At 41.1% G+C, this 144,179-nt stretch overlaps 4 protein-coding genes across 6 annotated transcripts; all 4 read left to right on the top strand.

Annotated features, from left to right (window-relative positions):
- Positions 1–1,306: 1,306 nt before the first annotated feature.
- PRPS2 (phosphoribosyl pyrophosphate synthetase 2) lies at positions 1,307–25,665 on the top strand. 2 transcript variants are annotated; one of them, XM_032100649.1, is made up of 8 exons: positions 1,307–1,483; positions 10,952–11,135; positions 13,761–13,781; positions 17,131–17,229; positions 18,724–18,848; positions 21,348–21,521; positions 24,362–24,521; positions 25,381–25,665. In XM_032100649.1, exons 1-8 carry the CDS (start codon positions 1,362–1,364, stop codon positions 25,471–25,473), a joined length of 978 nt encoding a protein of 325 aa, XP_031956540.1. In that variant the 5' UTR covers positions 1,307–1,361; the 3' UTR covers positions 25,474–25,665. The 2 variants fall into 2 exon arrangements, with proteins under 2 accessions (XP_031956540.1, XP_031956541.1); XM_032100650.1 differs by lacking the exon at positions 13,761–13,781.
- Positions 25,666–35,742: 10,077 nt separating this feature from the next.
- Positions 35,743–46,022, top strand: LOC116440192 (toll-like receptor 7). Of its 2 annotated transcripts, XM_032100647.1 has the most exons (3): positions 35,743–36,473; positions 37,707–37,835; positions 40,347–46,022. In XM_032100647.1, the coding sequence occupies exons 1-3, from the start codon at positions 36,471–36,473 to the stop codon at positions 43,485–43,487; spliced, it is 3,273 nt and encodes a 1,090-aa protein (XP_031956538.1). In that variant the 5' UTR covers positions 35,743–36,470; the 3' UTR covers positions 43,488–46,022. The 2 variants fall into 2 exon arrangements, with proteins under 2 accessions (XP_031956538.1, XP_031956539.1); XM_032100648.1 differs by lacking the exon at positions 37,707–37,835 and having other exon boundaries at positions 35,744–36,473.
- Positions 46,023–51,359: 5,337 nt separating this feature from the next.
- On the top strand, positions 51,360–60,496 carry LOC116440194 (toll-like receptor 7). Its single transcript, XM_032100651.1, has 2 exons — positions 51,360–51,726; positions 54,276–60,496. Exons 1-2 carry the CDS (start codon positions 51,724–51,726, stop codon positions 57,414–57,416), a joined length of 3,144 nt encoding a protein of 1,047 aa, XP_031956542.1. The 5' UTR covers positions 51,360–51,723; the 3' UTR covers positions 57,417–60,496.
- A 44,093-nt stretch (positions 60,497–104,589) lies between these two features.
- On the top strand, positions 104,590–106,207 carry TMSB4X (thymosin beta 4 X-linked). The gene is made up of 3 exons (XM_032100652.1): positions 104,590–104,696; positions 105,251–105,364; positions 105,746–106,207. Exons 2-3 carry the CDS (start codon positions 105,265–105,267, stop codon positions 105,778–105,780), a joined length of 135 nt encoding a protein of 44 aa, XP_031956543.1. The 5' UTR covers positions 104,590–104,696; positions 105,251–105,264; the 3' UTR covers positions 105,781–106,207.
- The last annotated feature ends 37,972 nt before the right edge of the window (positions 106,208–144,179 follow it).

Here is a 144,179-nt window from a genome sequence, read left to right on the forward strand (position 1 = left end):
GTCTAAAGATTTTAGACTAATCAATACTGAAAATCACAACAAAATCAAGACAGTGGGCAAAATTTGGAATTGCAAGTAACTCAGAATAAAATGTATCCTACAGATTTAGTCTTTGAAGAAGATGTATGAACTGGAAGAATCACAAGTTTGACTTTGAGGTTCTTTATGAGCCAACAGTGCTGACAGTTAAACACATTGCTTTTTCATTGTGTAAAGAGAAAATACAAAGAGGGCAAGTGGGTGAGGGGGCCAAAAACAAGTCTTTGTATGCTGAGGTATTGGCAATGTATCAAATACTGGAATGGATTCTGGAGTTATGCTGTGGTAAGTCACAACACTTATTTTTCCCATTCTTGTCCATAAGCTGTACTCCCTATTTAAATTCCCTCTGATTAACTGATGAGATACCTAGGAAGAAATGTCTATAATTTGTGCAAGCATCTGGACTGCCGAAGAACAGGAATGACAGCAACCCAATCTTGGATTTTTTTTTTTTTTTTTTTTTTTTTTTTTTTTTTTTTGATGAAGTTCCTTACTGGAATTCAGGTTCAGTTGAAAAATTTACTATGCAACAACGGGGTTTATTTAGTCATGAATTACCTTATGGCTAGAACATTAACAACCATGTGTTCAAGACTCTGCTTCTTGAAGCAAAAGCTTGCTTAAGGCAGGAAAATTGAGGTGGTTCTGAAGTTATTTGTCCAATGCAATCTATTTATTTGCATGCATACAAGTTAAAACAGCTCTATCTGAAAGCTAAGACCTTTTTGTCAGTTCTCAGAAAGCACTTTGCTCATGAGCCTATTTCTAAGCAACAGTCGACAAAACCATGCTGATGGAAAATGAGTAGTGTTTATAGAGAATCGGTCGCGGGTTATTTAAGGACAGCTCTAGTAAGTAAAACTAGTTAGATACCTGTCTAACTCCACATACACCTAGCTACAGCTGTATTCGGCAATTGCTTTTTTAGGTGCCGGTGTCACCTGAACCACACATCCCATAGGCAGCCGAGGATGCCTGTGAGGATTTTCCGTTCGTGCCTCTCTCCAAGCGCAGAGCTTTGCCCGCCTGAGGTACGGCCCGGCCGAGCGCTGGAAGAGCCACGGACTGCACCGGGCTCGGGACGGGGAGAAGGGGAAGGCGGCGGCGGAGGAGGCGGTGGCAGCCACCCCCCCGACCGCCACCCCGTGGCCGCGAAGGGCTGCGGGCCATACCTGTGCCCCGCGGCGCCCCGGCTCGCCCCGCCCCGGTCCCTCCCGCTCCTGGCGGCGGGGCGGGCCCGCAGCGCCGCTATTTGACCCCGCACCGCGCTCCCCGCGCTCCTCTGCCGCTCTCGCCGCAGCCCCGCGCTCGCCCCCGCCATGCCGAACATCGTGCTGTTCAGCGGCAGCTCCCACCACGACCTGTCCCAGCGGGTGGCGGACCGGCTCGGGCTGGAGCTGGGCAAGGTGGTCACCAAGAAGTTCAGCAACCAGGAGACCAGGTGCGTGCCTCTGCCCCGGCCCCGCCGCGTGTTCCGCTCTCACGCCCCGCTGGCGTCACGGGCGCAGCCCGGACACACCCCCGCGCCCGGGCGGCTGCAGCGCCGGGTCCCGCCCCGCTGTCACCCCGGGCTGGCGGCGGGTCCCGCTCCGCTGTCACCAGCCCCGCTGTCACCCCGGGCTGGCGGCGGGTCCCGCTCCGCTGTCACCAGCCCCGCTGTCACCCCGGGCTGGCGGCGGGTCCTGTCAGGGCGGCTGAGCCGGTGCGGGACCCGCCTATGGATGGCTCGGTCCAGATGCAGCCACGGGGGCATGGCGTGGTCCGGTGTGTCCTGCCCGGCACTCCTTCCTCTCTCTCCTGTCTCCCTCTCCCTCCTTCCCTCCTCGGAGCACGAGCACCCACCGGAGGTGTCCCGGCTGGCTTGTGCCGGCACAGCTCGGGCGCGCTCCTGTCGGGAGCTCCTTGGTCAGAGGAGGGCTGGCACGACCCTGGCCGGGTGAAGAGCATCCTCCTTACTGTGGGGTGGGAATGGTTTTTGCACAGGCAGCTCGTCTGCAATGTCGGGCGCATCCCACCACTCACAGATAATACCTGTGCAGTTTATCAGCTTTATTTACCTAAAGATAAAAAAATAATCTTAGTTTTATAAACTATAGTATGCGATGTAGTTTTGTAAGTAGGTGTGCATACAGACCTACTTACAGGCAGATACGAGAACAGGATGGTGATGCTGGATTAGACATTTAAAGCAGGGCCTAGGTCAAACCACACTTGCACAATTTGTTGCAACTCATCTTTATTTTGCATTAGCAGCCAGGTGTGTGTGTGGTGGACAAGCTATAGCTCCTGTAGGGCTCCACTCTGTAGTCCAAGGCTGATGGTTGTGCATGAGAGCGATACAAGTTGTTGTGATGGCCTTGGCTTACTCTGCAAAATGCAGTCATCGCAGGTTCCTGGCCAGACAAACGCAGAAAGTGACTTTGGTAACAGTGCAAAAATCCTGTGTAAAACCATGAGGACAACCTGCTCACCTGAAGTCTGAGAATGTTCTTGATAATGCTTTTTCTATCAATTTTGGGTCTCTTTACTAGTGTGTCATCTTAGCTTTCTGACCCAAGTATTTGATTTGCTCAATATTAATGAAGAATTTTAAATTGAAGTGACAGTGGTATGTTCGTCCCATGAGCTGGTAAGACTGCAATTGCTTCTCTATATAGGTGTGTGAGTCCAGGCTGCCAGCTGATTCTGAAACAAGCTCCTGCTCTAAGTAGCTGGCTAGTCTTTGAGCTTCTTGTATGTTTATTTTTATCTGTTCTTGTTCTGAATCTCCTGAAAAAGCATGTTTTCATTGCTTCCTTTGAAAGATTAACGTGATGTATTCTAAAATTGCTCTCACAAAGCTTGTCCTTCTGTCTACATTTTTGCATTCTCAGTGCAGTTGCTCTTGCTCTAGTCATGCTCACTGGCATTACTATAAACCCTCTTCCACTGGTGTTTATGCAATCTAATGTTTGCACACCCTAACTCTTCTATTCATTCCTGATTAAATGAAAGCTTAAATCTTCTCTCAGTTCTTTCCAGCCCTATACTCACTTTATTGCTCTTTGATCTCTTTTCTGCATGATAAAACTTAACTTGGGTATTTGGTTGCATGACTTTCTTGCTAACTTGTCTAATTTTTTTTAATGTTTGTTCTCCAGAGACATTTATCTTAATCTGTGCTTGAAACATAGCAAACAGCAGAAATAATTGACTAAGATTTCATCCAAGGTAGAAATTTATCTCCACAGTTTGCATATTTATTTATAATTAAATTCTGGGCTTCAGGATACAATCATCTGAAGACTGTCATTCCACCTATTTTTCCAGGTAGGGACTATTCTCTCTGCCATTAAAATGGAAGGTAGTGGTGACTGCAGTATGTCAGTGGTTTGGCTAATCTAGTAGTGCCAGTTTATTTTTTTTAGGCAACTAGCAATGTAGTGTGGTACAGATATGAGGAATGTATTTTTTAGGAATATTATTTCTGGTTGCTTCTGTTGCAACACTGCAAGGCTGACATTATCTTTTTTATTTCTTTTAATCCCTGAACTGAAATGCCTTAATATTCTAAATCTTTACATTTTTGGGTTTGTTTTTTTTTTTTTTTGCTTTACAACTTCCTTCTTTTGAGAGTTTGATCTGAAGTTCTTGTTTCCCGTTCAGCAAGTAAAGTTGTATCCACCATATAATATTTCAAGTGGGTAATTTTTTCAATATTCTTAGCAACTTTCTTCAGGATGTTGGATTTCCAGTTTTCACGACTAATGTTCTTAATTCCTCAACAATGTAGTTGAAATTAAACTACAGGTAAAGTGATACTTATGCAGAGGAGTTCTTTCCTGAGGCATCTGAATTTTCAGTCTGTCTATACTGTAAAATTGTGTGTGTATGTAAGCAAAAGAGGACTTCTTCCTAGATAAAGTGAATCCAGCATGGTCCTTTCTTTTCTTTAATTTTGTTGCATTTTTAAATTTATAAACAAGTGTATTGGCATTGTGAAATACACTTGCAGTATTGCAGAATACTAAAACCTGATAGTTAAAAAGCTCAAGAAACCTTAAACCTTCCAGTGGCACTCCAGCAAACCCCCATGTAAACAGATGAGCCTGGGCATTAGGGTCAACAAACTTGCTTTGTCAGATCTGTTAAGTTAGCAAGTTGCAGAGAAGATTTATTTTTTGTTCAAAACTCTGTTCTGCTGTTTGCTGCACTCTCTTAAATATAAATGATGCATAAATTGATAACTGTGTGCAGCCCCAGGCTTAAATCCTTGCAAAAGGTCCTAGCTGGAAGCCTTTTACTTGAGAGGTGTAATTAGTCTGGCTTGCAGAACAGAGTGGAGGGAAGAGTTATTATATATTTTGCATTCTATTTCAAGTCAAACAGGCTTTAGGTTTCAGTCCCAGTTCTCAGCAGTTGTAAGTGGGTTTGAGAAACTGATGCTGAGGTCAGCCAGGGATAGGACCACCACTGACAAGCACTGTGGCTAAATAGCCAGTGCCAGTATGTTTCCAGCTCCAGAACATTTAAAATGGGAAAGGCTTCTCATTTTTATCTGTACTGAGACTGGTGTATCTAGAAATAATATTACAGTCCTCTTTTGATTTAGGCAATCAATATTCTTTCGGGTTCTGTAGCTGGTAGATGTAATGTCTGTGCTGAGAAAGTGGGGGAAATTGATGGCAGACTCAATCACTGCCCCATTTTTTCCCTCCTTCCCTTTAAACTGTGTGGAAATGTTTTCCTTCAGCTGGCTACTAATGTCAAGCAACCCTATCAAATGCAGCACCAGAGCTCCTTAATAGTATCTGGTTGTGGATGATAACTCTTATTATTCATAGCTTGTGTGTCAGTTAAGTGCCAGCCACAGTGTCATGGTAGGAGCTTGGGTGGCACCACCTTCTTATTTATCTGGCAAAATGATAAGGGCTGCAGTGGGGGCTTATTCAGTTTATCTTCTTCAAACCCCACAAGCCAACTGTCATCAGCAGGGTTTAGAGGCTGGAGGAAGAAGAAAGGAATGGAAGTCCTTAAACAGGACTGTTTAGCCTCAGCGTCATGAAACTGTTTGACTGCCATGTAACGGATGCATGCAGATATTAAACATGCTGAAGCTTTTTGCAAAATTGTCTTCAAATACACTGAGGTAGCATTTAATTAGAGTTTCTATACAATTAAACCCCAGTGCAGATATTTTTGGTGAGTCAATTGAAAAAATATGATTAAATTTATTGCTTTGTAAATAAATTTATTTTCATACAAGATAGGGTATTCTTCCTTCTGTAAAGACTATTTATTTTAATTCTGCCCTTGAAATACTTGTTAATTCAAAATGGAGAAATTACTCATAGATGGCATTCTTTTGCACACATCTTTCCTGGTGAAAGAAGTTAGTGCTCCCACCCATTCCTGTGAGGTTCCTGGCTTCTTGCTGTCAGATTCACTGGCTGAAGTGAGTAATAGATTTTCTTGATCCAAGAGGAAGGGAATTGAAGTCCTGCTTGGCACATGTGAGTTTGAAGGCTTCCTACCCACAGCCTTATTCAGCTGCTGAAGCTGGATTGTTTCAGAAACACCAACTTAAAGCGTATGTCATTTAGCTTTTACAGAAGGAAATGTGGAATGACTACAAAAGAGATGTTGTCTGCTGTATGGGGAAAGCTGTGCTGTTGATATAAGGGCTATTTTCTTGTGAGTAAATGGACTAAACTGGATGTCATGGGCTGATATTTGATCCTGGAAGTTAGAAAAAAGTAGCTGATGTTTCCCTGGAGAATTCATTCAAGGATGGGTTTGAGTCTCTCTTTCACACAAAGTGGGGTAATAAAACCAGTTTGTTCCATGAAGTAAACAACTGAAAAAAATCAAGAGGAAACCTGGAAACACTCATACTAGGGATGTATGATTTGTCACCTGGCTTTAAGACTTCCTTCTTATCTCCCCATCAGCATCCTTCAATTCTGGTACTGCAGCTGTCTCAGATGAGACATGACCTCACCACATCTCATGTAATCTGGTTCCTTTGGGTTCAGCTGATGTGGAGCCATGAGCTGTATCACCCGCACTGAGTAGATGGTTATGGTGTTTGCAGATCCCTAATCATGGAATGAGCAAGCTCAGGTCATAAACTGCTGCTAGAACAGCTGAAGGCAGTAGGGATTAGGGACACAGTGGGATGTGAAGTGTTTCTTCATACTGCCCTGCTGCTGAGCGATTTCCAGCTGGGCTGGTTGTGGTCTGCCTCTGTCAGTGGGGGCAGCTGTTTCCCTCTCTCCCAGCTTGCCTGCACTGTCATGAGCAAGAGGAGGCTGGAGAAACAGATTTTACCAGCTTGGCTGAATAAGGTAAAATTTGGTTCCGGACTGCACACTATATGTGTTAAAGCCACAACAGCACAGTGTTTTGTTTGTATAGGGAATTGAAGACGCAGCAAATACGGCCATTTATTGCATTGTTCATTTCTCTGAATCGGAAAAGGCCCCAAATCCTTTAAAGTTTTTGATTTGAGACTTTCACTTTTTTGACCTTGCCAGATACTATGCACTTCTATCTTTGTGTAGATGCTAAGTATTTGAAATTAAAACAAAACAAACCAAAAAACCCAAACAAACAAAAACAAACCAAAAAAACCCCCACAACACCTCCTACCCTCTGCTCCCCCCTAAAAAAGCCAAACAAAAAACCCCAATATGTGTGAATAATGGCTGAAAATCCCATGTGTCCTTAGCTGCAGAATTTGGTACTGAGCCTTTGAAGAGTTTTGCACATGTTCAGGCCTGTTAGACATTTGTTTACAAATTTTTGAGGGTAGTTTTTGGACTGAATGTAGCTAAACCCAGAACTTGCTCAAGAAAAAATGTTTTCCTCTTGTGGTGGCAGGCTGTGTGCCAGAGTAGAGGGCAACAAGATATTTCCTATCTTCTGGTGTTTACCATACCAGTGCTCTGCATTAGAGCTGGGCAGTTGTTAATGGAGATACAGCAGGGAGTTTGTCTTGGAGCTGTTAATCAAAGTGCAAGAGCCTAGAGTTGAGGGGAGACCATGGGTGCCAGGAGATACGGGATCCCTATAGACCTAAAACCAACTCTGGCATTTTTATTGTTTCTTTGTTGTTTTGGGCTTTTCTGGTACCCACTTTGTTATGTAACATCATGTCAGTTGAAATATTTGCCCAATAAGTTGAAACTCTTGAGTTGAAAGACTTTACTCTGCCAAAGGTGTTCCCAAAGGTAAGAGGTCAAACACACCCTGCTGCTCAGTGCTTGCCATTGGCTAGGTTTCAATGAATTGCAAACTCAGCATGTGGATTTGTTTGACCACTTTTGAGATATTGATTCATTTGCACACTGTATGAGGACTCTAGACCTTCATTTTTGCCCTCTTCTGTGGGTACTGAAAGGGCCTGAAGTACACATCTAGTTTATTAGCCTCTAATTTGCTTGAGAAATCTTACTTTTTGTAAGCATGGCTAGAAACTTAATCTGCTGTAGTTATTTAAAAAAAAACCATAGAGCCCTTGTAAGTGTATGATTTGAACATCCTAGTTATGTATTTACATTATTTACCATTGTAGTCTGGCTCTACATACTTATTCCTCTACTTCCCCACAGCTGTTTGGTTTTTAGTTAGGACGTACAAATTTATAATTCCCATCATTAAGCTCAGTTGGGACTGCACTATAAATCTAGCTCAAAAGGAGCTCAGTCTGCTGTTACTCCTGATTCTGATTTTTGCTTAATGGTGCTTCAGCCATTGAAATATGTTTGTAACCTAAGTGGTTTTATGCTGTATCCTTAATTCATGGTTATTAGCCTGTCCAAGTTTCTACTTATTAAATTGAACTCTCAAATCAGCCTTTGCAAGTTGAACGCAGATACTTAAACTTGGTATTCATCATGTCCTGTCTTATATGTATCTTTCCCAGCTAGAACCTTGTGCTTCTGCATGCCAAGCAACTGGCTCAGAGTTAATTACTTTTGTGGGCTATTGATTTCTGTAAATTTCTCTTTTAAACACAGTTGTGTGGTGTCAGGACTTTTAATGTACAGGTTCTGTTGACTCTTCTTGAACAGAAATTTATTTAAACTGTTACCAAATAGCTGAATTTGATTGAATTGCATAAAACAAACAGAGCCTGTAATCTTGAGGCAAAAGCTTATTCTTGTGTCCTTCCTCTGTGTCCTGACTATGTGAAATTGTTTAAATAACCTCACGAACAGTTAATAAGGTCATGACAGAGATGGGGGAATTTAGTAGTAGTGTTGATAAGATAACTGTCACAAAGTTTGACTGCTGTTAGCTTAGATAATAGATATTTGAGATACAACATTCAAATACCTGATTCTATAATTTATAGTCTCTTATTGGTTGCCTGAATATGTTAAAAAAACGTATTTTTGTTTTTACAAAAAAAAAAAGGGACAGGGCAAAAAAACCCAAAACAAGCCCAAATTGCCAATTCCCTGCCCCCTGACCACCCCAGGGGAAAAAAAAAAAAAGTACACCACCCAAACCCCCACCAATGTGGTTAGTACAGGCTGTATCTGATGGAATACTTGCAACACAGTGACTGGTTATCTTTTACTCTCTGGCTTGGGGAAGGTAAAATAGGCATCTGTGTGTGTATCTGTTGGTTGAGTCTACACAGCTCCTCTCAGTACCAATCTTTGAGAAGGTAGATAATAAGAGATACTGATCTGTTGCACAGCTTTCTCATCTTGACTGGGAAATGTGACTACTCACATTTCTGTGTGACAAATAATTATGTCATTCTAGCCATAAAAACATAGCTACATTTTTTTTTTTTTCAAATGCACTGAGAAAGAAGTAGCAGGTTTGTTTTCTAAGTTGTTTACAGGATGATGTTTATTGGTAGCCCAAGATCATTGGAAAAAGATACAATTAATGACAATGGAAAAATCATCTTTTCTGGTCCACTATATTAACCAGACCTATATTTATCTGAAAGTATATTCGTTGACCTTCTGAAAATTGTTATTTTTTAGTGATGTGCATAGAAGTGACAGTTTTTATAAGACTAAAACAACTCTGAGTGTTATAATTCAGTGTTTTTTCAGTATATAGTGAACACTAAGATCATGTACTTTTGTCACTCAGCCATTTTTTTCCCCTAGTATTTAATGTTAGACTGTTAAATTAGCTGTTCCTTTTTTTTCTTAAGTAATAAAATAATTTTTCTTCGGACATATTCCAAAGGTGTGGTATGAGACAACACTCACTATAAAGCAGGTCTAATTGCTGATTCAGGGTGCAATTAGAATTTTTTAAAGCCCTCTTGATAACCACAAAGGTATAATAATGATTGAGGCCACATCCATAAGCTAGTGAGCAGATTCTTCACATTGAGCTGGATTTGTGTTCAGAAGGGCTTCTTCTACTTAAGCCTGGCTAGTTTTTCCAATCATATCACACTTACTATCTTGCTGAAAAAATGTTATGTTGACCAAAACTTTTTCAGCTCCAAAAAGGGACATAAACTAAGAAAATATTTTGATCAAAACAGTTTTCTATGAATGGCCTCATTCAATTGATCAAAAATTTAGAGAGGGAAGTAACAGTTTTGTGACTAAAAAATCGTGTCTTTGTGGAATGATGAAAGGCTCCAAAAGGTTTCCTGACATATGCCCAGGTGATTCTGTACCTGACCACCTCTTCCAGAGACCTGGTGTTTGTTTGCTGGTTTGCTTTCTTTCGACCTTAAGAAATCCTCCTAGTAGCATTCTTAGGCAAAAAATGTATTCCATTAAGGAATAAAGTTAAGACGGGATCTTCATATAACTTGTTTGGGACTGCAGAGAACTCGAATAGGGGAGCTGAGAGCATGTACTCAACTATCTTGATGGTGATAAATCAAATGTGTGCTTATCACTAAGATGTTGAAAAGCAGTAAATTCCTTTCTGTGCAAAGCTCATGGGTCTTACACAGGATTCTGAGAGCTGATAAACAAAACTTGTTAGGACAGTGTTTGACTAGAATAAGCCTCAGCATTGAAGGACCCATCAGAGAAATTATTCTACCCACATCTGGGCCATTTGGATGGTTTCCAGTCAGAAACTTCTTATTTGTGTCTTGGGTAAAGATGCAACCTTTTAAATAAGGGTTCAGTATATTCTAGCACTTAAAAACTGAGGCTAACATTATAGAGCATGGGTTTGCAAGGTCTGATCACTTAATTATTTAGGAAGTCTGTATGTTTCATGTACATTGTGCATGGATTTAGGGAAAATGAAGGTTATTCTGCTGTGTTTATATGTAAGTTTTGGAGTAACAGGTGTGAAAAGTTTGTGTGGTTCAGCAGTAGATGTCTTTTGCTTGGATCTAGAATTGAGAAAGAATACACGTTCAACAGTTTTGTTTTATTTTTCGTATTTGTTTTTAAGCTCTATTTAATTTTTGACTTCTGTGGCGTGAGCAGTGGTTGGTCCCAGAATTTGTCTTGAAATCTGTGGAAGAACAAAAAAACTTAGATACTTCCATAAGGAACCAAAGCATGTAAGCATTGTTAGAGCAAATAGAACAACTGACTCAACATGAGAGTTGAGCCATAGTAAGCTGTTGATTAGCAGCCTTCTTAGCTTTTCTATAAGATTTTTGTCTTTTAAAAACACTTTACTTGAACATAATGGTGTAGATTTTATAGCTGTAATTACATGTTGGTTGGTGCTGACCTGATGAAGACCATATTGAGGCAAAAGTAAATTTTAGACTGGCTTATATTGACATGGACTTTGTGTCAAGGAAGCTGTTATCGAAATTGCTGCAAAAAAAATCCTACTCTAAATGGGAAGTTTACAGAAAACCTAACGTAGTTTGTTAAAACATAACTGGATTTATTTATTTTTTTATTTTTTAGTAATACTTTTCCGGTAATACAAGTGTTGAAATTATCATCTCCTGCTCTTTCAGTGTAGAGATTGGTGAAAGTGTGAGAGGGGAAGATGTGTATATTATCCAGAGTGGCTGTGGAGAAATAAATGACAACTTAATGGAACTACTCATCATGATCAATGCTTGCAAGATTGCATCATCCTCCAGAGTGACTGCTGTAATTCCATGTTTTCCATATGCCAGGCAAGATAAGAAAGACAAGGTAGGTAAGAACTATGTCATTTTGGAAGGCTTTTGTTCAGTTTGTTCACTTGAAATTTTTGGAGATTAAAAATTATTTAAGTTATTAGAAAGATTTGAATCCCCCCCCCCCCCATCCTTTTCTCTTGGTAAAATGTTCCATTATTTTATCTACAAGTGAATGAAGTGAGACAATAAATTACCTTTTTGCCTGTGTTTTGATAATTGACATGTCTTCAGTTTGCAAAAGTAGGTATATTCTGTGTGTGTGGTATATTGCAGAGTACTTTGCTCACAAACCCCATCTTATGGGATTGTTTATTGTCCTTTTGCAAAGTTTTTGGTTTTTTTAATCCCTATAAATGGAGAGAGGACACTTTTTTAAGCATTTTAATTGCATGGAATTAAATACTAAATTTAAAGTGCTGTAACTATTATGTAGGTAGGTTTTATCATATATGGTTAAACAGAGCAAAATGGAAGGAACTGATGAAATCCACAATACATAATGGAAATTAATAAAAACATTATTTTGTGCTGCCAGACAGATTAAAAAAAAAAGTTTTTATATCTGTAGTAACTACTTTGATTTATGAATACAAAAAATTGTATGGAAACCCCATAAATGCTCTACTGATTTTATTGCCTTTTTCCTGAATTTGATCTGTCATAACTGATGAATATATCAGTTCAGCCAAGTTGGTAACGCAGTAACAAACCCTCTGTGGGAGGTGAGGCTGATTTTAAAAAATACAGAACTAGACTTTCTATCTCTACTATATATAAAAAAAACCCCCTTTGATAGGTTATGTGAATGGTACTTTTACCTAAACTCACTTGAAAAGAAGTAATAAGAAATGTGAATTTGGCTTTAAAGATTGGATTGCAATGGTTGTATTTTTGGAAAATTGTCCCTCTCCTTTACTTCCTGTAAATGGACTGCCCCTTCTCTTTCACTTTGGGCATCAAGCAAACCATTCTGAAAGCCTTCTGGTGGTCTTTATATTCTTTTAGATAAAAAACGTAACAGGAGTGAAGTAATGGAAAAGCTAAAAATAATAGCAGTTATTACAAAATATGTAATAGTCAGCCTGTGATATCTAAGAACAAAACTAAAAAAACTTATTTTCTGGTATATTAATTCTTTAAGTGCAGGCTCTGTAATACCATGCTAATACTATGAAGGGCTGCTTATTACACTTCTAAAAATAGAATTCAGGAGTTAAAAAATAAAACCCTATTCTTTGCCTACATCTCTTGGTACTTAATTTTTGCTGTGTTTTGTATTGGATGATGCTTTCCCTTGATCAGAAGGGGTGAAATACTGTACATCAAAAGGGTTATTGGTACCTTGAAGGGGTACCAATAAGCATTTTGTTGAAAAGAAGGGAAAGCATCTCACTATGTTTTGATTTCCCACTTCATTTTGGGAAGTTCTGCTGTACCATCTTCTAAGTTCTTGGTGTGGGAAAAGGAAGAGTATATTCCAAATTTTCCATGCATCTAAATTGTCTTGTCAAGGCTACCCAAATTCCATGTGGCAGACTTCCAGAGACAATTTAACCCCCCAGTGTGGTGGCAGAGTGCGTGCCATCTAGGAGCATTTCGTATTTCAGAAACGCCATCTGAAGATAGAAAGCCTAGGAAAGTGATTTTGATTAATAGAGATTTTGAGATTTTTCTTCCAGACTGTTCTCTGTGTGTCACTGAGTTCTGCAGCTGTAGGCAAAATATTTTTTTGTGGCTTTTTTTACCCCTCCTCTGTTTTGCAATTGAGAAAATGTTTGCCATCTTTGGAAATTAACCTTGGTAGTTGACCTCCATGTTGCAAAATTAGCTATAATACAGCTGTCAACATTGGGCGGCTTATTGACAGGGACAACTTCCCTCCTGCTTGCATCAGATCACTTGGTCTTTGACCCATGATGAGGGCACAAGCTTTGTGTGCTGCCTGAAGTGTCAGTAAAGTGCCAGCCATTTTCTTCCTGGGATCGTACACAGATTTTCTTCTTTGGTGTGTGAAAGACGTTGCTGTAGCTTGCTTGACTATGAACTGAGGCAGTATAATCTCCACTAGATGGATGCTGTTTTCTGGTTTGAATTTAAGTTATTGACTTTAATTCATTAAGAACTAAATAGACGGAGTCCTTGCTACTTAAAATAACCATGTCTTTGTCATCCCTCTGGTGCAGTTATGATTCCTGAGAACAATGAAAGTGCTCTTCATTTATTTATGTAAGGAGAGGGGCTTGCAGTAAAAATCTTAGTCTGAGCAATCTAACCTACTCTGAAAATTTTAGCACTAAACCTGGACTATCTTTAAATGGGAAACAGACTTAAAAAAAAAAAAAAGGCTTACTGAGAATGATAAAAAAGTCAGTAAATTAATTTAGACTCAGTCAAGTGCTGCCCTAAACTAGAATATTTCTGATGCACAAGCTAGCTAAACTTAAAAGTAGCTCAGATGTTCCTGTGCTTTGACCATAACTGCACTTACGCATCCTCTAATTATGCTAACCTTCCAAGCTGTGGGCAGGACACATTTATGTAGGATGCTGCAGAGATGCCTTTGAGATAAGTTAGAAGTACAGTGACAGGTGAGTTTGGTGTTCTACAGCTCATGTAACTTTGTTTTTTTGATTTGTAGAAGGGGTCCGTGGAGCGTTGGGTAGGTATCTTTTTTTTTTTTTTTTTAAATCTAACACTATGCATTTCCATTAATATGGCCTTAAAGGGTGAAACTTACTGGGTTACATTATGTATAACTAGGAACATTTTCAGTTTCACTTCTTGATTTCAGTTGTGTTTCACCTAGGCCATGACAGTAAACCTGTGGAATAATTTGCTACAAGAAAACTCCTAGATTCTAGTTAAAAATTTATTTGGACATTCAAGATAATGGCTGTCAATTTCTGAGGCTTCAAAGCATATCTCATTTTTGAAATGATAAATTTGGGTAATACATTAGTGAACATTCAGTATCCATACACTTCACAACTGGCTTTCTTGGAAGTGAAAGTTCCAGTTATAAATCTTTGGGCTTTCTTTGATTTCCTTTTTTTTTCCTGTTCAGTGTGCATGTGATGAATATTGAGCAAGACAATGTACTAAGAAGCTTAAAGGCAACAGAGCTTTGATCTTGATGGACAACTTTTACTTTCAGCTATGCGTCCTTTGCACAGTTTCTCTTGTGAGGTTGTTTATATTAGCTTTGTGGATTCCCCCTGCCAGTGGTAATTCAAGTGATTTCTTTTACAATTTTGTTTTTGTGCATAATCTAATGCTGCACTTCACACTAATAATTCTGAAAATAATCTAAAATTACATCAAATAATTGAACAATGAATACTGTGAATCTGTGTCCTTATCTCTCTCATCAGAAGCAAACCTTACAAACTACATTATAAGGAAAATCGTGAGTTCTCACCCACCTTTGTCATCCAAGTTTCTGAATAATGAGGCCAGGTTGTCTGAGGTTCCCATGAATATACTTTCTTTGATTTTAAAATAATCTTCAATTTGGATCATATTGTAGCACAAAACTTATTTTCTATGCAAGCAAGAAAATCTTAAATGTGTCATGTGGATTTTCTTTTAATGCACAATTTTGTATAAAGGAAACTGTCAGCTGCAAACTTCTTTTATCTTAATCTGCTATTAGCCCATTCTTGAGAAACAGGTACTCGTGTCTGGCTATCTTTCCTTCCAAGACCCTCTGTCCATCAACATGTAGGCAATCTGTGATGTGTGCATATCTGCTAAAACAAGTTACCTAGTGGTAAAACTTCAAGTTCTTCCTTCTGGGAAGGCAGCCTGCAAGGCCAGCAGCTGAAAGAAGTATCAACTGGTAATGTATGCATTAGTATGTGATGTAGGAAAGTATTTTATTTGGGGATTTTTGTGATGGTGATACTCATGATATTGATACGTGAGACAAACTGAATGGTATTCCCATTGAACAAAAATGAAAAAATTAGACAAAATTCAGTGTGCTAAATGGAGTGGAAATGGCAAACCATGCTCTGAAAAGAATGTAATTTGCCTTTAGCTGCTAGCCTGAGCTAGTTACTTGTTTCTACCAGGGCGACTGGTCCTGGTTTGCCATTTTCTTTTCATTCTTTTTGAGCTGACTCACCTGGTTGTTGGTTCAGACAAGTCCTAGTGTACAGCACAAGGGAAGTCTCTAGCCTGGAAAGATAGGATAGTGCAAGCAGGAGAACAAACCTCTCATTTCAACTTTACCTGTTAGTCCAGCTTAATGGAAGCACTAAACTAGATCTTTGCAAAGAGTTGGTAAGAGAACACTGCAATAGAATGAAAAGAGTAGATACTAAATATTTCTTTTGTTAGATGTTGACAGAGATTTGAGAGTATTTTGAAGTCCAGCTTGAAAATGTCAGATGCTAAAATGAGCTGAAGTAATCAGGAATTCAAATGGCATGAAAAAAATTTGCTGCCAATAATAGAAATATCCAGAAAGCTTCAGACAACTTACAGAACTGAACTTAAATGAAGAGCAGCATTGTCCTCAGTAAGTAGAAAATCAACTGTGCTGAAGCACTAATGATTATAAACTGGAAGCTGTATGCATCTGAATCACAGAGATCTGGGGAGTGCTGGCTGTTGCATCTGTTTTCTCTGTAGTGGTGGTGATGATGTGTGTCCCTCAAAAGAGATGGTTTTCAACATGAAGAATTTCAGTAATGGTGGTGATAAACTTGACCTAGCCATAAAATGAGACTACAGTATCTCAGTTTCTATTCTGGAAGTGTGTTGTCAATCTGCAGGTTAAAACAGAGAAATGCCAAGTTTCCACCTAAACTAGCAAAAGTTTTGAGGAAAATACTGGCTTCTTGATAGGACACAGATGGAAAAGCATCCAGGCTAAATTGTCAGTGATTCAGCTCATTGTCACTTATGCCCTTGAGCATCAATGGAAGGGAAGCAGAGATAATCTATAATTGTGTGTATGGCGTGGAAGGAGAGGAGGTTCCTAGGAGATGAAATGAGGTTGTTTGATAAAGAGATGTAGCAGGAGAGAATACTGTGCCAGCAGAAAACAGTCTGATATTGGGATGGAAACTGACTTGCAGTTCTGCCTTCATGCTAATGTTATTGCCAGCTATTAGCCTTATTTAAAGATTAGCAAAAAGAAAGCAGGAGGTTTTGGTTAGTGTTTCTGTTAGAGAAAACTAGGTTTTTGCAGAGCTTAAAAAGAATGCAGAAACTTTGGAGTAACTAAAAAAAAAAGTGAGGTATCCTCCAGTCATAGTTTCATTTTTTTTGCTTGTTTGTTTGTTTTGCATCCTTGACGCTTTTAAAAAGCTGTTGACATTGGCATTAACTTTGCTAATAAGATTTTTATTCTTCTTTCATTCTTTCTTCTTAGGATTTCTTCATCCCCCCCCCCCCCCCCCCCCCCCCCCCCCCCCCGTCCCTTTTGGGAATTCTAGACTCCTAATTGCATCCAGGAATTAAACATAATTAACAAAAAAAGGGTCAGGTTAGAAGACCCCTGACACCAAGGATCTGCTACAAGCTTTACTGTGTCATGAAGAAATGCTTGATACTAACATTGTTTTAAAGCAGTATTCTCAAAAGTTGGGTTCATTTTGCCTTTGATCTTTGGGTTTTGCAATGTTTCTTAGAACAAGACAGAGTTGTATGTTAATGTAGAGTAGAGGCTTACAGAAATTAAGATTGTCTTTATGCTATGAAAAAGCTAGCTGAAACTTTTAAGTAGAAGAATTGGAAAAATATATCCCGAATTTTATCTCTTTAATACAAAGCATTATTAGCCAGACTGTGCAAACTGTTTTAGATATTCCTAAATGCTTTACTGAGTTTCAAAACCCTAGTAGCAAGATTGACAGGATAGTTTGGCTAAAGTTCTGGAGCTTTTCATATCTAGATTCCCAAAATTGTAAAGGAAAAGAAAGAAAAATAACTAATCTTCTGAATCCTTGCATCTAGTTGAAATATTTTTAAAATGTAAAGATTTGTGCTTTTTTCCTCAGAGCCGCGCACCAATCTCTGCAAAACTTGTTGCCAACATGCTGTCAGTTGCAGGGGCTGACCACATCATCACCATGGACTTGCATGCTTCTCAGATCCAGGTAACTGTTGGTTCTTACTAGTTGTGCCTAGAAGCTCTACTGAATTAATGTGACAAGCTAATAGTAATTCTCTGGGTTTTCGGTCATTATTTTGAAAGACTATGTACAGAATTCTCAGGGTTCAGAGAAAGTCTTGCTACCTGTTTCTAATTAAATTCCCTTTTAGAAAGAGACCAGTCTTGATTTTTTGGGGTGATTTTGCAGTTACTTCAAATATTGATGCATTGGAGTCTTTGGTAGAATTTGCCAAGTCTAATGTAAGCGCTTCCAGAACATAAAATATACTAGCCTGGGGCAAGTTCTCTTAATCTTAGCCTTGTCAGAGATTATAGTGTTGCCCTAGGTAGTTACAGCCAAGGGTGTAATATTCTCTTAAAAGAAGTGGAGATGGAGCCTGGCAACCCTTATCTAGCTTACTGCTGAATCCAGCAAATCACAAAACCTTTGCCTCAGACACAGAGCAGACATTATTTGTCATTCTCATGTGTACCTTGTTTTAAGGGAACTTATTTTTCATAGAAAACACTGTATCTTCCAGTTCTGGCAATCACATTTAATCAGAATTTCTTATTATGCTAGACGGCTGTCACATAAATAAAAAGGTCTAAACCAGATTTCTTGTTTTTATACCTTGTACAAAGATTCCATTTTAGTTTGAATCTTCGCCATGTTGAAATACTGCTGTTAATGTCAAGCAGTTGAAATTTATGGAAGTTGAGTATTATTCACTGGATTTTTTTGAGAGCTTTTCACTATCAAGAATTTACTTGAGTGCCTGAAGGTGATCATCTTTTCTGATTTTTATATCAATTGAGAACACCCGTTATATTTTTCACTACTCTTGGGTGATATTTTTAGAGGCCTTAATATTTATTTGACTTCAGCAGCATTTGACAGTAGTATTGATGCCTTAAGAGGCCTCCTAGAAACAGAGACTAGACAAGAGTAAGGGAATAAAAGTAGGTATTTATTTGAAAGGCCTTCAAAGGTACCCCCTGGGGGCCAGAGGCTACTGCCAAGATGGACCCCAAGATGGACGACAGGTCACAAGTTCTTCACACTTTTATAGGTTTGGTTCATTTGCATAGCAGGGTTAATTCTCCAATTAAAGCTTCAGTTTAATGATGTAATTCCCCTCAGCTTGCCCCTCTCTCAAAGGCTCTTGGTTTATACTTTTTGGGCCTAGGACAGTCTAGGTGTCCTTGAAGACCAGGCCTGGAGAGGCTTTGTTATGTCTACCCAGCACAAGAGAGCAGAAATTACCAGGCTACAAGAAACTTCAGAGTTACACACTAAGCAGTACAGGATTTGAAAAATATAAAAGTTAAAACCTAAGGCATCAGTATCAGAAGCAGAGTTAGAGTTAGGCCAGTGTAAAATAATAATGAAGTTCTACCATTTATGAAAGGCAAAGGCTTGGTTCTTTCCCTTTGTCTTCATTCCAGGTGAGATGAAAACACATATTCATGAAACTCTCTTTCTCTTTTGGACTAGGGTTTCTTTGACATTCCAGTAGATAACCTGTATGCAGAACCTGCAGTCCTGCAGTGGATTAAAGAGAACATTCCTGAGTGGAGAAACTGTATCATAGTCTCACCTGATGCAGGTGGTGCAAAAAGGTACTGTACAAGCCTAAAACTATCAGATTTACACATAGTTAGTGGTTAATGATCTAGTTTGTCTAGTCTTCTATATTCCTCTATGAATTGTGCGAGATATAGGGTACATCACTGATGAATCCAACTGCATTGTGAAAACAGAACAACTAGTTCTTCCAATGCTGTTCATGCTTGAAAACATTCAGGAGCTTTCTATACTCTAAAGAAGATATTTTTCTCTCTCCCTGGATATGGCCTCATTAGCTGAATCCCTCCACCAGAGGGAAGAGATTTTCCTGCTGCTTGCTTCTTTAGTCCAGTTGCTGCACCTCTTCCTGCTTCGCTCTGGAATTGCCTAGGCTTCCCTTCTCTGTCAAAGCATATGGCCAATTCCCACTGTACCTGCTGGCATTTAGGTAAGAGCTTGCTTGACTTGTATTTCTTTTTTCTTTACATTATTGCATTCCAGATGTAAACCTGTTGACCCCAAGTTCTGCACTATAAACACTAGAAAATGGGAATGAAAGTTTGAGTGGTGAAAGGTAAAAATAGAAAGCTTAGTTCATTGGAGTCTTTCTTCATTCACAGCATGTGTAACTCATTTAGCAGACTCTGTTTTATTTGGTATTGATTGAGTATAAACCAGTGCCAAAGCTCAGAAGCAGACTGGCTGGTGAGGTCATAAAGCATACCATTGAGGCAAAATGCTTATTTTCAGGTTTTTATTGCTCATGCTGCTGCTGCAGACGGAACAAAGACAAATTAAGTAAAACTCCTGTAAGCCCATAGCAATTTAAATGTCTGAAATATAGTGTGGGGAAAAATGTGAAAGACTGTCATAATTTGATTTTAATTGAAGTTCTTGAGTCTGAGTGTTCCTGTTGTAATGATTTTTAAGGAAATAAGACTGAGTAGAACTCCTAGTTGTTCCTTTTCAGATTAATCAAGTTAAGGATGTGAAGACCATAGAAAGCATTCTAAAAGATCACCTAGTCAGTTATATGTCTTTGTTCGTTCCTATCAGGATACTGTTATTTTTGCATTTGGTTTTTATGTTGTTTTTTGTTTTGTTTTGTTTTTTAAACAAAATACAACCTTTGCTTAGAATTCAAGTCAGAAGCATTTTTTCCCCCTACCAAATATTTGTGCATTATCAAGTTAATCATAAGAGTTTATTTTTTGAGGATCACTCTCACTGTATTTAATATAGATAGATACAGTCCATCTTTAGTATCTTTCTGTTGTAATGCAACCAACCAGTTTCTGGTGAAGTAGTGGTAAATGTTGCTTTCAATAAATTCATAGCTTCTCCTTCACCTCCAATAATATAATGTAAAGAAAATTGTTTGGCCTTTCCATTTAAAATATGTAGAAATTCAAAATAAAACTTAATGAAAAATTAATAGAATGTGAAAATTGAACATGAATTATCTTAAAATTTAAATCCGTAAGTATTAATTTTTAAAAAAATCCATTTTCTTGCACTCATTTAAAATATTTGAATTTTCTTTTGTATCTTACCACTTGCTTGGTTTTACCCTAGCTTATTAGATGTTGCAGCTAAAATAAGGTATGGAAATTCTATTGATATCTTAATGCCTCTGAGGTATTGAGACTTGCTATGAAATTACACTATTCATAAAAATGCCAAAATTTGGGATTTTTGTTTATCATCCATTTGTTGACACACAGTAACTGAAGACACCTTCATATTTAAGTGGTAAAGAAACAAAACTGTATTCTGTATTAACCATGCATGTTAACAACCTTGTAAACAGCATTCTAAACATAGTCTAAAAGGACAGGCTACAAGGTTGCATCAGCATTTAGAAAAAAGCATGGTGTGGTTTATTACTGTGTCTTTATACCTAAGAGCTCTATTATTTTAAACAAACTGAAAAAAGTAATCAGAAGTCTGTAACAAGTTTATTATTGGAAGTTTGTTTGGCCACCAGAGGTCACCCTGAAGGGTTTTAAAAGATCTTTGTCAAGCAGGTGTATGCTAAGGGAGTTATTAATGAAGTAAGCGACTTGATTACTAGTCAAGTACTGTGAAATGAATTATTAATCACTATTAACTTGTGGGTTTTTTTCCCCTTTGGCTTAGTTTCAAATCCTGCAATGTTATTTTTTAGTTAGACTGTTAAAGTGCACATTCCCGTAGGCTTAGAATTGACTTCCCCCTACTTTAAATTACCTAGTGTGACTAGTATTGCAGCAGCTTAATAAAAGTTTGTGAATAGCTGAAATGTTTTCAAAGCCAGGCACTTAATGACAGGAAACCAAAGTAAACTCAATTAAAAAATCAGTTTTTTGGGGTCTAGCTGAAGACACTCTGATTGTATTTATTAGCAACTAATTAAGTTTGTTTCTACCTGTGTCACTCCTTGCAAAAGTTTTTGCTGTGGCAATTTGAAAGCCAGAAGATAAAAATTGTGTTTTGTGACAAATACATATGCATGACTGTTTATTCTTTTAAAATGGTTCTCTAAATGTGGTGTATTTCTTCCTGCAACTTAGGGTTACTTCAATTGCTGACAGATTGAATGTGGAATTTGCTCTCATTCATAAGGAAAGAAAGAAGGCAAATGAAGTGGACAGAATGGTCTTAGTTGGTGACGTGAAAGACAGAGTAGCAATTCTTGTCGATGATATGGCTGACACATGTGGCACAATATGTCATGCAGCGGACAAGTGAGTATTATTACAATCTGGCCCACTGCCTCATGGTACTGTTCTCACTCACTGCACAGCTGATGAATGAAGTTATCCTCAAAGCCTACAACCCAACCTGACCTCTGTAGCATTGAGTTGTTCTGACCCTTGAGTCTATAGGTCACAGTTCTGTGATTCAGCTGTGTCCTTCTTTAGAACATGAAACTGAGAAAATATTTACAGAAATATATGATCTGTACTTAGGAAGAGCAAGAATAAATAAAATGTCATATAACTTGAAAAAGACTTGGGCCATTTAGTGCCCTTTAGAGTTCCAAGGCAGAAGCAACAGATAAAAAAATCATTCCCTCTTTGATCCTCATCATGGAGCCTTTCCACTCTCCTTTCTTTCACAATCTTTGAAATCTTTGACAAAGCTTTACCGGATTTAACACTGTAAAGTATTTTCACCACAGTGTTCAATGCAAATGTAATATTAATTTTGACTGTACCTCTTAAGTATAAAACTATTGTCCTTTTCATCTGAGGAGGTGAGCATAAGTTTTCCTGTCTTCTGTCTGAAAGTTGGTTGAAGAGTTCTAATTTCCCCCTAGACCTGAGTAACCGGAGTTTGTTCAGTCTTTCCACAAGGTTTGTAGACTTCTGCTCAATTGTGATGCCTTCTGGATTCCTTCCAGGTGTTCCACTTCTTGAAGTGGAGCTTGTGAATATGGACCCCCTATGTTAACTAAGGCTCTAGCAGTGCTAAGTAGAAAGGATTATTTATGGTTTTCCAGCTGCCTTTATGCTGGTTCATTTCAGGTTAGTAGTAGGGCTGGCTCATGTTCATCTGGTTCTCAACCATCACCCCCAGGTCCTTTTCCACCAGGCATCTTTTCAGCCTCTCTTCCCTGAGGCTGTAGCACTTCAGGGGATTGTTGTGACCAAAGTGCAGCACCCAGCACTTGGCCGTATTGAACCTCATACAAATGGCCTCAGCCCATAGATCCAGCCTGAACAGAGCCCTCTGCAGAGCCTTCCAGCCCTCAGGCAGATCAACACTGCCACACAACTTGGTGTTACCTGCAAACATAACAGAGGGTGCCCTCAATCCGCTTGTCCTGGTCGTTGATAAAGATATCAGATGGTATTGGCCCTAGGGGAACCCCTCGAGTGACTGACTGCCAGCTGGATATAACTCCATTCACTACCACTTTCTGCGCCTAGCCATCCAACCAGTTTTTTACTCAGTGAAAAGTATACATGTCCAAGGTACAAGATGCAAATTTCTACAGGAGAATGCTGTGGGAAATGGTATGAAAGCAACATGGTGAAGTTTAAGTGAACTAGACATTATTTTTAGTGGTTTGAAGTAAAAATAATCCCATGAGTTTACAGTCTTTAGTTGCAGACTTGCTGTTTGCACCTATATAAAGGATGTAAAAAAACTCATGGAAGAAGGATTCATATAGTCTTGAGTTTCTTTTCTCTTTCATGGAAATTTGATGAAATTTTGCAGACATGTTGTATAGTTGTTTGCTATCTGCATTCTAATCTACATCATGCCCCAAAGTATTCTTCTAAGCTGTGTCATTTGTAGATCAAAATCACAAATTGCCTAGCCAACTTTTTTTTTTATACTCTTGTGCATAGAGGAAGTTAATTCCTGTCAAAAACCTTTATTTCTTTCCTTTTTTTGAAAGAAGCACTCTTTATTTACCTACAGTATGTTTCTAGAGACCAAATTCTAAAACTGCCAATCACCTTCAATGTATCTGCAATGTTCACTAAGATGCTTTTGATTGAGTAATGCTGCCTTGTATCATGTTCTTGGCATGAACTAGTGCTTTTCATTAATGTCAAATCCAGGTGGGATGTACTTTGTCTATAATTAGACTTGCTCACCAAAATACTCCCTAGAACTCTTTTTATCTCTGCAACCTAGGTGCATATCAAGCAGATGAACTAAGAAATATATTTTCAGGTACAGCAGATCAACTTGCTTAAATACAAACTCAAGTACACACACTTGATAGACACTCACCATATTGTAACGCCTTCTCCTTGTAGGCTGCAGCTACTAAATGGAGTGTTGAAAATGACCAGGAAACTTCAATTCTGTTAAGTCATTCAAAATGAGATGATGTTTCTGTGGTTTTGTCTTTTTTTTCCCCTTACGCTTCCTCCTGTGCCTTTGTGATGATCTGATAAAATGCTGTTCCTCAGGGCCTCTGTTTATAAGACTAGAGAAGCAGGTAGGACATAGCTGAGCATCTGGAGGCATTGAGGCCACTAGAAACTAAATTAAGATATTTTGACTCATTCACAAGGTGTTCTAGTTCTTTGATTTATACTGTTTTTCCTCCTCATGCATCACTTCACTGTGTGCTTGGATCAGCAGCATGTCTTCCCACAACCTTGCAGTAAGCTAGGCTTTTAATCATTAACATTTCTTCTTCCTCGGAAACTCCTTCCAAGCAGAACTGTTTGAATTGCAAATGAAAATAAAGGTAGGCAATAATGGAAGCACAATAGAGTTGTGAATACTGCCATCCAACCTACTTAATTTTTTGCCTGGTTAAGATAGAAAGCTTGTACTGGAGTTCATTTTTATGTTGTGCAGATATGGTCAAAAGTGCAGCATTTTAGGTTAGTATCACTGCTGCAAATAACTTTTAAATTTAATTATAATTTTTGTTGGGGATTTTTCTGAGACAATTCAAACTTTTTGAGGTTATACAAATATCGGAATTATTTTGTAGATATTTTATATATAGGACTTACTAAGTAAAATGTATTTTCAAGATTTGTATCCAGTTTCATCTGTAGCCATGTATGTAAACATGCATCACAGCATGCTATTTTTGTGTGTTCTACAGGTTAATGTCTGCTGGCGCTACTAAAGTTTATGCCATTCTGACTCATGGCATCTTTTCTGGTCCTGCCCTCTCTCGGATTAATAATGCATCATTTGAGGCTGTTGTGGTAACTAATACAATCCCCCAAGAGGAGAAAATGAAACATTGCCCAAAAATACAGGTACAGTGGTATTTTTATGCCACTTCTTTAGACTGAAGATTTGTATTTTACTGTTCATTCATGCTAGAGTTTGTGCCCTGAGAGAAAATTAATATTATTAAATACATTGTTTGCAAAACATTTTGCTAAAAAATGCTAAAGAATTGTTTTAAGGGGATTCAGGTAATACAATAGAGCACTGCAAAATATTTGGTATTTGCCACACCTTGAGTGTGCTTGATTGTGAAAGAGTAACAAATGAAAAATTGACTGGCTTTTTTTTCTTTCTTTCTTAAATCAATATTAATTACACAGTATTTGCATGTAGGAACTTAGTTATTCTGTTGTGGAGGCCACAGAAATCTTAGACGACTTTATTTTTTCTTGAAAAACAAAAATGGAATTATTCTGGGAAGTTGTGTCCCACTTGGAGGTTTTCCTTAGTACAGAGTGGAGAAAAGCATAAAAGATTGAAGTTTTAAATGCATTTTTAAAAGCTTAACATTTATTTGGTATTTATTGAAACAAGGCAAGCACTTTAAAAGGTGTACTTCCTTTAAACTGTATTTGTGTCAAGCAGACACTGCCATCTGATGGCAATAATAGTGGGGCTTTTTGACAGCATGCCTTTTGTCAGAAGTCCTCAACAATATGACTGTTCAGTGATCCTAGTCAATGCTTTCTTACTCAATTTTTCAGTTCTTACTTGGTATTATTGCAGTTCTTATATATATATTTATGTTCAATGCCTAAGCTTTAATGTTATGTTACTTCCTAGAAATAAAAGCTACAAAGATAGCTGGAATGTCTGTGTTTATAAACTGCATAGTTTATTGCTCTTGGCATGCCATAAAACTTTTCTTCTCAATTTTTATTTCAGTTTATTGACATTTCCATGATCCTGGCAGAGGCAATTCGAAGAACACACAATGGTGAATCTGTGTCTTACCTGTTCAGCCACGTCCCCTTGTAACTGTAGGGGATTACATGGCATCTTTGCAAAGGTCTCTTAAGCTAGCACTGTTTTTAACAATGCACCTCAACCATGAGAAATTAGTATCTTTGTACAATTCAAGAGCTTGTATGTTTAATTATTATATTTGTCTTGTAATTACCATTTGTTCTTTGTAAATGGGCAATAAATCTCCACCTTGCAGAAACCTTATGAATTCTCTTGAGAGTCTGGAAGTCTTATGTCTTGTGTAAGTTCTTCTATGGGCCAGTTCTCACTTTCTGCTAAACTGCTGCATCAGATCCATTTCTCTATACAGAACTACAAACTGTTCACAGTACTTAATGGGATGTATATGTGTCAGATCATTTTCTGTGTTAATCTAAATGCTACAGACTTGAGTTTCTTGTGTCTATTAATCTGTTGGGTAAACAGGTGGGATTTTTTTGTTTAAGTACTATGAACTATGAGTATTTTGTAAACTGTAATGAGATTAATAAACCCTAAGGTCATGTTAATTTTGAGGAACTGTTGACATATACATAACAGTAACCATTTTGATACACTTCATGTTCATTTTTTTTCCCCACAAAATATTTGGGGCTCTCATTACATTAAATTGTTTGCTTAACATCTATTCTGTACAGTTGCTATCTTCAGTTGTAAGATTAACATTTCAGGATTCCCAGTATTATTAATATTACTTATCTAAATAATGGCCAAGCTTTACTCATGAGTAGTTTGGTGTAAATTTCATTTTTTCTTTCTAGTTTTTGACATTCCTTGATTGTGATTATAAGAATAATTTTTTAACAGCTTTCCTGTTAATATTGTAAAGGTTTATTGTGCTGAGTCCAAACAGAAAATTTAAACACACTTATACGGACTGGTCTGTACCGTGGTTGAAAAGTATCTGAAAATTCAGGTTTTTTCAAACAGCACAGTCAATGGATCTTCTTCAAATTCCTATTACAAAATACCACAATACTTGACTGTGCAGCCAGTGAACTAGGGTACAAAAACTAATCTTGAAGGCTTTAACATGAGAGAGTTAAAATCATTATGAAAACAATTTTTCCTGTTGTATGATAGGAAAGCTTATGGTTAAGTATGGCTAATGCAGTCAGTAATGGATTGGGGTGGGGGGGTTGGGACTCAAAATTGTAATTTTGTAATTGGGTCATTGAATCCTATTATGAGCTGTTTTCAGTCTTTCTGTTAGAAGAGTAATGTGTATTAAAATACTATTACTGCACCTAGATCACAAGAACTCAAGTTTCCTACCTGAAATTGCAGTTTTTAATTACAAAAGCATTGCTATATGTGAGAGATGCTTCCTTGCTATAGTGCTGGATAAAAAAATAGCCTTATTTCATCCTGACTTTCTTATTTGGGGATATATTTATAATAATACATGAATGTATTATAAAGTGAGTTTTTCCACTCCAGTTAAGAAGGTCTTCAGAAAGGCTATTTTTTTTTGTTTGTTTCTCTGAGAATAAATCTATTTGGTCTTTTCTTTTTCCCAATAATTTTATATTGTTTCTGAGAAATTAGTTTTTCTCCATGAAAATGAGTAAAACAGAATTTCACCTGTACTGCTTTCAGTGATGAATGCAGAAATAGAGTATGTAAACTCTTGTGCTGAGAATTCAGTTCAGCCGCTAGTTCTCAGAGAAGTTCCTCATTAGAGTTGAATTTTCAGAACTGTTATAGCACAGTGGAAATGAATTTACAGTATTGTTTTATTTAGTAAAGAAATTTCTAAAATATATGATCACTTAGCCCACATCACTTTGCATTTAAATTGTTAGCCACCAAGTGTGTGGCCACATAATTATACCAAGTTTACACCTGAGCACTATGCAAAAGGCATACAGTACATTTAATGCTCAACTCAGATGATTTTTACATCAGCTTGTTGGAAGCAAACCCACTCAACTGCATTTAACAGGGTGAGATGGGGGAAAGAGCAGAAGGAAAATGGCAGAACTAATCTTACTGTATGTGCTGCATTTTGTGCACCCAAAATGCTTATGAAGAGTTACAGGTGCCTTCCAACAGCTTTGTGAAAACTGCCTCCATTCTGACAGAATTAAAAGCCATGGGAACAGAAAATGGTGAGGTGTCTGGTATTTAATGCTGTGTGCTTCCCAGTCTCTGCCTGGATTCTGGTCTGAAGATCAGGTGACAGTTCAGCCTGGTGGGAAACATTCCTCTCTCAGCAGCATTCTTTTGAGATAACAAAAAACTACCACATTAGATAGCTGAAGTTGGAGGATTTAGTTCATATTTTTACATAAAATTTATATTGTCTTGTTCCACTGCCCTAGTGGTAGTATACATTTTTGGCTTTCTTGGTAAGAGGATTTGATTTTTGGAGCTTTACTGGAAGCTCTTGTCATAGACTCCCAGTGGTTTTAAATGTCAAACACTCAGAGCCTGTTGCTGAGGCAGTGGACTATGGGGAGTGAAACCTCAATGTCTTTCTTGTACTGAGGGGCCCAAAACTGAACTAAGAGATAAAGGTTCTCCTTAGCCCTTCTTTGGCTGTTAATGCATTTAGAGGAACACTTTTTATTCTCCTTTTCTGCAGTAGCCAGGTTCATTTCTATTTGACCTTTAGACCTTGTCATTTTCTCTGTGCATTAACTCATGACATACTTGTAAACCTCATGACTGGTCTACCCCATTTTCCAAAGAACATGAGGATACAACCCCAGTCCAAACTCTCCTTTTCTCCCTGAGTTCCATCCAGCCAAATCTCTCTGTTCAGTCAGGTTGTTTTTCTTCCCACCTGCCTGTCTTTGGCACATGAGGACAGCCTGCACCTTGAAGATTTCCTTCTTGAAGAGTGTCCAGCCTTACTGGGCTCCTCTGCTCTTCAGGATTGCCTCCCAAGTGACTCTGTCACCCAGGTTCCTAAAAGGCTAAAGTCTGCCCTTCGGAAGTCCAAGGTAACAGTTCTCCTTATTGCTCCAAGTACCAAAAACTCTATTACATGGCCAAGATGGCCTCCAGCCATCACATCACCCACAGGTCCTTCTCTGCTCACAAACCTCAGGTCCAGCAGGACACTTTCCCTAGTTGGCTCTCACCAGCTGTATCACAAAGTTATTGGGGTTTTAGGAGCTCTCCTGGTGGGTTATTTTTCTGTTAAAGGAATTTTCCCCATACAGTGTTGCTAGTGGGACAAATTGCTGGGTACTTAAGAAAAACAAAAGCAGTGGCTATGGACGGTGGGGTGCATCTGGCTACTCTTTCGTTTCACCTGGGTGTGCGGACAGTTGGTCGGTTGGCGTTTGGACAGAGAGGGAGGCTGCTTTCTTGGGCTGCCTTTTCCTTCTGCCGGAGAAAACCCAGGATCCCCAGCCCTTCTTCCCTGCCCTGCTGGGAGCTGGGCTGTGGCCGTCCTGCCCCTGCCATTGCTTTGAGCTTCGCTCTGTTGTAGCCCTGCTCGACCTGCCTGCCCAGACCTCTGGGGGGTTCCCTGTTTGGATACATCTCATCTGCCACCCGGGATTTGTGCTCGTCCCTGCCGTTCCAGCCTGCTGTTCCAGCCTGCTGTTCCCAAGGGTCCAGCCGGACACTGGGATCAGCTGCCCAGGGGTTTGTGAAGCCTTTGTCCCATCCCTTCCCGGGATCCCAGGGCACCGGTGCCGCGTGCTCCCCGAGCTCGCTCCGGAGCGCCCCCTGCAGCCGCGGGGGAACCATCGCACCTGCCCTGCTCACCGGGAGCCGCCAGCGCCCCTGCCGGCTGCGAGCGGAACTGCACCCGAGGGGAAAGGGCCCGACAGCCGCGAAGGCTGGGACTGGGTTTGTGATTGTTTGCTGTTACTGCCATAGTTGTTGCTGTTTGTATGACTGGTTATACACATATAGATATATAATAGTAAAGAACTATTATTCCTATTTCCCATACCTTTGCCTAAAAGCCCCTTGATTTCAAACATAATAACTTGGAGGGAAGGGGAGTCACATCTGCCATTTCAAGGGAGGTTCCTGCCTTCCTTAGCAGACACCTGTCTTTCAAACCAAGACAGTTATTTCCACACTCTCCACAAATCCCCCAGACTGATTCCACTGTATTGTATTTCCAGCAGGTATTTGGTAAGTTGAAGTCTTGCACAAGAACATCCCAGGAGAGGCTGGGGATTGTGAGACATCTCCTAGCTGTTTATAGAATGTTTCATCTGTCTCTTTATCCTGCTTGAGCTCTTTATATCAGCTTCCCAGCACGATAGATGGCTTTTTAGTCTTTCCCCTGAGTCTTACCATAAATGCTTGACCCTTTCATCACCATCATCAAGCTCTCGATGGTCAAAACACTCTCTAACATAGAGCCCACTGCCTCTCCTTCCTTGCCTATCCCTTATGAAGTGTTTATAGCTATCCACTGCAGCATTCCTGTTGTGCAAGTCATCCCAGCATATTTCCATGATTGCAACTATATCACAGTTTTCTAGCTGCATGACAGCTTCCAACTCCTCTTTGCTGCTCATGCTGTGTGCATTGATGTAGGTATGCTGCAGCTGGGCTATCGATCCAGCCACCCTCTGTGACTGTTCACAGGTACTCTTCTGGTTTCTAAGAGCAGTATCTATATTGTATAGACATGTGTGTATGTAAATATATTGAGAGAGGGAGAAAGGAAATCAATCCATAACAATTGCAACCACGACATTAGAATCAGAATAATAAAATAGTTCGCGTTGGAAGGAGCTTTAAAGATCATTTAGTTCAAATCCCACTGCCATGGGCAGGGACAGTTCTCAACAGAACAGGCTGCTCAATGCCCTGTACAACTTTGCCTTTATCACTGCTGTAGCGGGTTCAGTTTGTAACTGGGCAGAAACACCAATTTAGTGTAGTGGTTTGGTCCAAAATACTCATTACTGTTTACCTTCTGTGAGATAAGAATTAGGAGAAAAGGAAATCAGGCACAAAACTTGAAAGAATATATAGAAGTTTATTAATAGACCTAAAAGAAGGGGGAAAAAAAAATCATACCACACCTTCAGAACACTTCTCCTCCCCCCACCGTTCTCTCTTCTTCCACTGGCAATGTAAAAAGACAACCCTTGAGATGTTCAGTCTGTTTACCACTTCCGTAATAACCTTGTTCAGTTCATTTAGGAAGAGGAGTCTCTCTTGCTCATGCTATGGAGACATTATCACAACAAGACAGCCGCCCGGGTTGGTTCTCTGCTTGCATCATGTGAGAGTCCCTTCCCACGACTTGCAGCTTTTCCCACAACTGCTTTCGAGGGTCCAATCTTGAGCTACTGGGGTACAATTTTAAGGTTGAGCCATTCTCTTCACCCATCTCTGGGAGCATTTCATCTCTAAGAATAGAGGCCCTCCCCCTTCCCTGGGAGAAAAAGGGTCCTCTTCATCTCTGGGACTATCTCTGGGAGCATCTCTAGGAATTGAGGTCTTCTCCTTCCAATTTGGAGCAAGAGTTCTCATCACTTCCATCTCTCCCTGTTCAAACTTCTCATCAAATTACAGCTGCTTCAGCATTTGCTTATTCCTGCACAGGTACTTTTGCTCACAAGTTGAATGCTCCACCCCCATGCCTTCATGAAATTACAACGGGTACTCTGATATATCATAGCTTTACAACAGATTTTCAGCTTTAAGCATCTCCTCTTTCTCTTCCCTCAGGTTTTCAGCTCTTCACAGCACTAAAAGGGTTAATCTCACCCAGGCCTTGCAGCCGGAATTCGCTTATTGCTGTTGGTCACATGATCGTTGCCGGAAAGTGGGGCAGCTTCAGCTGAATCTTCGGCCGCACTTCGGGGGAGGTTGGGCGCGCTGTCTGCCCATAGCAGGGATTGGGGGGGGGAGGGGCGGAGGGAAGTTCCACGGGTGGAACAGGGCCCATCGGCTCCAAGATGGCTGTGGCCCGGCCCAGCCCAAGCAGGGCCTGGCCCGGGCCCTGAGGGCCCCATACGGGCCCTGCAGCTACATGTCCCAGCACCAGAAATGAGACAGAGCTCCCCCGGGCTTTGTCCATTCTTAAATGTGGACCACAGAGTCAGTCAAAATTTTAAGTGGCTTAAAGAATTGTCCATATTCAAACTGGCCAGCTGATAGGTTCTGTCAGGTCACAGAGGATGCTATAAGCACCCCTTTGCAAGAACATCACTTCCGGGACTATGTTTGGTAACCCGTGAAAACTGCCATGGATGGGGCATCCACAACTGCTTTAGGCAACCTGTTCCAGTACCTCACCACACTCACAGTAAAGAATTTCTTCTGCATATCTAACCGAAATTTCCCCTTTTCTCATTTTGAACCCATTCATTTTGAATCCATTACTCCTTGTCTTATCAGTACAGTTCTTGACAGAGTCCCTCTACAGTAGGTCCCTACAGATACTGGAAGGTTGATACGAGGTCTCCATACAACCTTTTCTTCTCCCGGCTGAACAGCCCACACTTTCTCAGCCTGTCCTCATAGCAGAGATACTCTAGTTCTCTTACCAACTTCATGGCCCTCCTCTGGACTTGCTCCAACAGTTCCATGTCCTTTTTGTCAAAATAACCTGTTGAGTTGTAGCCTTCTCCCATTAAAATGTAATGCACGATTCTTGAAAAAGCAGGGTCAAGCCCTATAATAAATCAGAATATTGATCAACACACTTGCATGTTTAATACAAGCCCTGTTACATTGCTTGACTGTCATAATCTTTTATTTCATATGGGGATGCTTTTCTGCTGTGATTTGTTTGGGTCCAGCAGTGTCCATGTTGTTCTGCAGAGATTGTTCCAGTGCTCCTTCCAGTGCTCTTGCCTGAAGATAACTTCATAAACCCTGGCAGGATTAACTACATGAAACATGCAAAAAGGCTAGCAGTGTCATCACTAAGAAGCAGGATTTGAGGATATCCCACTTACAAGTGCCAAAATTCCTCTGAACCTGTCAGTTTTGTGGTTTGCAGCAGTTTCTGCATTACTGTGCACCATCACTTCCAGCATGACTACCTTGTTACTTCTCCTCCTCCTCATCCCCCAGAGAAAAGAAGGAATGATGTCTGTGGCTACGCCATCTTACCTGCCCCTGAGGAAGGGGAAAACAGTAGGGGTACAGTTGCTTTGCTGACCCTGGAGAACTTGGAAAATAACTCCATCTCATTCCAGCTATTTCTGGATGCCTTCTGGCCCCCTTGAAGGAAACTCACTTTCAAAAACAGGACTGCTGGGCACCTTGCCTTTCAGCAAACATTTTCAACCTGTTGTAAACCAAACAGTCAGTGTTGGCACTGAGGTAGCCTGAGGCAGCCTGAGCTTTCAGAAGTGGCAATGTCTGTTTCTGTGGTATTAGTGGCTCCCTCGGCCATATCTCAGCACCCTGGGTGGTTTGGGTCAGCTCTTAATGCAGATCTATCAGGCTGTCCTCCCTTACCAGAGCCCTGAGTGCTTCCTCTGCCCTTGTTGTAGGCCAATCTCCTCCAGTGCTGTCTTCTATTGTTGTGATTATTTTTAGTGCCCGCAAACACATTTCTGCAACAGCTATCAGCAAGGCTCTTACATTACATACACAGATCATACATGCAGAAACTTTAAGGCTTCTGCAAGTGATTTTGTTACCATTTCCTCAATTTTGCTATCCATTTCTCTTTTTGGTTCTTTTCGTACATCTGTCTGCATCAGTTTGAAGAGTCAACTTGTGTATTGCTAAAACTGAGCAAGATAACTGTTTTTTTTCAATAGTTTTCTGGGTAAATTATGCAAAGTTACACTGAATGCTGTATTAACTATGAATAGGTGGGGTTTTATCCTCATTCTTGAAATGAGGGTCAGCACTTCATAAAAAAAACATTTCTGGAAGACTTTAGGACTGTAAATAAACTACCCAGATTTAAGATGAACATAGTGGAACCCTGATTTTGATAAATAAGTTAAAGAAACTTGCTGTAAGTTTTCTTTTAGAAGACAAAGGAAAAAAGGAAATGTGATTTCACCAATCTGATTACAAGCCAACTGACAAGCAAACTCATAGATAAAGGACTAAGTCAATTAAGGACTCCTGCTTTATTTTAAATTACATTCTTCACTCACAGCAGCAGTAATATACATTTGCTCTTACCAGAGGATCCTCCCCTAACACGTGACGTAGTAGGAAGTACTTTTCTGTTTTCAGTTACTCTGTGTTTCAGAGGGGGCAAAAGAGATGTTGTGCAACTTCTGAGGGAAACTCAACTTTTAAAATCAGTAAACCAGTGACTCCCTGTGCCTCTAAAAATCAAACTCTATTCTGTAGTTCTGAATTGCTGTGCATTTACTCCCATCTTTTGAAGGGGAGTATTGCTGTATTTTGCTTCCCACACTTCATAGGTTTAGGAAAAAAAAAAGCAGCAAAAGCACGCTTGCATTTCTATTAGTGTTTAGCTAAAGCTGCAGTTTCACTTTGTACAGAATTGAAACTCCTCTGCTCTTAGATGTGACAGCAAGTTCCTAATATGAAAAAGTATTAGCCTTATTCCAAAAGAAAATGCTGAGTGTCTGAATATCTGAAGTTTGTGGGTTTAGACTGCAAGGGAGATCTCCAAAGACATGGTGCACCTGCCAAAAATTACAGGCTTGGGTAACTGGACACTGATTTAGAAAACCTACTTGCAACCAAAACAAGTAGACATTAAGCATCTCGTGTTCTGGTGTCATGTACCAGGGACATGGCTGGGTGTTGGTGTTCTCGGCAATCAAATGGGTCAGGGAGCCCAGACAGACGCTCCAGGAGCCTTTTTATTATTTTATTCCAGCATCAGACTCATACACAGAGTTGAGACAGAGATGGTACAAAGCTCACGCCGTCACAGGCGTCCAAAAACTTTCTTGTTACAGAGCATTCTTAAAAGCTTCTTTGCCAACTAGCATGCCTCTAAAATTTACAGACAACTGTTTTAACCAATCTTCAATAGCGCACTTACATCTGTTGTACACAATACTTGCTTGTTATGCCTTTATACAACAATGCACAATATTCCATTATTAGGCTTAAACTTATCTATCTTGCTAAGCTTATTTTTCGCAACTTCAAAACCTATCTCAGCCAAACTTAGAAACTCTAATCATCATTTTAACGTCCTTGCTTGCTATATAATTTTATCTTCTTCTATCTTCAAGTTTTTGCAGCTAGAGCTGATTCCTAAATTCTTTTGCTTTATTTCTAAAACTGCTATTTTTTTCACACCTAAGGGCTTTTCCAGCTTTTTGTGTTTCCCACAGCTGGGTACTTGAAGAAATCAACATACACAGTCCAACTTGTGTTAGGTCATTCTCTCCTTTCATAATTAGATATGCACATTATCTTTTCTACAGGATCAATAATTATAAATGAGTGGAAGCTAAGTTTCTTTTGTTGTGACATACACAAAGTGAAATATCCAGAGCGGAATAGCTAGTGTAGAGTGTTTGCTAGTGTAGAGAGGTAGTTTTTCCTACCAGAAATGTCTCAAACGGCTTTTCAACACACAGCAGGATTTTAATAAGATTTCTGCATTCGTTATGGTAGCACCCAATGAAAATCTCAGTGCATTTCGCATGAAAAGCAAAATCCAGTTATCAGTAAAGAGTGGAAGAATCATACTGCATTGCAGTACTTCTAGTATTCAGGCACAAAGATGAGAAATACAGTCCTGAATTAATACAGCTGGCAATTAATAAGCCCTTTTCTAGGCCTTGATTGAAATGGCAATGATGCTGTACAACTTCCTTGTTTTCCTGTTTATTTTCTATATGACTCAGACACTAAACACATGGAATTTGAAAGTATTATTACAAATTCTTTCCCTGTTCATTTTTCAAGTTCCAGCACCTGAAATTAATTTCTCAGCTCCACCATAGTCAGAAAAATTATGAATTGCAATTTAAAATGTAAAGTAAAATACGTATATAAGGAAGACATGAAAAAACCCCACAATCACCACCTGATAAACATCCTAAAAATTGAACCAGTCTGTTCTGATAAGCATGGAGACTCCTAAGTATGAAACTGTTAGAAAGACACCATGTTCTGTGAAATGCTGGATTGTCATCAGTTTAAGTCTATCCATGTAGCTTTAAGCTTTGGCCATTCTACAGTCTCCCACACAGTTTTAACCTTGCTCTATGCCACTTCCTGTGCCCTTTTCACTATCTTTTTTATCCTCGTTGGGTTTGTTTCCCTTCCCCAAAGTCCCAGTCACTTAATAGACATTTCCATAGAGTATTCAACTTAAAACCCTCCCATTTCTTGAAGCTATTTGTATCAGGAGTAAATGCCAAATAATAATAATAATTATAAAAATGACTAAACTTCCAAAACTGAACTATTGTTAACATCAATTACCAACTTCTGTCTCTATTTTCATGCAGCTTACACTAAAAAGAGGGGGTGGGGGAAAGGAGGAACTTGAGCTTCTGCAAATCTTAGTTTAGTCTGAAGTGACTGATTACGCGTATGTAGCACATTTTTCTCCTTGCTGATTGATCTTAAACTTTGTGGCCAAATATTCCGCAACTGTCCTTTGGAATTCCCCATGGCTTGGATGTTTACCTTTTCGGAGCAGGTCTTACAGTTTTTTATTGGTGTGACACTGTATCTAGGTAAAAACCAGTTTGAAATGAAAACTGTGTTCAAAAGTAGCATAGAAGAGAGCAAATTGCAACATGTGAGAATAAAAGCACGTGGATGTATGAGTAATGTAAGAATTTCTTTAAAGGGGGAAAAATAAGAGTACTCAGTTATTTCTGTGGGGTGGAGTAGTAAATGAGGTACTGTTGTTTTAAGTACAAATGTTTGAGGAAGTAGGTTGCAGAAGTTGTTTCACATTCAATTATTTCTCAAGTTGCAATCGAGGTGAAAAGAAGTGACAGAGTAGTGATTTCTGCTGTTGTCTTGAGTATGTCATGTTACATTCTCCTCTACACCTCAGCTGAACCACTGGAAACAACTTTTGTGCTGTTTTTCTTCTGCTCCGTTTTACAGTCTCTTCCAGCATCTAATCTGCCAGACCTGGAAGCACACAGAAAATGGTACGTTAAACTTTCATTTTAAATTTGCTCTTAGGTATCTTTGACTGGAACTGCTTTGGAAGATTTTCAAGAACATATTCTGCTTTTCTGTTTTCTAAATGGTCCAGTTTACTGTTATGGTTCGAAGCTGCAGAGCATTATGTCTGCAAAGGAAAGCATTAATTTGCACTAATACTTATTGTACAGCAGTGCTACAGAACAAGTAACGAATGTCTTATCCAAATACTCCAAGTTTTTAGGTGTTTATTTTTCTCTACCCTTCCCTCCTGTCACAACTTAAAATACATGTGGAACCTCTACAGAAAAACTTCCTTCAGAAACTCATAGCTGTACTGTTGCTGAATATTTGAAGAACACCCTAAATCATTAGGGGTTTGTGCACATAGCAGTTAAGATCAGTAGATTAGTTCTTTTGAACTCCTTATAAAACCAAGCATAGATCACAGACAAAAGAACAGCTCGCATACTCCTGCTGTACTTTTAAACAAGCCTCTCATTGCAAAGACATTGCACAAGACAGCATTGCTTCTTGCTCTTATTTAGGTCTTTCTGTTTGTTCTGGTACTATAATGGATGCAACATTTTACATATGCAAATAGCCAGATACAGCCCCAAGATGTAACTCTTTACAGTTAAAACAGCTAATGCATTACAAAGATTATCAGGAGAGGGAAGAATATACAAAGAAATGAAGCACAAAGATGGTAGGAGCTACGCTGGCTCTGCAACAACACTTAGGTTCCTAAAAATACTGTAATATGTGAGAGTTCAAAACCTGAGCGTTGTAAGACTCAAGATGTCTTTTTTGACTTCTTAAGAAGCCTACGAACATATTCATGAAGACTTTCAAAGCCCAGATTCACCGCACCTAATTTCAGGCACCTAAATGTGCAGTGTTAACCTCTGTTTGGTGTGTACTCAGGCAGATCTCCTTCGATCTTCAAACTGAACAGTCCCTGCAGAGTGGCCTCTCTCCTCTCTCCCACTCTCTCTTGAATTTCAGTGCTACTAAGATTGATGACAGCAAATTGAGGAACTTAGTTAAACACCTGAAATTAAGGGCCTGCGTGTAGTGACTGAATATGAGCTCATGTGGAAAGTTTGAGTCTTCAATCTAGACTGCAATCACACCTTGTTCATGCCCTGCTCTAGTGCTTCAACAGAGTGGTTTAATCTGGTTTATCAAATCTTTAAAGCTTGAACCTAATTAACTTTCCCTTCCTTCATTTAAAGGTAGAAAGGCTGGTGGAGTTTGATGTGCATCAGTTGTCAGTATTTGCTTCAGTGACTACAGATTCTGTGTCCATGGCTGGTGACAGCCAGCACTTCATGGTCTGCTGTGGTCTGTGTCGACAGATAAAGGTAAAAGGCACCCATGTGATGGTGGAGTGACACGTCCTGCAGTGCAGAGTCTCTATGGTTTCCCTATCAGCTCTCTGCTGTTCTCCACTGGGTAAACAGACTGGCCCTGGTGTCCATAGGTCTGCTAACGCAAGAAATGGAGGCAGGCAGTTTCTGGGACATCACAGGCCATTTGGTTAGCATAGGCACTCTTTGGTTTTCCGTTAGTCTCCTAATGTCCTTTACATGTATAATATGCTGTGTCCCCTGGGAAAGAAGGAAGGAAGGCAAAATATTTTCAGGAATATATCCAAATTTTTCTTTGGCAGTGTCACTTGTCACTCTAAAAAAGACCTTCAATTTTCCATGTAATTAAATAGCAATGGCAGAGCCCTTCCTTCTCCTTCCCACATCCCTGACCACATTAGTGGGGAAAAAAGGGTTCTACTGAAAAGCTCAGGTGGTGGAAGGAAATTAATGCCTTTTATCTTTTCCAAATTCATTCCCCACTTAACTCTGATTACTCTCAATAATAATTTTTATCCAAGTGCACGGGAAATCAGAAAACTTAATCCTCCTCTAAAGCAGATTGGCTAGACTGTATTGAAAACACTGGTGAACTCCCTTACCCAGTGACCTCTGTCTGGGCAATTTTCCAAAGGGAATTCCAATAAGCCAAATGATGGTTAATTTGATACCTAGCAAATGAAAACACAAGAGTTGGAGATAATGAAATATGAATACACAGGCATGGCCTGGTTAGTCCATATGAGCCTGCTCTGAATAATTGTATGAATGACAGCCACAGCTACCAGCCGTGGTATTTAGCTACCTTGCCTTTTCTCAGAGCATGTGCGGATAAGAAGAAAGCACCATAGCACTTCCAGGGAGTGGGCAAGGAAATTGTGGTAACACTGTAGCTTCTGTCACTGTATCAGGTTACACTGAATTCAAGGTCTGCAGTGGACTTCTACATTTTTCCTTCTATACTGAGGCTCTGTAATTCCAAAGATGACTGAAAGAAATACCAAAGTGATGCCATTTGGATGTTGAGTCAAGATAGCAGAAGTGCAGTGCTGTGTGAGACCTGATCTGGCTTCTCTCACATTTCCAGATACATGGATGCAGAGGTAGATTCAGCATAGGTAACATAGAAACACAAAGTTGTACAGGGGACACAGTGCTTGAAGTAAACAGGGCGTGCAACAGAAAGCATCGCTTCACCTCTAGGTCCATATCACCTGCAAGGCACATCTTTGGCAGCACTTGACAGGGTTTACACAGACTGCTTGGCAAGTCTCTGTATGTTCTTGTGTCACAGCTAAAGAGACAAAAACATTTCCATGTATCTTGAACATTTTACCTAATCATCTGATTTTCACCTACTTAATTGGGTTGTGACATTTAATCAATATTATGCCACACATTACTAATCCTGGTGGTTAAAGAGCCCCCTATGTGCCATACAAGCCTCCACCACTGAGTTTTCAAGGAAGAAACAAGGATGATGATTTTCGTGAGGTGTCTTGTCTTTAAAACTCTTGACCAACACCAGATGCAAGCAATTAGATACAGGGCAAGGCAGCAAGATGGTCATGGCCCTTCTGCCAGTGCCACACAAGCCAAGGCTGGCAGTCTGCCAGCCAGGGTTTCCTTGACACTGACTGCTGCTGAGGAAATAACCAGTAAGTTGTGAAATATTAAAAGCTCTTCCCATAATACCCACAAATCTATGAAGCCAGCAAGACCACAAAGTCTCAACAGACAGAGTGTTTCAGAAGCTTCTTAAAATGTCTGTGGGATTTTTGCTCTGGTTATTTAGGCTGGTTATTAGTCTTTCATGGAACATACCCAGTTTTAAACTTGTCTTCGATTTTCATGTTCCCACCTCACCCAGATACATTGTTTTCTTCTCCCTCGTCCCTTATTGGACAGTGAAAATGAAAACTGGTAATAAACTTTAAGGAAATAAAGACATTGACTTTCTTAGGTCAACTCTACATCTATTCTGCCACTTACTAGAGGAAGAATACTCATGATAATGTTAAATTTGAATTCGGAACTCAGTCACCTGTTAGTGCAGTTTTGGAAGTTTACACAAGCTTTTGAGTTGAGATTTTGAGTATAGATCTTGTATACGCTTAGAAAAAGTAACTGTGCTCATCTACGTTAATATGCAATGGCAACCTGCTGGATGTTGAACACCTCTTATTTCCCCTTAAAAAGGAGTATTCACAGAGACATGGACTTTAATTACCCCTTGTCACTTTCTCAGGAGATGTTTTTTAATAATTCATTTTTTAGAGAGTGATATTTAAATTAATATTAGAATTCTTGGTGATGATAAAATAAAAAAAGATTTGAGGAACCACCAACATATGCCTCCGGAAACATATATTCCTACCTGCACATCCATCCATGGTCAGTGTGTGACCAGGACCCCAATTTAGCTGTATAGTTGGCCTGACCCAGTGTGTAGGTGAAATATTCTCATTGCATTAAACTAATACTTCCGTATTTCCTTGGTTTTAGGTATCTCGTGCAAAGATGTCAAATGCATTGCCATTTATCCTGCTCTTCATATTCCCAATGCTGCTGTCAGGGGCTTGGTTTCCCAAAACTTTACCCTGTGATGTTAAGTCCTCAGAAGGCACTGTGACAGTGGACTGCACTGATCGGCGCCTTAAAGAAGTTCCCAGAGGGATCCCTGGAAACGTTACCAACCTTACCCTGAGTATTAACCATATCCCCCACATCTACCCAACATCCTTTGATCATCTTGAAAACCTCCAGGAGATTGACTTCAGATGCAACTGTGTGCCTGTCAAACTTGGCCCCAAAGATAATGTGTGCACTAGCAAACTGAAGATTGAGACTGGTAGTTTTGCTGCCCTGACAAGATTGAAGTCATTGTATTTGGATGCAAACCAGCTGGCAGAAATACCCCGAGGTCTTCCGGCTACTTTAACCCTGCTGAGCCTGGAAGCAAACAGTATCTTTTTTATCCATGAAGCCAGCTTCTCAGAGCTAGGAAACATAGAGGTATTGTATCTTGGACAGAACTGTTACTACCGCAATCCATGCAACGTTTCATTTGAAATTGAGAAAACAGCCTTTCTGGGGCTGAAAAAGTTAACAATACTATCCCTGAAGTCCAACAACTTAACACATATTCCACCCAATTTGTCATCTACTTTAAAGGAATTGTATATTTACAACAACATGATTCAAGTGATTCACGAACAGGATTTAAGTGGCCTTTCCAATCTAGAAATTCTTGACCTAAGTGGCAATTGCCCACGTTGCTATAATGCCCCGTATCCTTGCATTCCTTGTCCCAAGAGCTCGATTCAGATACATTCAAAGGCTTTTGACTCCTTGGAAAATTTAAGAATTTTGCGACTTCACAGTAACTCTCTTCAGAGCATACCCAGCAGCTGGTTTAAAAACATCAAGAATCTCAAAGAACTTGACCTCTCCCAAAATTTCCTCATGAGGGAGATTGGAGATGCTCAGTTTTTGACATTTATCCCCAGCCTTATGCAGCTTGATCTGTCCTTCAACTTTGAAGTGAAGGTGTATTCTCCCTTCTTGAATCTTTCTAAGACATTTTCTTCTCTCTATAACCTGGAAACCCTGAGGCTCAAGGGTTATGTCTTTAAAGAACTGAGAGCACAAGATCTACGTCCACTGCTCGGTCTTCAGAATCTAACCATGTTGGATCTCGGGACTAACTTTATTAAAGTTGCAGACCTGACAGTGTTTGAAGAATTCCCAGCTCTTAAGTTCATTGACCTCTCAGTGAATAAAATTTCTCCTTCTTCAGGGGAAAGCAACTTCTATGGATTTTGCTCTAATCCTGGCATTTCAGTTGAGCAATACAACAGGCAAGTACGACAAGAGATGCATTATTTCAGGTATGACGTGTATGGGCGAAGTTGCCGTTCCAAAGACAAAGAGGCTTCTTCCTACCAATCTATAGTTAAGGAAGATTGCCTTAACTACGGAAAAACTCTGGATTTAAGCAGAAACAATGTATTTTTTGTTAACCCCTCAGACTTCCTGGGACTTAGCTCCCTCAAATGTCTCAACTTGTCAGGCAATGCAATAAGTCAAACTTTAAATGGAAGTGAATTCTCTTACCTGTCTGGATTGAAATATCTGGATTTTTCTAACAACAGGGTTGATTTGCTATACCAAACTGCTTTCAAAGAGCTAAAATTTTTAGAAATTCTAGATCTGAGCAATAACCAGCATTATTTTCTGGCAGAAGGTGTTACTCACGTGCTTAGTTTTATGAAAAACCTAGCCCATCTGAAGAAGCTGATGATGAATGAGAATGAAATTTCTACCACTATTGATACAGGCATAGAAAGCCAATCTCTTAGAATTTTAGAATTCAGGGGAAATCATTTAGATGCTCTCTGGAAGGACGGCAATGCTAGATATTTGTCCTTCTTCAAGAATCTGACCAGCCTGGAAGAACTGGATATTTCCTTCAACTCGCTCAGTTTTTTGCCTCATGATGTTTTTAAAGGAATGCCTCCTAGTCTCAAGATCCTCAACTTAACAAATAATCAACTGAAGAGTTTCATCTGGGGAAGCCTCCCCTCTCTGAGGAACCTAGTAACTCTGGACCTGAGCAATAACCTTCTGACTACTGTTCCCAAAGAACTGTCCAATTGCACCTCATCACTCCAAAAACTGATGCTCCGAAACAATCGCATTCAGCGATTAACCAAACATTTTCTCAGAGGTGCTTTTAAACTGAGGTACTTGGACCTCAGCTCAAACAAGATTGAAATAATTAAGAGATCCAGCTTCCCCGAGAATGTCATTAACAACCTGGAGATGCTGCTTTTGCATGGCAATCCTTTTAAGTGTAACTGTGAGGCTGTGTGGTTTGTCTGGTGGATCAATCAGACACAGGTGACCATTCCTCTTCTGGCCACAGACGTGACCTGTGCTGGCCCAGGGGCACATAAGGGAAGGAGCGTGGTTTTCTTGGATCTGTATACCTGTCAGCTGGACACGTCGTATTTGATCCTGTACGCTCTGTCAGCTTCAACCGTCCTTGGCTTTATGGTGTTCACAGTGATGAGCCACCTCTACTTCTGGGATGTGTGGTATAGCTACCATTACTGCACTGCCAAGCTGAAGGGCTATCGGCGCTTGTCTTTACCAGATGCCTGCTACGATGCCTTTATTGCCTATGACAATGAAGATGCAGCTGTGAATGAGTGGGTGCTGCAGGAACTGGTTGAAAGGCTGGAAAACCAAAAAGCCAGGCAGTTCAATTTATGCCTGGAAGGAAGGGACTGGCTCCCAGGACAGCCAGTCTTTGACAACCTTTCCCAGAGCATTCAGCTGAGCAAAAAGACCATATTTGTGCTGACCAACAAGTATATTAAAAGCGGCAGCTTTAAGACAACATTTTACATGGCTCATCAGCGGCTTCTAGATGACAAAATGGATGTCATTATCTTGATATTTCTTGAGAAGGTTTTGCAGAAGTCCCGCTATGTCCGGCTGAGGAAGAGGCTGTGCAGAAGTTCAGTCCTGGAATGGCCAACTAACCCTCAGTCTCAGCCCTACTTCTGGCAGTGCCTGAAAAATGCCATAGCTACAAGCAATTCACTGGCTTACAACAAGCTTCTCCAAGAAACTGTTTAGTCCTACCCTTTCCCTTTAATATTGTTATGATACACATGCACCTTGCTTGGCACTTATTAGTGCACAGCAAGAAATGATGCACTACCCCCTGGAAGTCACTGTTGCAGAATATCACCACTTCCAGCTTTTATTTCACAATAGGCCTCTAACACCTCCTGTGGTAAGGTAAAGTGTGGGTTAGACACTTGGTCAATATGCTCGAGTACACAGGGTGAAGGAGTGCTTGGACCATGCCTAAAGTTGCTGCTGTTTAGACACTCTTGGAATAAATGTGATTTTTATAAAAATACATTGTTTCTCTATTTGCTGTATTTATGAAAATCAAGAAAAGCAACTGCTGACATGTTTGTGTCAGAAAATCACTTTAGAAAAGCTCATTCTTTGATCTTAGGGAAATAAAAGATTTTTTATCTTTTCATCTTAGGCTTAGAGTTTCTTAGTCTACCACTTCTATCTGAGTGGGCAAACCAGGGAAAGCAAATTCTGCTGTGACTGCTGTCAGGGGCTTGGATCTGGTACAGGAGCTCTCCCACTGTTGCACTGTCAAAAAACCCACAAGTCTGAAGAGACTTGGAAGTATGTGTGTGGACTAAAATGGGAAGATATGTGAGAAATGAGTTCAGAAGGTCTTGTAGGCTATAGGTGGGAAGGAGTTATAACATAAAGGGATTCCTTGTGAATGGAGCTGCTGCATGGTTGCAAGAAGAGAGAGCAGACATGCAGAGGGAGAGGCACAAGGCAGATGGAGAAAATCAGTTAAACCAAACAGACAAAGAACTAGATGATCTTCCAGATCCCTTCCAACCCAAACCATTCTATGATTCTGTCATCTCAGCTGCCTCTGGCAGTTCCTTGCCTAGCTTTTCTGTCTGGTCCTTTCTTTAAATAGTCCCTTTTTGATTTAGTTGTAGGCATGCTAACAAGAAAGAACACAACAACAAACAAGAAAACTAATGTTCATCTAATATAACAGACAATAAGAATTTTTTTTCCCTCCAAATTATCATAGTAGTGTTACTGATTTACCACAGAAGCAGGAGAAAGATCAGGGCCTGGTTAGAAGAGTGGGTGTTTTACAATTTTATTTTAACATTGGAAGGAGGATCTGGGGAACTAAAGGCCTGTCAGCCTGACATCGGTGCCAGATGGAGACGATCATCTTGAATGCCATCATGCAACAAGTATAGGACAACCAGGTTATAACGTCCAGCTTGCATGAGTTTTTGAAAGGCAGTTCTTGCATGACCAGCCTGGTCTCGTTCTGTGACAAAATGACCTGCTTAGTGGATGAGGGAAAGGCTGTGGATGTTGTCTATCTAGATTTTAGTAAAGCCTTTTACGTAATGCACAGCATTGTTTAGCCAGGAGAAAAGCCAGCTCAGGGGAGACCTTATCACTCTCTACAACCACCTGAAAGGAGGCTGTACTCAGTGGGACTCAGTCTTTTCTCCCATGCAGAAAGTGACAGGATGAGAGGAAATGGCCTGGAGTTGCAACAGAGGAGGTTTACACTAGATATTAGGAAAAAAATTTTAATGGAAAGGGTTGTCAAGCAATGGAACAGACTGCCCAGGGAAGTGGTGGAGTCACCATCCCTGGAAGTGTTCAAAAACATGTGGATATGGCCCTTGTGGATATGGCATTTGAGGATATATTTTAATGGTGAACATTGTGATGGTGCTAAGTTGATGATTAGACTTGATGATCTTAAAGTCTTTCCAACCTTAATTATTCTATGATGCTATGGTTTCTTACGGTTGTGTTTGTAAAACAGTGATTTGAAGTTCAACTACTTTGTGCTCATTGTGACCGAGACAGTCACCAATCACCACTTTGCCCACGAATGCTTCTCTATTTCCAACAACAAATCTAGGGGGGCACTTTTCCTAGTTGGTTCCCTTAATATCTCCACCAAGAAATTATCATCAGCATGCTTCAGGACTGCTTGTGTCCATTGTACAGAGCTCCCAATTGACGTCTGGGAAGTTAAGATCACCCATAAGAACATCTGACTTAGAGATATTCCTTCATTCTTTATGGAATAATTTCTCAGTGTCATGTTCCCAGACGGGTGGTTGATAGTATACTCCCACAACAACGTGCATCTTCATCCTTCCAGAGCCTCTCAACTGTGCCACCACCAACTGCAGGCACTATACATTTCAACCCCTCCCTCCTATAAAGAGCCATCCCCTGACTTGCCTGCCCTGCCTATCCTTCCTGAAGAGCCTATAACTATGTTATAACAGAGTAACACCATGAATCGACAGTATTGTTTTGTTTGGTAAATTTCTTAAATGTCAGATCATTTAACCCATGTTACTTTGCAGTTAAGTTGTTAATAACCCTGAAATCTGGGGCCACGTAATTATACCAAGTACTACACAAAAGGCATACAATACATTTAATGCACAGTATCAGTTCCCACAGAACTCAGTGTCAAGTTCTGTTGCTTTATACCTCAGATCTTTGCGTCAAATAAAGTGCTGAATTGTTTGCCTTCCCTGTGCACAAGTACTGTAAATAAAGCTTCAAAATTACTTATGCCAAGAGGTTGCTTGTGCTTCTATTCTTTTGACACTCTTTTTTTGGAGACTGTGGCCTGCACAGGTCAAACAGAAAAGAATTTAGGCATTGACTCTCTTGCAAACCTTGCTCATAAATCATGTTACAGCTGTCTCGAACATAAGGATGAACGGTTAATCACACCAGACTGGTAAACAGCTTCATAATAAGATCATCCTTCTCCTTCTTTTTATAGTTTGACAGAAGGGACACAATGTTTAAATTTCCTTGGGAGTCTGAGCTGCATTTCATGACCAGTTGAAGTTTGTGTTTCTCAGACGGTTGGAAGCAAACCCACTCAATTTAATGGGATGAGATGGGGGAAAGAGCAGAAGGAAAATGGCAGAACTAATCTTACTGTATGTGCTGCATTTTGTGCACCCAAAATGCTTATGAAGAGTTACAGGTGCCTTCCAACAGCTTTGTGAAAACTGCCTCCATTCTGACAGAATTAAAAGCCATGGGAACAGAAAATGGTGAGGTGTCTGGTGTTTAATGCTGCATGCTTCCTGGTCCCTGCCTGGATTCTGGTCTGAAGATCTGACAGTTCAGCCTGGTGGGAAACATTCCTCTCTCAGCAGCATTCTTTTGAGATAACTGAAAATATACCCATTGCCTAGCAGAAGTTGGAGGATTTAGCTCATATTTGCCTGTAAATATTATTTTGACTTGTTCCACTGTCCTAATGCAAATACACATTTTTGGCTTTCTTGGTAAGAGTATTTGATTTTTGCAGCTTTACTGGAAGCTCTTGCCATAGACTCCAGGGGTTTTAAATGTCAAACACTCAGAGCCTGTTGCTGAGGCAGTGTACTATGGGGAGTGAAACCTGAGCGTGTTTTCACTGCACAAGTGCCTCTCTCAGTTGATTGTCAGGCATCTGTTGTCAATGCTGGTGCTCTGTGGTTTCTTGTGTGTTGTGTGCTGGCTGCCCCTTTCTGGCAGCCAAGGCCCCACCCATCTGGGCTGGGGGGAGGATCAGGAGGGCAGCTTCAGAGCAACTCTTGGTTAGAGATACAGCTCCTGGGTAGGGATAAAGCCTGGCTAATAAGGAAAAAGGAAAATGATACAAAGGTGATCACTCACCACCTCCTGGCAGCAGACCAGTGCCCAGCTAGCCTCTGAGTGATTGCTGCTTTAGCTAAACCCTCATCCCACTACCACCCCACCCCAATTTTATTGCTCAGCATGGAACCTTATGCCTTTAGTCAGCTAGGCTCCGTAATCACGGCTGTGCCCCCTGCCAGACCCTTGTTCACCCTGAGCCTGCTCACCAGTGTGAGAAGCGGAGAAGGCCTTGAGGCTCTGCAACTTCCCCAACAAGGCATAATGCTGGTGTGTAATCAACACTGCTTTGGTCACCAGCCTGTAGCAGGGCATGACAGGGCTGCTATGGAGAAAATGGGCTCCATCCCAGACAGACCCAGTATGGTTGTTGTGAGTGACAAATGAGGTGTGATCATGGATACTCATGTCTCTCTTTTCCAGGCCTGTGTTGAGCTATACTTGTAAGAAAAGGTAAAAGAAGGCAAAGAGTAAAAGAAACAGCACAGAACAGGCAAATCATAGAGACTTGCTGAATTCCCTGCTCAGATTACATTGTGCCCACACACATGTACATACACATAGATTTCTGTTCTTATTAGCAGGATTCATAGTGGATGGTTTTCATCCAACACTAAGGAAAGAGATTGTCTTTGGCAGAATGATTATGGTGCTATATTGTAGTTACAACAAAAGCATTTTTGATAAGATAGTATAATTAATACAGCACATAAATTATTATTATTAAAATGCCACAGGATTTCTACAAAACAAATCAATATAATATAAGCTATAAGTAGATTAATACGGAATTTATAATACATTTTAACTTATAATTTCCAATCATCTAAATCCTAACAACTTATGATGCAACTTATGAACCCTCTGCAGATCAAGTCAAATCTTATTCCATGCTTTGCTCTATCAGTATAACAATTATAATTAGACTCTCAAAACATACAAAAGAATGAGTCACTCCCTCCATCCTCAGAGGATGCAAACAATGGTGGAGGCATCCCTGCTACTGGAGGTTGATGGGTTTCACTGTCCAGCAGCAGCTCTGGTTCAAGTTCCCCCTTATGCCTCATAACTGGTTGGATCTCTGAACTGTGGGCTGCTGCACTTCACCTCCCCCTCCTGTGGGGGCCTAGTGGGCCAGGGACCTGCCAGGACAGTAAGGAGGGGAGCAGTCACCTGGTGCCCAGGAACCTTGAGGATGGGAGGGAGAGGAAAAAATTGTTTGTCTGGATTTTCTTCTGGGTTCACAGAACCTTCATGGCCTGAGAATGAGGTGAAGGGTAATGAAGATGTCACACGCTCAGTGACAGGTGATGGTTGCTTGCCTCATGAATTGGCATTCATTAACTCCATAAGCAGGGGTTGGAGCAGCGTGTACTCATGGCAATGGCACACATCAGCACTTCACTTCAAGAGTGACTTTTCAGGGAACCCAAATGAGGCATGTGCCACTGCCCCTCAGCTCTGAAGAGACACCCAGTCCCACCAAGGCTTGCAGGAATAGGGTCCAGAGAACATTGGTGTGAAAGCAAAGGGAAAATATGGCTCCAGCATAGGCTCCAGGGCAGCCAGGCAGGAAGATTACAGGGCTGGGAGTGGAAGCCTGCACTACTGTAAATGGCAGGCCCTTGGCCTTGGTTAAACACATAAAAACACTTTGAATGTTGTGGTATGATATATCTGCAGCTATATCTAGATAAATGTAATACATACACTATACAATATGCATTCCTATTGCGCACGGGTTTTGCACGTGTAAAGATACATACATAGAGGGAGACAAGAAACCAATCCATTTCAAGTGCAATTCATGACATTAGAAAAAATAACCTCTATTGAGTAGTAGCCCTCACAGATACAAATGTCATGCACAGTTGTTGAAAACGCAGTATCAAAGCCTAAAAAAATTGAGAAAATTATGTCTCATGGTCTTTAGAACTCCATAAATTGATGTACATGCGTGTTTAATGTGAGCTGTTTCTTGTCTGCCATAATCTTAAGCCTTTATTTCATATAGAGATGCTCTCCTGCTATTTGATTTGTTTGGGTTGAGCAGTGTCTGAGTTCCACGTTGCTCTGCAGATGTTGTTCCAGTGCTCCCTCAGTGCTCTTGCCTGAAGATAACTTCATAAACCCTGGCAGAATTACCTACATAAAAATTTTCAAATTGTAGTGGGCCAGTAGGCTAGTACTTCCAATACTAAGAAGCAGGATTTGAGGATATCCCACTTACAAGTGCCAAAATTCCTCTGAACCTGTCAGTTTTGTGGTTTGCAGCAGTTTCTGTATTGCTGTGCACCATCACTTCCAGCATGACTACCTTGTTACTTCTCCTCCTCCTCATCCCCCAGAGAAAAGAAGGAATGATGTCTGTGGCTACGCCATCTTACCTGCCCCTGAGGAAGGGGAAAACAGTAGGGGTACAGTTGCTTTGCTGACCCTGGAGAACTTGGAAAATAACTCCATCTCATTCCAGCTATTTCTGGATGCCTTCTGGCCCCCTTGAAGGAAACTCACTTTCAAAAACAGGACTGCTGGGCACCTTGCCTTTCAGCAAACATTTTCAACCTGTTGTAAACCAAACAGTCAGTGTTGGCACTGAGGTAGCCTGAGGCAGCCTGAGCTTTCAGAAGAGGCAATGTCTGTTTCTGTGGTATTAGTGGCTCCCTCGGCCATATCTCAGCACCCTGGGTGGTTTGGGTCAGCTCTTAATGCAGATCTATCAGGCTGTCCTCCCTTACCAGAGCCCTGAGTGCTTCCTCTGCCCCTGTTGTAGGCCAATCTCCTCCAGTGCTGTCTTCTATTGTTGTGATTATTTTTAGTGCCCGCAGACACATTTCTGCAACAGCTATCAGCAACATCAGTTTGAAAAGTCAACTTATGTATTGTAAAAAACGGAGCAAGATAACTGGTTTTCTTGAATAATTTCCTGGGTAAATTATGCCATTTTACACTGAACACTGTATTAACCATGAATAGATGGAGTTGTAACCTCGTTCTTGAAATGAGGGTCAGCACTTTAGAGAAAAGACGTTGTAGCAAGGCTTTAGGACTCTAACTATCGAGATTTAAAATAAACACAGTGGAATCTTGATTTTGACAAATAAGATAAAGCAGCCTCCTGTTGACAAAGGGAAAAAAAAATGGAAATATGAGTTCACCAATCTGATTAGAAGCCAACCAACAACCAAACTTACAGATGAATGATTATGACAATTAAAGACTCCTGCTTTATTTTAAATTGTTTTCCTCACTCACAGCAGCAGTAATATACATTTGCTCTTACCAGAGGGTCCTCCCCTAACACGTGATGTAGTAGGAAGTACTTTTCTGTTTTCAGTTACTCGTTTCAGAGGGGGCAAAAGAGATTTTGTGCGATTTCTGAGGGAAACTGAACTACTAAAATCAGTAAACCAGTGACTCCCTGTGCCTCTAAAAATCAAATTACAGTTCAGAAGTTCTGGACTTCTGAAAACTTCCCTGCATTTACCCTGCCTCCATCTCTGAAGTGAATTATTGCTGTATTGTGCTTCCCACATTTCATAGGTAAAAAAAATAAAGCTAAGAAATTATCTGCATTTTATTAGCACTCAGCTAAAGCTGCAGTTCCACATTACATAGAATTGAAACTCCTTGAGCTCTTAGCTGGTTGACAAAAAGTTCCTAATATTAAAAAAAAACCAAAAAAACAAAAAAAAAACAAACCAAAAAAACCCAAACCAAACCAAACCAAAACAAACAAAAACCAAACAAACGAAAGAGCAAAAGAAAATGCTAAGTGTTTGTACAGCTATTAAAATTTCCACAGTTTGTAGCCTTAGACTGTGAGGGAGCACCTGTCAAAAATTACAGGGTTGGGTGACTGGACATTGTGTTTTAGAAAACTTTCATGCAAGCAAAGTGGACACTAAGCATCTCATATTCCAGTGACATGTACCAGGGATGTGGCTGGTTGCTTGAAGAAATCAACATTCACAGTCCAACTTGTGCACGCTCTTCCACATAGATTTCACTTTTTTGTATTCAGTTTCCTATGCCCTTACCATTATCCTTTTTGTCTTGGTTTCAGTTCCCTCCCCTAAGTTCCATCCACTTAACAAACATTTCTTCCATAAAGTATTCAGCTTAAGAGATTTGTCTGCTCCTATTAGCACACAAGTGATTCTTAGTAAGATCTGAATCCTTGAAGCTATTAACTGCAGAAATTAATCCCAAATAATAATTATAAAAATTACTAAACTTCCATGTCAATTAACAATTTTTGTCTCCCTTCATGCAGCTTACAGTAAAAAAGGAAAAAAAAAAGGAACTTGAGCTTCTGCAATCTTTGTTGATCACATGAATATTACCCTTTCATAATGCCTTTTCTCCTAGCTGATTACTCTCAGGCTCTCTTGTTAAGGACTTTGAAGTTGCCTTCCTTTGGTGTTCAGATGAAGAGAAAGAAGATACAGTACAGATTACTGTCGTCTTGAGTGAGTTATGTCATGTTACATTCTCCTCTGCACCTCAGCTGAACCACTGGAAACCACTTTAGTGCTGTTCTCTCCTGCTCCGTTTTACAGTCTCTTCCAGCATCTAATCTGCCAGACCTGGAAGCACACAGAAAATGGTATGTTAAACTTTCATTTTAAATTTGCTCTTAGATATCTTTGACTGGAATTGTTTTGGAAGATTTTCAAGAACATATTCTGCTTTTCTGTTTTCTAAATGGTCCAATGGGTCGAAGCTGCAGAGCATTATGATTGCAAAGGAAAGGATTTATCTGTACTCCTATACTTCTGAATGAGCATAATAATATACTTGCTGTAACTTCTGAGGTGTTTCTCTAGGCTTTCCCCCATGAACTCCTCACATATATATGGAACATTAGCAGATAAACTTCCTTCAGAAACACATAGCTGTACTGTTGCTGAATATTTGAACACCCTAAATCATTAGGGGTTTGTGCACATAGCAGTTAAGATCAGTAGATTAGTTCTTTTGAACTCCTTATAAAACCAAGCATAGATCACAGACAAAAGAACAGCTCGCATACTCCTGCTGTACTTTTAAACAAGCCTCTCATTGCAAAGACATTGCACAAGACAGCATTGCTTCTTGCTCTTATTTAGGTCTTTCTGTTTGCTCTGGTACTATAATGGATGCAACATTTTACATATGCAAATAGCCAGATACAGCCCCAAGATGTAACTCTTTACAGTTAAAACAGCTAATGCATTACAAAGATTATCAGGAGAGGGAAGAATATACAAAGAAATGAAGCACAAAGATGGTAGGAGCTACGCTGGCTCTGCAACAACACTTAAGTCCCTAAAAATACTGAAATACATGAGAAACCTACAAACATATTCACGAAGACTTTCAAAGCCCAGATTCTTTGCACCTAATTCCAGGCACCTAAATGTTCAGTGCTAGTCTCTGTTTGGTGTGTGGTAAGCTAGAACTCTTTCCATCTTCAGAGCCAAGCAGCAGCTGGAGAAGGGTCTCTTGGTCTCTCTCTATCTCTCTCTTCCTCCCCCCTTCCTCTCTTGAATGTCACTGCAGCCTCGGTTAATAACAATAAACTGAGGAACTTAGTAAGCAGCTAAAATTAAGGGCCTGAGTGCAATGGTTGCATACAAGTTCATGTAGGAAGTTTGCCTATTTAATCTAGACTGCAATCATACCTTGCCCATGTCATGCTCTAATGCTTGGACAGTGTTTATTTTGGTTTATCACATCTTTAAAGGTTGAATCTAATTGACTTTTCCTCCTGTTGCATTAAGTGTGTAGCAATTTGGCAGAAAATAAACTCCCTTGCTTTCCATCTGGTCCTCAGAGATCAGAGAGGCTGGGTGTGCCTGGACTTAATTTCTGATTCGAGCCGATTTAGTACTACTAAGTCTGGTCAGGTTCCCAGATGCAACAATAGCCTGAGTTACACTACAAGCCTCATCTCATTCGCTAACAGATTCAACAGTTGTGAGGATTACTGATTCATCACTGTAAGTCTGGTTGAGTTCAATAAGAACTTTCATGAACACAGATTCACCAATACCACAGTTTATTGGATAATTGATAAATATACTAGACTTGCAAAATACAAATGTACAGTTCTATGTAAGTGCTCCCAGTGCAAATCTTACCAAAGAAGCATCCCTAGTTTTGGGAAGAGAGAAAAACAAGCCCACTGACTTGTCTGTAAAATGGTTGCATTCTCATCCTCTGTCAATGAAGATTTCAAATGCCAATTTATACTTTTGGGAGAAGTGGAAGCAAGACTGCGACCAAATATTCTGTTACTGCCATCATTAATGGGGGACACAGAGCAGCCACTTATATGTAAATGAGAGATATCAAGAGTAACAAAGAAATTACAAAGACTTTGCGTCTTGCACAAGGAAAGTACAGAATTGTGACACTTTAGCTTCTCTTCCTCTTCTACCTGGCTGACTGAAAGTAAAAGGGTTATCTGTTTCTGCTTGATAACGCATTACCCTTCAGCAGGCCATAATGCCCAGAGTAATCCCTTATGGAAATCCCTTTACCACATATCACGGCATATCTCACGGCTGTAGGCCTCATTCCTACACCTTCTCTGTTTTAAAGGAAGAAAGGCTACTGGACTTGTATGTGCAGCAGCTGCCAGTATTGCCATCTGTGACTGCAGGTTCTGTGTCCATGGCTGGTGACAGCCAGCACTTCATGGTCTGCTGTGGTGCGCGTCATCAGATGCAGAATAAATGGTACCTGTGTGATGGAGTGACATGTCTTGCATTGCAGAGAGTCTCTATGGTTTCCCTACCAGTTCTCTGCTATGCTCCATGGGCACTTGCCTTGGCAAATGATCCTGGCCCTGGGGTCCATTGGTCTGCAGTAAAAGATGGAGATAGGCAGTTTCTGGGATAACATGGGCCATTTGGTTAGGATAGACACTCTTTGTTTTTTCATTAGACTCATAATGTTCTTTACATGCATAAAATGCTGTGTCCCCTGGGGAAAAAAAGGAAAGGAAATACCAATATATGCCTCCTGAAACTTATATTCCTACCTGCACATCCATCCATGGTCAGTGTGTGACCAGGACCCCAATTTAGCTGTATAGTTGGCCTGACCCAGTGTGTAGGTGAAATATTCTCATTGCATTAAACTAATACTTCCGTATTTCCTTGGTTTTAGGTATCTCGTGCAAAGATGTCAAATGCATTGCCATTTATCCTGCTCTTCATATTCCCAATGCTGCTGTCAGGGGCTTGGTTTCCCAAAACTTTACCCTGTGATGTTAAGTCCTCAGAAGGCACTGTGACAGTGGACTGCACTGATCGGCGCCTTACAGAAGTCCCCAGAGGGATCCCTGGAAACGTTACCAACCTTACCCTGAGTATTAACCATATCCCCCACATCTACCCAACATCCTTTGATCATCTTGAAAACCTCCAGGAGATTGACTTCAGATGCAACTGTGTGCCTGTCAAACTTGGCCCCAAAAATCATGTGTGCACTAGCAAACTGAAGATTGAGACTGGTAGTTTTGCTGCCCTGACAAGATTGAAGTCATTGTATTTGGATGCAAACCAGCTGGCAGAAATACCCCGAGGTCTTCCGGCTACTTTAACCCTGCTGAGCCTGGAAGCAAACAGTATCTTTTTTATCCATGAAGCCAGCTTCTCAGAGCTAGGAAACATAGAGGTATTGTATCTTGGACAGAACTGTTACTACCGCAATCCATGCAACGTTTCATTTGAAATTGAGAAAACAGCCTTTCTGGGGCTGAAAAAGTTAACAATACTATCCCTGAAGTCCAACAACTTAACACATATTCCACCCAATTTGTCATCTACTTTAAAGGAATTGTATATTTACAACAACATGATTCAAGTGATTCACGAACAGGATTTAAGTGGCCTTTCCAATCTAGAAATTCTTGACCTAAGTGGTAATTGCCCACGTTGCTATGATGCCCCATATCCTTGCATTCCTTGTCCCAAGAGCTCGATTCAGATACATTCAAAGGCTTTTGACTCCTTGGAAAATTTAAGAATTTTGCGACTTCACAGTAACTCTCTTCAGAGCATACCCAGCAGCTGGTTTAAAAACATCAAGAATCTCAAAGAACTTGACCTCTCCCAAAATTTCCTCATGAGGGAGATTGGAGATGCTCAGTTTTTGACATTTATCCCCAGCCTTATGCAGCTTGATCTGTCCTTCAACTTTGAAGTGAAGGTGTATTCTCCCTTCTTGAATCTTTCTAAGACATTTTCTTCTCTCTATAACCTGGAAACCCTGAGGCTCAAGGGTTATGTCTTTAAAGAACTGAGAGCACAAGATCTACGTCCACTGCTCGGTCTTCAGAATCTAACCATGTTGGATCTCGGGACTAACTTTATTAAAGTTGCAGACCTGACAGTGTTTGAAGAATTCCCAGCTCTTAAGTTCATTGACCTCTCAGTGAATAAAATTTCTCCTTCTTCAGGGGAAAGCAACTTCTATGGATTTTGCTCTAATCCTGGCATTTCAGTTGAGCAATACAACAGGCAAGTACGACAAGAGATGCATTATTTCAGGTATGACGTGTATGAGCGAAGCTGCCGTTCCAAAGACAAAGAGGCTTCTTCCTACCAATCTATAGTTAAGGAAGATTGCCTTAACTACGGAAAAACTCTGGATTTAAGCAGAAACAATGTATTTTTTGTTAACCCCTCAGACTTCCTGGGACTTAGCTCCCTCAAATGTCTCAATTTGTCAGATAATGCAATAAGTCAAACTTTAAATGGAAGTGAATTCTCTTACCTGTCTGGATTGAAATATCTGGATTTTTCTAACAACAGGGTTGATTTGCTACACCAAACTGCTTTCAAAGAGCTAAAATTTTTAGAAATTCTAGATCTGAGCAATAACCAGCATTATTTTCTGGCAGAAGGTGTTACTCACGTGCTTAGTTTTATGAAAAACCTAGCCCATCTGAAGAAGCTGATGATGAATGAGAATGACATTTCTACCACTATTGATACAGGAATGGAAAGCCAATCTCTTAGAATTTTAGAATTCAGAGGAAATCGTTTAGATGCTTTATGGGTGGATGGCAATGCTAGATATTTGTCCTTCTTCAAGAATCTGACCAGCCTGGAAGAACTGGATATTTCCTTCAACTCGCTCAGTTTTTTGCCTCATGATGTTTTTAAAGGAATGCCTCCTAGTCTCAAGATCCTCAACTTAACAAATAATCAACTGAAGAGTTTCATCTGGGGAAGCCTCCCCTCTCTGAGGAACCTAGTAACTCTGGACCTGAGCAATAACCTTCTGACTACTGTTCCCAAAGAACTGTCCAATTGCACCTCATCACTCCAAAAACTGATGCTCCGAAACAATCGCATTCAGCGATTAACCAAACATTTTCTCAGAGGTGCTTTTAAACTGAGGTACTTGGACCTCAGCTCAAACAAGATTGAAATAATTAAGAGATCCAGCTTCCCCGAGAATGTCATTAACAACCTGGAGATGCTGCTTTTGCATGGCAATCCTTTTAAGTGTAACTGTGAGGCTGTGTGGTTTGTCTGGTGGATCAATCAGACACAGGTGACCATTCCTCTTCTGGCCACAGACGTGACCTGTGCTGGCCCAGGGGCACATAAGGGAAGGAGCGTGGTTTTCTTGGATCTGTATACCTGTCAGCTGGACACGTCGTATTTGATCCTGTACGCTCTGTCAGCTTCAACCGTCCTTGGCTTTATGGTGTTCACAGTGATGAGCCACCTCTACTTCTGGGATGTGTGGTATAGCTACCATTACTGCACTGCCAAGCTGAAGGGCTATCGGCGCTTGTCTTTACCAGATGCCTGCTACGATGCCTTTATTGCCTATGACAATGAAGATGCAGCTGTGAATGAGTGGGTGCTGCAGGAACTGGTTGAAAGGCTGGAAAACCAAAAAGCCAGGCAGTTCAATTTATGCCTGGAAGGAAGGGACTGGCTCCCAGGACAGCCAGTCTTTGACAACCTTTCCCAGAGCATTCAGCTGAGCAAAAAGACCATATTTGTGCTGACCAACAAGTATATTAAAAGCGGCAGCTTTAAGACAACATTTTACATGGCTCATCAGCGGCTTCTAGATGACAAAATGGATGTCATTATCTTGATATTTCTTGAGAAGGTTTTGCAGAAGTCCCGCTATGTCCGGCTGAGGAAGAGGCTGTGCAGAAGTTCAGTCCTGGAATGGCCAACTAACCCTCAGTCTCAGCCCTACTTCTGGCAGTGCCTGAAAAATGCCATAGCTACAAGCAATTCACTGGCTTACAACAAGCTTCTCCAAGAAACTGTTTAGCTTTACTCTCCCTTTTAATATTGTTATGATACACAAGATCAAAATCTCCTGAGCGAAAGATTCTGAACTTCATTTGCAGAAACTGTCAAAGCATGGAAGATAAACCTGTTTGATGTTATCCCCCAAAATGAAATGCAGAACTACTTCGAAATCCAATAATTCACTTGTACTCTGACAAGTTTGAACAGAAACTGTTGCCAGAATAGATCTTTAGTTGATATACACCTTGTTTTGCACTGATGGCTGCACAGCAAAGGAAGATGCTAAAATGGGAAGGTATGTGAGACAAAGTTCAGTAGGGCTTGCAGTCTGATTTGTGAAAGCAAGGATGGGGAGCAGGACAGCAGACAGGCAGAGGAATAGACACAAAGCGGGTGGAGCAAATCAAGTAAACCAAGGAGGAAGTGAGAATAGAAAAAGAGAGGAAGGTAAAAAGTAAAAAAGAGAAAGTGGAAAAGGTGGTAAGAAAGGAGCAACATGCAGCTATACTAGAGCATGGTGGAAGTTCAGAAGCATTTACTGCTAATTTCCAAATAACTTTTTCACTTTGCCTTTCATCTGCCTCCTGGGCTGTTGGCTGAGCTGGCTACTCCATGAAGATTTTAGGGCTCCTCTCTAATGTTGTACTATCAGTTTGAGGACCTTTTCCACCCAAGCCCTGAGTGACCACCCCTTCTGTATTAGCTGGGTGTTAGCTGCTCCAGCCAGAGCTGGCACCTGAGGACATACTACCTGTCCCCAGAAGAAAATATAGACAGAATTTGGAAGTGCAAAGCATGTAAGATTAGGTCACACAAGGAAAGCATCCTTCCCACTGTTTCTTCAGCTGTGCTGTTGTGCTCCTGAGCAGCCTTAAGCCCTCCTTCATCTCCTTGTTCCCCAGGCAGGTCCTTCTCCCACAGCAACGGATGGGCCACCACTAAACACTTGAGATAGGAATAGGTCTGACTTTGAGGACATCCTGAAAAAGGGAAGAAACATAAACACCTGTGTCTGCTCCCCACTCTGTTTCACAGTACAGACTCATTGAACACATGACAGTATTTCAAAGGAAACCTCTTTTAAGGGCAGCCTAAACTTCTGAGCATGACATAGGCAGGTTCTCGGCTTGATGTGATGATGTCTGTTTTGGGAGAAGCAGCACATTTTCACCTTGCTGAGTGCTTCTGCCTGCAATAGTCTGGGCAGCTTCTCCCCTCTTGCTCAAAGCCCTTTTTCTTTTCTGGCAACTTGTCTTGCTGACATCTCTGGCTGATGGGGAACTGTCACTGTTAACTGCTTTAAACTTGTTTATTTCAGATGCCACCTGCATTTCCTCACCTAAATGTTATGACTGGTCCTTTCTTTAGGTAGCTCCTCTTTTATTTATTTGTAGGCAACAAGACAGAAAAAAAAAGAAACACAAGAAAAGAAACTTCATATAATAATATTACTGATGAGAAGGTTTTTTCCTATCAGTTTGTCACAACATTTTTATTGATTGAATACAGAAGTAGGAAAAAGATGAGGACCTGGTTAAAAACTGGGAGTTTTACAGTTAAATTTTAATAACATGTATTTCTAGTGGTTTTGTTTGTAAGCCTAAACAATCTGTATCTCTAAATATGATGACAGATCATGTCACTCTCTCCATAAGGTAATTCTTGAAACAGGAACATCTATCCCCCAGTTACTCCCACACCATCTCCCTCTGGCGCCCCACAAAATGTCTGTTTGGAGCAGATCCTCTTTCTCAGCCTCACTGATTAGGGCAGGAACACCAGGTCACTTAGCCTTTCTGAGGTTGAGAGGAGAGGTATTTTTATCCCCTTCTGTTGACGAGCATGCACAGTATGGGTATGAGATGAGTAGCAATGAGTATAAATTGATACTGGTATTAAGGGAGCTGACTAGGAAAGGTATCCTCCTTGATGTTCTTCATCAATTGCTACTTCCTTACAGAAATTGTAACAGACCATGGCTAGACTTGGTATTTAGCCTATGCAGACCGGAAAGACCACACATGGAATGGAAGAAGCAGAAAGAGGAGAAAGGAGGAAGAATATTGGCAAATTAATTGAATTTTTACAGTGCTTGTGGAATTGGCAGAAAAAAATGTGCTATTTACATTACTAGCATTAGTAATTAGGCACAAACATAATAATCACTGGAAGTTGGTAAGAAACATCTATACTTACAGCACAGGTTTATATGACTGTAAAATCCTCTCTGATCACTTTGATCTCTCTGTTTTTAAGAACTGACACACGAGGAACTTGCAGCTGCCTCCCCTGTGAGAAAAATTTATATTTGAAGGGACTTCTTAAATCAAAGCAGGTCTGATTTCAACACAGCTTGTTTAGTCTCTTGTTCTGCAATAAAATTGGGGTGCCACGTAGCAAACATGATATTCCATAAAGGAACTTTATAACAGCATCTTTAAAAATACACTGTGTAGTAGATCACACTGGGGGTCAACAGGCCCTCTAGAACAGTGAACCACTTTTAGTTTCTAAATATTTTTCTGAATATTTTCTTTCATTTCACAAGCTGAGTTCAAGTCGCACTGTCTTAGCTATGTGGTTTATTTATGTCATACTCCCCATAGTAATATCTGCAACTCTGGTATCGTATATCTTACCAGTATTTTATTAAGATTCCACAAGAGTGAGAAGGCCTGGAAGTATGTGTTGCTTAAAAACACATATGCCAAATCTTGTATTTTCCTACAGAAAGAGTAGTTTTCAGCTAAAGAGCAAAATTGTCAATGAGTCCTTTGTGAATATGCCTTGTTTTTCTACCACAATTTTTTATGCTTTTGCTTTGCTAACTGAAGAAATAATTGAAATGTGATTTCTAACTGATCTCCCACAGTGACAGATTACTTTCAGTGTAGAAGAACAAAGAGAAATTTCCTGAAATATCGAACAAGAGAAGTTTTAGCTTATATTCTTGACTGGTTTCCAGATGGTTCTTTGCCATAATTGAGAGTATTTGAGGTCCACAAGTCTATATGGAAGGATTACATTCATACAAGGTTATGCTCCTAAACATTGCAGCTGAGTTCTGCATTCTGTTCATAATAAAATTTTTTAACCTAATTACCTTGGTCTAAGACTTATTTTTAGTTCTGGTATTAACTTAGGAAAAACTTAATCACTAAGTCATGTTGTTGCTTATCTATCCTGAACTTCTATTCATGATGCAAAAGAAAGAACTTGCAAAGTAAGAATTTTATTGACCCTTGCTCCTTTGGAAAAAGAAATGTCAAAGTCTTTCCATACTTCCCTGTAGTTTCTCACCTTGCATGTTCCTCTCAGAAGTTCCTCAGCATCACTGTGACAGAATGTATTTTACTGTCCTAAAACCCACCTCAGGCAGCAGTGGCACCAGTTCGTCAAAATCCCAGAGCTTGACTATTTGTCTTTGAAAATCAACCAGAAATTTGGGCTTCTGCAAGAAGCAGAAGGCGAAGTGATGTATAGCCTGTACTTAATGCCAGAAAACTTACACACCAGTGTGTCAAAGAGGTGATGAAAAAGGGAGCAGAAACTAGCAGCTGTATCTTCCACCCTTGTAAATATCACTGAAACCACCTTTTCTGTTGTTTTACCCAGGGTATCTTTTGCAATTCCACAAACGACCCATTCTAGAATCTGGCATGAGAAAAGAAGCCCCTTATGTGTGTGACTATCTTGGGTTTTGGTTTTGATGTGCACCTCAGCTGGATCTGAAAAGAGAGAGGGAAGAGTGAGGATGCTGGCATGGACTGTAGGTTGGCATGTTGACTCAGCCCAGTGATGTCTGGGAGACGGACACGCTGCACTTCGAAGGATAACTCAAAGTTATGTAAAGATTGGACAAACATGTCCTAGAATAAGTTATTCACATAAAGAATAAATTATGAGACTACTTCAGTTGTCTAATACTTATCTTCAACCCTACATATCCTATTTTCTCACTTGTTCCAAGGAAGAAAAGGAATCATGTTACAAGCATGGGCAATGTTTCCTACGACATTTTTAAGGGCCAGGATCAATACTATAAGATACCCCTCAGACACAATTGCCTCATGCATTTAAGGAGTAATTCAAAGACAACAGATTCCCTCTTGGTACTGCTTCCTCCCAGAACTCTTCTTCAGCTTCCCATGGATGACTGTGAATGAAACCCTGCTTTGGTGTGAGATCCAGTCCCAGAAACTGCCTGGCAGAAATGCTAATTTTCTGGAGTACAAACATATTTGGGTTTGAATTTTCTTGAGACTGATGTAGCTGTATGTGTGCATATGCATGGGCTCTGAGGTGTGATGTGCACCCTCTCTGGCTCTATCCCAGGTCCCAGAAATCCTGACATCAGGGGGGCAGCTCTGCAAGTGACAGGGAAAGAGGAGCAACCACTTCTGCAAAGAGGAGCTGTGATGGAGCTCAGCTTTGCAGCAGTTAAGTCCTTCTGATGCTCTCCCCTTTGATAAGAGACTCTAATCCCAGAGTTGTTACATATATGTATAGTGTATACGTGTGTGTGTGTGTGTGTGTGTGTGTGTGTATGCATATATACATATAGACACATCCAAAAAACCTTCTGCTTAAAAAAACAAACAAAACAAAACAAAACAAAAATAATTTTTAATGTCATGGATCACAGCAGGATCCTATAAACAACCCCAGTTTCAAATTTTTGTCAACAGGATACCAAAACCAATTAATAAATCTCACAGAAAGACTGTGGTTTAAGTATTGAAAGGAGAAGAAAAACCCTCAAGAAATGGCACTTCTAAAGCAAGCTAAATAACTAAGAGCACAAAAGAAACACATTTTCTCGAAAATCTCCTACAATTGTTAGGAACAAAAAAGTTAATTTACAATCCCAGTCTGGCACTGTTCTTAAAATTTTTTTTACATTAGTAATTTTATACACAGTGAGTGATTACTAATGTATCCTGAGAAAATATTTCATTCTCTAGGATAGGTCAGTTCTTCTTTTCAAAAAGAAAAATAAAAGCTCTCCTTTTCTAGTGTCTCATGGAAAGGCACTTCAAACTAGTGTGGATGATAAAAGGACTGGAGGAGCAACAAGGGAAAAGAGCAGATGCTCCAATTGCCCATTCTGTGGGCAGCTGGCCGGCAAGCCAACATTAAGAGGGAGAAGCTCAGAGAGCCAAAACCCAAATCCTTCCACAAGCAGCTCCCTCTTAACCAGGAGGAGCCAGGCTGACCCCAGGGAGTTCCAGGGGAGATGCCCTACCTTCTCTATGATCCTGCAGTGAGGGTGGGGGAATGGTGCTAGAAAAGGATAGTGTCAATGCCTTCACCTTGTCCAACTCTCCAATTTAGACTGTCTTTTCATGAGACAACCTGCTGCAGACTCACAAATGCTTTCTAATATTGTTTCCTTGGGAAAAATAAAGCTCACAGCTTTGGCCTCCAAGCTCAACCATGTTCTTATACCTACCTACACCGATTTTTCTGATTCTGCTGCAGGGCAAAGGGCTCAGACAGGATTTTAAGGCAAACTTGGCGTAACAGAGCCTAAGCCTCACTGGCAATCCTCTTAACTAGCTCTCTTTGTCTGGAGATAGGGTTACATTTCACTGAGTGTAACCTTGAGAAGGATGACCAGAGACAGTGATTGAAGGACACAGGAAAGTCTTCAGACCCAAAGACCATGTAAATGAAAGATTAACTAATCAGGATAGCATGCAAAGAGCATTTAATACCTCATTGCCTTGTGAATTTATTAGGTTCTTTCCCTCTTATTTCCAAGTCTTCCTCTAAGTATCCTTAACTCTGATTTTTGTGATTTGTTATACACTGAATATTGTGCAGGGGGGGAAAAAGTCTAAAATTATATTAACTCTTGTTCAGAAATTCCTGATAATTAAAATAATTTATAACTTCTCTCTCCTTCTCTCCCTCTCCCTGTCTTGTCTCTCCCTGGAAATATATTGTTATGCCTACAGCAGAGCACAGTAGCTGTTGCACTGTAGTTATGCAATGCAACTGTTTTTCAGGGACAGAATTAGAAAATTTCTTGTAGTATAACTGAATGGAAAATGCATGTTTGCTGAAAGAAACATTACAAATGGGAGCATGAGATGAAGGGATTGAGTGCACCTTTGGCAAATTTTCAGATGACGGCAGCCTGAGTGATGCAGTTGGTGCTCCTGAAGGACAGGATTCATCCAGAAGGACCTGGACAGGCTCAAGAAGTGGACCCATGAGAATATCTTGAGTAAGGCGGTGCGGTGGTCGGGGGAGAGGTTGCCGCGTTGTCCCAAAAGCATCCCGGGCAGGGGATTGCTCCAGCGGTGCCGCTTAGCACACTAGCAGGCTAACTCTCACACCCATGCAGATGGACGCATGAAAGCACACACACTCAAGCTGGATAGCTCATGAGTTACCAGAGGCAAAGAATCAGGAGGTGTCTCCGTACAGAGTTCCATGGACGAAGGTTTATTCCAAGCACGCCATGAAAGTGTCCAGGGACAAAGAGCCCAGAACAATGCAGGTCCAGGGTTTTATATGGGAGCAGGGCGAGCACCAGAGACCAATGGTCTGAGGGTACATGGGCAGTACACAGGCAGGACTAGGGTAGGGGAGCCAATGGGGAAACTCTGGGGGAGTGGTCAGGGGCAAGGGCCAATGGGCCAACCAGACAGACCAAATCTGCACAGAATCACAAAGCCTGATGGGGGAGCCTTTCCTTCTCACCTTGAGTTGGGGTGATCTTAAACTTCAAAGCTGGCCCACCAATGGGCCTCTCCTGCTCCGGAGCTCTTTGGCCCCTCGCCTCCACCGCCGCTGGCTCAGCTGCCACAACACTTGAGGTTTAGTAAGACCAAGTACAAGGTGATGCATCTGGATCAGAGCAACCCTCAGTATCAATACAGGCTGGGGGATGAACAGATCAAGAGCAGCCCTGCTGAGAAGGACTTGGGGGTGCTGGTGGAGGAGAGTCTGGACATGACCCAGCCATGTGGACTTGTAGCTCAGAAAGCCAAACATGTCCTGTACTACATCCAAAGCAGCCTGGCCAGCAGGGCAATGGAGGGGATTCTGCCCCTCTGCTCTGCTCTGGTGAGATCCCACCCAGAGCACTGCATCCAGCTGTGGGGTCCTCAGCACAGGAGGGACATGGACCTGTTAGAGCAAGTCGACAGGAGGCCACTGAGATGACCAGAGGGATGGAGCACGTCTCCTATGAGGAAACGCTGAAAGAGTTGGGATTGTTCAGCCTGGAGAAGAGAAGGCTTTGGGGTGACCTGATTGTGGCCTCCCAGGACCTGAAGGGAGCCTACAAGAAAGATGGAGAGGGACTTTTTACAAGGGTGTGTAGTGGCAGGAAAAGGGGGAATGCCTTCAAACTGAAAGACAGTAGGTTTACATTAGATAATAGGAAGAAATCCTTTCTGTGCGGGTAGTGAGACACTGGAAGAGATTGCCCAGAGAAGCTGTGGATGCCTCATCACTGGAAGCGTTCAAGGACAGACTGGATGAAGCCCTGAGGAACTCGGTCTAGTGGAAGGTGTCCCTGCCCATGGCAGGGGTATTGAGACTACTTGATCTGTAAGGCCTCTTCCAACTCAAGCCATTCTACTCTATGATTGGAAGATTGCAATCGGGGTTTGGTGTATTCAGTTCTTGAGGAAGAGTATTGTTGAGGCAGTTAGTTCTTCCTGAATCCTCACATTCCTCTGCCTGCTCATCATCACATACCTGCCCAGCCATCACAGGGACATAAGGATTTTACTTCCTATTTTTCGTAACACCTTTTATTGTTCTCCTCCCTTATTTCACTTTCACTTTGTATTTTACAGGGAACTTTTTCTGCACAGCAGACAAGATGACTCAACATTAATCTCACATATCGATATTCTCTTTAGTCATTATGTTTTGTTCTCATTTTAGATAACAAAATAGCTCATGCTAGCTATCCAGTATGAGATATTTTGTGTGCATTTGCATTAAATAAAAGCACATTCAGGAAATGCTTCATGCCTTTCTACAGTGATGCTGAAGACACACACCTGTCTTGCTTATTCAGACAATTTCTTCATCTCATTCCAGTAAAACCATTGCGTTAGCTGCCGGCATTGCTTTGTCGTTTCTTCAAATAAACAGCTATCTCCTTCTGCATAAATTCATATTTAATCTTTTATTTTCTTAAGTACGGTAGTGGTTTTAGTAATTTTTCATTTGCATGGCTATGTGTCACAGTGTTGTGTAGGAATACCTATGCTAGAGAATTGCATTATGCTTCAGGTTTGTTCCTGCATGTGATCCAGCTGTTAGTGTAAATAAATTTTGAATTATCAGTGTAGAGGATTTCATAACATTTTCATCACTTAAGCTTGACCTTCAGGCCAATTTTTAACCTACTGTAGAGGATTTGAAGGCTTGTAACAGCTAATGCCAACACTTCCTACATGTTTTATTCATGTGACGGTGTTTGCCCTGAAGTAAATGACCAGAGTGCAATCTAATTTCACCTTGGTCACTTTAATACAGACTATGAGCACACTGCTTGATCTGTACTACAGGATTAATACCTTATTTTAGTATGTGGAAAGTAGAATCAACAAGCTTTGAGTTCAAGTCAAGCCGCAGGAGGACTAGAGAAAGAGTGCATTCTAAAAGCATGACTTTTGGAGAGGATTTTAGCAGTTTTGAGAAACTTTAGATTTTGATAGTAGACTGAAATTGGCACATTAAGCACAAAGAGTGTCACCAGGAGAGGTCTTCAGCCTATGTGTAGATTAAATGCAATTTTCTCAAGTTTAAAAAAGTTGAAGGAATTACATTTTAATGGCGATGATTAATGGAGACAGTACGTAGAGGCGTTCCACCTACTTTACCCAATTAGGGCTCATGTCCATCAGCATCTTTTCCATTACAACACCTTCTTAGTCCTGAAGGAAATTGGTGGAGGTTAGAACTGGGACTTTAGTGAGCCCTGTGGAAATATCTTCCCACAGAACTTGGGGCTGTCCTGCTCTCACCAACCTGACCATGTTGTCACTGTCCCCCAGTAACCTGACCTGGGTGTGAGCCTCCCTGCACGTACCTCTACAGCACCTTGATCTGAGTCAAAGTGCCTCAATTGCACTTCTCCACTTGAACTTTGCTCTGGAAAATCTCATGTTCAAATACATCCTTAACAAAGCAGACTTTAATTTTGACTCCACAAAATTGCTGCTGTATGCTTTCAAAAACTGCCAGAGCTGTGAGTGAATCCCTTCTGCATCTGATTTCCTCAGGCAGGTCATAGCCTCTGGAGAGGTTGTACAGAGTTCGTCTGCTCTGGAAGAGCAGGATTTATCTTTCAATTACCAGAGGCAAATCCAGTCATGGCACTGAAACCTTTCTCAACACTTATAATCCCTAAAATCATAGTAGATAGAGGAAGTTATCGTTGTTACTAACATTATATGTCAAAGAGCAAAACAAAGAATGCACAAACTTCTAGTTACTCTTAGAAAGCTAAATGTTCTTGATCAGGGTCCAAACTTTAGAAAAGCTGACATGTATGTTTTCAAATAATTTAATAACCTCATAGACCTATTGCTGAGAGAAAATTAGATGCTTCCACAAAGGAAACTATATTTTCTTAAATATAGGAGGAAAAGGCAACTTGAAAGATTACATGTGAAGCTGGAAGTAGAAAACCAAATCACATGCATTGCTAACATGTTCTGATGAGAGTTTCTGCAGCCAGTTCTTGTCTGCTAGTAGAGATGACTCTGGAAATAGGTCTTCAATCACATTAGTGACACTGGGGAAGACATTAGGTTTGATACAGAGCAGTTCTGTACACAGTGTTCCTCTTTAACAATCACAGGTTTAAGCTTTCTAAATCCAAAATTATCTCTTCACCTTTGCAGACCAGTCATGCACTACTACACTTGCTTTCAATTTATCATCCTTCTCCTCTCTCCAACACTACAAAATTGTAAAATAACTGGCCCCTGTTTCTTAGTTTATTATTCCATCTTCCTCTTAATTTTTTTTTTGCTGCCCAATTCAGACATTTTCCAGTCACATACCCTTAAAAAAACCCAACCAACCAAGAAACAGCCCCCCAAAACCAAACCAACCCAAAAACCAACCCAACAAAACTTGTCACCTTATTTGTTCTGCATGTGGCTTGATACAGTTATGTTTAATTGATGTATTTGGTTTGATGCCTAGGAAAGTTAGAGATTTTGACATTGACTCCTTGTCATCAGGCATTTTGATATATTGGAAAATATTTACTGAAGATAGGTTTTATATATTCTACAGTGATGTGGAAATCAAATACTTGCACATGATTTCCATGGACATAATTTTGCTGCAAGAACATGGGAGAGTTTTTCAGTCTCCCTACTCCAGTTAGTGAGGCTGCAAGTAAGTGACAAACATGTTTATTCCTTTTCCAACAAGCTGGAATATTTCAAAATTTGTTTAGATATTTTTTAAAAGATGCAAGAGCATTAAAATATATGAACAATTCTATCAAAGTTTTAAAACATTATTTTTCTTTCTGTGTTAAACAGATACTGTCAAGATCAGAATGACAAGTATTCAATTTCCCATGCATTGCTGCTAACATTTCCATCCTTTTTTTGCAATGCCTTGAGGGAGCAATTCAAATCACAGGAACAGGGACAGCAAAGGGCAGCAAAGAAGTGTGCAACATTAATCTCAACTGAATCCTACTAAAGTCAATAGTAATTTCTCTGTAACTACAATGGCTTTAAATCAGGTCCTCAGGGGTAGCTTTATAAAGTAATGTAGGTGCCAGCATTTTTGTAGATCCCACCTGATACCTATCTGCATGTTTAGATAGATGAATGGTAGTGAAATTTTGCACTATCAGATATCCTTGTTCCTCAAACAAGGTCAGATGTATCTGCTACTGCAGTCTGTGTTACAACTTTCTGAAGCTGTTGGGCACCACCACTTTACACAAAGTGATTATGAGAAGTCATTAAATTCTTCCCTGGAAGTCAGAAGGCCAATAGTACTCTTTAACCACCCATCACTATTTCTACATGAAAGGCAAAGGCAGCTCAGGAATTTCAAAGTACTTGGAAATAGAAATTTTGCTGAGCATGGTCCTGCACAGGCAGGTGTCTCTGCATGTGTGAGTGGGAGATGATGGTGAGAGGGAGAGCTGGGTAAAAAGCTTGTTGGAGAAGCAGCAAGGGTAGCATTGTGGGATGGGGAAAGAGCCAGAAAGAGTCTTTGCGGTTCCTGGCCAAGAGAACCCTTGTACCGAGAAAATAAAAATATTTACTGTGGCTGAGACAACATTTGTTGTGGACAAGAAAACAATAACTTGTCCATTCTTATGAACAAAAGCTTGCAGAACAATCAGAGTAAGAAAAATGCTGGACTCAAACCTCAGGTTCTCCCATTATCTGGAGTAATCTACAAAACTTTAATCTTGGGCTAGCTGTTTGGATTAAGAATTGCATGCACTGTGCCAATGTAGTGTCTATTTGTCCCATCCATTCCTTTTCTAGCAGCTGCTGTGTCTTTATCTGTGGTACAGTTACGATACGCTTCCTTACTTTTTTTCCGAATCACTTTGGAGATCAGCTATTGCTATTTCCTTTAAGTCATGGTGTTCTTTATTGAGTTAATCTGTCCAATTCCTAGATCTTTACTGAAGCATTTGCTTTCAAGTTCATTTAGACGCTTCTGCCTTCAGTGTGTTCCCAACATCTGCATTTGAACAGAGGACATGGAGGCATGTTCTCGGAGCCACACTTTGGTCTGTAGTATGGTCTTCTCTCATGGAAACTCCATGGCCATGTCCTGAATGCATAGGAGGAGAAAAGATTTGGGTACACACAATATCTGCACACCACTGAGTGAGGAACTCTGGAACTGCAGACAGATAGGGACGGTTGGTGCCCTCCAGCAGATGCCCAGATGTGGAAGAGAAAGGTATGTGGGACATTATGAAGCACACCTGGCTGTAGGGACAACCTGGGACACATATGGTCTAGACGATTGGTGATGAAAATTTGTTTAAGCTGCTGAAGGCCAGGTACTGCTTTGGTAATTGATGACATTCTTTGCTTCAGGTGTCTGCCCTTGCTGGGCATCTGCCTGTGAGATAGAGGTGAGTTGCCATTGTCAGCATGTCATTGTCTCCTACTGAGATACAGTGGGAGCAGTTGTTCAGTAGGCCCATTTTTGGAGGATATTTTATTGTTGATATCATTGTCTTTTTTTGTAGGGAGGGACAGTCCTTAAAGCTTTTGTCTATACTTGTAATTTAGAAGGCTAGAGCTGACAGTATCCTTTTAGTATTCTGGTACAGTATCTTGTGGTTTGCCATACTTGTTTCATATAATTTTAATTTTTTTTTATTGTAATAAAGTCAATGACTGACAGTGGGATTTTGCATGAGTGTGTGGCTGACAGGAGAGTTTCATCAGCCCATTTATGCAAGTTCCCATTCACTTTAACTGTTCAAGCAGAACCTTGGCATAAAATTTTGATGAGGTTCATGATTTTTGTTGGCATGCAATAGACCTTCAAGATGTTCCAAAGTGAATTGCACTGGCATCTGTCAAATGCTTCAATAAGCCCAGATAAATTTAAGACTCTAAATACTGTTTGAAATCTGTCTCTAATTGAACTAAGCTCCAAATTTCTGGATTTTAAACCTGCTGTCAGGTTTTTTCTTGATTTAAAACCTGACATATTTAAGGGCACATGATGACTGCACTACTTGGCCTATCACTTCTAGTTTCATCCCATAGCTCATGTTCATGAAACCCAGGATCACCTATAAATTGCAGATGTATGGGTCACATGAAATCAGAGGCATTTCCTGCTTTAGTCTGGCATATATTTTTCCCAACCCAAATTATGAGTAGTTAGCAATATAGGGAAGACAAGCTCAGAAATATTATTTAAAGGCATCTTATTTTGTAGCAGAATTTGCAATACTAAACCAAAACCCAGAAAAAAATGCAGAACTAAGTCCAAGATAAAAATATCCTACACTCCTTTTTATTTTCTGCTTAGCTAAAGCACTGCTGCTGAGACACTCCTGTTGCCATAAACATGCCCCTCACTTAAAGCAATCCTTAAACCCATTTTCATCCGACCGTAGCTCATGTTCAAACCTGTCTGATTACATCAGCAACACACAATATTTTTAATAGTATCTCAATACTATCCTGGGCCCATGGAAGGCAGATAAGTGCTAAGACTCCTCCCTCAGAATGCAAACACAGTGGAACTGCTTTGAGATTCTGCTTCAGTGTGACTTCCCTAATGTTTTCTGAACTGAAAATATATGGGAGTGAGCCTGGTTACTATAGCAGCAAAGTATTTGGTTAAGTATTCAGAATTTCTCTCTGCACAGCAGGTTTATGAACCTTGCTTAGTAAGAGAGAAGATGTTGAAAATAAAAATTTGAATGAGTGAAAACATTTTGTTGTGATGATTTTGAAATTAAACATTTTAATTTTCATCTTAAAAATGTCTGTACAGAATGGGAAAGTAAACAACTCCCAAACTGCTGTTACCATTCCCGTAAATATGTCATATTAGACTACTTAATGCAAAGGGGAGAAGTAGCTGTTCAGGAACAATTCAGAATATCCTGTACCTTTTGCTTCTGAGAGCTGAGTGTTGACATATCCATCTACAGAGGAGGGAACTGCATTCCGGTCCCCACAACTCAACTCTCTCATCGGCTCTGTTACTGACTTCAAATGCTGTGCCTGGAGTGAAATAAGGGGAAGTGAACCTTTTTCAGTCTTTGCCAAGTAGCAAGTTTGAATCAGCCAGAACACCTTTTTTGGTGAAAAAAAACAACTGCTGAATAGTTAAGTCTGCCCTTCTGCATGAAAATTTGAATAACTTGATGTATGTTAATGATTTTTTTTTAGGCAACTGTCATTTTTCTTTTAGGAAAAATAAAAGTGTACCTCCCGCAAAGAACAGCACAACTCACTCTTTGCCATCCACACAGAGGCTGAGTCGCCAACTATGACAAACCACCTGAAGAGGGATTTGCACAGAACAACACTTCCTCCTTGAGACAGCTCTGCAACTGTCGGACAGGAACGATGCAGTAGCTAGAAAAAAAAGAAAAGTCTACTGCCACACTACTTTCCTAAAATGCAGTCAAAGTGCACCAAGTGCGTAGAAGCAAAGAGACAAAAACATGTCACTGCAGAGATTCTTGCTCCTTGATAGCCTTGGAGAGGAGTTCATCACAGAGGTGGTCTGTCAGCTGAGGCGATGTGCGTCCCTGCACAAGATTGCTTTCATTCAAAATCTGAGATGCCAGAGGTGCATTTGAGAGTGGGAAGAGATTGTTTTGGATCTCTTTGCTGAATTTGGTGCTTACATTACATCTGCAGTTTAAATGCCCACTCATTATCTTGCTCCCTTGGAAAAGTAAATTTACATACGTGGAAAATACTTTCAAGTCTTTGAGCCCAAAGAGTGATCCTTTAAATCGCCTGAGATTCCTCTGATCTAGAGAAAGATTAGAAGTATTAATATGGTTTGAAATACTACTCAGTTCTTCTATCTGTTAATAGAAAGAGCTGCAATTTTTGTTACAAAACTCTCCAAACAAAGTTCTGTTCTCTACCTCTTTAACAATATTTAAATACTTGAATTTATTATGTTTATTATGCTGAATATGGGGTGTGATCTGATGAAGTCTGTCACTCAGACTTTTTAAACTTTTGATTTCAGTCTGGACGAAACCAATGTTTGTTCAGAATGTATCCCAGCATTTCAGGTGTTCCTAGTCATGGTGTGAACAACTATCACAGAATAATTTCACTCTGTTTCCACCAGAGCAGGTAACATGATGTGGAAGTCCCTTGGTAGTTACAGTTGCAGAAGGTTTTGCACTTTCTTAAACAGGTTTTGGGGCTAGTCCTAACAAGCTATTTCTGACTGATGTCCAGTTCAGCTAAATGAAATACCATGTCCTTGTAAGCAAAGGAATAAGGTAAAGCTTAAAATATTCCACTGGAGACAATACCTTAATTACTGCTCTGCTTCATCAAATTATGTCCAGCAGATAGACATCATTCCTCAGATTAGGCATGCTACATGCGGCTAAACATTTTTAGGGCAAAAAGCCCCTAATATGCCCATTTCTTGTCACAGGCTGTATCTGCAACAGCATATTTCTTTAGATACAGAGTGGCTAAAATTGAAAGCAACTCTCCCCCTTGTCTGACTGGCTGTGCTTTGGTTCATCATGTGGAATGGTCTTGAAACGCATCCTCTGGTTTCCTCTTAGCTGAAACAAAGCTGGAAGACATTATGCAGAAGCACAGCTAATGGCCATTCATTCAGTCTAAGGACCAGACTATGACACCTCTCTAAAATAAATCACCCTGAAAAGCATATAATGTGGACAGTGAGCCCTCACCACCAAATTTTTCTTGTTGTATCAGACTATGTGCCAAAGTCACCAATCAGTCAGCATAAGCTATGTTAAATACTGCCCACAAAACCAGTCCGGGATCATATTTGTTCCTTTAGTGCCATTTCTTTAATCTTGGGAGAGAAAAACTTATTAAACCCATAAACAACCAGAATCCATGATATTTATAAAGTAGCTATCAGTTTTTCTTGTGACCTTTTCATAAATGCATGCTTTGTATAATTAAAAATTATCTAGAATGTGATTATTAGCGCTATAGGACAAAATTATCATATTACTGGTTTTATTAATGGGCCATTAATCCAGCTGTTCTCTCTTGAGAAATCTGTTTTTCCCTTGAAATAAAATGTCTGCATCCAAGACTATCTGTTCTGCTTGCTCTTCGTGATCCTCATGGACCAGAAATCTTTTATTACCCCAGAAAACTACCATGCACGTTAGAAGCAGAAATCATCCGTTTCTTCATAGTCTTTCACTGAAGTTTGAAGGTTTTAACAATAAGTGGAAATAAATGATAATGCAGTCATTTTGATATTTGCCTATATTCATACCCAAGAATTTTCTGATGACATCTTTCAGAAGTTCACAAATCTTAAGGAATAACCTTAATCATAATGTGTCAGGTCATTCCTATCTCATTCTTTTTTTTTTCCTTCAACTTAACAGAATTAGGGAAATTACATCTCAGTAATGCTGCACAAAGTACCAGGGTTTTTCATCTTTCATTGCGGCACTAGGACTGAATGTCAGCAGTGCTGTTCCCACTACCAGGAGCTTGCTCTGACTATTCTATTTACAGAACATTTATATTCTATTTATTGCTCTTACAGAACCGTATGAGCAAGAACTGCTACTAAAGCAGTCCTCATGGGAAAAAAATTTGATTCAGGAGATGGGGCTTCTGCAGGTCTCACTTATTGAACCATTCTTTCTTCTTAAGCATCTTTACCAGAGCATCTCTCCATCTGCTCTCCTCAGAAACCAAATGTTACCTTTGCTTAACTATTTAAAGAGCATTCATAGATGAGATTTAAATATACTGTTTAATACAGAATCTCTTCATTCAAGCAGGCATTATCTGAGGTGGTATAATGCTCATTTTGTATGCAAGCCCTGTATGGGTAACACTTCCATCCAAACACTTGCTGGACTTGCAAAACCTTTAACAAATTAAACACTTGAATTATTACCAGCCCTTCCCCAACTGTTGTTTCTGCCATCTGGATTCATAGCTTGCCCCAGTGAACTGTTGCACAACTTACATTTAATTATTTCAGGAAAGGAACAGCTTTTGAAAAATTCTTGCAGAGTTTGACCTTTCTGGATGAAGTTATCTTTAGATTTTGAGAAAAAAATTAGGCTGATAGTATCTAAACCTTGCACAGTCTTTTCTTCTCTAGTATTTCAAAATGGCTAAATCTTCCATTATATGTTTGAAGACCTATCTGAACATCACTCAGAAACTGTTTCCCTAAAATAGTCAGCCTTTTTTTTCCTGTCATAAACTTTATAAAACAACCTAACTTTATTATTTTTCAAAATGTTAATAATCTCACAGAAATTAATTTGCAAGGTGTCACCTTGAGGACAAGATAAGACTGGTCTATTAGAGTGACTTGGTGAAAACATGACTATTTGACCCTTTCATGCACTTGCTAGGACAAAAGTGTGGACTATTTATTTTAACTGCTCTCAGACCCAAGAGTACCTGACCTAGAAAAACACTGGATTTGAGCTTCAAAAGCCTCACATTCATTAACTCAGATCAGTTAATAAGCTTTGGGGAAATTACCTGATTGAATTTCTCTATGAATTACAATAGTCAGGCTGTGAATGGCAACAAATTCAATCTATGTGATTTCAAATATTTAAATCTATCAAACAGTATATAGGATTTTACTTTTAGTTTTGCAGTACAAAAAAATTAAAAATCTAGAACTGTTTGAGCTAAGCCACAATAGGCAGGAGTCACATCTCAGCTGCCATTTACTGAAAATGTCCCTTCGCTGAAGGTTTTTAGCTTGTGTTGGAATGTATTTTCTACATGTAGAGACAACCATCTAAGCAGTAATCCTCCTGAGGTATCAGTGTTCTAAGGAAACTACTTTAAAGTTTTATGGGTCAACAGATAGATATGGGAAAGATGTATTTTTAAAGAACTTCCACAACCTAACACATCTTGGTATATCCCATATTAAACAGGTGACAATCCCCACTGAAGGATACTTCCTATGCTAGGTGTGAGCAGCAACCAAGTGAAAGCATTTGCCTTAGCACCCTTCAGTCCATTTACTCGTGTGAAGCTGATTGAGCAGAATTTTGGCCTTATCATGGCTGCTGATGCTTCTCCTGGAGATTCCTGGCTCACTTCACTGATAAGGCTTAACAGGATTTCAGAGATTGATGCAGGATGTGCTGTTGAAATAGGATGTCCTTTGTACTTTGAGCTGAGCTTTGGCATGCTCAGAGAGCCAGTCAATCTGCAGGGCTTGAAAAGACGTGTAGTGGAAAGGCAAATGCACAAAATTATGACTTCATCAGATGTACACAGCCTGCTACCCCTTTATACCACAGGCAACAACAACCACCTGAACAGCCCTGGGAAGTCCTACAGGGCAGTGTATCGCACATGGAGGAGATAACAATCCACATGCAGTTGATCTGAGCAGTGCCGGTCTGTGCTGAGCCCTGCTGTACTGCAGACAACTTGGCTTTGAGGACTGTGCCTCATCCCTTACCATACAATTATTGCAGCCAGCTTGTCAAACCAAAGAGCCCATGGCAGCACCTGTTTGTCACCAGCCATGATGCCAAAAGAACGTTCCTGACTTCATCTTGAAGTTAAGCAGCATGTTTTCCTACAAATGCTCTTTTTTTTCCCACAGTAAATATGACAAATAGAGTTGCTTTGCTTCTAAGAAAATCCTATAAAAATTCTGAAGATACTGCTGGTGGACCTCACCATGGGAAGTCTGTCATGGCATGGCCAGAGGTCTATCATTGGGAGTTCCCAGCATCAGAGAGGGCATAAGATACAGTAACTTGCTATCCCTTTTGTGGGATACTAATAACATGGGTAACTTTCCTGATACTGCTTTTGCCTTTCTTTCTAGGATCAAAAAACCCCAGCACCTCCTTGTGCCAAACAGACACTGTCTGAGCTGGTCTGCACAGATTCATGGGATTTCTTACTTACTGTTTCTTAGCATTATTTTGACAGAAATCACAAAGCATTTTCTGGGATGACCTCTATACCTACTGTTCCTGCACAGCAAAGGATCTGGTTGTGTGTCCATGGCCACAGAAAATATTCCTGATGACACAGGTATTGTGTAGGACACCCAAGAGGCAGTGCTGATTGACCAGAAAGCACCAAGCTTCACCCATCTTCAATCTGGCCTGGAGGGAAGCAGAGGATCCTGCTGTGCCCAGAGGGAAGGTTCTGGGGCCCAGGTGCAGCTGGGTACAACATGTTCAGGCAAAAGAAAAGCAATGCCTTCCTGCATGTTTGGGACAACACAGACAGATGCTGCTTACAAGATATGCAGAGAAAGGCATACCCTTAAAGTTTAAAGAAATTTCTGCTTTTAAGAGTGTTTACTGCTTAGGTGTAGGACATTTTTTGCCTCATTCTAAGTGACCCAGGACTACTTTCGAGGTCTCTCTACCCTTTGCCTTCATCATTTGTGCAATGTAGATAGTGAGAATTGCTTTGCAAATCATTTTGCATCTGTAAAGTGCTTTGAGATAGTGAGATGAAAGACACAGGGAGCCTCCTCTTGCCAAGAGGAGATCTGTCAGGATCTCCCATAACAGTGCCCATTTAATATTCAAGCAACTCAGATATTGCTGTTGAACATGTCAGGTGATTATGACTTTCTCACACTGGCTACAAGCAATTATTGGGATCATTTTCCCAGATTTTCTCTCCCTGCAGGCTTTGGTATTCAGCCAGACCAGTTTTTGTCTGTCTCTCTTCCCTTAGTGAAACTATCATAGACACTGGCTTACTGATACCCAGGCACAAAAATAGTTACTTACTTCCAGCCCACCTGAGGGGAATCCTCCAAGGCACCTGGGCATTTAAACCCCAAAAGACAATGATCTCTAAGGCTACAGCCTAACTTATGTAAGTATATATATTTACATAAATATCTACCTATGGGAGATAATTCACTGTCTTCAGCCAGGTTTCTCTTACTGGGGATGGGACAGAGAAAGGCAGCTTAGGCTGGAGTTCAACTCAGGCAGCACATTGAGAGGAGGCGTCCTTATGCCAAGCAGTAGGAGATGTGCCTTGTGAGACAGGCATTCTGCAATCCTGTCCACCTCCTGCCGTTTATGCATCTAACCACCAATCTGAGCAGATGTTGATGTGTTTATGTCCACTGAGCTGAATACAACAGGACTGATCCTTCTCCTCATGCCAGTTGCAAAATCGATGAAAAGTTTCTTTTTCTCCTTTTCTGATTAGAGGGTTGGGTTATTGTTAGTGAATTGCAGTTAATCACTTCTGAGTGATTTTTTTTTCATAATTAGTTCTTGGTCTTTTGTCTCTACTCAGAACCTGTTGCAAATCCTATGACTTGTGGATTTGTCCTTGAGTTAACAGTTGTGTCTAGCAGAGCGGAAGAGACACTCAGAGGTTTTATTCAGATTCATGCTGAAATCTGAGTGCAGCTTGCCTCACAGAGGAACAAATTATTGCCCTGACTATCAGGGAGGGAAGGAAGCAAAACAGCAGAAAAGCCTTGCACACACCCTACTGTCAGGGTGGTCCTGGAGTATTTAATACAGTTTTTTGGATGCGAGGTATTTAAACATCTGGAGGTTGGACAGTTGTATCTTTGTATCTTTTATAAACTTTTTTTACAAACATCAGAGTGAGATGCATCCTTGCTGATAGACTCACTAATGATACAGCCATTTTCAGAGTGAGTGCTATGAAAATAACTTCATAACATCAAACATAATCATAAGCAATATCATTTCCCAAATGCCACCAAAATTGAAACTGGAACAAGTTTCAAGCATCTAAGCATCTGAGCACTTTCTTTCTCTAAATGGTTGTCCAGGACAAGAAAAACAAAAGGAACTGGTAAGCCTCTCTGAGGCTGGAGGGAATAAATTATGTAACATTAATTATTAACAAGGCTACAGGATTTGTATGTAAAATAAATAAAATTTATTTATACTTTTATTTATAATATTTATTATGGGAATTTCAAAGTCATGCTTATCTTATTTATTATAATAAAGAATGGAGAATAATATTTTAAACGATCGGTGAAGTTTCTAGACATGTCCATTGTGAACTCTATTTTTAAGACCTATGAGAGCAATAGACATAAAAGTTCCCATACATAATAAAAGCTTGGGACTGGAGTTTATTGTATGTTTATTGTATGTTTATATATGTATGTGCATAAGTATTTAAGCTACTAAGCAGAAAGCATGGAGTTGTGTGGGCACCATGCTCAGATAATTTCCTCTCCTTTGTACTTTTGCTCTTGAATAGGTCACCAGCTTTGTGATCTTTTCTGGCATAACTTTGTGATCTTTTCTGGCACAACCCACCATGTGGCTGTGTCCTACTTGGTCATCTTTTGTCAAGAGAATTTATATTCCTATACCAGGTAAGTACAGAAATTACTCTTATGAAAGTCATTGTGATTTCCAGTTAGTCCAGAGAAGATGCTAGAAAAACACAGATCATTTCTGTTTACATGCTGGCCCCTCTGGGTCAGTTGATCAGTAGATGGCTGCTTCCAGTTTTGCCATGGCTATACACAGATAATTTTTTATGTCAGAGAGATAAAGAGAATGATTATTTTCATTTTTTAAAACATGACAATGCTGCCAAGAATTTGAGAAATCAGAGGCTAAGTTTTGTCTTCCTTAACACAGATTTCTATTCAGGATAGCTTTGTGTGTCATTGGAATCAATCTCACAAGTTCTGACTGGAAAATCATTGTTCTTCTAGAAAAAAAAAGTTTTATAAAAATGTATGCTTTTAAGTATTATAGAAGCTGGGATTGCCTTATGAAGTCTCCCAGGTAATCCTGTACTGATGAAAAACAAGAACTTTCCAATACTTCTTAAGAGTATATTTGTTTGAACAACTGTCATTTTAATGAAATACTAAGGGCTGCCAAGAATCCTATTCTATGGATATTTTTCATCTTTGTTCTAGACTGTTATAAAGTAACAAAAGTCTGATCAGTCTTTCAGAGAGATTTCTAGCATTTTCATCTACCACAAAAAATACAACCTTTTCCTGTTAAGTAGTCTCTCTTCTCTGTGCTGTTGGTATTTATTTAGAGAGGTATCTAATTTCTCTAGAAAAGCAATGAAAATCCAGATGAACTTCACAATCCTTCCTGTGCACAGTCCCTCCATGAATTCAAATTCAATTGCTAACCTCTCTTTTCAAATATTTTTCTTTTTTAATAGCAAAACCAAGGTATATTAATGTCATAGAAAAAAAACCCCAGTCCTTGAATGTGTGTATTTATGTCCTGAAATTTTTAAAGCTAGTTCTAAATACCTATTAACAGAAAAATAAAAGTCTCTTTTTTTTTTTTTTAAGGAAACCTGAACACTTCAGTCACAAGTCTGTTATTAATTTTACTTTGGTATTTCCAGAATTCTGTCTGATTCCAAGTATCCAAATGCTACCACTAACCATTGCAACGAACAATTCCTTCGTCATTCTTGGCTGTAGTATACATCACCTCAAAGGAGTATACATGGAGATGTAATTGAACTGAAACTCTCAGACAACTGCAAGAAAAAGCTTTTAGAAGATTCTTTTCAGGGCCTGAAAAAGTGGATGAAAATGAATCTACATGGGAACCACTAACCAAAGGCAATTGAAATGCCTCGTGATTTATGCAAGAAAATGGTGGAAACCGAAGATGAATCTTTTGCTAGATTTGCAAATCCTAGGGAATTGCTGGCTGATGAAAACCATTTCTGTAAAGTACCAGCTGGGTTTCCATTTCCTTCAACTGCTCTGTATTTGAGAAATAATTGCACATTTTCCATGAGCAACATTTCTTCCAGCACTTACACAGTGGCAGAACTATTTGAAGGAGAATCAGCTCTACAATAATCCCTGAACAAAAGAAACCAAAAACCTCAATGTCCCCCCAAACAAACAAAACCCTCTAAAATCCCAACCCTTTCCTCATGGAGCATTACTCCTTCCACACCTTACAACCACAGGACCAGCTGTCCCCTGGGCAGTGCAGGGTCTGGTGTGGAGGTCGGGATGAGGGTGCTGCTGCCCAAACCCTGTCCTTTTCTTGCTGATACCCAGGACACAGCTGACATAGAAGCCTCCCTCCAACTACACCTACCAGCTGGCTTTATGTCTAAAACCTGTTATTCTTGGATTCAGCTACTCAACAAAAGATAATGGCTTGGGGTGAGCTTTTATTCTGGGTTATTTATAGCTTCTTGACTCATCTTTTAATCACAGAAGAAAAATGCACACTCCGGAGTATGAACATGTCTAACTCCTCCTGCAACCTGCTTCCCTCCAGTAACTGTAGTGAAGAGGTTTGATGTTCAAGGACTTTATGATGAACAGCTTAAGTCCTTCAGAAATCTGAAAAATCTTCCCAACTGCAATTTTGAAGCCTTATTTATCACTCAAATTAATCTCAGTCTTTCACTAAGTAGAATTTCTTTGTCCGGCAGCAGAATACCACCCCTTATTACAGGGAGTGACAACAGTGCTATTAGTAGGAAATCAGTCAAAACCTAATACAGGCCTGGAGTAAATAATACGCCCTTGCCAGAAGATAAGTCCAGCAATGATATATATTTGCTAAAACTTCAGTGCAACATCTTTGATAAACCATTCAAAGTTCAAACAATGTTTTTCTTCAGTAACAAACAGAGATTTGAAGGTGTTTAGAGGATATCATGTTCGAATTTGTCTTTTAATAGCATTAACCAAACTGAATGGTACCAGTTTTATCTTCCAACCCAATCTGAACTATTTCTACAGTCATATAGTGGACTTAGTTTCATTATGCTTTTCATGAATCACCTACTTTAGGGGCACTGGACCTTAGTGAAAAAAAGCATTTATTGTGGCAGGGATACATAAGTTGAGTTTTCTATATCTCTCTTTTTTTAAGACCTTAAAAAAAACAAAACAGGATTTAAGATTTAAGGAGGTCTACCTCAACCATATGCACATGAATAAGGAGGTACCAAGAGGACAAAATGATGGTGGAAACTCTCACACTCTTTTTGGAAATCAAATGTGGATGTGTCTCCGAAGTGCTAGACAGTAATGTCCCTGCACTTACGGAAAAGGAAGAATTGGTCAAGGATGTGAAGGTCAGGGGCAACCTTGGTTGCTGTGATCATGAAATAGTGAAGATCAGGATCCTGAGTGGAGTACCCTGCAAAAAGCAGGGCTGCAACCTTTGTCTTCAAAAGAAAAATCCAAGGGTGAAATGGTTTGCCCAGAGAGGCTGCAGAGTCTGCATCCTTGGAGACGTTCAAAACCGACTGGACACAATCCTGAGACACCTCCCGTAGCTGATACTGTTTTAAGCAAAGGGGATTTACTACCTGACCTCTGCAGTTCCTTTCAGCCTCAGCTACTCATCAGATGCCCTGGTATTTTACACTCACAGAGACTATTATAGTCAATAGCTCTCCACAAAAGCTGGAGTTTGATGGAAATCACCTCAGCTACTTGTGGAAAGATGAAGATAAAAATTATGTAGATCAATTAAGAGATCTTTGTAGTCTGGTGTATTTTGATATATGCCACAAAGAACTTCATAATATTCCCCATCACAAATTTCTTGATTGTCCACAGCATTTATCCAAACTATTCATAAACAACAATAAACTACTGTGCTTTTTGATTGGAAAGCACAGACTTAAACCCTCCAATGAGGCAAAGACTAAAGAAGTTTGGAAGAATCAGAATCTATAAAGCTTTGGCCTGATTTTATGAGAAGTGTGATCATATTTTATAACCTGGAGTTTCCATTCATAAATGTTAGAGTGATGATTTTTGAAGAAAAAATGTTATGGATTTAAACAGCTTAAATAGTTATGATCTCACTTGCCAGGGGAATTGCTAAATGCTTTTTGTCTTTGCTAGCATTCAATTAATTTATTCTTCCTCTTTCATTGTTCATTTTGAAAAAATTTTTTACAGTTCAAATCATTCATTGTCCCCCAAAGCACTCAACCACCTGCTCATCTTTCAGTACATATTCCTGTCTTATGGAAACTGGATTTATACTTTCTCTTATTTAATTCCCCAAAGGCACAAAAACAGTGGTGGAAGTCCAGAGTTTTCATGGTTCATATCACCAGCTAAATATAATTTATTTAAAGTGATTGAAACAGAGCTATTTAATAATAGACAAGAAACACAGAGGAAGCACATAAGGAGGCACTTAGGGGCTTCCTCAACAGACATGGGTTTGCTCCTTAGAATATTGTGTTAGAGGAATACAACTTTTCTCTTAAGGGAGACATTCTGTCTTTCCCAAAGGTATTAGTATTCATAAAAATAATCTTTTTTATTTTTCCTTTCTTGATGATAGCCTTATGGACTTCAAAGATTAATTCAAGAAAAAAAAATCTTTTCCATATAAAATCAACTTTTTTGTGCTTGTCTTCCTTGAACCTAGTGAAAAATCTGCCTGCAATTGCAATGGCACAAGTAGATTGGCTGGGACACATTTATGGGTATGTGCTTTTGGAGACTATTTAAATCAAATAATGCATATAAGACAGGCTGCTGCTAAACTATTACACTTCCATGGGGGCTTTAGTTTTGTGCTAATTAGAATAATTATCTCATCAATCTCTTTTTCACAAACAGAAAATGTTCTCTTGTGGCATTGTAAAGGCTTATGTTGGCTATGTTATCTTCTATACAGTCAGAAACAAGTTTCCTAAAAGCTTCAGACCCTCATGTTTGGGAGCATGACCATCTCCACTGAGTATACGGGAAGCCTGATAATCTGGGCAGCTACCCTTGATCTTAAAACCAGGGAGTGAATATTCCTGCTGCCACCTCACTTCCTCCCTCAGGTCTTTTGTCTTGGGGTGACTTTATGATGTGTTTCCCGTATCGCTGCCCTATGCCTTGAAATTAATTTTTGTGCCTTTTTATGCCTCTAAACCGAGCCTGAGAGGGGGAAGGAAAAACTGAGCAAAACTTTTTCAAAGCAGTTTGCAGCTTGTTCAAGGTCACACAGAGATAGCGACTTTTTTTCCCCAGCTGCGGCAGGGGAGGGAGGAAGCACCCGGCTTGCTGCTCCCAGGTCACTTTCTGGCCAGTTGCTCAGTTTCTTTTTCTCCAGAGAGAGACTCAGAGTTGAACTTTTTTTTCCTTCCCTGGAATTTCAGATTTTCTCCCTTTTCTACTGGACTGCTTCAATATCAGAGCACATCGGGAGGACTTTCCATTGAGCAGCTCCGAGGAGACCAAAGGGAGGACTCTAACACTTTCCCAGTTTTTTTCTCCACAGCAAGAGATTTTATTATTTAGCATTATTTTCCTTTCCCTGTGTGTTTTTTAAATAAATAGTTTTTATCTCTTTCACGTTCCTTCGAGGAAAATTTATTTTTTCCCAATCCTGGTGGGGGAGGGGTGGTGACCTGCCTTCTCTCAGAGATGTATTTCTACATCATGGCCAAACCAGCACATCCTTGAATTTTCTAAGTGTTGTCCTTTCATCTCCATCATCTGTGGTTCATTCCCAAACTAGGCATAAGGAAAGAGATTTTCAGTTTCCTACTTTCCAAAGGCTTCCTCAAAAAATGTAAACCAGCCCACACAGAGAACATTACATTAAGACTGGAAAGGAATTTTGAGTGATTTAGGAATGATTAAATAAGGCATTAAATCCAGTTTTTCAATCTTTCCACCTACTGGAAAGAAAACCATGCAATTGGAACTGAGGAATCTATAAAACACTTCGAAAATTTGTAAGAGAATTAATAAAGTGCTTTCCCTGCTATTTTCCTCCTTGTAGTTTAAGCAGTGCAGAATCAGCCTTCTACCTTGCAAAAACACCCCCTGAATTATTAAATAATTATTCCCCCCAAAAATGTAGAATTTGTAAAATCCTGAATCTGGTATAAAAAGTAACTCATTTATCATTTAACTTAATTTTAAATCCGGTTTTTACAAAACTTCTAGTAAAAAAAATGATGAATGATTTTTAAACAAAATTTCTGTTTGATACCAGAATGTGAAATAATCTAATTTTGAAAATTTCAGATGTATCACATGTACAACATCAAGGCTTTTTCTAAATATTGCCAGTAAAAGGACTTGTCAAAACTGCAGCATTTTCACTATCTATTTTCACCATCCATTTAAATTTTAACAAAAAGCCCATTTCAACAAAGAAATTAACTCTTCCAGATTCAGGGAGCTTCCAAAAGTAGTTTCATATTTTATTTTAATTTCCTTGCTATTAAAGAGCTGGCAAAAGTAGGCCAAGTATTACTATTTACATACTCTTTCTATATTTAATTCTGGTGATACTCAATGAAAGCTTGAGAAATCAGAAACTTTCTGACTAATGTTTGCTGGGAGGTGTCACTACTGGTAGCTGGGAGGAAGAGAAAATTCCCCAGCAGTCATGGATGCATTTGCAATCTGCGAAGAAATCTCATGTTCAGTTTTTTTCCATGCTGATGTTTAGAGTAAAATGAGTTAAAACTAACATGATTGTGCATATTTGTTTAACTACTGATCAAAATGGCCATTGGATTGGGGGTCCTTGAACAGGATTAGCTCCATGACATCATTAGTTACAGTAGGCTAAGCATGAGTAACATGTTTCTCTCAAAGTATTTTGTCCCCTTTCCAGTGGGGATGTTGTCCTTCTGATAGACTTTCTGAAGCAAGACATTTCACAGAATCCATGCTCCTGTGATTGGCAGAAAGTTCCTGTCGTGATTGATTCTATTCATTTCCTATTTTTAATTATGGTTATAGGGCAGTTCAATAATGCATGTTACCTAATGTCATCTTGTGACACTAAAAAATGTAAAATCTATTTCTATAAGCATTGCTGGTAGCAACTGTAATGAAACAAGTAATAGAAAGATCTAGGCAGATGAAGCCATTTTCTGGACGCACCTGTACTGTCATGTTAGCCTACAAAACCAGAACAGTGCTGTGTATTCTACTGGTACTGTGCCATAACTTGTAGTCTTCTTATAAACTTTTCTGCTAAAAAGCCAAACAGACTTTTATGTTTTCTTTTTATGACAGCAGCTTGGGAAAAGTTAGGATTTGAAGCCTGCAGAAAGTGTTTTCACATACAAAACTGTGTGTTCATGATTTTTGATCCACAGTGATAATATACTTCTATTTCCAGGTAAAGGTCCTCTTCCTATGTTGCATTTACTGTCTTACCATACTTTTAGAGACAGTGAGATTTACAAGGACATAACTTTTGGTCCAGACAACTTATGATGTAATTTTCACATGTAAAAAAACCCCAGAATACCAATTTAGCAAATATAACTACTTCTGACTTGCCTTCCTTGTGTTTTACTTGCCCCAGAAGCAGAGTTTCAGCCACTTTGAAAGATTATTTTAACTACCTGTCTGCTTTGTGCATTCCGCATCACTCCCTCAGCCACTCAGAGGAACAAAAAGGTGTTATATTTAAGGGTATCAAAGACCAGAAATACTCCACAACTACATAGACTTCCAGGGTTTAAGATCTCAACATAAACCCTTTATCGGTGGCAAAAGTGTGTAAAACAAATCAATACCTTATAAAAATAATTTCCCGCAAATATATTAGTAACTGATAGCATTACTTTTACTTACGTTTTAATGTGACAGCCATCAGAACAAATCGTAAAATCAGTCAGGGGAAATTCCCCCTAAAAATGGCATAACAGCTGACTAATTTCCTCACAGCATGGGCCTAGAAGTACACAGCTAGAAATAGTATAAGGAAACCAAATTAGAAGGTGGAGGTTAAGCCTTGAAGATTTTGAAAATGCCAAAATTAGAAACGGCTTTACAGTTTCAGCTTTGCTTGTTGTACCAGGCAGCATCGCTTCTGAGCCACACAGTGATGTTTTTCTTCCTCACCTCCTAGGCTCAACCACCCCCTCACCAAACCCCAGCACACCCCCAGGCACAGGGGCCTTTCCCACCTCCAGCCTCACCTGCTCTGCATATCTGCCCTTTTGGTGGGCAGGTCACACTCTGCAGCTCTGGCCTTCTTTCGTGAGAAGGAAAAAAGGCACATTTGGCCAGAGGCAGGTAACCACGAGTGCCTCCAGCACAGATCCAGAAGCTGCTCAAAGCCTGCAGCTTTGCACCCAGTTACTGATCCTGAGCAGGATGTTTGTGAGCAGGGGCTCATGCAGCTGACCAGGTGTGTGGGCACATCTCAGTGTGTGGACACCACCTGCAGAAGGAACCTCTGTGGCCTCATGGCAGCTCTGCAGCCAGGGAAGGGGCAGAAAAGGCTGTGGCCAAAGACAAACCACTCTCTACTGGAACAGGACACTTCTTTAGGGGCTATAATATGGAGAAAGTCAGCAACTGGCCTCAGGGGGATTCATCTGACAAGCTTCAAATCCCTGCCAAAAGGTAGAGTGGTGACAGAGATTCTCAGCTAAAAGACTTTGCACCACATACCAGCTTTAACCCGAATCTGGGGTATGAATAGATTTGCCTGCGACTTTTTAAGTTCACAGACACGAAGCTGTGAACCCAGTGCCTCTAAAATGCCAGCCAGAGCCCTGTCACTTGGAGCAATTGTGGAAAACTGGAAAGAAACCTGTACAGAGGAGAGCTCCTGGCAGTGCTAATGGAATGCTGCTGCTTGCAGCTGGAGGGCACATTTCTTGTGCCAAGACAATGGTGTCCCTCTGAACACGAGCAATTCCTTTCTTCCTTGTAAATCACTGCCAGGCTTAACAACCAGACCCTGCAAAATCACTGCTGCTAGAGATGAGAAAGGCAGTGGGACAAGAAAAGGTTCCCTTAAGAGCGAGAGCACACAAGCAGTTTGGCCACCAGAGGACATGAACGCGGAAAGCACATGATGGTCACGATTGCCATCTAATGGCCGTGAATCAGGAAACAGAGACAAGGGAGAGATGATACAACTAATGAAGAGGAGGGGTGAAGAGGGAAGGGACTCACATTAGGAGTGCAGGTTTGGGGCTGAGCCCTACTAACTGCTCCTGTTTCTAACTGGAAATTCAATTTGTGGGATTCGCATCAGGAAATGGCAAAAAGTGTTCTGATCTGACACTGAATGTTCTATTGCAAATAGTGTGGACAGCCAAGCTGTACTTATCATACAGTCACATGCTCTTTACTGCAGGAAATGTTGCAAAATATCCGTACACTTTTGGCTGTTCTTTAGAAAGTAAGAAGTACAGAGGGAAAAAAAGACCTGTTCCCGTTTATCCATTTATAAAGATACTGCAGACAATGCACATCCTTGGTTAAAAAGTATTAACTGCTCACCAGAATCTTTATTTCTTTCTCAAGACCTTTCCAGAGTGCCACAAGATAGAGGAAGAGTTTTCACCTGCAGAGTGCAGTGTTTCCCTAAAAATACGGCAGCATGAATTATCATTGGCATTGTAAAAGGTACTCTCCCACTCTGTGCAAAAGCTGTTTTTTTTACTGAAGACAACTTGAAAAAAACAATTACATTTTCTGAAAGAAGGTGCACTTAATGATCATGCTAATCAGGGAAATTATGCTGTAAGGTTCAAATATGCACAGCTGTAACAATCTAATTACAGTGACACTTTCTGGCAGCAAATCTATGTTTAACAAAGTGCATAAGTATTACATTTAGCATGTGAATAGACAGTGAGACTAACCGTGTGCTTAAAATCAAGCAAATTATTAAGCTCTTTTGTAGATCACATCATACTTAATATGCAGATTACTCCCAGGATGACTTCCCTTTAAAAAAAAATCTATTATTTGTTTTAAAAAAAAAATTCTAACTATTTTGAAACATGCACCTATTTCCCTGGAGGAGTTTGTTTTCACTTATTTGCCCAGAGCATCATCATATTGCCACTCTAGTTTTCCCAGACAAATTGTGCTGAGATTAATCCTTTTTCGATTTTTAAGAAACATTGGAGGGAGGAAAATGGCTAAAAATTTTCTTTTGAAAAGAAATGTTAATTTCTTTAATTCTTTAATTCTTCATTAATTATGGTGTCTGTTCAACAAACATAGTATAGTTCAAATATGCAGCCAAAAACCTCTGCAGTAATCCTTCAGGCAAATGGAATGAGTAAATACAGTCGAGGAAATGGAAGAAAACCACAATCGTCCTCAACCACTGCAATGCATTCCACATCCACTTAACCTGTCAAGTTGTAATTTAACAAGAATACTGCTTGGACCAAATGTCTTTTTGCACCTTGCTAAAGCACATATAACCACCCTGCTTAAGAAGTTAAGACACGAATAGTATCAGCTGCACTCACCAAAAGCTCAACCATCTTATTTCTGGCAGCACTTCACCCATTTCAGAGTGGGACTGCATTTCCCTGATGTATTGAGTAGGGGGTGCACTTCCCTTAATTTTAATGAGTAAATTGGGCTCAGGTTATAGTCAACAATGAGGAACAGATACTTCCACAGAGGCTTTATCTGAGTGCTGTAGACACCTTAGTCTCAGGGTATTTGGCCTTTGGAGGTGTACATTTCCCTCTATGGCTGCACAGAGGGAGCCTGGAGTGACTAACTTTGGATGACTAACTATTTAAACAGCTGGCTTAAAGAAAATAAATCCCAACCATATCTTTAAGAGCACTTTCCCTCCCCTCCCTCCCTCCCCCCCCCCCCCCCCCCCCGCAGGAACTACGTGGCTTAGTATGCATGACATTCCTAAAAGGGAAAGGGGGGAGGCAGGGAGGGGACTCCAAGGAGGGAAGAGAAAGAAAGAAAAAAAGTTCTTTTGCACTCTGTACTCTCCTTTCAGTTTCTTTCTTAAAACGGATGTGGGAAGCCATTAAACGTCAGCTCAGCCAGCCTGGCTCAAAGCTCAGTGTGACAAGGTCATGCAGAGGTGGTGAATGAATGTACAATGAATTCAGCAGAGCACTGCTGGCTGCTGCAATTCTGAAGGGGTCATGCAAGCAGGGAAAATGAAGAGAAGCAAGAATTTTTGCATAGAAATGGAAAGAAATAAAAGTATATGTGCTTTGTATTTCATACCTTGGTATTTTTTTGTTTATCGTTACTTTTAAGCATCACTGAACTTTCAAATCTGGTCTACTATTATTGTTAGAAAACTAAGCAAGCAAGAGCAGTTGTGCTGGCAACTCTATAAACAGCGACAGACATGCTAGAAATTTTTCTGTGGGCAGAGGAAGAATCTGGCAGGTATGCAAAGAAAAAGAAAACGGCACAGTTAGGAATGTGTGAGAAGGCTTGGAGAAGAACAGGAATCAGGCAAAGAGTGCCATCCATGAGAAGAGATAAGCTGTGCTTTGTTTTGTTTTATTTTATTTTGCACTAAAGTACACATGTATATGCACATGAATGTGCACATATACACTCATAAAACTGCATGGTATGATAATGGTTTATTATATGGAAACTTTTGGCTTTTCATTACTTTTGTGACCTCTGTAGTAAACTAGGACTCACCTTTTTTTTCCTCATGGAACTGCAAGATATAAAGGAACTCCTTTCAATAGAAGTAGATACCCATTGATCCTGCAACAATTAGACAAAATGTTAAAGAACACAACAATATGCTTTTTTTTTAAAAAACATGATGTTCTAAAGTTCACAGCACCTTACACGGCATCAGCTAATATTCAAACTGGTGTGAGTGGACTGAGTCAAAATGATGCACTCCATATCCTGCCCTGGGAATCACTTTCTGTCTTCACAAGATAAAATTAAAGATTTAACTACTGTTTTCCAACCTATTAATCTAATTTTTTTCCTGCAACAGGATCTGCCTGGATGACACACGAGGCAGGTGTGCTAATTTTAAATGCAACTTCCCTCAGGATGTGGAGCCTTTCAAGGATCTCAATAGCAGCAGGCTGTCAGCCTGAGAGAGCAATTTCCCCTTACAGCTGGATTTAAAAAGTACAGGAATGTTTAGGCATTTGCCTTCATATTCTATCAGGACATAGGGTTTAAGTATTTTGTAATGGAACAACTCATTTCCTCATTGTTTCAAACACTGCTGCCAAATACACAGGGGAAAGTGTATTATGCTATGAGAGGCTGTGAATAAGATTCAAAATAAGGATTAGGGAATAAAACATGTAGGCATCTGCCTTGATTAACTATTGGCATCTGTTAATAAGATGTAAGTTTCTGCTTGTTCTTTTAACCATATGAAAATTATATAATAATTATATTATGAAGCAACCAGGTTTATGTACTGGAGCATTTTGGGCCGGGACAGGCACCACAGAAAGCCTTTCCTCAAAAAAAAGAGGGATGGAACTTGGTTTGACCTTTGGACCTCAGCTCTGCAACTTCTCTCCTGGTCTCAGTGATCCTTGCACGTGCTGTGATTTCAATCTCCATCCAAACGGAAAGGAGAAGCCAGTCTTTTAACCCAATTCAGAAAGCTGCTTGTGCCTAAAATCATGGTCATTGCACCAACACGGACTTGTCCTCTGTCTTCACTGAAGATCTTGGTGGTGTCAGGGTGATGGTGCAGTGAGAGACAAGCACCTTGATGCAACCAGCTGCTGTAAATGGAGTGAGAAGTGACCGGGGCTGCAGTCACAGAGCTGTAAGGGCTCTCAGAGTGGGGGCTGGGTATGGCTGTGCACTGGGCTCAGATGTGCTGCCAACCAGCAGGAATTATAGAGTCATAGATTCACACTGGAAAAAACCTCTATGATCATCCAGTCCAACCATTAACCCAGTCCAACCATAAACAGCCAAATCCACCACTAAACTGTGTCCCTAAAGTACCATAGCTACACGTCCTTTAAATATCTCCAGGAATGATGACTCAATCACTTCCCTGGGCAGCCTGTTACAGTGCTCGATTACCCATTTGGTGAGGAATTGTTTCTTATTATCCAATCTAAACTTGCCATGGGGAGACTTGTTGCTTGTGACTTGGGAGAAGAAACCAAACCCCACCTGGCTGCAACCTCCTTCCAGGTGGTTGTAGAGAGTGATGAAGTACCTCCTCAACAAACAATCCCAGCTCCCTCAGCTGCTCCTCATAAGACCTGTGCTCCAGACTCTTCACCAGCTTTGTTGCCCTTCTCTGGACATGCTCTGGCACCTCAATATCTTCCTTGTAGTGAAGGGCCATAAGGCTTTATTTATTCCAGACCTTAGCAACCCAGACACTCCACTTCTGTGAGTGCTGTGGGTTTAGGCTTGGTTGGGCTCAGAGATGAGATGTGACAGAAAATTTTTTTCAAAAAAAAGGAAAACTTAAATAATCGAACAGAGCATTGAAAGGCTGCATGGAAAATCCTGTGGGATAGCAGAGGTGTCTCTCCTGGCTCTAAATGCATAAAGTTCTACTGTTCATCCACCTTTTTTCATGTCAAAAGGAGAATCATGCTTTTAATTCTTCAACAGCAGAATTATCAATATTTTGGATGCTGCTATCCCTCCAGAATGTCTGCAAAGGGCCAAGCATAAAACATAGAGAAGCATTTCCATCCAAGGTTTCTTTACATTAAGATATAAATTTTGGCTCTTTATTCCACAAGAAAGGCTTCAATTAACATCATTCTGACCAGTGTGGGAAGAGGATACTCAGGCAGGGGATCAGCATTAGCTCCATTGATTTCTATTCGTAAATTGCAACCCTTTCCCCTCTGTAATATGGCACAGAGTGGCCCAGGCTTACACCCTAAGTTTAGGAGTCCTTAGTGAGCCCAGTGATTTGCCTGGAAAATATAGGAACAGACAAGAGTCTTAAGACCCCCATAAAACCTATTTCTTGCGTGGAACCTCCTCACTCAGTCAAGAGATCCCAGGTTATCAGACCTACTTAATGTTGACTTTAAAGGGAATTAAGTACCCAAATATCTCTGAGAATCTGGGTAATTCATTGGTTACTAAAGGTCTCACCTAATACTAGCTATCTAAAAGTTAAGTGACTATTTTGAGGTAGTCCTTCTACACTCTCCTATGGTCAATGGGATGGCAGTGAGAGGAAACTGGAGAGTGATTCATTTCCTCAATCCTATCCATGGATTGGCTGAATCATCTAAGACTCTTGCACTGATTGTGGGAAGAGTCTGGGCTACAGCTGCAGACTGACTTTAGGCAGGATGACTCGCATCCTCTTCGATGCTTTCAGCAGCAGTCAGGGTAACCAGGGAGTGTCCATTTTTTCTGTAAGTGAGACTAAGTTTTCCAAGTCACTTCCATTTTTTTTTTTAAAAAGACTGTGTCTGTCAGGCTGCTAATAAAAATCCCCCTCTCAAAACACCTCTCACCTTGGTAGAGGACTGATTGTTGATTCTTACTCTTAGTGGACGTTTTTTAGGGGTTTCCCATCCTGGCTGTATTTCCTCAGTTTGGTTACAAGAACAGGAGCAGTCTCACGGGCCCTAAGGGAGTCAGGATATTTTACATTTATTGCTTTCCCATTATCCAAAGAAAGAAATTGGATTGGCTTGAGTCCTTCTTGGAAGTTCTTTATCATGATCTTATCTTCTGGGTATTTAATTTTTTTTCTGGGGCTTAGTCTGTTATGTATTATGATATGTGTTTCTGTATTCCACCATTTAAAAATGGGTGTAGACTGTGACCTTTACACCTTTTCAGAGATCTCGCTTGTCTCTTCTACATTCTTTGAAGAACCCCCTAACTCATTACTTTGATTTGCTCCATAAGTATTTGTCAAATTTCATCAGAATGATTCAGCTTGAATACATTTATCTCAACCTCACTGCCTAACTCAATCTTCCCTTAGCTTGAATGCCACTCCTGTCTTCATCTGTCTAAACTAGTGTGATCGAGTCCTTACAGAGTTTACCTTTTGGCACCCAAAGGTGTAAGGTATTTTCTCATTTCCCTTAAAATTTCATAGGGAGGCTTAAGTTTTAGCCACTCATTTGCTGAAAAGTTTTTATTTCATGATTGTGGATACTTAATATGTCTCACCCCATATTAAGGCAGATGGGCATCACCAACTAGATGAGGGAGTGGTAGGGAACAAGATCTTCTGAGACAAATCCTAGGATGTACAGCAATTACCTGGGGAATGGGAGATCCTGTGGTTTCAAGCCTTGCCCCCTCTTGTCCTATGCCAAGTGGTTTCAAGCCATGCCCCTTGCACTCATGCTTGTGCAATGTTTTCAGCCCACCATGGTCTGAGTGAGAGATGAGGTTCAAGATGCTCTCCTAGTATGTTAAAATTTTAATGCCATAGGGTCTGAGTAGCTCCATCTACCTGGAGGCTGCCCCATCTTTGACGCCAGAGTGCAAAGAGCAGGCACTGGCATGTGCTGCAGCTCTGCTCTGCAAAGGGCCAGGTGACATCACAAGTGGAGGACAGAAGGGCTCAGCATCCCCCTGAGTACCTGTGGAAGGCACCACCTGTGGGAAATGCCTCTGGTCCCTCTGTAGTCAAATCCAGGAAACACAATTACAAGCAGACTACATCTTCCCCTGCAGCTTCCTGAGCTCCCACTGTAGGCGTCAGGACAAGTGTGGTAGCAACATTAAGGCAGATTTGGCTGTTGCCCCTGCTCTCCAGGCTGCATACTGAAATGTTCAGTGAAGCATTGCCTATGTTGGGCATCTGGATTACAGCAGGCTGGATTTCATCCATGTAATGTTGATGATGTATTTGTAAAATCTCAGAGGAATACTGATACTGTGCAACCACATGATTGCTTTAATACATCATTTGAGAAGTGGCAGATTTATATAAAGTATTTAAAATGCTGAATGAAAATTTATCCCAAATTCCCATTTATATATACAAAGTCATTTTGCAGTGTCTCTTGAAATCTTGCCCAAAAAAAACTTGGATCAAAACTTTGTGTCAGAAAATAATTAATCAGTTCTCTGAGGGAGGCTGATCAGTCTCACTTTTTACTTCATTCTTTCCCCATTACCAAATCCCTCCTTAATCTTTCATTCCTTTCCTTTGCCCATTAATTGAAAACAGTAGCTTTCTCTCCCCAAGACAGTTTTGACTAGAAGTATCAAAATTAAGTCTCTGATGTCCCATCTCAGCTGATACTGCACATCCTCAGCCCTCCTTAGAGTCTGAGGATAGTAGTGAGTGGCTGCCAAATTTTCCTATTTTGGCACCAAAGCACAGGACAAAGACAAATGCTAATGGAATACTAATTTAGATAATATCCATAGCATATCTTAGGTGGTGCAAAAGAACTGATGGACTCTTCTAAGATTTTAAATTCAAGGTGACTTACTATGGATGTTGAGGGCAGATGGGGAGGGGAGGGGAGGAGAGGGGAGGAGAGGAGAGGGGAGGGGAGGGAAGGGGAAGCTTTGACAGCCTGCAGCAAGAAAGACCACTTGCTGCCATTTTCCATCTCATTAAGAAGCTCTGCTCCGGTCTGTTACAATCTAAAAAGGGAAATAATACACAGGAGCCAATGAGTAATACAAAAGCAATCAATAAGTTTGAAAACTTCATCAAGACATTAAAAGAATGATTAGTTTGCTCTCATCTGGCACAACTGCCTAAGCATTCAGTAGCAGTGATATCACTCTAGATAAGCAAGGTGGCACCATGGGTGTGACTGAACCGTGGTCACCATGCTTTGCTCTGTTCTCTGCCTAGCAAACAGAGAGGCAGTCTCGAAAGCCATGACAAATATCCATCTCAAGGGCACCTGGTTGGGCTGCACATGGTTACTTTCAAAAGAAGACAATAAAAAGCGTTCTGATGAAGATTTTTAATAAAGGTAATGAACGACACATACAGGAAGAAGAATAACTGGAGGTATCTGTTTATCATGTTTATCACTTGCCCTCATGTAGCAAAAGCGGATCTCCAGCGAGAGTGGAATACCATGCATCTGCTGTCAGTGAAAAGATTTCTCATACAACTAAAAATTAACTATGTGAATTTCCACTGGGTATCAAGAAGAGTTTGGTGAAGCTCATGAAAAGTGCTATGAAACAAATGCACAGTTAGGGTCTGCCTCATGCCTCACTCCAAAGCACACTGGGGTTCTCACATCAGTAATGCTTGTGGAAGCATCCATATCGCAGTCTTTGCATGGATCCTTGTGACTCTGACATATTGATCACTTACTGTACTCAGACCTGAATATTTACCTCCAGCCTATTTTTCCTGCTGTTTCTAATCTATGGCACTATTTTTTCCTCACTATCTGAGTTTAGAGTCCCCATAAAAGACGTTTGCCATAGGTTTTTTTTAAATAAAGCAGTCACCTATTCTTGTTTGTTCTCTGTTCTACTAGGCCTTGCATTTTAATGTCTTAGGAAGCATCATCCTAATATTTTCCAGAAGCAATATTAACATCATAGAATATTTTCTGAGCATATGTTAAAACTCCAATTACAGTTCAGCTAATGAAGCCATACAAATGTTCAATTAAATAAAACATATGCAGTGCAATCTACCCACCAAAGTACTTGCCCAGCAGTTGACTGTAATGAGATTACAGGATTCCTATCAGATCTGCTTCTTCAAAGCTTTTGGGGTGACTTACTGACTTAGAATATTGCAAATTAAATTGAAACAAGTGAGTTCTCTTCTCTCTGACTGCAGGTTGTTCATCACTGGGTCCCTCATTCTTACCAAGAACAGGAAACTGAAAAGCCTCAGCATTTCCTCTTGACTGACTCCCTTCATACTTCTTGCTCGTCCTCAGGAAGGAAAAACACCATAAATTGTAGGGTTTCTTCTTTGCCCCTATTGGCAAAGTCAGCAAATCCAAAGCAAGTTATTAATGGAGCACATAACCATGGAGTTGGAAGCCCATATACTGTAGATGGATGGGAATGCTGAAGCAATTGTGCCCAGTGGTATGGGCTGAAGAAAGATGTTTGAACAAACACCAACAGACTCTTTTCTTTCTTGTTGCATTAGTTGAGACAGACAACTAAGTACCATCCTCCTGCTATTAACAGAGTTGCATTCCTATTTTTCTGACAATGTTGTATTACTCTGGGAGAGGAGATATAACTTCAGATTCCTCATATTAATGCATTTTAGAAAAGAAGCATACTAACTAATTATTAGCAGTATTCCCTTAATGGTCAGAGCCTTCCCTATGGCAGTGTGTTGGAGTTGCAAACACAGAACAAAATGATGGGTTTAGACTCACTGCAGGAATTGGAACAGTCATTCTGCTCAACAGCAAGTGATAAATGCAGTACTTGCTATAACTCTGCCCAAGCATCAGCAGGAGAGAGTCTCTTTAGACCACTGTAAATCATTACTCACTCAGCAATGAAATCACCCCATATCTACGGAGTCCTAGTCCCTCACTGTTTTGAAGAATTTGAAGCAAATTTGAGATTTTTCAACTTCATAGCAAAGACGGTGATAGTAGTAAGCTGCATGTGAACATTAAGTTTGTGCATGAACCCACTGCAGGGCTATGTTTCAATTCAGTATCATCTTTTAATGGGTGAAAATGTGTGGCTGGGTGGATGCTCCTGGGATCCAGGTGGGCAAGTTGAGCAAACTGTGGGCTGTGCAGTATATGCTGTTACCCTCAGTGTTAAGGAGGGGTGGGATGCTACAGGATGATAAAGCTTTTCAGGAAATCCATTTTGGCTGAGGAGCCTGAATATGTATGATATATTGTATTTTGTACTATACATATTATTTATTTAAGAGGATGTATTCAGGCATATTATATTTTATACATGCATATATATATGTGCTGTAGGTACATATACATATATATATTATCATTATACGTACATATAAGGATTATCATCACCACAATCTCTGGCCACATTTTCACAGAAATGGTAGAAATAAACGTATTTTTGAGGAGTCAGGGTTCTGGTGTGTGTTAGTCATAGTCTGACCAAACATTAAGGAATTCTGAAGTGATGCAATTTCTAGATCTTCGATAAACTTAGCCAAGAGCAAAGCACTGGGTGCTCAAAGTATCTTATGTGCCTGTTTAAGGACACATATTGATCTTTTCTGCTGAAGCTGACTTTTAGTATCTAAAGCCTGCATTTCCCTGAATACTGATGTTCAGTCGGTGCAAACCCATGGCAATTCCCAGTAACATTTATACAATTTATACGTACACAATTGCATTCCCTCCAAATAACCAGTTAGGACTAAGCAATGGCAGGACTACCACCAGCAGATGCAGTGTATTGTGGGAAAATGATCCCTTATGGAACTTGAGAGTGCGTCTCAATGAACAAAGTTAACATATATGCTCCGTGTGTATTGCAGAGAGAGGAATGAAACTTTCCATCGAGTACACGTCTCCGTCCAGATGTCCTGATCAGGCACGGCTTGATTTTAGACCGGGATTCTTGGAATATTTTGGCTCTTATGACAAGCATTGCGGACGTGTAGCATTTAAAGTGTGTGTCGATACAAACCACAGCCCACTGGTGGCAGCACTTCGTTACGAGTGGACAAATGCTGCTTGAGCAGCAGGAGTCTGCGCACAAACACTTCATTTGTGGGCAGAGCCAGCCAACCCTCACATCTAGTTCAATCTACAGGGACACACTCCTCTTTCTTCATGAAACCATAATGCAGGTTTCATGAAGACCACTGCTGTGAAATAAAACTTAAATTAAAAGTGAGGGAGACCAATCGTCTGAATACCTCGAGGCTGTGCATAGAAGTTGAGACGTGCTCCCTTTGGAACGTTTGGTACCATCCCCAATTTCCCGTCCATTCTGTATAAGGCAAAATGAGTAACTGTAATAAATGGAAATTGGACCCTTATTAATATCAGCAGCAAAAACCTCAAAAAACTGGAACCTACCTATTTTTATTCCTTCTCCTTCTGTGTGATATCTTGCATTCAGGGGCAAAGGAGCTGTACACCTATCTGCATAAATGAGCTCTGCCTGCCTGCCTGCCTCCAGTGACATATTTTGGAAATAATCCACTACATCAATACGTATTAGTGTTACTGTTGTTGTTTTTCCTAAGCATGGGCAGAAACTTCCTACCAACCTTAAAACATGCCAGGGAATGCTTTTGTTTCTGTTAGACATAAACAAACTTGTATCTATGATAATGAGCATGAGGTGAAACTTGAGATGCCACAGACCCTGTTACCACCAGAAGCTGTGAGTAAAGCTGAGGGTTCCCCTTCTTGCAAGGCAAAATGGACACTGCTCCATCTGTTCCCACCACTACTTTTTCTGCCATCAACCATGTCTGTGGGTGCATGCATCTGACACTTGAAATACAAGCTTTATCAATTTTTAATCTCTAGCACTGGTCCATACCTTTCTGTGTGGAATAACCTGAACTCTCCTATGGGCAAAGTGGTGCATTCCTGAGCCCCCTGCCAGCCTGTCTTAATGGCCCCAAAAGCAAAACTAGTCCAGGTGAGATTGTTTGAAAAAGTGAGATAGTGATACAGCCTGAGAAAATCCTAAATACTGACCAAGGACAGGGTCCTTTCCAAACCCACACAACCTGCATGTGTGGCTTTGCTTCAACAGATGTCTCTGCCAGTCTGCACCTCTGTTTACACTTACACATTGTAATTCCCCTTCAACTTAAAAGAAAAATGTGAGAGAAAAAGACCTGTAAGTTGCAGGAACTATGTGGGTGCCAAGGACACACAGTTGTCAGCTGATAAGAGAGCTGTGAGATGAGAGATGCTGTGAGAGCTGTGCCTTTCATCCTCAAGAAGGTTAATCCCCCCAATACACACATATAAAGACTCCTAGTCCATGCCACCTGTGGAATACACCGGAGACAACTAAAATCCATGGTTGTGGCAGTTACAAGAAGCACTTCTTCTCCCTTGCTTTTTACAATCTGGCAGTATAAAGAAAGCATCACATCAAGAAAGCTTCAATGACTGGATGTGCTTTATTTCAACAGCTTCATCCCTCATTCCTTACCCTCATGTAAGATTGAATGTCAAGGACATAAGCAAGGTTTTGAGCAGACCTCCTAGCTATTTTTATATCTTGTTCGGTGGCAAACTTAGTTTCTTCTATTTTCTTCTATTTTTTTCTACCTTTTCTCTTAAATTAAGTTAAGAAGGGACTATTGTTGAAAAATAAATAGCTAGATAGATAAACCCATATGTAAGCTTCAAAAAACCTCACCTGCCTACAACCTTACAAGAGACAAAAGATTGTTGCACTTGTATGGGTTTGGGGAGCCAAAAACACGAAGAAGCTAGATAGCTTAATATGCCTAAGATGGTTTTAAAACAAATGTCTCAGATATGGCTAGCAGAATTCAGCACAAGCGGTAAAATCCACCCAAGACAATCAACATAAAGCAATAAACCTGGGGTGAGTTCCAAGTTGCCACTAGTTTAAAGCCAGCTCAGAGATAACTGAGATATATACAGAGCACATAGCACAGGTGTGGCCTCAAGGGTAGTTTTCCAAGCTAAATAAATTAGTCCTACTGTATGCTCATGCATAGTGACTTACGCTACTCTTCTGTGGCATGCCAATAAGAATGTCATAAGAATGTTGGCTTTGGAGGGAGGGAACCCCACTTTGGAATGACACAATTCACCTAATTAATGATGCTGGGTACATTTTGTTGCTCTGAAACTCATCCATGAGCATAGTATGCAACGTCGGTATCCCGGGGATGGTCTCTGACAAGTATTTCCCTATTTCTGTGCTGTTTCTTAAGAGCAAGTGGACTGCAATCCTCACAGGACTGCCAAAGCCCATACAATAGCCTAGGCAGTTTGACGCTATTAGTCATTGTTTCATTCTGAGTGTTTACTTCGGTCGTTCCTTTTTCAATGGAATGCCGATAAGAATAGCTGCCTTGTCTTTTGTACATATGGATGTCTTTGTATGTTGAATAGACACCACAGTATTTTGAATGGCTATCTAGCTTTACCTTTGCATTGAAAGAAACATTCAATTATGTCATAAAAATCAAGTCTTTTCATTTGCCTGAGATTTCTGTTTGCAATGTCTATTGACACCCATGCACATGCCATAAAATTAGCACTTTTCCATAGGAGAAACCTAGCATTGCAGGAACAAGGGGTTGCTGAGTTGCACTAGGAGAAATGATTCATCATGCTTTTGTGATGCATAATGCTGATGTTGTCACTTACATGCTTTCAAAATTATTAATTTTACTCATATCAATGAGAGAAAAGTTGCTGCAAAATTCAGAAAGTGATGGCAAGCACTTGTGAAACTTTGGCACAGAGATGCTTTTCTTCAGGCAGGAGATATGCTAGGGTATTGTTTTCAATTCTCTCAGGTAACTTTGCAACTCAATCACTGTTTCTAGAGATAGCTTTCAAACACAGTGTCTGCATACAGATTCATAGAATAATTGAGGTAGGAAAAGACCTGTAAGATCATGAAATCCAGTCATTAACCCATCACTGCCAAATCCACTGCTAAACCATGTCCCCACGTGCCCTGTGAGAAAAACACAAGACAAATAACTGGAAGTTTGGTGGTTCCCTACAAACTCACAGATATCTTTCTGAAAGTTTGAGACATATATCTCTTGCTTCTTTCTCCATTTATTAGAAATTTCAGAGCATGATGACAATAAATTCTGAAAAGCCAGAAATGACAGCTGAAGGCCTCCTCATCTTGTTTGCTTTGTTATTGATGGTATGCAGGCAGCCTTCCACTTGCAGTTTTGAATAGCCTGGTTTCCAAACTGTTGTGTAGCTGCAGCTTTCTGTGCACATTAAATAAAGGCTCAGTACTCTCCACTTATTGTTTACAGGTATAGGCAAGGCGGGGAAAACAGAGTCAGGCAGATTTGTGTGGGAGAGGAGCATCTGCTACCGGAGGGTATTTAGCTTCCTGTGCAGCAATCTGAGCTTCCCAGCCTGACTTCTCTTCTCGCACTACTTTCTGAAAGTCATGACCTGTTGCAAAGTTCCCTTTTGTCAAGCACAGTAAAAAAGGAAATGCCACTTCTTGTAAAGCCAATTAGCACCAGAATCTGTCCAGCTAGGACAAGAATTTCACAATCCCACTTCTGAAATTAAGTGGAGGGGGAGATGGGAAGGTTCTCCTTTTAAAAACATTGCTCCATGAATCAATTGCCCTTTTTTAATTTTAATTGTCGGTAGCACTTAGTGGAATGTGGCACACCACAAATATTGTGCTCTGGTGTTTGAACAACTGAACACCCAAGCCCGGATGTCACTGTCAACACCCTGCTGCTGCTGGCAGGGAGGCAGTACAGCAAGCGACTGCCCAAAGGGATTGTCTCTTCACTTACACTCTCGGGCTCACTGCCAGCTCCTGTTTCCTCTAGCAGTATATGGAGTGAGAGAAAGCATCCTCTCTCAGAGAGTCAAGCATGTGAAAAGAAGATTTCACATGTGAAACTGAGACCTAGAAAACAATCACTTGGCTTCTCTTTCTTTAATTTATTTCCCATATGATGGAGAAATTTGCATGGAGGGTTTATTTTTAACTTACTAGTCATTTTATGTGCCTGGAATCCCATTATGAATAATATGTTGAGATGGGAATTAACCTTGGGTGCTTTATCACATAGATGTTGCATGGTCCTTTACTTTTTTTTTCTTTTTTAGTAAATTAATAAACTCTATGGCAGAATTAGCATTAGGTTAGAAGATTTGTGCTCCTGATCATGTTTCAAAACATTGTTTGAATAGAGTTCAAGGAAAAGTCCACTGAAGTCATTTGAGATACAGACACTTCCACCGACAGCTGCTAATATCTGATTAAGCCCCTGCTGCATGGCCTTGAGCAAGTCTCTTATCACATTTAAGCAAACAGGATCAGTACATACTTACCTGGAAAAGAAGTGTTCATGTTTTTCATAAGGCTTCAAACTTGATCATACAAATGAGATGCAAGAACTATGGTTTACCACTTACTACCGTTCCTGCAACATGAATTTCATAGAAGGCAAGAAAGAACTTGCTTCCTTGCTCTAGTTCAACCCTCAAAGGTGTTAGCTGAAAACTACGTTAGCAAGGGTCCAATTTCCTTCTTGCAAACGGAATCAGCAATGTGCTGAAAAGTGCTTCCTTTAACATGCAAATGACTGAGAGAGTGTATGTCTAGCAGGGTACTACAACACCAAATATTTGTTGACTTTTTCAACTGATTTGTTGAATTTTTTTTAAAATAATCACAGGAAGAAACTGCTGACAAAACGCAATAAAGCAATAAAAAATATAAAATTATCAGCTCATTAATAGCCAAACTAAGAATTCTTAAGCAAGCTATCCTTTACAACTCATGGCCTAGGACATTTATTGAGGATGTCAGCTCTGTCCCGTCTAAGTGTGCTTTGTTATCCTCAGAAGTTACTTGATATGGGACAGTTTTGCAAGAACATGTATCTTCCTTGCATTCTCCAAATAATAATAAACAGAAGCAAACATAAAAGGACAAGAAGATGTGCAATTTCTGTAGCTATGCCACTAATGCAAACTGTTATAGAGAGGATTTACTTCTACAGAAATTAGAAATTATTCTAAAGAATATCTATATTACATTTACTCTCACTTAAAAATCAGAAAAATCGTTGGCAAAACTGAAAAGCCTGGGGCTGTAACATCATTGGGGACGCTTATGAACTGATCATCAGGGAAATTTCACAATTCCTAGTCATGAGGTTCAATGCCCTAAAGCATCAAGCAGTAAAAGGCCATAAACTCGTTTTACAGAACTTGCTCAAAAGCTAGCAGAATTAGCTGGTATCCAACACAGAAGATCCCTTAAAAGCTAGCAGAATTAGCTGGTATCCAACACAGAAGATCCCTTGGGAACATTTTTAATTTCATTATTATGAAAATCTGTAAATATCGCCAAATTATATATTCCTGGTAATTTATTTCCTGAGAGATTCTTTTGGTCTTCAGTCTTGCACAGTTCCTGGCTCACACCATGTTCATCTCAGTTTTGGCGGTGCTCATGAACAGCGGGAAGAAACTAGGCTTTATACACCACATCTCCAAATGCAAAGGAGTTCAGCTTTAGAAGACTGTGAGCTGACTGGAAATCCTGGTTCACCATAGAAAGTATTGTTGGGATTGCCATGGGGACAAGATTTTACCTCCTTGAAAATACAGCTCTGGAAATGCTATGAAAAATAGCCAGCCAAGGGGGAGAGGACAGCCATGAAACAGAGAAAGCAGCATCCCCAGGGAATTTACTGAAATGTATTTACAGTTCTCCTTGCATGTATTAATACTGTTTGTGACTCAGTGCTTTTAATTCACCAGAAATCCCCCTTGCATTGAATACCCTGCTGGAGGGCAAGGAGCAGGGAGCAATATGTTCCATGGTTTCCATTCAGGTACCCCAGAAGGAGCAGAAATTAAGTGAATTCCCACACGCCTGCTCCTGCACCCCCTCACACCTCGAAAGCGAGCGTGCCTTTGCTCCCGTGCAGGGCTGCTGCCAAACAAAGGCGCAGAGATTTCCCCGTCTCCCTGTCAGTCAGCCACACGCACACGCACACATACTCCCCCCGGCGTCTCTCGGCTCTTTCACGTGAATAATTCAGTATATTTCCCAATGCCGTATTTGCAGAAACAGGAATCACGCGTCCCATACACTCCTTGCTTGTGCCCCCTCCCCTGCAGCAGCTGCCCACCAAGCCAGATGATGCTGCGGTTGGGACCGACTGCAGCTCGGGGCTGCCTGTTTGAATCCCCCGGGCCGGGGGAGCCGCTGAGCACATCTGGAGCAGCGCAGCGCGGGCAGGCAGCACCCCTGAGCCAGACGAAGGCCCCCACAGCCCCGTCCTCGGCCCCAGCCCTGGTCCCAGCCCTCCTCCCCTCCGGGCACAGGCAGACAGGGCCGGGCGGGCGGTGCCAGGCCGGGGCCGCCCCGCTGCTCGGGAGCGGGGCTGGGAGGCAGGGCCCGGCGGCATCTGGCCAGAGCCATTGTCTGCTGGCCGGGCACCAACGCCTGGCCTGGGGGCGTTGTGGGGTGGTTCCCTTCTTCCACTGCAGCAGGGTTGCAGGAGCAGCAGGAATGGGATTTTCCTCTCCCTGCATCGGGATGCAAAGGCAGCGGGTGATTGGGGAGGGGGCTGGGGGACGCGCCGGCGGCGGCTCCCGCAGCTCTGAAGGGACGAGGGTTTTGGCTTTTCCTTCTAAATGCCGACATTTGAGTAACGTTATCAGCGAGATGATATTGCTCGACCAGGAAAGCATCAAACAGGGATGTAGACCACAACCACCGCCCGGCTCCAGCCAAGCACAGCCCTCCGCCACCGCGGGAGGCGGCCGGCGCCTGCTCCTGCCCTGGCCCCGGTCCCTGCCTCTGCCTCGCTCTCGGTCCCCGGCCCGGCCCGGGCACGCAGCAGCCCCGGGGCGGAGGCCCGGGAGCCAGGGGCAGTGAACGCCCCCCCGGCCCGTCCTGGGGCGGCCTCCCGACGGCCGGTGCCGGGGCAGGGACCGAGGACACCGCGGCGATGCTCGGCTACGAGCCGAGCTGAAAGCTGTGCGTGTGCCTGCGTGTGTGTGTGTAGCTTTGTGTGCGTGTACGCGTGTGCGCGGGGAGGAGGAGGAGGGCTGGACGATGAAGGGAGGGGAAGGAAGCCAGGGGGGAAAGGAGAAGAGAGAGAAAAAAACGCGGAGAGCGGTAAAAAAATGGTGACATCACCGTCATTTGCATAGGCGCGGGGATAAAACCGCCCCGCCAGCGAGCGCCCTTTATACTGGCGTGCGGAGCGGCGGCAGCAGCGAGCGGCCGGACCGAGCATCACCGCGCGGCGACACCGGTGGGTCCCGCCGCGCCCCCCAGACACCCCCCGGGCCCCTCAGCACGGGCAGCATGAACCCGGCACCCCTGCCGGGGGGGCCCGCGGGCAGGGCAGGGCGCGGGGGCTTTTGTCCGGGGGGTGGGAGGGAAGCAAGGAGGTAGAGAGGGGGCTATTGTCCGCGTGGGGGTATTGTCTGAGGGCGCGCTGCTGCAGGGCGGCGGCGTGCCAGGCGCAAGGCGGCTTTGTTGCCGTCCCAGGGCTATATTTTTAAATTATTTTTCCCGTAACGAGTTAAAAACGCGGTCAGCGCCGGGCGCGTCCCTTCTATTGTACTCCTAGTGGGAGCTGCCCCCGGTGGAGGCTGGCGGCGAACCGCAAAGCCTGGGATGCTGGATTAAACAGACGCTTCTAAAAATCACAATTCTTTTTAAATATGTCGGGGGTGAAGCGTTTTACTTGGAACGAGCTTGAGCGGGTCCCCGCGTTGGGTGCGGCGGGCGCGGCCCCGCAGGGGCGGCGGGGGGGCCGGGAGCCCTCGCCGGGGGTAACGGGCTCTCCCCCTCCGTGCGCAGAGTCACCTGCCAACATGTCCGACAAACCAGACATGGCTGAGATCGAGAAATTTGACAAGTCCAAATTGAAGAAGACAGAGACGCAAGAGAAAAACCCGCTGCCTTCAAAAGAAAGTGAGTGCGGGCAGGCGGCAGGGAAGAGCAAGGGAGGGAGGGAAGCAGGCAGGCGGGGAAGGAGGGAGACGGACTGGGAGGGAGGAAAGGATGAAGGGAGGGAGGGAGGCGGGAGGAGACAAAGAGGGGCGGCAGGCGGGAGCCGGGGGTGCGGCGGGTGCGGGGTGGAGGGAGGATACACGGCTATGTCTGTGCCAGACAGCGAAAACCTGAACCCGCTGCCCAGCAGCGCTTAATTTACAATTATTTACACAGTGTTTTGATCTGTGGCTAAAAATATACTTTTATTTTAGCAATTTATAGCAATTGTCATGTGAATGCATTTCAGGTTCTCGATCTTCATTTTGTTTTCTCTCCTTTTGTTTTTTTCCGCTTTTTTAGCAATTGAACAGGAGAAGCAAGCGGGTGAATCGTAATGAAATCTGCCCTTCCAAATTATGCACTGTACATTCCACAAGCATTGCCTTCTTATTTTACTTCTTTTAGCTGTTTAACTTTGTAAGATGCAAAGAGGTTGGATAAAGTTTAAAATGACTGTACTGCCCCTTTCACATCAAAAGAATAGAGAGAACTACTGACACTGAATGAAGGCGCTGCCTTTCCCTCTGCCTGTCTGGCTTTGGTCCTGGTGGCATGAAAGAGCTTGCATGTTGATGAAAGAAGAACTTGGGTGGGACTACAGTAAACTAGAGTAACACACGAATAAATGCAAAGCTGTACCAAGGTCCTGCGAGCTGTAAAATGCAGTTAATCGAGTGCCATTTTTTTTTTTTTTGTTCAAATGATTTTAATTATTGGAATGCACAATTTTTTTAATATGCAAATAAAATGTTTTAAAACCTGGATGGTATTTATGTCCTCTATTTGGAGAACTGTATCAATGGATAAGAAGCATAAAAGCCGGTACTGAGACACAGGATACTATAAAACCTTCGGAGATGCCTCAAACATCAGTCACCATTCTAATTTTTTTTCAATATGTGTGCTCACCAATAGATTAACTTGTGATCCTTGAAGCTAGTTTTTAGATTTCAGTAAAAAATTGCATATCTTATAATTTGTCACCATGTGAGTATATCTCTTTAAATATTTCTTTAATGTAAAGATCGATAAAGGCAAGAAAGTCCGGCTGCATTTATTGCTTTGCCCCACCCATAACAGCTCTTTTATTAAGAACCATTCTGTACTACTGCAGAGATTCGGACTCGGTTGTATTAACCCATAATTTGTTTGTTTAATAATTAAGGCTTGTTATTCTCATACGGTATTTAAAGGAAGCTGTAACTTGAATTTTAAGTCCAAGATTGAACATAAGCTTTTTAGTTTTGCAAAGCATTTAGTGGTTGGTGTCCCATGGAAATAAAAATAATTTTGCTACAATGTTGCTCATGTTATGAACAACATCTTTTTACAGTTCCTTGATTCCAAGAACTAGTTTCAAAATTTAAAAAGCTACAGTCTCCTTAAAAATTCAAAATTAACCATCTGAGGACAGAAACGTTGTGGTAACTTACAGAGATCATAATAAGTCTGACATGCAAATAGCCACACTCCAGATTGCTGGTTTATGGCAGTTCTTTAGGCCTGGGACAGTTTTTGGTTATTTTTCTTCAAATGACTGCGGGTAAAACCTGTGATCCAGGGAGATCAGTAGGAGTTGACTTTAGTAGTCATGAATTTCATCAGAGTGGAGTGAGTAATGAACATTCTGGGAAAAAAAATGCTGTCAGATAACCTGTAGGAGGGTGGTGAGCGTGCTTCTGCAGTGCCTTAGTTTTATTTTATGGATTTGAGGCTGCATTTATTTCAGCCAGTTCCTATAAAGCAAAATTAGTCCCTATGGGGCAGCTTGAGTTTTGCTGAGCCTGCTGATGCAGTGGGGGTCATGTAGATTTGGGGTTTCACTCTATCACTGTTCCCTAGAAGCATCTGACTGCAATAGGAAGCTGTCCTTGGTTTTACAGCATTGAGGGCAGTGGGGCTCCTTGGAGATTCGGTGGATGTCTGTGCTTCTGGAGAAGGTGGGAGCCAGAGGGCCATGCTTGTGGGCACAGTGCCCAGCCCCCCAGCAATGGAAAACTTGCAGAATTGAGTGTTTGATACAAATCTCTGTTCAGGCTTGAGATTTTTTGATGCAGTCCATGGGAAGATTTGGGAAATCCTGGTGTCATATAAGGGCCTTCACAGTAATTTAAGGTGATGAGCTCAGGAAGGAAATGAGCCATTTCTTGTGCTTGTTTAAGCTCTGATTTTATTCCCCATATATAATGGGAAAGATGGGAAACTTAAGCTGAGTTTCTGAAAAGTCAATTAATCAACTCCCAGCTACTGATCTTAATCAGGTAACATGGGATGTGACACAGCTCAGTGCAGAAGCACACAGTGTGAGCTGCACGTGCGCAGATGAGTGGAGGCAAGCTTAGTGCGGATTAATCTATGGGGAAAAACCAGCAAGGTATTTCTGAGGGAGGCAAAGCATGAGGTATACACAGCTCTGCGTAAGTCAGTGAAAGTGCCTGCTGTAATACAGCATAGTTCAGCAAAAATGTAATGAGTTATAAGGCCTATGACTTCAGAACTGCAAGTCCAAAGTGCTGGTCAAAGGGTACCACCAAGTGCAACATGAGGTGGTGAGGCTCAGCTCTGTTTTCAGTAGATGAGGCAATGACCTACTACCACTCTTACAGCTCTGTTTCTGCCATCGAGGACTGAACAAAATTACAAAATCAACTGTGAAGTAACCTTCCAGGTCAAATTCAGGAATCATTGACTGGAGTCTATCATCGCCTGCTTTGCTCCTTGTTCAGCTCTTTGCCTACATTCAAAGAAAATTGTGGCAGGCCTTTGCCATGCTTTGCATAGGCAGTATTGAGGTGGTCACATCTGACACCTATTTCACTGAGATGCAATTGATGGTGTGAAACATGAAGGCTTGGATGAATTGACTGTAATACTCCGGACTGTATCTGCACTGGTTTTTTGGGTGTTGCTAATAAAATTAGCCTCTTCAGCTGGCAGTCTAGAAACTTTCATCAGCCACAAATTAACTAGAAAAAAATACAGCCCAAAACCTGGTTATGAAAAAGGGTCATTAGAAAGAGAAACATATGGGTTTTGGTCTCACACTCTGAAGGCACAGTCTGCCAGCCCTATGAGACTTACGGTGTCTGGTGTTGCTGCCTCCCCGCCCCCAGCCGAGAGGCAGGTCTGCCGAGGTGATGTGATGAGAAGCTCTGCCCTCCAGTACTGAAGCAAATTCTTCCTTTCTTAGTTTTTCTCAGAAGATTTTCTCTCCTTTTCATGCATGCCCCCAGATATCATTAACTATACATATATTGGACAGAAAGCATATGCTAACCATATCCAAAATAGATCATTGTGGTATTAATTTCAGAAATGTGGAGACTTCAATGTAAGCATTTTGGTCTTCTAGGCTATTTTTGTGCAATGTTGAATGTGTGATAAAATACCACTTCCCTTAGTAACCCTTTACTTCCCTAGAAACAGTGTAGAAATGAGCAGTTCCTATTGTGTATTTTGATCATGTATGGCTGCCACATACTGCTGCTGCACAGCAGAATTTTATTAATAAGGAACCGCGCGCTACTCCAAGCATCATATAAAGCCCAGTGAGCACATGATACAGTGTTTGGTGCAATAGTTCCACTGGGCTGATACTAAAAGGGGTGTGAAGAAATAAAAAATGTAGCTCTTGCTTATTTGTTGATATACAGTAGGATGACTATGCAAAGCAACCTATGTCAGGCTTGTCCCTCTGTGAGGTGCCCCGATGCGCCAGCTTTGTGCAGTTTCAACTCAAACAGGCAAGGCAACCAAATTCTAATAAAATGGGCTATTTTGTTAGTTCAGAGAAAAGGAATTGCAGACAACATTTATCCATTATTTGTATGCTGTCTGGCAGATTCATTTGCTAGTGTCCCTGTCATATGGTGGTTTTTAAAAAAAACACTCTGCGCTTTACCATACACCTGTTTCAAAACTCTGTGGCTTAATGACAGAAGTCTATTTTTCTCTCTGTTTTCAGCTGAAGTTAATGACCTGAATTCCATGGGTCATTTTTACTGCTTTTACTGGTTTTTAAAAATGTGAAAACCCTCTCTGACTTCCTCTTCTTCCTGCTTAGAAGGCAAGGAAAAACAAAATGGAACATAGTGGGCTCTCAGAGATGCTTGATTTGCCTCTGGTTAATGAGCTTTTAGCATATTGGGAGCAGAGCAAAGATGATTTTTTCTCTTGTTTCTACAGTCATGAGAATTACAACATTGCTTTTTTTCCTTGTAATCAAAAACTGGAGTTCTCAGGAGATTTTTCAGTCTCACGGAGCTTGGGCTTTATGAGAACTGTCAGGCACAAGATCCATGCAATGTAATGAGAATTGGCAACTGGGAGGTTCTGCAACCACTGCTCCCTCACAGTAAGGGGATGCAAATGGCAAAATAGCGTCAAATATAGGCCTATAGCCTTAGTTTCAGGCCATAATATGCAAAGAATGGCATAGTGAGATGAGTAAATATATATATATATATATTTAATTTACAATTTCTGTGACCTCAGGTTTTTTGATAGCTCTAGATTTATTTTTTGTCTAACACAGATTTTCCTTTCAGCAATATTTTGGAATTGAGTGAGTGGATTTACTCCAATTTAAATATATTTCCAGCTTTTGAATAGTCCCCAAATATTCACCACATGTCCAATCAAAGCATTGTCTTGAAAAAAAATTCATCATTATATTGACCAAAGGCTTCTCAGTGATGAAGAAAATTTTCCCCGCTATTGTAACTGTTATCATTTTATCTTTGGCATGTGGTCATGGGCTTGAAATTTGGGCCTGGAAAAAATCTCATGTGATTTTGTAGACATTGCAACTTCCATGAACAGACATTTGCAGTGCTCTTTGTTTGCATTATGGTAGAATATTGAGTACACTTACAATACTTAGAGATATGTTTGGAAATGGAAAGAAAATCCCCAATAATCAAAACAACTCTCCCCAACAAACACCAAACCAAGAAGAGAAATGAATTTGCGGGTTCTACAATATCTGCCATGAACAATTTCATTATTCCCAGCATCTTCTAGGGTGTGAAATTACAGCAGTAACATTCAGGTCTCTAAAATAAGTCAAATGAACTCACTGGAATCTACTCTATAGACCAAAAGTATGGAATTCAGGCTCTCAGATGGTTCAAATCTTACCTAATGTATTTTACAATTTCCAGAGCCATTACTTTATGTTTTATTTTTTATAATGGTGCTTCCTTTCCATCTGACATATAACTATATATGATAGGATTTGTATTAGTCAGGTATAACATTTTTAAATATTTTGAAATGGATAAATAATTCTTCAACCATGGCTTGAAGTTTTGGAATTTGTCTTTAAAGCCCTCTACTCAGCTAGATTTTGATGTAAGATAATGTAGAGAATTTTGGAGTTACATAATGATCAGAAAAATCATTCACTGGATTCGTTTTCATGCACTCACCTGCTCTATATCATGTGGCCTGTACAACAGAAGGATATTCTTCAACCTTCTGCCTAAACTGGGCACTACCTCTGAGAAATGCCACTGATCCCCTGTGCAGTGTGAATAAAAAAGTCCATTCTTTGCATTGCACCTTTTTTTAATGTTTAATGTGAGAACCAGTGGTGGGGAAAAAGAGGCAATTGCAGAGTAACATCCTCAGAGAGAAAAGTGGACATGGCCCCGAGCATCCACACTGCCAAAGTGGAAACCATCTTCAGCATGCTGAGCACCCTCCAGGCTCACAGCAAGTTTATTTACACCATTTTGGGTTCTTGTGAAGGGGGACTTGTCGGCAGGTCACCCACTGTGTCATCCTGTGGTGTGCACTGCTGGCAGTATCACAGGGTGGGCCCCAGGGCAATCCCCAGGGCAGCAGAGCCTTTCAGAGCAGAAACACAAAATGCTTGAGCCCTACTAGTACTATGCTGGAATGCAGACCAGCCGTAACCTTATGGTCCAGGCTCAGTGATGGCTTTAGGGCTGCTTTGCATCCAAAGAATGGGGCAAACAGCTCATATGTAAATCCATTACCTAAAGAAATTAATTACTAGATTAAGGATACTACAACCTGTATGAAGGCTTTTGCTGGTGGGGAGCCTGATGCCTACCTCTTCAAAAAATATTGTCCTTATATTACACCAAAGGCTAGAAGGTCCCATAAAAAGTTATCATAGCGAGCATAATAAAATTACTTTCATGAGAAAGCAATAAAAGATGAGCTTTATACAAATATTCCTATTCCCTAGCAGTAGCAAACAAAACATTACAAGAAATTAAGTGGGCTGGTGAAGGCATCAATGATTTTGCTCCCACTGTATTGCTTCAGAATGAATTAGGAACAAGAAATCTCCTAGCAGCTGAGCTATACCCCATGTATATGGGCATGTTACAGCAGGACAGATGGATCCCAGACAATCTCATCTCCATAGCTCGCAACTACAAAAGCAGCTGATGCTTGGATCATGCAAGGAACATTGCTCCTGGGAAGAACTTCACGTTTCTTTAATTTTTTTATTATTTTTTTAGCAACTTTAATTACCACTCAGACACAAAAAATTCTGCTGCCTGCTTTACTCATGGTAGCTGACTTGCCAGCATTAAGTGGAGGGGGAAGGGGAGGCTCTGAAAATTAATGAGGTGGTAGATGACACTTCTCAGCACAAGGAGTCAGAATGATGCCAAGAGGAATACACAGGTGAAATTCTGGGAGACATGCACCCTTTTACAGGGGTCCATAGGATATACATATCCATACATGTCTGCCTCCCTGGTGCTTTGCTTGTAAAGTCATCCCTGCTGTGCGTGGGAGGTGTGGGTTACACTGAGAAATGCCAAAGTCGCTCTTGAAGTCCTTGCTGCATTTTAAAGGTTAAAACTAGGAACAGATTGGCATTCTCTAAAGGTCTTTAAATGGAAGAGCTGTTTAATCACATGCATTGCAGCACGAGGAGAGCACTGTCTCTTCTATATGATTCTCAGCTGGAATTTGTGAGCTGATAGGCACAGAGTTTGTTTTCAGCAAAGGCAATGCTGTGACATCTACAGTTTACTCTCTCCAAGATCATAAAAAAATAGAAAATAGTGTTTTGAAACCAGGAATGGTTTCACACAGTTTCCAGTTTGGTAGCCTAGAAGGCTTCTAAACGCACATTTTGGGTTAATGGTAATGGAGCAGTTGAATGCTCACACCTTTCAGTGAAATTTCCCTCCTTGCTGAAGCAAAGTCCCTATGAAATGCCAAGGTGCTGAGCAGGTGTGGTTGCCTTCATTTCAGTGAGTTTTCTGGATATGAGGCTATTTTTCATTCGAGTGTCTAATTAAGGGTAATAACATAATTTTAGTCCCTTGCAGCTCTCCCCAGTTTATGATATTGGCTTGTGTGGGGCCTCATAACCAGGACTCTGTTGCAATGAGCACTTCTCAGAGGGAATGGGAGTATCCCCCCTCTTTGCACGACGTATGAAGTGCAATCATACCTCAAGGATTTCTCTTTTTACTGTCTCCTTTCACATATTCTATTTTTTCAGGGAATCCTGCCCTAAATTTGTTGTCCTCCATCTACATAAGCACCCTAATAATACCACTGTTACGTGCCCAAGAAGTTTGGTCTTCTCGTTGGTCCTCACTGATCAAACCCAAACTGTGGGTGTAGCACCCCTGTCAGCAACTACTCCCTGTTTCAGATCGTATGTCTGACTCCACTACATGGTCTAATAGTCTGTCAGATTGCTTGGTGTCTCCAAATTGCTCACGCTCAGCAGGAGACTTCTGCCAACTTTTTGACAGTGGAACTCCATCAAGTACCTTTTGCCTGAGATGGTTGTGCCTTTAAAACAGCCCCAGCAAAAGCTTCGCTCTTTCCTTTCCCCTCGATATGGAGTGACCAAAACTGGTCCTCAGGGCTGATCCAGCAGAGGAAACAGCAGCATGCCAGCAAACTGGAAGGGTTAGGTGCTGTGTAGGCTGCCCATCAGGAAGAAAGAGCTCCTCTGGAACCTTTATACAGTCCTTCCCCTTCTTTGTCTTGGCTTCAGAACAATAAGTTTTAGGGGGTTGTAACGAGCTTGTTTAGTGCTAAATTTCTTGACTTATCCTCTTTCACACTGCTAGCCAGCAGTGGGAAGGTTAAAAATGCAGTCAGTTACCAGTGGCAACATAGCAGTGTTGTAAATGCTGCCCACACATCTTCAGATCTACTGACATTTGAAACATCTAGGTCTTTTTTGTTAGCTATGCCAGTGTAATTATGTCTTGGTATAGCTTTTTTTCCTACGTGTCATCCTTCAGGAGTGCTCAGATAAGTATATTGAAGGATATAAATGGAAGGAGAAAGAAAGAAGGAGGCTGAAGTTACAAAGAAAGAAAGGAAGCCATTGCGAATAGTTCACTGGGGTGTTTGAAAAAGCAGTATCACATATTAATAGTTGCAATTTAATAGCAGATTACTGATCCCTTGAAATTATTTGAGATTGTTGCCTGTGAGCTGCAGGACAGGCTGTGCCAGTGAAATCAATTACATTTCATATCAGTACTGTGTGCTTATCTTGCACAGCAGGGATGTGGAGGTGCTGTACATCCTTCTAGTCAGCAGTGCCGTAAGCTAAACCGGCTGGATGCAGTGGTACTGGCATATATGCTAAGGCAAACGTGTGAAATCTCCATGTGAAGACCAGTGAGTCATTGCTGCTTCTCTTTCGAGTCAGCAGGGAGAGGAGACAGCTTTGCTGTTGGTCAGGATTCAGCTCGATGCAAAACTGGCCTGATTGAATGTGAGAACCTTTTGTTTATAATGCGCACACACACACACACACACACACAAACAAATGAAATTTCCAAATGGATTGTGTTTCCACATGCTGAGAGAAAGAGGCATTTTTGCCTGTTTGGTCAAGGTCTTTTTGCCCTGAACACCTCCTTGCTCAGTTTCCAAAACCACTGCTGTTTCTGCAGGACTTTGTGAGATTCCAACCCAGTACAGGTGACAAAATGGAGTCACAGGTGATGGGAAGGGCAGTCACGACTTCAGGTGGAAGCAGCAAGTCTCAGCTAGAGCCTGGCCCTTGGCAACTTTCTTCTGCACAGAGCTTTAGAAGAGGGCAGGGGGAGAAGGACATCCCCTCATGCCCAGGTCTGGCAAGTGACCTTGAAAAGTCTGTCAGTTTTGTTACTTGCTGCTGGCCCAGAGACAGCAAGGATGGGACTACCCAGAGCACTGGTTCTCCTGGAACAGAACATCTCACTCATCATCCTTCACACAGAACAGTATCCAAGTATGCATGCAGAATTAAAGGCAGATAGGAAACTGGAGTATCATGCAGTAGTTAACATGTTTTAAAATTCCTTTTCATTAATATTTTTACAGAAGTAATATAGCTTAGATCAGTGCTGTATTATGGGCATCTTAATCACATGTGTCTTCAGGCATGGTATCTTTCTAAAATGTTATTGTTCTTAAAAGAAAATGGGCCACCAGAGAGAACAAAGTAATAAAAGCCTATGATTATGAAGCAATCACTAGCAGTTTACACCCTTGTCCACTCCTGTGTGGAGGACTGTTTATGGGGTGGGCATGCTCCAGGCTGAGAAAAGGTAGCAGTAACCGGCGGGACTAATCACAGGAATAAACACCACACCAGTGAACAAAGATTTGGCAGTTCTTCTCTGTGCAGATAAATTAATTAATTATGTGATCAAGGCCTGTGCTTTGGTCTTTGCCAATGTGAATTATTTATAACACCATGCTGAATTTCAGCCATATACTCTAAATTCTTTCTACAGATGTAATGAAGTCTGAGAAATTATCCTTTGTGATATGAATGTTAGTGGGCCCTTATAGATTGCTTCTTCCATAGATGCAGAATATAGATTTTTTGATCTGGTAATGGGCTGTCTACTGCCTTCAGCCACTATTCTTGCAGTTGATAGTAGTAAGGCCATTATTACAAATCCAGCACAATTTATCCACAGTTTATTGCTTGCCTAGAAGGGGCATATCACACGCAGACTTTCCTTCCTAATATGCAATATGGTATTTCCAGCGAGGTAGTCAAACATACCTTTGCTCTTACGAACATTCAAACAGTACAGTACTCGATAGATAAAGGATCCTTTGCAGGATCCCATTTATTAGTGTACACTGTGCACTTAAAGCAAATTATATAGAGAGGCAAAAACTGTCTATTAATTTGCATATAGCACTCTTGGTAGTATTTTAAGAATTACTATGTATTTGACCCAGCTGACAAATATTTTTTATGTTAAAACATGCTTCAGTTTTATCTCAACAAGAAGATAGGCAGCTAGCTACTTCAGACATCTCTGTTCACATTACAAGCGAACTTCTCTGCTAGTTTTGGTCTTTCAAACTGCACAAAAGTTAGATCACCAAACCAGCCTAATAGAGTTGATGTGGGTTCCCTTATAACAAGAACCTGTTACTGCACTCTTTTTTTTTGCAGGTTATATTTCAAATACTCAGCTGGACTGAGAGTGTGGATGGCTCTGTAAATTGAGCTTGGAGGAACTGGAAATTTATATCCACACTGAATTTTGACACATCATTTACTGCCTGATATTACTAGGTTTGGTTAGGAAAAGAAAGGTGCTTACACAGACAGACTTTTCTACAAGCAGAAGGAAAACAATGTTCATCTGGTGGGAATAACCACCATCCACACTCCTCATCGCCCTCGCTGTCTCTCAAAGTTGAGGAAGCTGGTCCTTGCTCAAGAGCAGTCCTTTTTTCTTCCTCATCCCTCAGCAACCCACAACACACTCACCAAAATAAGGATGCAGCCTGAGGCTGCACTATCACTGCTTAGAGAAGTATTTAATTTTTAGTTCAAGGTTTGTCTGGAGCTAGACAAAAGTTAGGAACTCAACAGACACATAAGGTTCCACCTTTTATTTCCTCTAGGTCCTACTGTGATCATTCTTTGCTTCTCAGAAAACTGCATGCATTATCCCTTAAGACAATGACAATTTTTTGAACAACCCTGCACTTTTAACTCAGTCAGTAGCTAAATTGGCAAGAATATGCATTACCACCTTCAGAAACTAGGTATGAATATATGAGGATTAAATGAAAATTAGATGATGTAGGTTTATTATTATGATATTTTTTATGCCTTTCTCCATTGTGACCAGTGATTTTTTTTCACAGTAGGAAGTAATATTTCAGCAATAAATTAATAGGGCTGGAAATGAATAACTGTCGTTTTTCAGTGCTATCTTACAAGCCTCTAATTTCACCTCAATTTTCTAACTTATCCGCTTCTGGGTCTTCTGGTTAGTTTACCTTAATGGTAAACATTCAATCATTTTAGACCAATAGTGGAGCTTGTACCATACAAATGTACACCTTTCTTATGCAGTATTCTCTGAATTATTTTCTTGGTATCATTTCAACAGGTGCAAATACTAGCTGGAATTTTATCATTTATAAGATAAAATTTGGGACAGGGCAGTGCCTTGTTTCCTCTTAAGAAAACTGCAATTCGTGGGTGTTATTTGGTTGATTATGACTTTAGAGTTCAAGGTCGAAGCATAGAAGCTTAGTCCACTTTAGGCAAAGCAATCTTAGTAAAAACATTATAAAATATGTCTCTCATAAATCCTCCCTGAAATGAACCAAATATCAAGGGCTGTTACTGACATTACTTCTTGTTTTCTTGGTCTTCTTCCAGTAACGTAAAAGAACATTAAAATGTGTGACTGGCTGATCTCCCATACAAAAGGATCTAACTGATAGTTTTATTTGGTTTTTTCCCCTAGATCACGTGCAATAGTTTTAGCAGGGGTATTTCATATGTTGAGGGAGTGCTGTATTTAGGAGCACATGTATGTAATCTCCACAGAGTATTAGAAGTTCTGAGTATGGAATACCTAGTTATGTGAAGCATTTACAGGGTAATATATAGCCTTATATACCCAATGTAACATTTGCCTAGCCTTACTAGCCTAGCCTTTATGAATATAGTTTTCCTCCTACTTTGTCTTTCACTTCTTGAGTTTATTCCCATATGTTTCCTCATTTACAGTGTTTCACACTCTGCTCCTTTGTGTTAGTCTGCAAGGACAGACTCCAGTGCTCAAAGTGAAGGATCCCAGAACATCCACGCAAACAGGGCAGGGCACTGTAGCGCACATTTCATAATTAAGAAATGTGCTTACAGTGTTAACAGCATCAGCAACTGGTATTTCTTAAAAAAAAAAATAAATTAATTACACTGAAAAATAAATTACATTGCCACTTCTCTTGTTTAGACTACAAACTGCCCTGAGTACTTGGACTATTTTCTACAATACATTTATGTCAGCTTTTGGAAATCAATTAGTATGCACAGGTGGGGACGGATCTGCAAAAGCATCCAGTTCATTTGGACATATGCATTAAAGCCCTCTCTTTTGGTAGTAGCTCCAGTTGTTCTGTAAAGTCATCCTTAAAGGACTGGGCCCTTAAAAATTTGGCTTGGGACAAATTTTAAAGAGCAGACCCTATGGAGTCTACCACACTCTTTCAGGTGCAGTGTGATCTGTAGGTATTACGGTAGCTTAGGAAATAAACATCACCTCACCTCTTTTGGTAGGTTATTCAGTATAGGCTTTTTTCAGTGTGTAGCTAGGTCAATTTTTGTCTATTCATGAGATGCTCAGCTCATTTTATTACAGATCCCTTCTACTTTTGCCCTTTGTTCACAGTTAGCAAAACTCCCAGTTGCTCTATGACATCATTGTGTTACTTCTGACAAAAACTAGCCCACGTTAGTCCCATTTTTGGTGAGTTTTTACGTGAAACTTTCCTATCAGTTTTGTTCTCATTAGCTGAAGCAACAGATAGGTATCTCCATAGTAGCTAGGAATTGGTTCTGTCAGGTGTGGGAAGGAAGCAGGGTGAGAAGGACTGGGGCCCTCCAGCAGTAACACAAGCTGGAAATCCTGTGAAGCCGATGTGCCTGCAGTGCTGCTGCATTTTTCCATGTCAGCTGAGTGGGAGTTTCCACTTTCCTCCTCAGTTTGTTCTCTGAAGGTGCTAAACAGTCAGCAAGGATTTTGTGTTTTGGCTATTGTTAAGATGAAGAATCTGGGATTCTAGTCTTGCATAAATAATGAGTATACTTATGTAAGGATACATATAAGAAACGACAGAGAAGGGAGAGCGGCTGCTCCTTCAGCCCATATTGTTCCTATATGCTACCTGCTGGGTTCTTTGTTAGATGTAATGTCCTGCTCTGCAATAGCTGAAAGAGAGGCTAAGTATGACAGATTTATTCTCAACCTCCCACCAAGACAGTAATTCCGGTTTCAGCAGCTATTTGTTCCCTTGCCTTTAGACTGTTCCTTCCTAGGTTTACCATACCCCTCCCTTCTCTCGATGCAGGGCTCCACTCCACAGGGAAGGAGAGGGGGCCGCCTTTGGGAAGGAGCGTAGCTGACTCCAGCGCGGTTGGGAGTGCTCTGCACCTTCTCTGGGCTGCTAAGCATGTAATTTGCACCCTCTGAGAAGCGGCTTCTCCTCGAGTCCCACTCCCACGCAGCCAGCGAGACTCGGTGACACGCGGTGACCGCCTGAGTGGGGAGCACAGGACTCGGCTGACTCAGAGTACTCATCTCCCTGCCAGGGGGCAAAGCGAGAGGTGCGAGCTACAGGAGGTGGAATTCACAACTGCGCCACTCACGATAAAAGCAAACTGAGCCTGCCATAAGGCAAGCAGATGGATGTGGTGCCCTTTGCTTCTTTCCAGCTACAAAAGTAATTCTTTTTTCTTGAGTCATGCCTTGCAATGGTACAATTATTTTTGGACAACCACCAGGGCAGCACTGATATGACGGTCGTTTCTGTGGTACAACTTGTGGCAGAAGTAAGAAACAGTGTGTTTAGACCCTTTGCTTTTTATTTTTAGCTGTTTTTTCCAGCTCAATTTAAAATTTTCTTATTGTCTAGTAAGACAGTGCATGACTCTTGAGTGCTCAAACTGAAACACATTAATAGACTCTGAACCTTGATAAGCACCACAAAGATTGTCTGTCAAAGATAACTGCGTAAGTCTGTGGGACACTCCAAAGGTACTTTTTTTCCGGTACCTCTGTCCAGACACCTGGGTATATTTCATAGACATTGCTGCCTACAGTTGTGTACTTCAAAACCAATTACTTTTCTTGGTGTATTATTCAAGTAGTAAACTGATATGGAGCTCATCAATATTGATATGATGATGATTTTTGCATTACTTTTATGTACTGATTGTATTATTATGTGTTTCCTGTGTAGTGTTTTTACAAATGGGACCCTAGGATGCATCTTGAGTGACACCATTGGAGTGTCTGGGTGAAGTCCCAGCACTTAATTTAGTTGAGGTCAGGGGACTAATTCTTAGGCAGAGTGGCGAGTACAGAGCTGAGGCTCTCCATACAGTTAACAGTGAGAAACATTTTCCTTTAAAAGACAGACACCAGTCTAAGTGTTTCCATTACTGTAGGCTCTATATAACTGCTGCCATCACTCCCATCCTCCTGTACTCACCTCCATATGGGCTACTGCTTGCATCCTTACCTCCAAATGAAGTTTACTGCTTTGTAAGTGGCCAGTGACATTTCTCTGCTTCTGTGGTCTCATGTGATGGGGATTTCACTCCAGAACAAGCCATTAGGAGATGTTATGTATTGTGGTGACTTTCATCCTTTGAGGGAACTTATTTGCCTGATAGCTGATGACAGAAAATTTGCTTGTCTTTCTAAGATCTCCAGCAAATAGGAGACAGTACAAGAGGCTCTGGTGCTGATTTTCAGGACACTTGAGCAGGATTATAAAGCTGTATTTTCCCCTCTTCCCCTTGACACTAGCCATTGTGACATATGGTCAGCATTTGACATGGCCGCAGCTGAGCAGCTCCCCATTTAGATCTGGGCTGCATCTGCCTCCAGAGACACAGATGGAATGTGAGCCATCTGTCTAATGCTAAACGCAGAGACAGCCCAGGGACTGTGCCCTTATACGACTTTTTCTTTTATTTCCTTTAAATAAATAGATTAATCGTTCTTGATCTTACAACTTTGAAAACAATGGAGGGTTAGAAACTACAGCTGGGAAAATGTTTTGGGGGGCTTCTAAGTACAATAAGGTCATTGACATATGGGAGCAAGTCCAGTGGAGAACAACTAGGGACTGGAGCATAAGATGTAAGAGGAAAGACTGCAAGAGCATCTGGATTTGTGCAGGTTGAAGCAAACCCAGCTTTAATGGGAAATTATAGAGAAGATACAACCAGTGTTTCCACCTACGAGTTGCAACTTCTATATATTAGAAAAAAACCTTACGATAATCAGGATAGTCAACACTGGAAGCAGAGGGAACCTCTATCACCAGAGATCCTCAAAGGGCTCTGAGCATCCAAATGCAAGCTTGGCTCTGCTTTGAGTGAAGTGTAGGAGCAGATGACCAGCAGACCTCCTTTGCAAACTAAAGGATTTGATAGTAATTTAGCACACGGCATGAAGGCAGGAAACTAGCAGCTGCATGCTAGGGGTTAGCATAAGCACAGGGCAGCTGAAGCCATGCATAATTTATATCATATGATCATCATGGCATGAACTATTTCCCTGCTCTTTAACCAAGTGTGATACTAGACTAGCAGTATCAGATCAGATCAGTGCTGCAGGGGTTCTTGTAATGCATTACTTGGTTGTGGCTTGCCAGTCTTTCCTTTTCTCCAAGCAGTGAGATGACTATTGGCCATGTGGTGACTACTTTGGCATTATTTACACCAGGCAGGCAATACTCAGTCACATAACAACTGCAGCTGTGTTCATATCTTGTTATGTGTGACTTTACCCTCCTGCAGTGACTATGGGTACACCAGCCTCAAAAAACTGAGCAGTTCTTCAACTTTCAGCATTTAAAAACTTGTGAAAATATTAAGGCAAACACGTGTTACTTGCATTTCAACCTTCTTACCCAATGTATTAGCATCATTTTTTGCCTGTGCAGTCCCATGATGACCATCAATTCACTGCCAGTGGCAGGGACTTCCTTCTGACTCTGGTGTTTGAAACAGAGAAGATCCACCGAAGACCTCACATACCCAAGAAACTAAAGACACCCTTTCCTGCCTGAGGCTGCAAACCCAAGCCTGTACCCATATCAGCCAGTGCCCATGACCTATTTCTTTCTGCAAATATTCTAGTCCCAGAACCCAGAATGCTGTGAGCTTGTGGAGTCGCTTGCCATTTGATCGTAATTTAAGAGACGTTTGCCTGGAGTTTACTCTCTCTCTCTCTCATGACCTCTCAAGACTCTTTCCAGCCCTGTTTTCCAGAGTTATGCAGAATAAAACATAAACCAAAAATACTAGTTCAGCCAGGCTAATGTTTAAGGATTAGGTTTAAGAGTTCACATATAAGAAGGACATGAAATAATGGAGAGGCCATGGAGAGGGAACTTTGGACATGCTGGGAGAAAAACACATATAATCTGTTCATTATAAATGCTGGAAGCCTGTATGGACTCTATAAGCAGTCAGACATCTGGAGAACTACATATGTTGCAAAGAATATTGAAATCCTCACTGAAAACCAAAATTTTTTGCTGTCAAGATGGAAGACGTTATTTTATTGCACAAGGCAATGACAAATAAATTCACAACCCTTGACCTCGGAGTCTAATAAAACACTAGAGCTGACGCAGTATCAGACAATATATAAAAAATGATAAAAAAGATAAACAGGAAAGGGGCATGGCTTCATAAAGGCATGAGTCATGGGCAATTTAAGGGACCCTGGAGTAGTTTCTGCCAGTTTCATCAGGCACATCATTCAGCAACACCTTAAACCCAGCACTGCTTCTGGCCAACTGGTTCAAGAGCTCTTCTGTTGGATGGGAGTCAAGCAGACAAGGAAGAAACTCATCCCACTGGCTGTATTTAGGGACACGAGTCAGGCTTTTCTTGTCTGGAAGAACTTCTACTTCATCCCGTTTGTTGCAAGGGTGAGGGGTTGACATCTGGCTGGGTAAGCAGCTGTGTGAGTGTGGCGGGGAGCAGCAGCATTGCTTTCAAGCTCAATCAGAGGTTAAGGGATAGGTGCTCAGTGAATGTCATAGCTTCTACCCAGCAAAGTTTTCCCTCCCACCATCCACCCATGTCAGTTTGACCCCTGAGCCTGTGGGTGTAGGCTTGGGCCACTAAGGCACTGTCCCAGACAGGGCGCTGCCATTGAGTCACCAGCTGCTCCACAGCGTGACCATCAGTCCACCAAGCAGTAAACTGAGCAATATTTGATACTATAAAGTGAAAGCAAAAGACAACACAAATAACACATGGCTGTGCCTGGTGCTCCCAGATCTCCTTATTCTTTTATCCCACAGGAAAAACTCCATGGGTGCTTTGGTCAGGACCAGGCTTTGAGCCACGCCTTAGGTGACACTAGGACTGGGAGGTGCCACTAACACTGAAAAGTCTTTGCTTTTAATCTTTTGTCCCTGAAAGTGCTGCTGCTCATCTTTTAGGTGCTTATGGGATGCAAACAAAGGTTGATGGTTAACCTTAGCTGTCTAATGCTCATGGTAGCAACTGCCAGTGACATTTGTCAAGAGTTTTGTTCTCAAGCACAGGGAGCACTGAAGTGTGACAGGAAGCAAGGAGAAAATGTGTGCAAAGGCAGGAAAAGGAAGGGAAACTGGGCATGAATTTAAAAGGTTGGGACTATTCTGGGCTAGGTGGAAGGCCAGACTGAGCCACAGAGTGGCAAAGGTGAGGTGGCATATGATCTCAGATGAGATACAGAGGGTAATGCTACAGGCAGCAGTACTATTAGCTACTAGGAGTATTAATTAGTATAGTAACTACAGGCAGCACTCAGGCTGTCCTGTCCCTTCCATCAGCTGTGTACTTCTCCCCGGGATGAGGGTGCCACAGAGGTTTGTGAGGAGATGGGGCTGGGAATCTTTTCATCCTGTGACAATGTTTGGGATTTCAGAGCAGGATAACAGACAGCTGGAAGTAGAGGAAAGAGCCAGCTCCAAAGTGACTGGAAACTCCTAGATTCAGTACAGGAGTGGCATTTCTCTGTTGACTGCTATTAGGAAAAACGAAAAATTCAACATTTTCTCAGGATAAAGAGTTTGTTAGAAAATATTGTCCTTATTTAAGATCAGGAGCAATCAGAGAAAGATCTCTCCTCTGGTCCTTCTCACTCCAGGCACTTGGAGAAGACAATCTTTACACCTTCTTCCTGGAGGCACACCTTTGGTCTCTAGCAACAGCTTGGGCAGGGCTCTGGAGCTCTGCACGTGGCCTCTGAGGAAGCCCATGAGCATCTGCAGAGGTGGAGAACTACCAACCTTGCTCTAAGAATAAGCTGCAGTCACAGACTAATGATATATCCCTGTTGAATCTCAGGGAATGGGATGAATCCCAGGGAAATCAATAAGCTTTAATTTCCCAGAAGCTGTTAATTTAAAAGCTAAGGCAGATGAGGCTAAAAGCTTTTCAGTGCAGAGAATGATAAATGCAATCCGTTGTTGCTGCTGCTGCTATTATTACTATTATTGAAGAATGGCTCTTTCTTCATTATAATTGCCTTTGAAATGTTTCCCTGGCGGAAGCTGGATCTACTGCTTTCCCAGAGAGGGGAATTTTTCTGACCCCCTGTGTTGTGGTGTACCAGTGCAATGCATGGCATGGAGCCCCTGCCCTGCCAAACAGCAATCAAGGGAGAATGTTTCTCTGGGAAGCATGGCTGCTCTCACCATATCTGCTCATGTGCCTAGGAGGGAGCACCACCAGCCTGTGACAAGGGCATAACCAGTCCTATAGATGAGAATTCCTTCAGAATTTTGAAATGAGAAATGCAGCACGCACACCTCCCCAAGCCTCCATCCTGTGAGAGGAGAAAATATGTGCCCTAACATGTGTGGGGCACTGTCCTAAGGAAAGTAATGGATTTCATCTTGCTGCAGGCTTCCTGCTGCAGTTGTAGGGCTGTGCAAAGGGAGGCATCACACAGCCCAGCACAAGGCAGCTGAGCAAAAAAGCCATATGTCTTGGGCACATTGCTATTGGATCGTTCTCACTGCTTGCTTGTCCTTCTGCTAGGCTAAGGTGTGTTGAAAGCAAACCCACTGATTTCCTGTAAATGTGGTCATGCTGGCATTGTGTTTTGCTGGAGGCATTGCTTGTGGGGCAGGAGGCATTCATGGGGGACAGGAGGTGTATGGGCACCCACCCAGGACAAGAGAGACATCCCCTCCTGAGCAGCCTGTGGGACATTACCTAGCAGCCCCTCAGGCACCCTTCAGCCTTACTTAGATCCCTACAATTCAGTCTGAGGCTTGTTGTGGCTTACACCACTTGCTCAGTGGTGCCAGCCAAACCTGCACCAAGTTTTCAACTCTGAGTGCACTTACTGAGCCCTTTTACACCCAAAGACAGATGTAGTGGAGGTACTTGCACAACCTTCCCATGCACCAGTAGTGAGTGACGGCACTTGGGACCTGGGGTGTTCATAAGCATTCATGGGTACTGCCTACACCAAGAAAGACACTCACATATGCACGCTGCTCCCAAGATGGGAGTCCAATAGGAATTCTTTGAGACACTGCCCTTTTATGAGACAGAAAAAAAGTGCCATAAGTAATTGCTTTGATAGCATGCAAAACTAATGTCCAGCTAGTAGCACACATTCCAACAGAGCTTACTTGAAAATAACTGCATTTTCATTTAATTTTCATGTAGAGTGCTAAAACAACAGTTTTTTAAAGCACTCCTTTTGCTCGGTGGTAGCTGCTTTCATTCCCCATGCTTAATCTCTTTCATATCCTAGCTGTTTTTTTACCAGTTGTGGTATAACTTCACTTAGCCAGAGAAATGCAAGGTGCTTTGGTCCTTCTGCCACTTTGCTTAGTAAGTGCCCTGAGAGCATTTGCTGAAGCTTGCACTGCATTTTAGCCAGTTTCAGCTCAACTGCAGAATCCTACTTTGTCAGATAAAACTGTTGAGACAAGTCTGAGACGGCTCAGCCTTTCATTTTCAAACAATATAACATATAAGCATATGCATTTTCCTTTACCAAAGAGAAAAAATAGGACAGGAAGGCAAAAGAGATGCTTGAAATATTTTCCTGAGCTACACAATGATGAGTGCTTCCGTGTTTGGTGCAATCTCTTTCTCTGGCCAAACATGGTAAGGAAGTGACTGTGCTCCCCACAGTACACGCTTGCAAATATCTCCTTTCAGCAGCAGGAGGAAGCGAGACATGGCTGCATGTCTTTGCTGCTGTGAGCTTGAGTTCAGAGAAAGCCAGCAGACTGCAGAGGCACTGTATCAAATAAAGGAGGAAGTGATTAAAAATTATTTATTTCAAATATACATGCAGATCACTGACTTGTTCTTTGTTTATCCCAAATGTGATAATAAAAACAAGATCAAGGTTAGGATTTCCATAAATCCATAAGCCCAGAGCAAGCAAAGGGGTCTTACCATCCCACCCTAACCCAAGGCAGGGATTCAATCACCTAGGACTGATGACAACTGCTTTCTGGCTTCTAGACTTTCCCTCCACTCCTGATCACAGGAACACAGCACCTAAAACTTGCATAGAACCACATCCGTCCCCGTTTCTTGCCTGGGGCTCAGCAGCTGCTCTGACCCTTTACACTGAGGCTGCACTGTCAACCCACAACCAGCATTTCACCAGGGGAACTGCGTTAGAGCACGTTATCACTGCAATATGCCCTGGTGTGTTTCTCACTGTGTTCTGGGAGTGGTGTGGAGAGGAGGAGGGTGCTCATTGCTGTGGCTTTGCCCTTCTCCTCTCTATGGCTTCTGCTGCCTGTGGCCACCTTCCCAGAGCTCAGCTTCATGCCTCTGAATTTGGCAACCTGAATTGTAACTTCAAATGTGCTAATCTGTGAATTGGATCCTCTCCCTTTTGTCAAATAGTGGTGTGTAATTTTACTCCATGGCATGAAAAGCCTTGCATTCACTCATTTTCACTACATTCACTCAATTTCTGGTAAAGCCTGCCCTGAGTAGAGCTCTGGAGCCTCAGCAGATCACAAGCATTGCAGAGAAGATGGCTCTGGCTCTGGGTCTGGCTCCTGGCTGCAAGCACACCCAGGGACCTGGCGAGGTGATGCTGAGCTGGCAAAGGCAGCCAGGGAGTCCTACATCTAGAAGTGACGTGTTAAAGTCTCCATTTGCTTGAATAAAGGTCAGCTGTCTCTGAAAACTCTGGGCAGGTTTCCTTGTCTCTAAGTGTATTAAGTTAAAGTCCTCTCTGCATCAGGTCACCAAAGGCATAGTCTTTTACTAGTCACGGAAGAGAGGTCTGTAAAAGTAGGGGAGGATAAAAAATATCAGGAGCAGTAGACTTTGTTTTGCTTTAAAAAGCACTGTCTTGAAGTGGCACAATGTGAAAATAATAAAAGAACTGAAAGAGAAGAAGGCTGGTAAGGGAAACCTGTGGACTACTTGACAAGAGGAAGGCTGGGGTCTGTTGATTTGGACCCTGTATTTCAGCTGGGCTCTGCTCAGAGCCACCCTGTCTGTCAGGGAAAAGCCTTAAGCAATGTTTCTGAAAGATAGGGAGAGATATCTTTAGGCACAAGGAAAGGAATACACACAAAAGTCAGCTCCCTATTTCTATCCCATATTCAGAGCTGCCAAGCTTCATATGCAACTATAAATCTATTGCTTTCTAACCATAAAACTGCCTTTTTAGGTTTTAATAGGAAACTATCTGAGAATTTCACTGAATGGCATTTTCAGATTATTTAAGAAAAGGCTGTTGATTGTAGACCTCCATAAGTGGTTTGGTAAATAAATACAAAACTGAACAAAAAGATGATTTGATGTTTCCAGTGACAATTTGGTGGCAATTTTCAGAGATACAATAGTTCTGCATGCAAAATATATTTCTTTTTATATCATGGCTGGCAGGAATCAGATATCCTACTTTCTTTTTTTTCCCCTGCAAATTCATCCAAGAAATTTTGTGGTTTAGTATTAATAATGCTGTATCAGAAAAACTCATTGACTACAGCTCTTTGCTCCCATTAATAACACCTTCTGGAGGTAGTTCCTGATAACTGCACAATATGTTGTAAACAAGATCACTGCCCCAATATTTTTTAAAGGTAATTTATGACTGTAATATCCTGTGAAGATTAGCTGTTTCAAAATTCTCACACAGTTTACAAACACAATTTATTTCCAAGTCTTACAAAGAGAGTAAGAAATAGACGATGGGAGAAATTGCAATAAATATCTGCTATACAATTTCCAAGGTGTTATTTAACTTGTAAGTTGCAGTCAGTAGCTGCACAATAGCAGAAAAATATTTTTGCCAAAGTTAAACTTTTAAAAAATATACTGCATACAGTATTTTCTATCTATTTTTAAAAATTATTTGCATATTATTTACTGTTGCCATTATGCATTTCAGAATGCATTATTCTTATTATTATTCTTTATGTTATTGAGTAGAGGGAGCTCAGCTTCAGTCATTTTAGAGTGCACCAGAAAACAAGAAAAAATTACATTTATACATCCTAAATTTGCATCTTCTGATTTTTAATTTAAAAGATTTCAAACAATTAACTGTCCAACAGCCTCACCCTAGAACACAAGAGGAGGTCTTGCCTTCATTATTACTTCTGTCAAAAGCAAAAACTTGTGTTTTTAAACCCAGAAGAGTATTTTACTGAACCCTTCTTTACTAGGCTTTCTGTGAATAACTTAATGGGCCTTGAGCATTGCTGAAATTGTAATTTCAACTACTTATGTAATGAGGGAAGAGGGTTTCACACAGGAATTAGAATGGGGAGCAGGTGAACATGTCATGGGGAGCCAGGATGAGCGAAGCTATCAGTGATGTTCTTCGGGAATGAGCTTGGAAACCAATGCATGCCAATTCTTCCATTTTTCACCTGGGTACAAGAACTTGGTCTAAGCTTAAAGACATTTGTCAGTAATGTGAAATGGCACAGGGTCGCTAATGCTGAAAAGGATGGAACATCATTCATCAGGGAGGACCAGGGAACCCATCAGAGCAGCAGAAAGGGTGAATTACAGAAGCACAAAGCATGGACAGAAGCCATGAGCATGGACTCATAAGAAACTTAACTTATTAAACATAACCTGCCAACTTCCTTCTTAATGAGTAACCCAGTTTTGGGAAGATATGTGAGGGGATTTCTACCTCTGTCTTTAGCCTGAGAAGCTGGACACAGTTAGGGATGAGAAGGTGGGTGAGCACTGCTTGCAGCACCTTTGGCATGCCTTGCTGATTTGCTCAAGGTTAGAATAATTACCTGAACTGGGGTCATAAACCAGTTCTACCCATCAGTTCAGGAGGGACTTCTGGGAGAGGAAAAATGCAGAGTTTGAAGAAATAGAGGTGAGAATCCTCAACTGGCACTTTATAAACTCACTGACAAAGCACCCAGAGTAGTAAAACTGGAGCTTGATTTCTCATTTTCTCGTTAAACCTATAGGACTGCCCCTTGCATTTGAATGGGGATGCTGAAAAGGCTTTTGTGGCTTGTGGAAAAGGCAATGATCAAGCTGGATAACAGTATAACACCTTTCCTACCCACTGCCTGTGACTATGGGGTATTGGTCAGCCTCAGGCAGCATTGAGCTCTGGGTGCCTGGTCCCCTGGAAGAGCTACCGTGGTTGGGACACTTTGTGCTTGGGTTTTGTGAAAGCAGCTGGGGACCCTCACATTGCTCAGGAAGAATTGGGTGAGGGTGTGTTGGCTTGGTGCAACCTTGATGATACATCCTGCCTGCTCGTCTGTAAGTGATTAAAGCATTGAAACAGAGGCCAGTCTCTTGACAAATGATGACTTACACTTTCTAGAGCTCCAGGGGTTTTCTCAAAGGTATCACAAGAACTGAACTGGCCCCATCCTGTGTAGTTTATAAGATGAGCTCACACAGGGTAATTGCCAACTTATAGGCAATGAAGCAAAATAGCAGGAGAAGCACTCAAGCCATCAGCCCTTTTCAGGGCATTTACACTTCAGAACAGATCAGAGAGAGAGGTTTTGTTATATTAACAGACTGGGAAAGAACTAGATTTTTTTTTTTTGTTATAAACACAAAAGGATGATAAGAGCCACTGCCAGCTTGAAGAACTAATGTTTATAGAATTGAACTGCGAACCAATGTACCTTAGGAGCTGAGACCTGAGCTGTTGCTCTGGATCACCCTGTTAACCAGCTTGTTCACCATGCTGCTTGCTCTTTCTCTACCTCTCTCTTCTTTCAGAAGAGAATTCGGTGCCTCTCTAGGCAGGATATTTCATAAGGATAAAGAAAAAGGCCTTAAAACACAGTCCATTCCTTGGTGAGGTGTGTCTTACCTTACATATGTCTAGCAGAATAGCTAGGTGACTGAAATATATTATTAAGAATAATTGCTGGTGATGAGCAATTGCAGACTACCTTTTAAAATGTACCCTTGTATGGAAGCAATAATGGCTACAAAAATATGGAAAAAATAATGATTCATAGATTTTTTTAATGAATGCACTCAGTACCACAGTACAATGCATACCTATGTAATAAAAATGGTATTTTACACTAAAAATTTTGTCTTTTTTGAACCTGCAAAATATCATGCTGTATTTCAACAACCATTTACAATAAATATCACACTGACTCTGTAAGAGTCATTTATATGCTAATGTAAGCTTGTGTTTAATTCATTCTACTTCAGCTTAGATTAAAAAGATTATTTTTATCAGAATCACAAGCAGACAAACTCATAAGAATATTAAACAAAATTCACAATTGCCAAGAGGAAAACAAAAAAGATAAATGCATAAGAAAGAGTATTTTGGAGTGACTTGCTGAAACTGAACTGCTGTGGATAAGTGGATTCAACTTCTGAATGTGCCCATTGTGCCTGTTATTTTTTAAATTTTCCTATTTCAGATGCTTATATCTGCTAAAAAATTAATTTATCCATAAAGCTTACTGTGGAGTTGAAATTTTGTGGGCAAGCACTTATCTCAGGAAATATCCATTGCTTTTTAATCCAATCCAGCTGCATTTTGTAGTGCTAATATTTTCGGTGAAGTTTGCTAACTTTGTTTTAAACAGTGCCTTCAAAGAAGAAGCATTTTAACATGGAAAAGTGTAAGAATCTCGATGACCTGATGTTTTTCAGTGCTGTGCTTAAATTTAGTTACTGGACTAATGATTTCAGGTATTGTTCCTTCATACTTGCTGGGAGAAAGAAGTCTTGATATATTTCAGTTCTTTAGACACAAGCAATGATAATGTGCAAAACTGGAGTCAAGTCTGAGAGTGGATTTGAAAAAAACCATGGGTGTCTGTGCACAGCACCATTTTACTTCACAGTGAGATTTTAATAAAATGTTCGGAATCATTTAGTGCTAGTGTGGAAAATTTTTGATTGATAAATTTCAAGGTTCAAGTTTTGTAACAGTGTCTGCAGACTCTGAATGCCTGATTTGCAAGATTTTCAAATAGCCCAATTTTTACTGCATTACCTGTTCTGTAAATCAACATTCTTCTGGGCAAGATGGAATAGCTCAGTGCATTTTTTTCTGACGAGGATGAGGAGAAGCTCACACAAGCCCTCTTTCTATGCATGTGTGGAGTTCAGGGAGTGATGTTCACTTTGGGGCAGGGACAGGCAGCCAAGGCAGTGCCATTTTCAATTGGAACAGCTGTTTGCAAAATGAACGTCGGTTCTTAGACTTGTGTGTGTTCTGCAACATGTAATATAAAGGCTACAAAATCTGAGGCAATGCACATAAGGGGTATGCAATGCAATGGCTTTGATTTTGTCAATCAAATCCTCAGGCTGTAGGTATTTTTATACTGGAAGTTGAAGAAAAGTCACAATTTACAATTTATATTGCTGCCTTCCTTTTCTGACCATTTCATAGCAGCCCAGCACCAATGCTTGTTTACCCAGGATGGATGGAGATTGAAGAAGGCTGAGGGAGGCTGACCCATCTGGGTCACTGTGGTGTTTTCGTCCTCTGAAGTTTGTCCGTCACTGCTCACTCCTTTGCAAGTTTTTCTGCAGTCTGTACCTGACCTACAGAGGCAAAGAAAGGGTCACTGGATCAACAGCTCAGGGCTAATAATAGCTGCTGACTAACCTTGAGAGGCTGTGGTGTACACCTACCCTATATCACTGTGCTGTGCATCCTGCCTGAGGAGCCAGGCAGCCTGACAATCAACAGCCCCTGCCCCTGACAGCCAGATAATCCTGGAGCTGCAGAGGTTGCTTTGCAGTCAGAGGCCCTAAGGGCTGGTGCAGCTGGAGCAGCTACAGGGCCCTGAAACAAAAGCTGAGCACTTGGAAATACATGGCGAGCACTGGGAGGTTGTCTGCAACCTACCAGCTGTCTGTGTAGTGGGCTCAAGTATTAATTATCTCAGAGCACTAAGGATAAAGTAAGAATGTTCAGATATGTTTTCCCCAACTTTTTTCTCCAAATGATGGAACAGTGCTGTACCTCTCTGCTAAAAGAGAGTGCTGAGCACAGAGTGGTGAATGAAGGCAGACATGCTGCTCTGGCACCATGTGTGGCTACTGCCTGCCCTGCTGGACTCCCTTTCCTTGCTCACAGCCCCGGCCAGGAGCTGCAACCATCACTTTTGCAGCCAACAGCAGTGGTACTTGGCTGCAATATACCTGGGAACAAGCTTTCTCATCCATTCTCCTGGATTTATGCAATAGCCCTTTTACATCTCTGCCTGTGCAGACAGTCAGCCTTAAAGGAGAGAAAAGAAATCCAGCTCATGGAGGTAACTGGATTTGATTCTCTTTGTGCAGCTGGAGAAATTCTCACACAATAAACTCCCCAGCTGGCAAAAAAAATGTTGGACTGTATCATATTAATCTGTGTGAAGGCTGTAAGCAGCCACATCTTCACAAAGACTTTCCTTTGTATCCACAAATAAGAGGAGGGAAGAACAGACCCCAAGAACTGCTCTGAATTTTGACCCAGGAAATGCTTAAGCAGGTGTCTAATTTTAACTGCTCAGATAATCCTGTGCTTAAACTTGCTGTTTGTGTTGTCTGACTGTGGTCAAAAGGTCCCTGGAACTCTTGATGAATGAGGGCTAAGCATATTGAGGGAGCTGAATACAATAGGTTGGATCCTGCTTACCTAGTGCACTCATGTCATTCCATTAATGGTTTGACTGCTCATATAATTAAAATGAATAGGATCTGACCCAGGCATTGCACCTAGTTGGAAATAACCCCTTTTATGGTTTTTGAGAGCAATTTCACAGACTGCTTGTATTCGTTTGGCCTCTAAACAGATGGACTGCCTCCAAGCCTTATCAAATTCTGATTAAATTGTTGTGTGGGAGTGAACAGGTACATATTAAATAGGCTGTGAGATTACCTTCCATCCTGATGGCACACCGTACATAATTAGAAAAAGAGAAATGAGGCTGGAGGAACACAACACAGAGCTCTGGCAGGAGCTCAGATGGAACTAGAAGAGTACCTAATGCAGTCTGCAGACCTTTGACCAGAAACTTCAGTCTCCACTAAGGATTGATTAAACTGTATCTTTTATTTTCCTTCTGCCTGTTTCTCATGCAAATTCTGCATGCAGAAGAACTGAGCAGGGGTTGAGTCCTTAATGTGGCCCAAGCAGCAATGAGGAAAAAAAATTGCTTTAAATAAATGCAACAGCTGTAAGAGGATTTTGAGCTGGAGGATAAGGAAGTTCTGAAATCTTAGAATAGGAAGGAACGCCTGTGTTTTACTTGCTGATGATGGTTGTGCTTCCTGTTGTGACCCCACTGCAGTGTTTCATAACACCTTGGGAACTGCTCAGTTTAACACTGTAATGAGGAACAGGGATTCCCAGTTCCTGCATGCTATCTGCCAGAATTCAAGGTCTCTTTGTCTGGTGATGACAAAAATTGCAATAGGAACTGAAGAAAAAAAGGCAAAATTCCCCATCAGCTGAAGAAAATTGCCAGTTTTGTACTTCCAGAGCTAGGTCTCATGTACCTCAGTGCAGGTCCTGAGTACCACTCATGTGGTTCCTGAATGGAAATGGCTACACTAATTTTCAAAAGGCTTTGTTAAAAGTCATCTGCACAGCCAGGCTCTGAGCTGCACTGGCTGTCAGACCAGAAAATCAAGGACAGGATGGCAGGCTGCTGATGGGAAGGCAGCTCTGAACTGTCCCGCAGGCTGACATCATCTTGTGCCATCTCCTCATGGGTTGCTCTGCCAGTGCAAAACAGGTGGACTCTGGCACACTGTATTCCTGTTTCCAGCTCCTCTAATAGGTGACCTTTACTGTGCACTTGAGCTGTGGTGAGGGGAGGTGTGAGAGGGATAGGAAAGAGAAAGAAGGAAGTTTTTGGATAAAGAACCTTTACAGATATACACCATGGCTATACATGTGCACACAAATACAAAATATTGGTTAAATTCCTTTTGAACTCATTGATCAACTTTCCAAACATAAATAGATAGCTAATTCCGCCTAGGCTTTTATACTAACTGGGCAGGAGGAAGGGACTCCAGTCTAATGACCTGCAGCTCTGCAAGAGGCGTATGAGTAGGAACATAGTATTTGCACTTTGATAAGGCATAATAACTTACTGCAGTTTAAACTCACAGCATTTTAAAGTAAATCTAGTTAGGCTGTGTTCGCTAGCAATACACCCACACAACAAATACTATGGTAAGTGGCAATGACATAAAATCTGGAAAGGCAGCTGTGAAGTAAAATAAAATATCTGTAGGGCCAGGCAGCACATAAGTCATACGAAAAGTTTTGAATCATCTTATCGCTGGACACACATCTTGGATGGCTGTACTTTGTCCTACAACACCAGTGAGACAAACAGCATACATAGAAAAGTTGCAAGCTAGTGTCCACTGAGGAGATAATAGATGTCCAAAGAAACTGAGAAGAATTTGATGGAATAAAAAAATTTTAGAGCACAGCTTGTGATGTTTACCAATGTATTTGCTCTGCTGAAAAGCTGTATTTGAACAGAGAAATGCTGCTTGTCTCGTGTACCTGAATTCCTAAGCAGAACAGAATAAACTTTTATTTTCACAGCACAGTAATTTCATAACAGGTCACGGTCTCCAACATTTGTCAGATCTTAGCTCTTCCCTTCGCTCTTTTTTTCTCTTATTCTCTTTCACCTTGTTTTGTTTGTTTTGTTTAGGGAATGTGAATTTTGTTCCGTGACTAAAACAAAGCCATTCTTAGATGAGATTTACCTGTCTGTATCTAACAGACTTTTTCTGGTCAAAGTTATACTAAAATTAGTCCTCTGCAGTAACTGTTCAATTTGCAAGAAAAGTGTATTTTTCCACAGACTGCCAATATCATTTCATCAGAAGAAATCCTGACCTTCTCCAGTTTATATGCTGTGAAAAATCATTATGAAACTGCATGGAAGATGGAAACCATTCACTGAATGGGTTTCGGCAACATGTGGTATACAGATTTCCCAGAGCTACTCCATCCATCCACTTTTTCCTGACCTGGATGGACAAGCTGTCATGATCAAGACCTCCAGCAAAATTGCCAGCCCCTGCCAGGGGTTGGGCAGTTATGGGTTTTTGCACAGCAGGGAATCTTTCCATGCTGAAACTGAAGCAGTATTTTATCCCTTCTTGGAGACTCTAGATGGATCCCAGCTAGTGGGAGGGGCAGGGTCGTGTGGCACAAGAACAACAAACATGTCTCGTGGCTAAGCTCAGGTGCAGAACATCCCACCTCTCTTCTGCTGTGCTGTAGCCATCTTAATGTCACCAGTGTGTAGATAACATGCTTCAGTGGTATCAACTGCTTTTAAAGCCACTCTATCTAAGGCAAAAAAGCACTGAGGTTATAAAATTTACTGCTTTGCATGGACAAACAAAAGCAGGAAATGTAGGCTTTTGACCTCATTTATATCTTCCATGCAAACTTACTAAATTAACTAGAAATTTTAAAAGAAATAGTCTAAACATGGATAAGAAATCAAGGTGGAAACTACTTTCATTTCAGGTGAAGATTTGAAAGCAGACAGCATGATCACTTGATGTATCTCAAGAGCAGAGCCACAAGTAGGTTTTTACCTACTAGGCCAAAAGGAACTCAGAAATCTGCCTTTTTCAGTAAAAATTTGGGCATGTTAGCTGCATCTATTCTAAGTTTGCAGGGGAAACTTTAATGTAAGAATTTTGAGTCTGAGAACCAGGGCTTGACTGGGAAAGTGCAACTACATAAACTCTCATTCACCTCATTTAGCCTTTAAACCTTTCTAGTAATGGAAAAGGTAGAGAAAGAGAAATTTAAACAAGATGAAAATTCAGAGAGCAGAGTTTAGAAATGGTGTAAGAATATGAAGAGGAAAATTATTAGAGATTTTCTGTGATGATAAAAGTCCAATGAGGAGCTAGAAAGGAAGGATAGAGATGGTGGAATGTGAAAATAGTCCTACTGTACCTACATGATCTTGGACAGTAAAATTCCTTCAAAGAGGAAAGATAATATCTTGGTTTATCTCAGCCTCTTTACAAATTGAGTATGAGTTGTTTTACAGTGATTCAGTTCCTGGCATAGACTGAGAGAAGTTAAAAATTAATGATTTATAAGTTTGGTGCTTATGGCGGAGAGTACAGCCAAGGTCAGCCCTGTTGCTGTACCAAAGGACCAAGCATCACCACCTGGATTTATCCTAGCACTGGCTCACAGCAGCAGGAGGGTCTGGGAAGCCCTACAAGCCTTGCCCCACGCAGACAGATGCATTCCACCTCGAAGAGGAGCAGCACTTAGAGAGACAGGAACACTCTCCAGCTGGATCATAATGCTTTGATTTAGTTCTTCACTTGCATCTTCTTCAGTTAGGGCTTCTGTGATAGCTTAGCTGTGATTGAAGCTGTGGGAGGTGATCTGCTCAGGTGAACGAGAGCACAGACGACATCTGTGCTTCCCCAAAGCAAATGTTACCAGGTAAATGGCATCTAAAGATGGTATGGGCTGGTTGAAAGCTGGCTTAGATGCTGCAATCCTGCACTGCGGTCTGCAGTCAACCCACCATTTAATGCTGAATCCGTCCATAAAATGTTTCCAAATGCTTCCCAGCTGGGCAGTGTGTAAGAGGCATTGTCCCCAGAACAAATATACCAACAAGCCTGTACAGCTGCTTGACAGACTAGGGCTGCTCTGCAGTTTTCTGCTAACTCAGGTGGTTTTCTTAAAGGGATTACCTCTAATGTCTGCAACAAAGGACCAGTCAGCATCTTCTACAAAAGATACAGCATAGTCTCAATCAAAACTACTGAAAACCCAAAGTAGCTTTGAAATGTTACAGGTTCAACATTTTCTTCTCCATGTATATTAAATGGGTGTGATATAACTTTTAGAAAACCTGAGAGTGGGGTTGCACATATACAGTTAAAAGAAAGAAAAAACAAACAAACAAAAAACCCCACCAAAACAAAAAAAAGAGAAACAATGAAGTAGATGCTTCCTGGCAAAGACCAGCAGAAGGATGTAGCTGCCAAAAGAAGAAGTTGTCTTTGATTAACCTTTACATGCAGTGTGCACTTGTGATTCTTTTCATTTGGGTCTCATTGCAGAAAATGCATGAGATTAATGTGATTGCTTTAAAATATTTTATTTCTAACAGCCTCCAAATATAAATCTGCATATTCAGGACATCTGAATGCTGGTTGTCTTCCTGTCCTTCCCATAAGTACCTCATGGAGGCTGTTTTCTCCAGCATAAGGTGCAGCGTGTTCTGGTCTGCAGATGGGGCAGCACTGCCTCTCCTCCCTCCAACAGCTTTGCTTTGGCAGCCGTATCTCACATGCCCACTCACAGTAACAAATGAGCTTGTATGAGGATGGAAGTGTGAGACCTGTGTGATGGGAAGGGATTTACAATGCCTGGCTGTCAACGTGATTGCTAATGTCAAAGAGGAGAGAGGAGAGGAGAGAGGAGAGAGGAGAGAGGAGAGGGAGAAGAGATGAGAGAGAGAGAGGAGAGAAGAGCACTCTTTTCTTCTCTCTCTTTCATCCCATCTTCATCACCTTCACCATCTTTCCCAGACCATTAATCTCTTGCTCCACTCAGAAAGAATGCTTCCTCAGCCAGGTGCTTGTGGCTCTGGAGCAAGTCTGGCAGTGGGAGCAGGAATGGGCAGGGTGCCCTGCCTGCAACAAGCCCTGGGCCAGCATAGGACAGCAATAGGGTCTCTGTTGCACCCACACCAGGGTCTAGCTACATACCCAGGGTGGTATCTGGGGACGCAACATTTTAAGGTAGCTGCCTAGTCTGAACTAGCCATTTCAGCTTCTTCTCTGGTCAATATGTGGAGTCTAAGGGAGGTGTCTAAGGTGGGAGGGGTGGCCCTTCCTCTGGAGTTGTCTGCATATCTACAATTAAGTGACCTTAGACAATCAACTCTGACTAGATATCCAGCTTTTAGATAACTAGAGCTGCATAATAGAAATACCTCTCGAGGGCATAGAGATGAATGGAGGATAAATAATTCAGATGAGTGGATCATAAATAATTTACCCCTTGAGAACTCAAGGTCTATCAGCTCTTTCCACAAAGAGTTTTGGGGCATTTTATTATTTTTTTCTCAATAGACACGTTATTGTACCCTTCTCCTCTAGGTGTCTGAATAAAGTACATAATTTCCTGATATTATCATCTAGTGGAGCTATTCCTGTGCTAAATAGGTGGAGGCTTGTATTTTGGAGCTAGAGGCTTTGTAGACAATTCCCACGGACCATTCATTGTATGTGTCATTGCACAAACCCTGAATGACGTTTCTCAGCATGTGATGAGTTCACAGCATATCTGTCCCCATCTTAGCAACCAGGGCTGTGAGGATATTAAAAGTGCTGAGTGGAGTGCTAGAGCCCAAACTCTGGCTAGAGCAGCAGGAGGTTTTTTGGAGCACAAGTGACAAGGCAATTCAGGATTTTTGTTACAGAAAGGGCTGTGGTTGCAGCTGGCTCCTGCAATGAAATGCTGACCATTTTCAGAAACACTGTAACTAACTGTACTAAGCCTGGAAGATTTAACTGGAAGATTTGTCTGGCAGGCTGCTAACTGATAGAACAGTGAATTTGTATTCCAATCCTTGATTACTGATTAGGCTTGGATGGCAACCTGTTCAACCAGGTTAGCAGCAAGGCACTTCTAGGCATGCTCAGCATTGCACCTCTAGGAGTAGAGGAATTTAAACCAGTAAGTATAAGGAAAAAATTCCCCAAGAGTCAGAGCTAGTGGTTTGGGGTTTGGGGTTTTTGTTTTGGTTTTATTTTGCAGTTTAGTTTTGGATGTAGGTCCCTATGTCCTCCCTAAATCCTTGATGTGTTTCTTCAGAAATGGTCATTGGCCAGTAAAGCATTTTGTCCTGACAGTTGTATTAAAAATTGTATTAAATATGTATCAGAATTGGGATCTGAAACTCACTTGTATGAGTTTCTCCTCTTAGCTGGGAGCAACTGAACTGAGATGCAGTATGTCTCCAACCAGAGTATTTCCCAGAAGGATGAAATAATCATGATATTAAGCCAGAACTGAGGCTGTATGAGATTGGGGCCTGATGTCCTACTTTTGTCTGCCAAGCAGAATCCTTTCCTTTTACAGCCCCTGTAATGCATGTGGTTAAAAGGCCTTTTTTTATAGCACCTGTTGTTACAGACATGGGGGAACTACTGATTGAGGCCCAAAGCTACAGTGCTAGGACTCTAGCACTGGTGTGCATCATGCAGCCAAACTGCATTATTTGTCAGGAGTGTGTTTCTGGGAAGTGCAGAACTGTTAGTGGTATGGTGGACAGAAAAGTCATTTTATCAAAAGATTTAGTGTTACAGAGAGGAATGCATGCAGGGACTAAGAAAAATGCACAGTGTAAATGCAAAGGGCAGTATACATTTTGGAGGATGGAAAGGCAGGAACAGGACCATTAACAAGAGGAGATGCTGTCTTTTCAGAACAGATAGCCAATATGAAAGACCTTGATGGCTTCATCTGAGACTGAAGCACCAATACAAGTCTTTTAGTGTGGTGTCTCTTGAGACCTCTTTTTGAACACTTAAATTTTCTTTGCATCATCATGCCTGAGATACATTAGGGTTTATTGAATGTGCAGGATGTTGGCACACGGTGATGACCTTGGCCAGCAGAGCAGGTCATTAAGTGACTGGCGGTGCATCTCCAAAACAAGGGATGGCAAAGTGGCAGAGAACTGGGCATTACTGCCCTGGAATTAAATGATATACAAGAAAGATTATGTTCTTCTGATGAGTATAATGATTCAGTGAAATGAAAACAGATGAAAGGTTGGTCAGTTCTTACCATGCCAGTTGTTTCTTCATTGCTTTCAGAGCACAATACCAGCATATTTAATTGTGTGATTGTGTGCAAACAGTAAGCATGCTCTGCAGTTTGTGTCAGCAGAGCCCATGAGAAGTCAGATCTCCACAAGGAATATCTATGCATGTGCGTGTGTGTATTCCTCGAGAGAGGAATGATCCCCATCAATTGCTGCAGGCAGGCTTGTGGGCAGGGATCTGCAGGCAATGGGGGGATTAGCTCACTGGCATCTCCTCACCTTGACAATAGAATTTAGCCTGGAACAACTTCTTGGATGTAATCTGTTTACAAAGAGAAAAGACAGATGCTTTATTTATATAAATATTCTTGCAAGTGAAATGTGCCCTCGAGGAATCTCTCTAGTGATGTCAAGATGCTCACATGCCTTGCTTCTACAGAGGTGGTGAAAAAAAAGTAGAAAAAGCCAAAGCAATTGGGAGCCTTCCCCCTCACACCACTGTAATTACTGCACAGAAAGCATTACATGTTTGTCTATTCTCCCTAAAGCACTGCTTCATGGCAGTCTTCACATGAGCAGTGAATTTCCATAAGTGAGTGGTGACCTACATTCAAGGCAGAAACCTTGCTGCTTGCTTTTGGGAGTGTGCCCTGGCTGCCGTCCAGATCAAGCCGGAGATTCTCAGCATTTCATTTCCTGGCTCATCCCCATCGGGTTTTCTGGGGACTGGGTTCACTGCAGAACATCTGCATGGAAAGGTCACTGCAAAAAGAAGGGTTGGAATGAATTTTTGTGGTAGCCTTAAACATTACTCTGACAGAAGTTATAAAAATATAGCCTATCATGAACACAAATCAATGGGCAGTTAAGAATGCAGCAGCCTGGTTAAAATCTGGGCTTGTAAAAATCAAGACTGTGATTCAATCATAAAGTATTTTTTTCAAACTTTGTCAAAGTCTTACCATGAAATGAGTTCCTGAATTAAAAGTTTAGGCTTTGCCATTGATGCTTTGTCCTTCTGTGTATCCTATCACTGACAGGAGAAGCTACCAGCCTGTGAAGCAGTGTAAGAATATTGAATAGTGTAACAAAAGTGGCATCACAATCGTTTTGTGTGGACAAAACAAGAGTGTGTAAACTGAGTGCATGATTAATTTTTTAATGTGTTACACCAGCAAACTGGTTTTGAACTTCCTATTTCTGGTTTGGGTTTTATTCTGCAAGTAAAGCAGTTTTTTGAAGGGCTGTGGAGAGCTGTGGTAGGAGCATATGAATCACTGACATCTTTCAAAAGAAAGCTCTGCTCTAAGTGTGGCTGTCCCAGTGGTGAGGTGGCATGGAGACCAGACAGACCAAAAGCAAAGCAGAAATTAATTTAGTTGAATCTGCTCAGAGATAACCATTTCTAGAGAAATTTAGACCAGCTGTTCCTCTGGATTCACACAGTGCAGCTAGACAAATACTTCAGAATAGGCAGCACTGTCCTCACTAACAACCTCTACAGATATGAGGGTAAGTGAATATGAGGATGTGTTGCTTGGGCTCCAGAAGAGAGTTCCCTCTTCCAAGTTATCTCTCACTAGTGTGAAAATGTGCAAGGGTTAAGGGAACACATTCCTGTCTGCTCCAGCCTATCACACTACATAACCACATAAAGAGAAAGGTGAACAAATAAAAAGATTGAGTCAAACTATCCACAAAGAAAATCTCTCCAAACTTACAGCCCAAATACTGAAAATTCTGAAAATCCTGAAAATCTGGCAAACCAAGGGGAACTTTTCTTGGCTAGTGAACAAATAGGAAAAATATGGGAATGAGTCATTAGGGTCAGGGCTAGTTCAGACTTCAGATCAACTGGAGTTTGTTTCAGGCAACTTGCTTTTTTCTGTGACACAGACAGAGGAAAGGCTGATGAGGCAGAATGAAAAAACAAATTACCGTGACTCCACAAGGATCCTCTTCCCCAGTAAGCTGGCTAATTGCTGGGAGGCTGCTGACTGTGTGGAAGGGCTATGCTATGTTTTTTTCAGTTTCTTAACTTCAGCCAACTGCAGTAACCATACCTGGAGCTACTTTGGCATAAAAATGGATCAGAAGTGATAACAGCAGTGATGGAAAGTTTTGAGATTTTGCATGTTTTGACCTCAGGCTATTTCTCTTAGCCAGGAGGTATTTCCCACCTTATTTTGCAGTAACCTTGCTTTCCAGAGTGCCTCATTTAGGATGGCTCTGCCTGACCAAGGGGAGTTAGACCAGGACTACTGTTCTGTGGCGGCTGGCACAGCAGTGTCCTTAGCTGCAGTCATGAGAGAGACCTCTGCTCTGGGCTTGGGCCAGGGAATGGTACAGGGCCTGAGTGCCTTATGGCTGAGAAATGCTGACCCAGTGTGACTGGGGCTGGTGCTCAGCGTCTCTTCGAAACACCCCCTCTTTCACTTCCATTTCTGCTTTTGTGCTTGCAATGCACCACTGTGTTTTACTTATTTCTCTGTCTTGTGCTGTCTGCTTCTCATTTTCTTTCTTCTCCCTCAACTCTTTTCTCCACTTGTTCTCCCTTCCCATTCTTGTTTTGTGTGTGTTTCCCCTCTGGTCTTCTTCAAAAATTGCTGCTACCACCTTCCATGATCAACACTCAGTGATCCTCACCCTTCTGGAGCACTGAACAATGTTAGGAGCTCAACTGCCACAACAAACCTGGTGGATGAACTTAATCCTGTATATTTTTCTGTGCTACAGAAAAATTGCTGTTCTGTGCATGAAGATCTAAAGCTTGCCAGCTGTGCATTACCTGGAGGAATGTAGCAGCCAAACCTACACCATACTAACACTAGCTTCTGGGTCCAATACTAACACAAGCTGCCAGGTCCAAAGCTAACACTTTGCTGAATCAGGATTTTAATTTGCAAAAATAAACAAAACTGCAAAACTGTATTGTTCAATGAAGAATTCAGTGTTCTCATTTTTCATGAAAAAGCATGGGAAACTAAGAAACAACACTCTGCCACCAGGCACAGCATGAAGAAAGATAAAGACGAATAATACTGGGTGACTTTCTTTACCTAATTGCGTGGGGAAATCACCTAAAGCAAATTCGGATGCTAAAAATGTTTGCAAGGATAAAAATATCAAGCAATTTTTAGTAAAAAAAAATATGCCAATACTCTGAAACTTTATTTTTTCCTCAGTGCTTAAAAGAGAGTCTGCTGGGGTTTCATCTCTCCCCCTGGTAATGTGAGAGTAAAAGCTTTTCTGAAAAAAACCAACATGTACTTGTGTCCTCTTTCACCATTCAAGAAATGCTTCTCCTTCTAAAGCAAAAGAGCAGCTTTTACTGATTGCTGAAAATTCAGAATTCATGCTTTGGTATCAGCAATCCACGCATCGCCATAATTAAACCTTCTGTCCTTCCTATCCAGCTTGCTGGACTGAAACACAATTCTAACATTGGCATCCCTTCATCACACTTGCATAAACTGCAAAAATACCCACTAAACTGAGAGCAGGCATTATATATCATTAATAAATATAGACCACACTAGGACATCAATAGAAAACTCATCTGGGAATATTCCTTATAATAACCCTTCCTTGTATCCACTCTGGCTTTTTAAAGAAAAAGAGAAAAATCTAGTTGCCACCTTGATTTCTTTTGGGTTGTGGTTCTTTTTAATCAAACCCAAAAACCCACTCAGAGTAAGGGAATATGAGACAGACCAATTCTTCTCAAAGTGGGGAGTGTAGAATAAATTTCAGATGGATGAGGGAAAATACATCTCACCTTTGTTTCCATTCTTTCTTCCCTGGTCTTTGGGACCCCTTTCCTCTTTGATGGCCATAGGATGAAGTGCCAGAAAGAGGGCATGAGGAAAGCTCAGGTTTTGTGTAGTACCCCCCCTGTCAGGTGGTATGGCAAGCTGAGATGGGGGCCACAGAAGCTGTATCTGCCTACCAGTGCAGAAGCAGCCCCACGGAGACTTGCCCAGGGGAGGAAGCAGCTGATGGGATCAGGTGAGAGTGCAGAGAGCTCCTGCCAGCAGCAGGGATGCATGGCACAGTGGCCAGGGCACCAGGCTGAGCTGGAGTCAGCCTCACTTTGAAAAAGCTGGTGATGGAAGAAGTTTAAAATGTTATCTTTAATACAGATTTGATTGTTACTTGGGAACATTGCATATTTTTATCCCATTAGTTAATCAGTTTAAATGGATTGTACAATCTGAAGGAAACAAAGAGGCTGGCAAGACTGCATGGTGCAAATCCATATTACTTCTGAAACGGGGATTCACTCTTCCTCCTTTTCTCTCCTCCCCTTTGCCAGCACTCTGACAGCAGGGTGCTAAGATAATGCCTTTGCTTGGTATGGTGAACGTTCCACTTGTTCCATTCTGTGGAGAAGCAAGGCACCCAGATGCAGGAAGTCCACTATTCTCAGCAGTGGCATGCG

Source organism: Corvus moneduloides, chromosome 2 (assembly GCF_009650955.1).
Source record: "Corvus moneduloides isolate bCorMon1 chromosome 2, bCorMon1.pri, whole genome shotgun sequence".
Classification (NCBI taxonomy): domain Eukaryota; kingdom Metazoa; phylum Chordata; class Aves; order Passeriformes; family Corvidae; genus Corvus; species Corvus moneduloides.

Excerpts from the sequence above, each read along its gene's own strand:
- PRPS2 (XM_032100649.1), top strand. The coding sequence starts at position 1,362 with ATGCCGAACATCGTGCTGTTCAGCGGCAGCTCCCACCACGACCTGTCC. Across the intron at positions 1,484-10,951 it reads TTCAGCAACCAGGAGACCAG|TGTAGAGATTGGTGAAAGTG; the intron begins GTGCGTGCCTCT and ends CTGCTCTTTCAG. Across the intron at positions 13,782-17,130 it reads AGGGGTCCGTGGAGCGTTGG|AGCCGCGCACCAATCTCTGC; the intron begins GTAGGTATCTTT and ends TTTTTTCCTCAG.
- LOC116440192 (XM_032100647.1), top strand. Across the intron at positions 37,836-40,346 it reads GTCTGTGTCGACAGATAAAG|GTATCTCGTGCAAAGATGTC; the intron begins GTAAAAGGCACC and ends CCTTGGTTTTAG.
- TMSB4X (XM_032100652.1), top strand. The coding sequence starts at position 105,265 with ATGTCCGACAAACCAGACATGGCTGAGATCGAGAAATTTGACAAGTCC. Across the intron at positions 105,365-105,745 it reads CCCGCTGCCTTCAAAAGAAA|CAATTGAACAGGAGAAGCAA; the intron begins GTGAGTGCGGGC and ends CCGCTTTTTTAG.